This window comes from Ochotona curzoniae, unplaced genomic scaffold, assembly GCF_017591425.1.
Source record: "Ochotona curzoniae isolate NIBS_2020 unplaced genomic scaffold, NIBS_Ocur_1.0 contig_4064, whole genome shotgun sequence".
Lineage (NCBI taxonomy): Eukaryota > Metazoa > Chordata > Mammalia > Lagomorpha > Ochotonidae > Ochotona > Ochotona curzoniae.
In genome coordinates, this window is record NW_024466107.1 from 691,919 (window position 1) to 813,960 (window position 122,042).

The 122,042-nt window shown below is 53.7% G+C and overlaps 3 protein-coding genes, 1 long non-coding RNA gene and 1 pseudogene across 7 annotated transcripts; 3 read left to right on the forward strand and 2 right to left on the reverse strand.

Moving 5' to 3' along the window:
* Nucleotides 1-17,732: 17,732 nt before the first annotated feature.
* On the reverse strand, nt 17,733-36,473 carry RIOK1 (RIO kinase 1). 2 transcript variants are annotated; one of them, XM_040984017.1, is made up of 18 exons: nt 36,331-36,473; nt 35,864-35,886; nt 34,177-34,322; nt 32,403-32,493; nt 30,913-30,982; nt 29,621-29,663; nt 29,173-29,265; nt 28,006-28,118; nt 27,842-27,922; nt 26,377-26,463; nt 25,283-25,420; nt 24,948-25,051; nt 24,671-24,777; nt 22,115-22,180; nt 21,611-21,730; nt 20,587-20,640; nt 20,047-20,199; nt 17,733-18,669 (listed from the first exon to the last, which is right to left on the reverse strand). In XM_040984017.1, the coding sequence occupies exons 1-18, from the start codon at nt 36,399-36,401 to the stop codon at nt 18,559-18,561; spliced, it is 1,671 nt and encodes a 556-aa protein (XP_040839951.1). In that variant the 5' UTR covers nt 36,402-36,473; the 3' UTR covers nt 17,733-18,558. The 2 variants fall into 2 exon arrangements, with proteins under 2 accessions (XP_040839951.1, XP_040839949.1); XM_040984015.1 differs by lacking the exon at nt 35,864-35,886 and having other exon boundaries at nt 34,177-34,351.
* A 212-nt stretch (nt 36,474-36,685) lies between these two features.
* CAGE1 (cancer antigen 1) lies at nt 36,686-76,423 on the forward strand. The gene is made up of 13 exons (XM_040984018.1): nt 36,686-37,117; nt 38,625-38,797; nt 40,432-40,525; nt 46,207-46,721; nt 51,051-52,268; nt 57,288-57,431; nt 61,759-61,869; nt 62,799-62,879; nt 63,074-63,181; nt 66,153-66,257; nt 67,394-67,464; nt 69,303-69,371; nt 76,158-76,423. The coding sequence occupies exons 2-13, from the start codon at nt 38,672-38,674 to the stop codon at nt 76,252-76,254; spliced, it is 2,739 nt and encodes a 912-aa protein (XP_040839952.1). The 5' UTR covers nt 36,686-37,117; nt 38,625-38,671; the 3' UTR covers nt 76,255-76,423.
* A 3,978-nt stretch (nt 76,424-80,401) lies between these two features.
* Nucleotides 80,402-102,922, forward strand: SSR1 (signal sequence receptor subunit 1). Of its 3 annotated transcripts, XM_040984020.1 has the most exons (9): nt 80,402-80,576; nt 82,067-82,179; nt 85,952-86,039; nt 88,308-88,570; nt 90,888-90,964; nt 92,269-92,347; nt 93,264-93,357; nt 93,587-93,601; nt 101,469-102,922. In XM_040984020.1, exons 1-9 carry the CDS (start codon nt 80,495-80,497, stop codon nt 101,534-101,536), a joined length of 879 nt encoding a protein of 292 aa, XP_040839954.1. In that variant the 5' UTR covers nt 80,402-80,494; the 3' UTR covers nt 101,537-102,922. The 3 variants fall into 3 exon arrangements, with proteins under 3 accessions (XP_040839954.1, XP_040839953.1, XP_040839955.1); XM_040984019.1 differs by lacking the exon at nt 93,587-93,601; XM_040984021.1 differs by lacking the exon at nt 93,587-93,601 and having other exon boundaries at nt 88,512-88,570.
* LOC121159030 lies at nt 92,706-110,639 on the reverse strand. Its single transcript, XR_005884294.1, has 4 exons — nt 110,628-110,639; nt 107,660-107,732; nt 106,960-106,965; nt 92,706-92,717 (listed from the first exon to the last, which is right to left on the reverse strand). It is a non-coding gene; the product is annotated as an uncharacterized LOC121159030 (long non-coding RNA).
* LOC121159112 lies at nt 110,471-110,608 on the forward strand (annotated as a pseudogene).
* Nucleotides 110,640-122,042: the final 11,403 nt, after the last annotated feature.

The window sequence follows — 122,042 nt, forward strand, 5'->3', positions numbered from 1 at the left end:
CTGCAATGGTCAGAGCGGTGCCAGTGTGGAGCCAGGAGCATTTTCACAGGGTCCAAGGACTTGGGCCATCCTACACTCAAGCCATAAGTGGGGAGTTGGCTCAGAGTGGAGCAGCAGGGACTCAGACCACAGGCAAGGCCCACCTGCTACGTCACCGTGCCAGTCCCCACCCTGCAGGTGTTTAAGGACTAGATGAGCCTGGTCCAAGGAAACAACTCCAACAGCCTCCTGTTGCAGACAACACTGAGGCAGAGGAGAAAGGGTGGGAACCAATGCCCGGGTCAAAATGAGCAAAGCAGCGGAGGGAGGAGAGCGAGAGGACGGGACGTGCCAATCCCCAGCAAGCCACAGAGTGTGAGTGACAAAGGAAGGGGACACTGCAAGGAATGTCCACACAGAGACATGGAGACAGCTTGCACTGGAAGACGAAGGCCTGCTGGGGATGACGGACAATTGAGATGCGACCTGTCTGAGCCAGGGAAGCCAATAGGAGGTCTAGAACGTGAACCTGGTCCCAATCCACATTTCATTCTTTAGCTAGGAGTGGGGAAGTCTATGGGAAACTGCTGGGTTAATAACTCTGTCCTGCTCTCCCAACCCCCTCTATGAACACCAAATGGAGCCCCACCTCCAGATTGAGACCAAAACCATGAAACAGCACAAAAGGAAATGACATCCTAACTGCATTCGTGAGTTCCTGGATGGGAGTGTGTGGGCTTGTGATCAAACTCTGATCTCCTGGGGCTGACATTAAAAGGCAGATTCGGGTCGTGGCCAGCACTGACATGCAGCGGGTTCCAGTCACCATTTGTGATAACAGAATCCCATACCAGAGCAAAGGTTTGATTCCCGGCTTTTCCACTTCCAATCAGCTCCCCTGTGAATGTGCCTGGGAGGTGACAGCAAATGCCCTAAGCCCTGGACCCCTGTCACCCACGTGGGAGATCTGGGTGGAGTTAAGACCCCTGCTCAGTCTGATCCAGCCCTGATCTTGGGAGTGAACCAGTGGACAGGTCTGCCCCACCACCCTGCCTGCCAATAAGTAAATAAATAGGTGTTTTTATAAATCCTTTCTTCCCCGTTCTCTCGGACCTTGCTTATCTGCTGCCCCCTCTGCAGTTGCACGCATCACCCCACCCTGACGGCGTCTCCAGCACTCTTGCTTCTTCCCCCCACACAACACTTCCTGTCTTATTGGGCATTTGTTCTAACCCTGCGTCAACCTCCCCCAATTCACCGAGATGTGCAATCATCATTGCCAAATTAACTCATCTTGGGAAAAAAACAGAGAGACAGCCCGGCACCCCTGTGCTTTACCTGAACAGTCATTTTTGCCATAGCTCTCTGCCTGCAGGCCAGCAGCTTTGTTGAAACCAGACTTGCTTCCCGGTCTGGGTAAGCATGCTGTTGGGGTATTTTTCAAGCCCAGACTGAGCCCCTTGGCTCTGTGACTCTCTTCACAGAGAGCAGGATTAGCAGCAGCCAGGCAATGTTCAGCCCCAGACAAAGCCTGGAGAAGCAAGAGGTCTGGCAAGTCCCACGCAAGTGGCACATGCATGCTCGCGCACACACACCATCATCATCATTGTAACACTGAGAGTGCCCAGTCTTCCAGGTCTCCCCCTGCCACCGCCGGCCACATGCAGAATTCGAGCCGGGTGGGCAGTGCGGGTGTTTACAGAGTGGGATCCCAAGGAGTGGACGCCAGGACTTCCGGCTGACTCGGTCTAGACGGTAAGGCCGTCCTGCCAGGGGCCTGGGCGAAGCTCCTTTGGATGTTCTGAGATTTCTGTAATTGTTTCTCTCGCAGACACAAACACGTACTGTTCCCTTTGTGGTCCTGCCCTGGGAACAGCAGCATCTGCCCCTAGTGGCTGCAGCCAGGCCTGCCCAAGCCCCCTGAACCTTCCACCCTGCAGACCCCTCTTCTAAACTGTTCTGGGTTTCCCTGGTGCCAGCAGGACACACCCCCTCCTCAGCCTGTTGTGTGGGCATCAGGATGTGCCACGATTGGCTCTCCACCATCTGCCCACCATTGTTGCACACACCTGCACCCCAGATGACGGCTGACTCCCACTGCCAAACATCTGAGGACAGCCAGCTCCTCCCTCTCCAGACTGTTCATCATTTCTTCATTCAACAAACACCAGGGCGTAAAAAATGTTTTACTCTATACAAACTTTTCTCATAATGTCTATTTTCTGAAGATTTTTTTGCATCAGAAACATTTCTGGTACCAAAATCATCTCTCCTTTTAGCTGCATTTTGACCAAACCTTTTGAGGTGCTCTACTTTAAAAAAAAAAAAAAGAGAAAGATTTACTTATTTTTATTGGAAAGGCAGATTTATAGAGAGGAAAGACAAGAAAAAGCTTTTCTTTAAAAAAAAATTTTGTTTATTTTTATTGCAAAGACGTATATACAGAGAGGAGGAGAGAGAGAAGATCTTCCATCCGAAGATTCATTCCCCAAGCGACCGCAATGACTGGAGCTGAGCCAATCCGAAGTCAGGAACTTCCTCCGGGTCTCCCATGCAGATGCAGGGTCCCAAGGCTCTGGGCTGTCCTCGACTGCTTCCCCAGGCCACAAGCAGGGAACTGGATGGGAACTGGAGCAGCAGGGACTCTATACCTGCCATGCAGGATGCTGGCACTTGCAGGCAGAGCCATTGCACCAGCCCTCGGGACTCTTGTGTCTGCAGTCCTCTCTCCAGGCCAAGAAGCAGGCCACACAGCAGCACAGCTCAGCACAGCAGCACGGCATCCGACCCTTGTAACCCAGGATGTGCAGCGAAACTTTGCTTGCTCAGAAGCTGCACCAGCACCCAGCAGGAGCCCCCGGTGCTCATGCCAGCTCACTCTGCTGCATGTTACCCCACAGCCTAAATCCCCTATGGACCCGAGCGACAGCTCCTGGGGACAGGGGCATGATTCTGTCTGCATTTGGCCATGGCACAGGGCCCCGTGTTTTACTGGTTTTTGTTTGTTTTCTTACTTTTGCGCATGTTGCGTCTTGTTCCCAAGCTGGGAGAGTGTGTACAGGGACACATGATTCTGCTGAATGAACCTGCTCGTGGAATGCCACGCGGTCATCTGTCTGCCGTCCCCCTAAAAGTTACACACACCAGACTAACGGGAATGCGGGAGCGATGAATTCCTATGCTCCCATTAGACAACTCAAAAAAATGTTTAAAGCTTAAAAAAAAAAAAAAACGCTTACAAGAAAAAGGTGACACATTTTGCTTGGTAGTGGCCGCTTCCACAAAGTTCCTTCAAGGTGCACCTGCCGTCTGCTCTGACTCCAGTGAGGATTGAGCAGTGCTGAGCGCACAGGGAGGAAACGGAGTTTTCCTCTCTTGTATCTGTCTTTCTGCAGCCTGGAACCATGAGCGCTGGGGAGATGCTGCCCGAAGCAGCAGCAAAGTCAGGGGACGTGCAGCCCTGAGCTGGCCCCCTCCCCTTCACTGCCATAGGAACTCCCGGCCGTCAGCGAGGAAGGCTCCTGCAGCCACACCCAGGCCCCACACGCCTGCCTGCTGCGCTCTGGGAGAAAATGCAGCTGAGGATGGACAAAATCTGCAAGGAAATTAAAACCAATTGCGGAGATGCACAGGCTGGCACCCCACCCCTTTCCCTCTGGGTGCGACCAGGGTGTGGAGCGCCCAAAGGGAGTGTTCTGGAGCCAGATCTGACAGGTCTCCTGTTCCTTTCAACCCGAAATGCCCTCCAGAAATTTCCAAGGCCACTGGAGTCCCTAAGGTGCCAGTTCCAGGGCCGAGGGTCCTCATCACGTGCAGGCATCTTCGCCCCTAGACACCAGGACCTGCTTCCCCTCCATGCCAGTCAGGGATCAGTCCTTCACTCCTGAAGGGGATTGAAGACAATGATGGGCAAGGCCTGGGGGGACAGTGAAACCCTCCGACAGTGCCCAGGACGCGCTCAGCGGGACGGGAGGGACCCGGGCTGGGAAGGCGGCTCCCAGACCAGACCCCAAGTATCTTACAGCCACTCCTTCCTGCTTAGCCCTGGGTGACTGTGGAACGAGGGGTGAGGGGCTGGCCTTCAAGGAAGGCCACAAGGCCCAGACAGCTTTGCTGTGTTCCAGGCCTGGGTTACCAATGGCCTCTCAGCTCCAGCTGGGGAACTCCACGAAGCAGAGCAGCGTCGGGGTAGCCAGCTCCTTGTCTGTCTTGACGTCACAGGGCAGAGCTGGATGTCTGCTGGACGGCATCCGTTTCTGGTTTTGTCTTTTCCATCTCATTTATTTGCTTTCCTCCTGCAGGTGGGAGCCGTCCTCGGTACAGGTGCCTCTCGCTGCCCATTTTCATTTGCATGTGATTTCACTTGTATGCTGCTTTCCCGAGCAGGCTGTTCTCATTTGCATGCTATTTCATTTCTCCATTCCACTGCCGATGGACACTGATGTTGCTTCCCATTGGGATACATGCGTGTTCCCACGTGTCGCTCCAGAGCGCGTGGTCACCAGCACCTCCAGGCTTTCCCACAACGACAGGGTGTTCACACGGGTGTTGTCCGGAATCCCACATAGTGCTGGTTCAAGTTCCAGCTGCTGTCCTTCAAATCCAGCTTCCTGGTTGCTGGGTGAGCAGGGGCCACCAACCATGGACAGTGAGTGGGTACTTGTCAATAGTCACATGTAGATCAGAGGCTACAGTGTAGCACAACTGACCTTGATGATGCCATACTGCAGACCGAGGGCCTGTGTGCTCATGTGGAGCAGGGGCCTTCAGCATGGTGGCACAGCAAGGTTAGTCTCTGCCTGCAATACCAGCATCCCACAAGGGCACTGACTTGAGCCCCAGCTGCTCCACTTCCCATCCAGCTTCCTGCTCAGCCTGAGAAAGCACAGGAAGATGGTTCAGGTCCTTTGGCCCCTGCACACGTGTGCGAGACCCACAAGAAGCTCCTGGCTCCTGGCTTTGGGTCAGCTCAGCTCCAGCCGTTGTGGCCACTTGGGAAGTGAAGAAATGGATGGAAGATCTTTCTGTGTCTCCTTCTCTCTGTAAATCTGCCTTTTCAACAACAAATAAATCTTTTTAAAAAACTGACTCAGGACTTGAACTAGGAAGAGGATTGACAAGTAATTTGAAAATCGATGATCTAGTCCTGAATTCAAATTCTGTTTATTGGTGGTGCAACCTTGAGTAAGTCACGTAACTTCCAAGGCTCAATGTCCCCTTTGAATCAGCCAGTATTTAGCAGGCGGTGTGCTGAAGCCAGGGAGACGAAGGCGAAACAAGCTGGAGGTGAATCTGCCCCTGTGACCGTGCGCAGCCCTCAGCCCTTTCAGGGTTCAGTACAATTTAGGGAGATGCTTAAGTACTCACTAAATGGTCACCGTCAATACTCTGACTGCCCTATGGTCCGGCCAGGCATCACTGCTCTCCATTGAACACAGTTCCATCAGACTTCACATGACCTAGCCAGGCTGTAAGAAGGACATTCAGCATCTTTGCTATGTGGGAGACACCGCCAGTTCAATCTCCCCTGAAGGATCCAGGAGCAACTGATAAGAAGGTGAATGAGCAGGGTACATCCTGGTTCACAAGTTTAGAGCAAGAACCTGCTAGAGGAACTAGCTATGTTTTGGGGAACTGTACCTTGCTGATGAGATGTACATGGCTCAAGCCCCTCCTCCCTGGAGGCCTACCTTCCTTTAAAAGTTTAGTGCTTTTAATAAACTTCAACTATTGACCACCAGTCAGTAGTCCACCAAGTTGTTCACTGCCTGACAGCGACAACTGACCAGCTACCCAAACCCAGTTCCTCTCTCCTGAGAGAGCCTCAGGTTTGTCCACATGAATGTCCTCTTCTGAGCGGCCATGGGGGGGGTGGTGGCCTCCCTTACTCCCAAAGAGAATCAGGGTCCCTCCAGGCCAGCCAATCCCATGGGAACAGGCAGGGAGCTTCTGGCAGGTGCAGAGACAAATGGGAGAGAAGACAGCCTGGATCCCAGACTCAGGCCAGCTCAGCTGTGGCTACAAGGAGCATCTAGGGACTGACCCAACAGTGGGAAAGTCTTCCTCTGTCTCTACTTGTCTCTATAAATCTGCCTTTCAACCAAAAATACATCTTAAAGCAAAAGCAACCTCTGCCCTTACCATTGAGGCTGCCTGTGCCAGGGTTTACACCATCATACTCAGAAGCCGACTAACCATCATACTCTCCGAGCCAATCAGAGCAGCTCCTCCATGCTCAGCAATGTCACAGGGCTCAGCTTTTACAATGCCATGTCTTAAAATATCTATGTATCTGAAAGCCAGGGTGACAGAGAGAAAGAGAGAGAGCAATCTTCTTGCCGCTGGTCCGTTCCCCAAGAGCCACAACAGCCGGGGCTGGGCCAGGCCAAAACTGGAACCCAGCAACTCCATCTGGTCTCTCACCGGGGTAACGGGGACTCAAGCACTAGAAGCCTGATCCACTGCCTGCCCGGGTGCATTAGGAGGATGTGGGAGCAGAGGCAGAGGAGGCCTTTAACCAGCACTTTGCTGCAGGAAGCCAGCATTGCGGTCAATGGCTTAACCTGCACACCACAGCTCAGTTCTGGACGGAAAATAACACAGATGCACAGAGAGAGAGAGAGAGAGACGGAGGGAGGGAAGGAAGAGAGAAATCTTCTATTTGGGGCTCAGCACAGCAGTCTACCAGCTAAAATTCTCACCTTGCATACTCCGGGATCCCATGTGGGCGCAGGTTCTAATACTGGCAACCCCACTTCCCATCCAGCTCCCTGCTTGTGGCCTGGGAAGGCAGTTGGGGACAACCCAGGGTGTTGGGACCCTACATCCACGTGGGAGACCTGGAAGAGGCTCCTGGCTTCACATCAGCTCAGCTCTGGCCATTGTGGCCGCTTGGGGAGTGCATGAACGGACCGAAGATCTTTCTGTATTATCTGACTTTCTAATAAAAAAAATAAATATTAAAAAAATCTTTTTAAAATTTTTATTGGAAAGGCATATATACAGAGAGGAGGAGAGATAGAGAGGAAGATCTTCCAACCAATGGTTCACTCCACAAGGGACCGCAACGACTGGAGCTGAGCCAATTTGAAGCCAGGAGCCTCTTCCAGGTCTCCCACGTGGGTGCAGGGTTCCCAGGCTTTGGGCTGTCCTCGAATGCTTCCCCAGGCCATAAGCAGGGATCTGGATGGGAAGTGGAGCTTCCAGGATTAGAACCAGAGCCCATATGAGACCCCGGAGTGTTCAAGGTGAGGACTTTAACCACTACACAATCAAGATGGCACAATAGGATAAGGACACGTTTAAACGGATGGAGAAACATTTAATCAGGACGAAGCAGAGAGGACACATTCCAGGAAATAGGAGAGAACAGACAACAGCAGAGGGGTACCTGGAGACTGACAGACACAGGAAAGCAGCGGACACAACGGTGTGGTGTTGCAGTGACTGATACTCCAGCGGCATTCAACTAACAGTGATCTGAACTGCACTGGCAGGAGGGACTCCACCAGCAACCAGGTGGGAAGGGACTTTCACTGGGAGCTTGGGAAGTGAACCCAGAGAAAGAACTGTAAATTTCTATTGCTGATTTTGTACTATGACTTTTCATTTGAGGGGATGTAAGGTAGCTGTGAAATGGAGACTAACATCCAAATGTGAGGATAGAATGCAGTATGCATTTCTACTTCCAGACAAAGATGGACTCCCAATGAAACTGTTTACTCTATCTTGACAATAGGATGCTGGACTCTCTGCCATTGTCCACGCCCACAATGATGGACATATGACTGTGTATGCAGAAGTATACTTCAGTAATGATATAGAGGAACTAGCGGGGAGGGGGTAAGGGAAATACCAGGAGCCTATGGAACTGTATCATAAAATGATAATAATAATAATAAAATGTGAAAAGAAAAAAGAAGAAAAGTCACAAGATGGATGGAAGAGTGACAGGCACTGACAGGTCTGTGGTTGGTCAGGCAGCAAATCCTCAAGCTGTCCTGGCTGTCCTGGCAGGGCACTGACAGCATGGCCTCCAGAACCTCTTGTCCCGAGGAGGCACCTGGGAGCAGGAGAGTGCATGGGGTCAAGCAGCCCAGGAGGCTCCCCACCTGCCAGTGCAACGGGCAGCTCTGTGGGCACCTCTCCACCTGCAGGTCCCGTCTGGTGAATGCCCACTGGCCACCCACTTTCCTAAAGGCCTCATGGGGTGCCGATGGGTCCCACACCCAGCCCTGTTCACAGGCCTGGGTGGCCTCTGGAAGCTGCTAACATTTACAGACATGTCGTCTTGTGTCAGATGCCCTGCCTTCCAGAGACCGCAGCTCCAGCCAGCAACACGTGCACCCCGCCGCCCCACCTGCAAGGCATCTTCAAAGCCCGAATGTGCCATCAGACTCCCCCACCCTGGAGAAGGGTCCTGCGCCTAGGCCCTGGCAGCCTGCTGAGGCTGGGCAGTCCCTCCCTCGGCTTGGCCATAGAACCGACTGCAGCTCTAAACCCCAAACACTGGGTGGTCCTTTCTGCTCTGTTCTCTGGTCTCGCCCCAGTAAGAGCCCTGAAGGCATGTTGTTTCCTCCCCAGGACTGACCACAGCAAGCCCACGTGTCACAGAGTCAGAGTTTTACCTCTGGGGATCTGTCACTCCAAAAAAAGGTGACCCCAAAAGACACACCCTTGCATCCATCCCCAGCTCCGCTCTGGGTCCTGCTCGGGACCCAGTAAGGGCCAAGGCATTTTATGGAAACGCCTGGATCCAGCCAAGCCCAGAACCACTTGTTGGGTTTTCCTGTTGTTCAATACACCTGGTGAAGCCGGGCAGGACACGGCAGACATCAGACACACAGCTGGCCCTCTGCACCAACACTTGGTATCTGGGGCATCAACCAGCTGCAGATCAGAAATACGGGGCAGAGGGGAAGCCGGGAAGCTTCGAACAGTGAAACCAGAATTGGCTGGCACACCCGTGAGTACAGGGCTTCCTGCCACTCGCAGTTCCTGTAGCTCCTGGCACTGCTGTCTGGCCACACGCTGCCCCCCACCCGTGCCAGCCGCATTCCATAGCACCCACACTGTTCCTGGTGTTCAGGGATGTAGACATGCCTTGAGGTGTGCGGGCTGATGAGCAGGCACTCTGTGGGGTGTGCCATCCACATGGGCCCGGGAGCTCAGCCCCGCCCCAGGGATGACTGCACAGGCTCAAACCCGGACAGGACTGGGCCTACAGGGTAACTGGCACGCTGGGGTCTCGGCTGACGTCCCTCACGGGCTCCACCTTCTGGAAGCACAGCCGCCTCTACCTGCTAGTGGCTGCAAGGTGTGGGCCACAGCTCCACCCAAACCTAGGGTGGTGCGCTCAGGCACCAGGCCCCAAGCAGGGAGTGGCTTCCTAGCAATGACAAGCTCCTGAGAGCAAGCCAGCTCCTGCTTCGCTCTTAAGCAAAGGGCTGGGTGGCCCCAAAAGAAAACTGTGAAGTCAATGGGTTTGGCTCCTGGACTCCCCCACCCTCTGCACTTCCCACCACACCCAACAGGCACCCACTGCCCTCCGCTGAGCCGCTGACAACGGAGGGTGAATTTACCCCCCACCAAAGCCCTCATCAACTCTCCAGGGCACAGCGCTGGTAGTGAAGATCACTCCACGGTGACCCTCTTCATAAGTGTGCACTAAGACCACTTTGCCCCGAAGGGTAGGGCACTGCCTGGGACACCAGCAGCCCGTGTGGCATGCCTGGGTGACTCTCCAGCTGCCTGCTAACGCACACTGAGCAGACTCATGTACTTGGGCTTCTGCCAGCGAGCTGGGAGACTCAGTTGCTGTTCCAGATTCCGGGCTCGAGTCTGCCCAGGCCTGCCTGTTGCAAATGTTAGGGGGAGTGAAGCAGCAAGGTGACAGGTCTGTCCTGTCTTTCTCTCTCTTTTTAAAGCTCTTTGCTCGGCTGGTGGCCTGACGTCTAGGCTAAGCATCCTCCTGAGGTACCAGCATCCCATATGAGTACCGGCTAAGTCCCAGCTGCTAGCTGCCTCAATCCCACCCAGCTCCGTTATGGCCTGGGAAGGCAGTGGACGAGGGCTCAAGTCCTGGACCCCTGCACGCACGTGGAAGCCCCAGAAGAAGCTCCCGATGGGCTCAGCTCTGGTCATTGTTGCCATCTTGGGCATGAAGCAGCAAGTACAAGCTCTCAACCTCTAACCATTTCACATAAGTGGCACTGTGGGAAAGTGAGTTAGGCCGTTGCCTGTGACACTAACATCCCATGTCACACACCAGTTTCAATCCCAGCTGCTCTAATATTTAAACCTGAAACACAAATGGACTTTTATCAGCTTCATGTGTGCCAAGACCTGGGCCGTATCCCATTCATGGTGAACTGCAACACAACAGAGGACAGTGCATTCCAGCTGACAGGAGTCCCAGGACCCCAGGCTCCCAGTGACACCCTGCACATTGTGATGGTGACCCCGACAGTCCCGAGGGCCCACGACACATCGTGACCTGTGACCCCGACAGTCCCGAGGGCCCACGACACATCGTGACCTGTGACCCCGACAGTCCTGAGGACCCACGACACATCGTGACCTGTGACCCCGACAGTCCTGAGGACCCACGACACATCGTGACCTGTGACCCCGACAGTCCTGAGGACCCACGACACATCGTGACCTGTGACCCCGACAGTCCTGAGGACCCAGGACACATCGTGACCTGTGACCCCGACAGTCCTGAGGACCCACGACACATCGTGACCTGTGACCCCGACAGTCCTGAGGACCCAGGACACATCGTGACCTGTGACCCCGACAGTCCTGAGGACCCAGGACACATCGTGACCTGTGACCCCGACAGTCCTGAGGACCCACGACACATCGTGACCTGTGACCCCGACAGTCCTGAGGACCCAGGACACATCATGACCTGTGACCCCAACAGTCTTGAGGACCCAGGACACATGGTGACCTGTGACCCCGACAGTCCTGAGGACCCAGGACACAGCTTCCTACACATCGTGACCACTGAATGGCCATGAAGAAGCTCCCAGAAAGTCTTAGTGTTAGTTACCAATGAAAAGTGAAGTTTTCTTGTTAGAACACTGGGACTGAAAGGGATTGCCTGCAGGTGCTGAGGGGAGCGGGGCAGGGCTGTGTCCTCCGTGAGCAGGGTGCCTGAGGAGTGTGCCAGAAGGTCACGCTCGCAAGGTCAGCACGTCATGCCCAGTGGGAAGGCCCTTCCTCCCCTTTTACCATACGGCATTGTCATGTAGACCACTGCATTGCGACCAGCCGGAGCGCCAGCCCTACCTTTCTGTTCTTCGGGAATATTATTCCTGAGTCTGGAATTTTGGAAACTGCGTGGAGGAGACTGGCTTAGAGAGAGCAGGGAGGGGGTGGTCCGTGCCTTCTCTGCATATGCTGCATCATCCAACTGCAATGGAAAATGTCCTGTGTCACCAAAGTACAAGAAAAGGTGAAATTAGCAATGCTAATAAATCCAACCTATGCGAAACCTAAGTTTAACGCATGCTTAACCTTGAAAAGCTACCGTCGTTCCTTCTCGCCACACGATCTCCAGAATTCAGCATTTCCCAGCAGCCACAAAGCAAGGACACAGCACTCCCCTGTGGCTGCAGCCCGTGCGTGGTGCACTGCCTCTCCACGTTACAGGTGAGCGAAACAGACACACACAGTGGGTCCCTGCCAGTTAGCACGCCAGAACCCCCCAGCCCAGGCCCGTTCTATCATAGCACACGTGTGACTTCAAAGTACAGCACTCTGGATTAATTTCCAGATGTTCTTTAATTCCTCTCCTCTGCCAGGAGGACCAAGCATGTGCCCGCTGTCTTCAGGGTCTGTGCGAAGTAGGGATGAATTTGGACACGCCCGCTCCTGCAGTGGGCAGCCCTGGCACTCCCACCTCCCTGCCTCCTGCACCGCATGCAACACGAGCGCACAGCTCCATCTAGAGGCAAGGAGTGGATCTCCAGCCAGTTACCGAGAGAGGGGTTCCTGCGGGAAGCACAGCTCACCTGGGAAGGCTGGCACTTCGCATTTTCTATAAAGCCCTGTTCGCAGCTGCAATTTCAACCTGGTCTCAGTCCAGAGGAATTTCTGCTGTAGTCAAAGTGGCTCAGGTGGTCCTAGGCAGTGGTCAAGGATGGGATCTTGGCCCTGACACCTGCAGAGGCAGCAGGAAGCAGTCTGTTAACATCCCATGGAGAGGGGCTGGCAGTGCCAGCCAGCTTCCGACAGCCACAGAAGGGAAGGGTCCGTGCTTCCGCGTGAGAGTTTGCTTCCCAAGCAAGCAGATCTTATTTTTCTGCTTTTCCAGTTGAACACTTGGGAAGAGCTGGTAAGACTTGCAGAGACGAGGCTGCGACTGGGGGATCAGGGGGTTCATTTTTTTGGCTGTTAGTGGAAAGCGTTGTACAAGATCAAGCTGTAAACAAGAACACACTGGTCCCATCAGCCGGGGGGAGGCGTGACTGGCAGCACACTCTGTCCAGATCTAATGAGGGAGGTTACGGTGAGGGTGGAGCGGGACTGGAGGACGCAAACTTTCCCACTAAGTTGTCATCTGTGTTAATATGAGGGATGCACTAAGCCTCATCTTTGCTTAGGAGACACACGCTCATTTGAATGTTGACCGAGCATTCCCCATGTTACAGGCACCATCGAGGTGCTGGCAAGCCAGAGGAGCAAAGAGCTGTGCCCTGCGGAAGCTTGCACCAGCTCAGACACCTGACACATGCGGGGGTCTAGTGCGTGGGCCCGTCTGCTGGCAGGGATACGGCAAAGTGATGTGGACACCTGTGCAAGGCAGTCCTGAAACACTCAGTATGCACTGAGTTACTGTCTTAAAAAGAACATCGAGGCAGGGACCCGGGGAGGGACAGCCAGATCTCGCAGTCTCTGGTTCACTGCCGCCCCTTGACTCATTTCTCTGAAGCATTTTAAGAAATTTTCAGACACAATCTATACAGACTCCTTCACAAGCCCACTAACCAGCTTCAGCAATGAATGTTCTGCTCGTCTTCTATGTGCAGCTGTTTCACCTTAGGAATATGCAGGCAGTGAAAATGCTTATTTAAAGCAATCCCATCTTAAAGACATTGTACTCCAAGGAACAATTTCTTAAAAAAATGTAACAATATCACAATGACAGCCAATAGAATAAATTCCTTACTATTTATGCCTGTTTTAAAATTATTTATTATTTTATTTTGATAATCTTTACATAGCTGATTAGGGCACAAAGGGTCAAGGGCCAGGAAAGTGGTAAGACCACTGTTTCCAAATTACTATTATTATTATTATTTCTAGATCTGGGGTAAGGGAAGAGATAAAGGCAGAAGCCCCACCCAGCCTCCCACCCACCCCAGGTCCCCAATGTGCAGCATGCTCCAAGGGTCCTGCTCAAGCAGTTTTGATAGTTCAACAGTTCTGAATTGCTGCCAGTCTCGCCATTCCAAGCACGATGAAATCTCTCCAGAATCCACTGGCTGACACAGTCTCCGTTTGCCCAGATTTTCACTGCCAACACATGGCTGGGGCAGATGATCTGTTCTGTCCTTCGTCCTCTGTTGTGGTACCAGGTGTCCTCTGCAGGCTCCGATGGACTGCCATATCCTCCATGTGCACCTGGATATGCTGTCCACTGCTCCGTCTCAGCCTCAGGAGGCTTCGCTTCAACACTTGCACTCCATGGTCAGACTGTGGAACCTGCACTTCTCTTCATGGTTCTGCGATCAGCAGTTCAGTTGGAGGGATCCCCAAAGCAACTTCATCTGAAGTGATCCCACACCTGATTCATGTGTGTGCTTGCCAGTACAGGGTCGGGCACAGTTCATTGCCCCAATCAGCTTATGCTTGTGCTGGTGGTTGCAATTGTTGGGTCAGTTCTGTTTCCAGCTGTCTTCTTCAGGAGCCAATAGGTGTTGGAGTTCAGCCTGATTCTGCCCATCACACACTCGGCCTTCACATAAACCAGTGGGAGCTACAGCCTAGTCGGGGTGACTCCCAATAACCCCCACCAGACCTGCCCCCTACCCTGATTCCCATGCTTGCCAGTATGTACAGCAGATTGGTCCAGTCTGTCCCACATCCCATTCAGCTCTCCAACATGTTAATGGGCACCGAAGCCTAGTTCAACCCAACCAGCCCCATGCCTTTTTGTCTAGCCACACCTGCCCCAGTCCTGGTTTTCATGCTCTCCAGTGGGAGTGGTAACCCAAGAGGAAGGAGCTCACTATTTCCCTAGTAGACCACTCCCACTCCAGGATCATGCACTTTCCAGGGGGTTCTGTGATTAAACTTGACAGAATTAGCCCCCACCACTGCCAGCCACTGCCAGCTGATGCTGCGGCAAAGCCCAGCCAACCCTCACCCACTCTGATTTATGCTTGCACCCGTAGGAATAGTCAGCCCAGGCTGGTTTTTCCCTGATCTAGCGCACATGAGACCCACAGGTGTTGTAGCCCTGGCTGGTCTGGTCTAGCCCAGCCCAACTCACACTCTCCAGTGGGAGTGGTAAACCAGCAATGGAGCCCTCCACATTCCCCCTACCAGCTTTACCCCTTCCCCCCGCCTCAGGTCTTGCGTGTGCTGGTTGGGTGTCGTGGCCCGATCTGGCACGGCCTGCCTCACCTCAGCTTTTGCCAGTGGGTGCCATAGCCTGGCCTGGCCTGGCCCTCCCCCAATTACAGCTGATGCTGATGAGGGCACTCAGTCCAAGCCATAATGTGTACTGGTGTGTATTGCAACCAGACCCGGCCAACCCACACTCCATTCTGATGCTCGGATTCACCAGCAGGTGATATGAACTGGCCTTGCCTGGTTCACCCCGGACCTATGCCAAATGTATGCCGCTAGGTACTCTGGCCTGGCCTGGGCTGGGCTGCTCCCTATTGTGGTTCTTGTGCTCACCTGCAGGGACTGTGTCCTGACAGGATTTTCCCAGGCTCCTCCATCTGAACCTTTCCCAGTATCTCGTGCACACAGGTGGGTCCACGGACCAGCCCTACTCAGTCTATTTCCCGATCTAGCAAGAACAACGGCTTTCAGCCCATTCCGGTTATCGTTGGGTATTACAGCCCAGTTTAGCCTGTTCCACATGCAGACACAGCTCATACCCAGCTCGTCAAGGGCAAAACCCTAACTCTATACCAACCCTGGTCCTCATGAGCACCAGAAAGTGCTGGGATCTAGTCCAGTCCAGCGCAACCAGCCCCAGTCCACACTTGTGCTAAGGTATGCTGCAGCCATATCCAGACCAGAACACGGCTCCCATTCCAGTCCTGTGCTTACCAGTGGGAACCACAACCCACCCAGGGCATCCCCTTAGCTCCCCAACCAGGCTCATTATCATCTTAGATCTTGCACGTGGCAATGGTTGCTCTGACCCAGCTTGGCCTAGTCACTCATCCATCATGACCTTTACTTTTGGATTCTGTAGCCTGGCCTGACCAAGTCTAGACTGAGTCCTACCACTCGCTGGTGGGTGCTGGAACCTGAACCTGCTGTCTGCTTCCCGCCCAGTCTCATGCAATCTGGTGTGTGTGACAGCCTAGCTGAGCTTGACCTGTGCTCCAGCCTGGTTTTTGATCTTGCCAGTGAGGTAAGGTTGGCTCAGCCCTGCCCAGCCGTCCCCCTCGAAAGCCAACCCACACATTAGCCAACAGTTGGAGTTACCTTGCTCAGACTATGCAATACCCAGGCCTGAAACATGTGCTCACCATTGGGAGCTGACCCTCAATAGGTTCTCCAAGTTCTCATGTTCCTCCACTCAGTCCAGTCCCCAACCCAGAGTTTACATGCTCCAGCAGGTGCTAGGTCCTTGTCCAGCATAGCCTGCCACTCCATCTTCACCCTTGCACGAGCTGGAGGATGTTGCGGCCCGGCCCACCTCACACCCTGTGGTAGGATGCACGTGCGGGTGCTGCAGTCTGGACCTATCCAGTCTGTTTCTGGCCCCAAGACCCACTGAGTGTCAGTGGGTTCCATAGTCATTCCTAGCTCAGCCCATCAACTCTTGGGCAAACCAGCGGGACTTGTAGTTCCACAAGGACGGGCCCATTTATCCCCCGCAGAATCTACCTGGATCTGATTCTTTCACTTGCTGGTTGGTGTCATGACCCTTTCTTAATGTGATTTACCCTGTTCAGCCAGGTACTGGTCCCTAGCCCTGCCAGACAGGCCCCCATCCATAGCTTTGGTATGGACTGGTGTGTGGCAGTCAGTGATGCTCTATGCTAACAGCCCATCTTAGGATTCCTAATTTGGTTGGTAAATCAGTCTGGCCCAAATAGATTTTATGGACCCTCCCCTCCAAACCACCAGGTCTCAGTCCCCATGCTTGCCAGCAAGTTCCGTGACCCTGTTGTTGGGTCACACGGGATTCATACGGGATTCACCCCTCACCTACTCTCACATTGGCCTTATCCATGGATGTCCCAAGGCAGAAATTACATACCCTAAAAACCCTAGAGCCCACTGCTGGTTGGCCAGCAGGTAGAGCCTGGCGCCCAATGGGCACACTGACTGCCCAAAAGCTCAGGACTGGTTCACCACATGGCAGCAGTAATCATGGCCTTGGTCCCAAACATGGGGCTGGGCCTGGCTCGGGCATCCCCCGCAGCCACCACACTGCAGAGGGCTCCCTTTACCGCATCCCCACGGCCGAACACTGCCCAGACTCTTCCTGCCACAAGAAGGTGGAGGCAGGGTGGGGCCAGAGACCTGATTCCATTCCCAAGATTCCCTCATGGAGTACTCACCATGGGGAGAGAAATCTCTCAGACCTCCCAAAAGCTCAGGACTTGCTCACTGCATGGCCATGGCCTTGGTCCCAGGTATGGGGTCTGATCTGGCTCGTCCCCCTCCCCTGCAGATGCCACCCTGCAGGAGGCTCCTTTGTTCTCATTTTCCTCATTAGGAAAAAAAAAAAAAAAACTTTTTCAGCAGTTGATCCACGAGGGCCCAGCTGAAGCTCCCAGCCAGCTCTCTTCCCCACACCCCAGTGCCCTCTGCAGGTGCCCAGGCCCTGCTCCCGCCCCCTGGCGCCCTCTGCAGATGTCCAGGCTCTGCTCCCATACCCCAGTGCCCTCTGCAGGCCAACACAACCACTTCCACCAAAGCACATGGCTAAAGACACAAGCACACACATCTCTTTTAGGTCTGTACCTGCTGCAATGCCAACTTGCGCCAGCTCTCACCCCATGCTGCCCACACTGCTGTCCAGCAGTGTGTGCCAACTCCACTCACCTCAACTAGAGAAGCCAGAGCCCCGGGACACTCCTCTCCTCACCCACCTTCCTGGCACATCCGACCACTCCTCTCCCACAGCTGCACTGCCACCAGACACAGCCATTGGCATGATGTCTCCCTCAGGGCGGGACCCTGAGCATGGGCAGTCAGGGCAGGACCTTGAGCATGGGCGGTCAGGGCGGGACCCTGAGCATGGGCGGTCAGGGCAGGACCCTGAGCATGGGCGGTCGGGGCGGGACCCTGAGCATGGGCGGTCAGGGCAGGACCCTGAGCATGGGCAGTCGGCCTGAGGCTCCCAGCCTTCCTCTAAGCCCTCCCTCACCCACAGTGTCCTAGCCTGGTCTCAGGCCCATCGGCCACTGCTGCCCACTCACCTTCAAGCACTGTCACTCCAAGCAGTCTCTTTCCTGTATATTTCTCTTCATACAATTTAACACTCATGGTACACAGTTTCTTGTTTAACATCTTATTAAAATACAGACTACCCACAGGTAACAATGCTTGCATTTTGTTTACCGTGGTATACGCTTAAAATATCCAAATCTTTGATGCATAACCAATTCTTACATATCTGAATGTGAAACAGCTTATTAGAAACTTGGAAAATTCCTTCTTCATCACAGAGGGTAAGAATGAATGTGCCGCAAACTGCCAACAGTTAGAAGACCCGGACCCCGCAGATGTTAAGGTCCTAAGTCCACACTGACGCCACCTGCAACCTCCAGCTTCTTGTTAGTGTGGGTCCTGGGAAGCAGCAGCTTTGGTGCAAGGGACAGGCTCTGGCCATCCACGTGGACATTCCCCACTGCAGCCCAGCCCGGGCTGGCCAGGCCACACATCTGGGCATTTTACGGGTACAGAAGAGTTCTGTCTCTGCATCCTGGAAAAATTTTTAACAAGATAAGAAATGTGCAGTATGAGTCCATCACAAAAGGCCACCTGTGAACACACAGGGAGGCTCAATGAAGGAGCACACCAACGCCCAGCTAGACGCCCCTAAAAGCAGAACTCCTGGCTCTGCCCATTACACAGAAAGCCAAGACTAGCTTGCAGGGTTGACTAGACCCACACACTCATAAAGGCTGGGATGCTACCACGATCCAAAATTTAGCATGCTCCCAGAGATGCTTCTGCAGAATAAAAACTATAAAAATAAGCACGTTAGAAGCTGACGGAACTCCTCTGTCAACACCAAGTGACTGTGGACACAGCGCTCAGGACGCAATGGCTGGAGCACGGTCAGCAAGCCGCCTGCCACAGGCAGCTGCGTGTCCGGGAGGCGGACGGAGGGACGGACACCGCCTGCAGACAGGCCGCAGGCTATCTGCCCTTCTTGGTTTTGGCCATCTTCTCCTTCCTTTTCTTTACGTGTTTAGGAATTTTGTTTTTCCTTTTCTCTCTCTGGGCTTCCTTGACCACCTTTTTTCTTTCCTGCAATGAAGAAAGCAAAGACTTCATCACTCAGAATACATCATGTCATTACCGCTACGTAGAATTATGTGCATGTTAAAAATGAAGACAACACCAAAAGAGGAAAACGCATGGGGCCTGGTGCCTACCCGAGGTGCTGCGGCTTAGTTCACCTGCTGGGGTATGCAGAGGCCGGGGGCAGGACATCTCAGACTGGGCCACAGCACCTCTTGGCATACATAAGACCCGAGGCTGGGTCTGGAGCCTGGCTTACCGGCCCTAGCTCTCCCCAGCAAGTGTCACAGCCTAGCCTAGCCTAGCCCAGCCCAGCCCGGCCTAGCCACCCACCGCCCAGCCCAGCCCGGCCCGGCCCAGCCACCCACAGCCCAGCCACCCACAGCCCAGCCCAGCCCAGCCTAACCCTCATGTGAACCCTCTGTACTCTGTCCTGGCTCTCGCTCATGCCAGTGTGCTGTGCACTGACCCTGCTCTGCTCGCCCCCCGACTCAGCTTACCCATGTGTCAACGGGCACTATTGCCCAGTGTGGTCTAGCCTGCTCCCAGCCCTGGGTCTTGCACTCACCAGCAGGACGTGTCCCTAGCACAGGAACTGCTCTCCCAGGTCCACTGCCAGCCCTGGATCACGTGTGTGCCACTGAGTGCCGCTGCCCAGACTGACACGGCCAGCCCCCAGTCTTAGCACTCCCTGGTGGGTACCGTAGCTGGACTGTACCCATTCTGGCTTTCAGGATTGTGTGCTATGGTGTGGCCTGGTGTGGCCTACCCTCCCCAGACCAGCTCTTATGTGACCAAGTAGAGGCCACGGCCTAGCCTGGTCTAATCCACACCCACTCTGGCTCTTGTGAGCACCAGTGTGCAACTCACATTTTCAAGGTTTACAGACTGAACCAAGCTGGAGAAAAAACAGCTGAGAGCCGTCACATTTTATCTGAGCGGCAGGGTCTCCTATTTGCAGTTGTGGGGCACATGATGGTACAGTGTGTTAAACCAAAGCTTGAGTCCCAGCTACTCCACTTTTAAGCCCGCTCCCTGAAAGGCCCTGGGGAAAGCAGTGCAACAGGTACAAGTACTGCAGCGACGTGGAAGACCTCACGAAGCCTGGTCCAGCCTCAACCATGTGGTGAACCAGCAGAGGGAAGATCTGCTTCTCCCTCTAACTTTGTCCTATAAATAAAATCTAAAAAAAGGGTTGTATCACAGACTATGGGAACACAGCATTGGGCCATAGTTCCTCCACATTTTTCAGTATTTCATCATGCATCAGTGCTAATCTTTTGTACAACATGTGATTGATGACCATTCTGAGTCAATGTAGCAATTTAGTGTGTCCCCAAAGCCCCGAGTGAATCAGAGACAAAGGCCCCGTCTCCACTGTACCTTTTTATCCATCTGCGGGTCGGCGGTATGCTTCCTGCAGCGGGCGTGGTCTCCCTGCTCCTCAGAGTCCGTGTCGCAGCTCCCAGAGCTGGCGGCATCGTCCGAGTCCGAGCAAGCCTGTTCCGGAGCTTGGTTCTCTAGGAGTGCTGGCACCTGGCAACGACCAGCGATTACATGCACTGATGCCAATGTTCAGATCTCAGCCCTGCAGGGCTGTTTTGAAATGTGACAGTTTCAGTAACAGTAAGGTTTCCTTTTCATAATAAGAAAGATACTGAAAAAAGAGTGAAGCCTTTACCCACCGCCTGACTCAGAACAGCTTAGTCCCTGCACCTTAGACACGTAAGGGACATGGCACTTGGCTCCCACCACTGCTCGCCAACAGTCCCAGCTGGCGGGAGACGGAGGCCACAGCGCCTTGGGACCCACGTGGCCATCACCAAGAACGTCAGCACATAGAACACTTTCTGGGGACAGAATAAGAAGGAAACACACCCACAGCTCTCAGGTGTTCTGCAAACAGGGCCACGGGTGCCGTACCTCCTGGACGCCCGAGAGATCCTTCTTCAATCCCGTGACAGTCTGGTACAGAATCTTGAATCCAGAAGGGAAGAGAAAAACAAGGGTCAGCATAAAGCCAGACAATGACAAACACACCGCACAACCAGGCAGAGGGCCAGACCCCACCTGCCATGCCACAGAGGGAGGCACCATGCCACCTCGGGAATGGGCATAGCCACACCAAGACGGCCGGCACCCTCAGGCAGGCCAGGCTCACAGGCCCACTAACTCGGAGACTTTTACTAGTAAGGTGTTTTAAATTTCACCAATAAAAATGTGGAGAAATACTTGTCTCTCATCACATAAGGATCTGTGTAACAGCTTCAATATTGCTTCCTGCCTCCCAAAGCCCTTTGAACACAATTTTCTGAAACACACATGTTAATGAAATGTGTGTGTGGGCGACGACTCGAGCAGTGTTAGACACTGCTCTCGTGTGCTCTCTAACAACAGTCTGTTGTGCAGCTCCCCTATAAACACCAAGTCCCCTCCATCCTATGTGCACGGAGACCCACTAATGTCAACAGCCCATGACACCCCACAGCTGTGGGGCAGCGCCCGCAACATCTGCAGCCCAGACGCACAGACGTGGAGCAGTGCCCGCAACACCCACAGCCGACGCACACAGACGTGGGGCAGCGCCCGCAACACCCGCAGCCCAGACACACACAGATGTAGCACAGCGCCCGCGACACCCGCAGCCCAGACACACACAGACGTGGGGCAGCGCCCGCGACACCCACAGCCCAGACGCACACAGACGTGGGGCAGCGCCCGCGACACCCACAGCCCAGACGCACACAGACGTGGGGCAGCGCCCGCGACACCCACAGCCCAGACGCACACAGACGTGGGGCAGCGCCCATGACACTCACAGCCCAGGGGCACACAGATGTAGCACAGTGCCCGCAACACCCGCAGCCCAGAGGCACACAGACGTGGGGCAGCGCTCGCGACACCCCGCAGCTGTGGGCAGCGCCCGCAACACCCCGCAGCTCCTCACATTATCTTGCTGAGCATTCAAGGCCATGTCCTCTTCCTTTAACTTCATCATTATATCCACATCCCTTTCATAGTTTTTCACTTCGTTCAAGGTTCTAGGAATATATGCTCTCTTAAACACCTGCAAGAAGCACAGCCTGTTAGAACCACCTCACACACGTCTCTCACTTCCCCTGCAGCCCCAGCCCAGCGAGCCAGGAGCCCCAGGCCTCCACGTGTTGCCCGACAAGCTGTGTGCACACTGCTCCCGTGTTTGGTGTGCTAAGTGACTGATTCAATTTACAGATAGACACAGAGGATGCCAGATTCTCCTTAGAATAACCCTTGTGTCGTTTGCAATCATGAAAGCTTTTGCACAGGAAGGAAGGGGACGGAGCATCAGCAAGCCTGGCACTGCCCAGAGGTGGTGGCAACACCCAGCCACCCAGTCTCTTGGCTAAAACAGGCCACCCCGTACCCATCGGTTAAGCACTCCTCTATGCATGCTAAAAACGGGCCTTCTTACCTCTTCATCCACGTGATCCTGGTTAGATCGCTCCTCCTTGGTCCTCTGAGATGCCACCTCCATGGCCTTTCAGAGAGAACAACAGATTCGACTCATCCACCCCGTTCTGGCCATGCCTACCCCATCTGGGGACACCTTTGCCAGCCTGGCTAGCTACTCTCCCCTCCCGTCTCCTTCACAGTAATTCTACTCTAATTTTAAGAGTGAACTGAAGGAAAACCCAAGTCCAGGGACTCGAAGACCGAGTCCTGACTTCCGAGCAAGGCCGTGTGACACAGGTTAGGTGCCTCCATGGAAAGCTCTCTAATCAACAGCCACTGCAACCAGGGTGACCATGAGCCTTGCCTGGCAAAACCGGCATCTCAACATCTAAGGACAGTAACGGGTCTGTTGTTTTAAGCTGATGCCCTAAAGGAACTAACACAATGGCTCAATTGGCTAATCCTCCCCTTTGCAAGTGCTGGGATGCCATATGGGCACTGGTTCATGTCCCAGCTGCTCCACTTCCCATCCCAGTCTCTGTTATGGGAAAGCAGCAGAGGATGGCCCAAAGCTTTGGGACCCTACATCCATGTGGGAGACTGAGAAGAGGCTCCTGGCTCCTGGCTTCAGATTGGCTCAGCTCCAGCCATCACGGCCACTTGGGGAGTGAATCAGCAGACAGAAGATCTTCCTCTGCCTCTCCTCCTCTCTGTATATCTGGATTTCCAATAAAATAAATCTGTAACAATAGCAAGAGTAATTCAGCACATTACGCCTGCCACTGTAGTCATGTAATATGGAACTGTATCTGCAAAAGGAATGACTTTTGCCGAGGAAGGCCTCCTGCACTGAGCTTCAAGTTCACCAGGGAGGAGACAGCAGAGTCCCTGGGAGCTGAGCCCGACTTCCTGTTTCTGACCCAGTTTCTTGCTCAGCTAATGGGTACCATGGGAGGTACTAGGCAACAGCTTAAGTGTTTGTGCTCCTGTCACTTATGTGGGACACTCAAATCTGCGTGTCAGTTTCCTGGCTCTGGGTTGGCCCAGTCCTGTGGGCATCTGGGAGCAGGCCAGCAAGGCAATGTCTCTCCCTGTCTCACTTTCTTTCCGTCTTTCAAATAAAATGAAATCCACAAGCTGCAGCAGACATGGAAAGGTAGGAATGAAAGGCATTCCAGGGAAAGGGGAGAAAGAAAACAGGAACCAGCCTCAAGACCTTGAGGGGGACACACGTGTCACGTGCGAGGAGGACACCAAAGAGCAGATGAGCTGAACTCCATCAAGCCCGAAACCTCGGGAGGGCAGCACTGCAGTTCCTCTATCAGAAGGCCCCGCACTGAGTGCCACCTCCACTCCCAACCTGGCTCCCTGCCAGTGTGCTGGGGCAGCAGCAGCGAGAGCCCAGGCACGTGGGCTCCTATGTGGGAGAGCAGGACAGAGCTCCCACTCTGCCTGACAAACGAACTTTTAAAGAACAAAAATAAATGTACATGAAAGTATGCAAGAGTAAAACAAAAAAAAAGAGATGAGGAGTTAACAGGCAAAATGCACGAAGCCTACAAGGGGACAGCAAACAGGCAACTGCCTCACACACGCAGACACTCAGCGGGGACACAGACCCAGACGAGGAGAGAGCCACCTGCTCCCGGCCACCAGGTGTGGACGCTCAGGGAACAGAAGACATCCGAAGGGAGCAGGGACACAGACCCAGGCGAGGAGAGAGCCACCTGCTCCCGGCCACCAGGCGTGGACGCTCAGGGAACAGAAGACATCCGAAGGGGAGTCCTTCGGCACTGTCGCCAGGAACCTGACACAGTGCCACTACTACAGCGGAGCACGGTGGGTCCTCGAAAACTAACGAGAACTGCCACAAGATCCAGCAATTTTATTCGTGGAAACAGATTCAAACGAACTGAAAGCAGGGTCTTGAGGAGGCATTTCTACACCCATGTCTATAGTGGCATCTTCACACACTAACCTGTGCCCGTCTATGATGCAACAGGATTAAGTCTTACACAGCAAGGACATGCCCTGGTGTGCTCCAATGAGATGACCCTTCAGGGTGTCTGCCATGTGAAATAAACCAGTCAAAGCACCAGCGCTGTGCGTCCCCACCCGGGACGCTCCACGGCGTGCTACTTCTGCCAGGGCGGCTCACTGGGCAGAGGTCCAGTCTGGGAACATGAACTCATTCCAGAGCAGGGACTGGTGATGCGGGCACAGCAAGGTGAAGGTAATTCATGTTCCTGAACTGGACGCTTCACATTCCAGGATGCAGAAAGGCCCCGAGACACAAGGAAAATGAAATAATGACCAGAAAAACTCCGGACAAATCTCTCCCTAACCTTTCACCAACAGTACCCGTCTACATGACCTTGACAAGTACTTCAAGTCAGGAGGCTCAGCTCTTACCACGGGCTGTTTTGCTTGAGCTTTGGCTGTCCATCTGTGAAATCAGAAGGAACAGGCCTGGGGAGGCTGTCAGGAAGGACACGCTACACGAGCAGGTGCCCCACAGGAGCCACACCCACATGCCCCCGCCAGCTGCTGCCTTTCCCTCCTCGGCAGGCCTCACCTTTGAGAGGTAGGCGTCCATGTTCTCACTCGTAATGGACGGGTCTGTGACAAACTCGAAGAGCTCCCGCACGGTCATGACAGCGACGCTGTGCTTCAGGAAGAAATCTGGCAGGAGGAAACACTGCTGATAGCTCTGAGAGAGAAGGCTCTGATTCCACCACTCCCACACAGCCCCACAAGTGGCTTCAGCATCACTGCCATGGCAACCGAGCGCCAAGGTGTCCCCCAGCAGCTCGGCACACTCGCAGCTGTGTAAGCCCCCGCCCTCTGCTCACCGTTGACGTTGGCGCAGTCTTTTCTCAGGAACTCCAAGGCGTGCGGGTGGTCGTGCTCCACAGACTGAGACACATCAATGAGGTACACTCCCCCGGCATGGTACCTGTGGGCAGGGACGGAGGCCATGGGCGCTTCGGCAGTGCGAGGCCACCCAATGACTGTCCAGCACCGGGTGGTCAACCCTGCAACGAAGGCACTCGAGGCAAAGGGCACATCTTCCAACATCATACAGGAGAAGCTCACGTTACAACCTTCACTCTCGGGGCGACTGCACTGCGGCTTTACTTATGAACGACTCAGGTGGCTGCTGAGGCCACGGCGCAGGCGTACTCACAGCATGTTGAATTCACTGAGATCGGCGTGCACGAGCCTGGCGTCCTGGTACATCCTCCGCATGTACTCAATGACCTGCAGGTACAGCTCGCGGGCCTTGGACTCGGAGAGCTGCACGTTCTTCAAGAGCGGGGCAGGCCTGGACAAGGGGAGGAGGAGCTCAGCCAAAACGGCCAGGAACAAGCTCCTGGCTTTACAGTTCCTTGTTAAAAAGCACCAGCCCTGTTCCACACCTCGTCATGCGGTGGCATGTGGGACAGTCTGTCTCAGAACAGACATGCCACTCCACCAAGGTGGCACTACACACAGCACTTGAGCACTGTTCAAAAAACAGGCCAACTTCTGCTCCCCTAAGGCAGTGCAAACAGGAGAGGAATGACGAGAGAAGCTCGTCAAAGACTGCAAACACGAGGCTGGCAGGGCCCGGGTCACAAGGCACCAAAGCCGCCAAGCAAAACCCACCTAGTGGGGCCTTGGGGTGTGGGATGGCACATGCGGGGGTATGCAGAGACCTGAGGGACCACGTCTAGGACTGGTGGTCTGACAGCAGAGTGCATGTCACAACTGTGCTTACTCGGTGGCTAACACGAAGCAGTGCATGGCATGCCCAGATGCACAGGGAGGATACGGCAAGCACTAGGGCCTGCAGAGGGCGTCGGCACCGTAGTAGAGGAAGGAGAGCAGAACAAATTGGACCACCACACCAACCGAGCAATGACAGTAAATGTCTGGGCGAATGGAGACTCTGAGGCCGACTGTGTGAGCCAAAGGACCGCGGGGGAATTTCCTCATTCTCAGGCCGACAAGATCAACAGCATTTCGTAAGCAGAACCCTTGGGGTGTGCTCCACATCGGGGACCCTGGGATGGCAGCCCCGGGTACTGGGGTGGCGGGGAGGCTGGGTGCAGCTTTGCCCTTGTCTCCCTGCTCTGCCCAAACACACGAAGAAAAAGAACAACAGGGAACAATGATCTCACCCGCACTCCCCCTAAGCCCGACTCCTTCCCACGCTGATCAACTATATCTAAAATAGACAACAGAAAAAGAAGACTGCCGCGTGGGCATGCAACCATCAGACACTCCACATATACTCACATGTCACCTTTACCAATGAAACCCATGACGAGAACATGGCTTCTTAGCATGACTGCCTCTGGACACGGTATCCCTGCTGTGTTTAGCCTGTGGAATTACAACAGACGAAAGGACCACTCAACACCCAACAAGGCACCCAGCCGAGCACAACAGCTACAGTTCACCCGCCGTCAGGAACTCACGCCAGGGCCTCCAACTCGTTCACCAGATTCCATAAACTCAACAACACCAACAATCTTAAATGGCAACTCCGTGTACCATCCAGAATAAAAAACACCAGCAATTTCTATTTCTTAGTTTGAAACACCCAACTCAATCCCAGTGATTTCAAACATCAAGTATGCATATAAATTATCCTTTGAGTTAATCAGCTTAAAAATACTTAAAAATACCCAAGCTCTAAGATGTCAGACTTTGACAAAGGCAGTACTTGCTCACGGTCCAATGGACAGCGCACATGGCAGGGGTTTGGAAATTTGGTCTTAGGGAAGAGATCTTTACCTAATAAAAAGATGCCACTGCGAAAAAGATTGTACTAATGACCCAAACTGGCCTGAAATAAGCACCATGACAGAGTTCAGGACCTAACAAGACTTGTCTAAAACTGCAGCACTAATTAAAAAGTGACATTCTCACCTCGTGATCATATCACTCCCTGCTTAAAAGTCAGTAACGGTTCCTCCCTGCACTGTGTTCTGAATGTCCTCAAGCGCCCCGGAGGACTCTGAATAACCCAGCCTTGTGCAGGTTCCTCCCTGCGCTGTGTTCTGAATGTCCTCAAGTGCCCCGGAGGACTCTGAATAACCCAGCCTTGTGGAGTAAGTCACACACCACACTGCAGTGGCTTCAGAGAACACACATGCAGGACCAGGAGTTTCTCTTCAATTTGTTTCTTTCCTCTACTTATCCCAGCAAATCTAACAGATTCCATGGCTCTGGAGAGCCGCGTATTGGGCAGAGGTGTGCCGGCACTGTGCCATGGAGGGCCATGCACTGGGCAGAGGCGTGCCGGCTCTGTGCCATGGAGGGCCGTGCACTGGGCAGAGGCGTGCCGGCTCTGTGGCATGGAGGCCCGTGCACTGGGCAGAGGTGTGCCGGCTCTGTTGCATGGAGGGCCGTGCACTGGGCAGAGGTGTGCCGGCTGTGTGGCATGGAGGGCCGCGCACTGGGCAGAGGTGTGCCGGCTCTGTGCCATGGAGGGCCGTGCACTGGGCAGAGGTGTGCCGGCTCTGTAGCATGGAGGGCCGCGCACTGGGCAGAGGTGTGCCGGCTCTGTGCCATGGAGGGCCGTGCACTGGGCAGAGGTGTGCCGGCTGTGTGGCATGGAGGGCCGTGCACTGGGCAGAGGTGTGCCGGCTCTGTGGCATGGAGAGCCGTGCACTGGGCAGAGGCGTGCCAGCTCTGTGGCACAGAGGGCCAAGCTGTGTGCAGGGCACAGCACACTCTCCTCCTTCCCCCGACTCACCTGATTAAGTTCCGCATTTCTTTTTCTGCCCACGTTTTCACCATTTTTCGAGGGTTTCCTTTACAATAGCCATGGCGAAATCTTGAATAAGAAAAATACCGATTTCAATCACTCCGTGCCTATTTAAATGCTTCGGGAACTAGAATCAGAACACCTCAGCTCACCTGAACTCTCCACTGACATACTTGTCCCGGTCCTTGAACACCAGAATGGAGGTCTTGTAGATTTTGATGGCTCTGCTCTCTCCTTCTGCTGTACTGGCATGGTACACGTTAGCCTAGGTCATGCCAAAAGCAAAGAAAATGAAGATTTGTTAATAACTACCGACAGTTTCACTTTAAAATCTCTTTTATTTCAACCTCAGAAGTCAAGTGAACTGAAATAATGTGGATGAACCCGCCACTGTCTTCTGCAGATGTGAATCAAAACATATATTATATCAAAACGCACAGTAACTACACTGTGAGAGCACAGTAGCAGTCTCAACAACCTGTGACGGCGGGCCCATCACCACACACGCCTGACGTCACCACACACACGCCTGTGACGGCGGGCCCAGATGTCACCACACACGCCTGTGACAGTGGGCCCACCACACACACGCCTGTGACGGTGGGCCCAGACGTCACCACACACGCCTGACGTCACCACACACGCCTGTGACAGTGGGCCCAGACATCACCACACACACGCCTGTGACGGTGGGCCCAGACGTCACCACACACGCCTGACGTCACCACACACGCCTGACGTCACCACACACGCCTGTGACGGTGGGCCCATCATCACACACTCGCCTGTGACTGTGGGCCCAGTCGACATCACCACCACACTGCAGCCACCTTGGCCTGTGCAGTGCACCACAAGAGCGAGTCGTGTGCAGGACAATCATCTCGCACGGCTCCAACCACCAGACAACAGACCTGGCTCTCACACCGGGACAAGGTTTGAAGATGTCCTTATACATAACACTTCCCACAGAATCAGCTGCTGAGTTAAATACCACTCTGTGTTCATCTTTCTCCAAATCCATACATGAGGCGGAAAAACGTGATTGACTGACTTGCAGAAATCAGCCCAGGAACCTCTGCTTCTGTTTCAAAAGGACTCAGACCCGAGGCTTACTGCTGGGCACTGTGCAGTGACCGCCTGAGCGGGACAGTCACTTCCACGCCTGCGACGGCTCTGCAAAGCCCCTCCCTGAGCGTGCAGACGTGTGGCTTTGTGCCCCCTCCCCCTCAAGGCACAGCTTAGCTGCTAACTGCCTTCATCTCATGTGGATCTGAAATATGGAAGCCAACAGGAAATTAGTCACGCCAAGGAAAGCTCACCTCTTTTCCCGTGCTGATACAGCCGTTGATCTCCGAAATGACTCCTCTAGTCAACATCTTAAACAAGATCATCCTCGTCCTGGGATCCAAAACCTGAAAACAAGTGCAAGAACCATGAAATTCAAAAGGACGTCACCGAATCCTTCCCACTGGTCAGTCATCCGAGGCTTCTCTCGAGCATGTCATCCTGCGTGACTAAATAAGACGATTAATGTTTTCTGCTTTTTAGGATATTTATTTTACTTGAAAGAGTGACAGAGGGAGGAACACGCAAATCCACCAGCTCCCTCCCCAGACAGGCTCAGAGGCCAGGGCTGGGCCAGGCTGAAGCCAGGAGCCAGACACCTGGTCTCCCACACGGGGAACTGGTGCAAGGGGAAGCAGAGCATGCCCAGACAGAGTGAGGCAAGGCTGCTTATCAACAGGCAGGATGCAGTCCCCACTGTACCTGCTCCACAGTCGCTCTGTCGGCCTTGTCTTTGATACGGTACCTAGGCAGGAAAGGAAAAACCAAAGCAGTTAACACAGGGTCTGAGCGATAAAGCCGTCTTCAGTGACGGATGTCACGAGTGCAGATCCTTCACTCCGAACCTTCCTGCAGGAGATGTAACTCCTGCTGAAGGGCAAACGAAGAATCTACACGACCAGGAAAAAGGCCCCAAACCCCAGAAACACGCAAAGCAAAAGCTGGAAAACAGTGAACCACACAATGACGAGCAAGAACTGCACAGCTCCCAGCACGGCACCCAGCACAGCACCCAGTGGACCCATCAGCAGGCTCTCTCACCACAGCTCCCAGCACGGCACTCAGCACGGCACTCAGCACAGCACCCAGCACAACATCTAGTACAGCACCCAGCACGGCTCACAGCCGACCCGTCAGCAGGCTCTCTCACCAGAGCCGGCTGCAGCTGCTGACACACACTCCAGGTTTAACCCAGCACAGTGGTCTAAACCAATGAAGATTAAAAGCTCTTTGTGGGGCCCAGCAGTGTGGCCTAGCGGCTAAAGTTCTCGCCTTGAACGTGCCGGGATCTCATTATGGGCGCCGGTTCAAATCCCGGCAGCTCCGCTTTCCATCCAGCTCCCTGCTGCAGCCTGGGAAGGCAGTCGACGATGGCCCCAAGCCTTGGGACCCTGCACCTGTGTGGGATACCTGGAAGAGCTCCTGGCTTTGGATCGGTGCAGCACCGGCTGTTGCAGTCACTTAGGGAGTGAATCAATAGATGGAAAATCTTCTTCTCTGTCTCTCCTCCTTTCTCTATATATATCTGACTTTGCAGTAAAACTAAACAAATCTTAAAACAAACAAACAAAAAACCTAAAAACTCTGCCAAAGCAGTGAGTCTGCTAACTTGAACTGTAATCTGTTTTACACTGCTAACTATATTATCTGTCATTTTCTACACTATATGAGTAATAAGTTACCGACATAAGTTAGAGATCTTGAACAACTTTTCTTCAGGTTTTAGAAAACACTTCACAGAAGGTAATAACTTTCAGAAGTCGAGACTGCGGAGTCCACAGTGAGCCTCAGGACAGTGTGTCTGCAAACTCACAGTGAGCCTCAGGACAGTGTGTCTGCAAACTCACAGTGAGCCTCAGGACAGTGTGTCTGCAAACTCACAAGGTGACTGCCCCAGCACACACTTCTCACAGACACGCCAAAGCAAGCGGACATCAGCTGCACGGGGCACGCTCCGACCCCGTGAGCCTGAGCAACGCTGGGACACTACTTACATGTCTGCTTCCTTCTGTCTCGACTTCTCAGTGACCCTGTTGATCACCGAGTCTGTAATGTGCAGCCGATCTGAAAACACAAACAACCCACAAGGTAAGCAACACATAACAAAAGAGTGTTTTTCTGCAGACCCAGGTCCCTCTCTGCCCAGCCTTGAAGATAAGCACGAAGCCGCTTCCTTCCCCACAAGGGATGTTACTTTCCCTCCTCCCCTTACAATGTTGGAACATCTTAGCCACAGAAATTCCTCATTTACTGAGTCATAAAATGATGAAGTCTTGTTATCAGCTGCAACATGGACAGAGCTGGGTCATGACGTGAAGTCAATTGCCAAGCACAGAAGGACAAACATCAACCAGATTGTGGGCCCGGTGTGATAGCTCAGTGGCTGAGAACATACCCTACATGCACTGGAATCCCATATGGGAGCCAGGTCATGTCCAGGCTGCTCCACTTCCCATCCAGCTCCCTGCGTGTGGCCTGGGAAGGCAGCAGAGGACCTGTGTGGGAGACCCAGAAGAAGCTCCTGGCTCTGGGTTGGCTCAGCTCCGGCCATTGTAGCCACTTGAGGAGTGAAGCAGCAGACAGAAGATCTTCCTCTCTGTGTCTCCTTCTCTTTGTATAACTGCCTTTCCAATAAAAATAAATAAATCTTAAAAAAAAAAAAACTGACTTGCGTGGAGTTTTAAAACTGACCTCACAAAACTTAAAAATACAATGACTGTTACTGACACCAGAGAGGCAGGAGGCAGGGAGGCAGGGTTGGAGGAGAGAGGCTGACGGTGGGATGCTAGTCTTTCCAGATGAGACAAAGACATTCTGGGGCCCTAGTGCCTCGAAGGTGGGAGGCAGGTAACCGATGCTTGTTCTCAGGGCACGGAAACGCCTACTACCCCAAAGAACAAGGATCCTAATACCACACAACGCATGCACGCAATGAAAGAGGACTAACGTTCAATCTATTAAAACAACTTCATGCTAACATTCTGAATTACACAGAGTAACTGCCTGGACTCCGTATTTAATGCCACTTCAACCTACAGGCCCAGGCAGCAAGAAGGGCCCGGAGAGCACTGCTCCTCCTCAAGGACCCCTCCTGGCCGCTCGCTGCGCTCTCGGTGACCAGCCACTTCCAGACGAACAGCAACCTGCCTTCACCAGCTCTCGAACGACTGACACCTCAGAAAGGCTCCAATGAAATCAAATGCTAGTACATCACACCCCGCCGCCCCGGTGACCCCACTGCAAAGTTTAACAGCAACAGAGAGGACCCGGACCGGACCTGTGTAACTTCACGCTCCGACAACAGGTGCAAAACACAGCACTAACAACCAGTGACATTTGTCTTCCTGGACCACGTTTTCAAACCACTCTGAGACTGTAACAAACTTGAAATATACCCATTTCTTGCTCAAATGAAACCGTATAACACTACCTGCTTTCCAGAGGATTTTCATAACCTACAGATGAAATGCGTTTAATAACTCACCTAGATTAATTTTATTCTCAAATTTCCGTAAGACTTTGTCAGCTGGAGTCGACATTTTGGCTGAAGTGCAGCTGGAGGTCTGTCGATTCGCCTAGAACGAAGTCCTGGAGTCTCAGGCGCTCGGCATTGTGGATTTGTAACGTTTTCAAAGCTCGATAAGGAAGGTGGGGGACCCTCCCTGCGGCCTGCTTTCCCACTCTGCTGCAATTCATTCCCCCTACTGCAAGGAGGACCCTCGCTCCTCTAATTTAACTAGTTCATAGAGTCAAAACCTAAGCAAAACATTACAATGACTCTAAGAACTTCATTTTGGGCCCAGGAGCTCAGAAAAGGTAAAGGGCGAACAGGTGGCTTAGCATTCAGGCTGGCACAAAGAAGTTTTTTTAGGAAAAAGTCCAGTTTCTATAATAAACATCGGTGGCACAAACCACAGGTAAAACTTTCACCACTAAAGCGGTTAACTGAGAGGCACACAGGCTTCCACATCCCCCCAGTCTTACAAGTGATGACCCCTGTAGAGAAACCGCTCAAATTCAACAAAACAATGCAGGCGTTACCAAAATGAGACCACGAGGAGTGTGAATTTCTTTGGTTATTTAAAAAAACACACACATTCTGGCTCCCGAAGTGACGGTTTTAACAGTGTCCAGTGCTGCCCTCCACAGCCTACAGTAAGCTCGCGGCACCTGCTAACCCACAGCTCCGCATGCTCCTGGCTAGGGAGCACCTCAGGGTTAGAGACAGCCTCTAGGAGTGTGGGGGAGCAGGAAGGCGCAGCCTGCAACGCCAGCATCCCCTAGGGCAGTCCGCTCCCAGCAAATGGCCTGAAAGAAGCAGTGGAAGATGGCCCCAGGACCTGTGCCCCAGTACCCACATGGGAGGGCACAAGTAGCTCCAGGCTCCCACCTCTGGCCTGCCCTAGCCCTGGGTGCCATGGCCATGCGGGAACAGGCTCCCACCTCTGGCCTGCCCTAGCCCTGGGCGCCGTCGCCATGCGGGAACAGGCTCCCGCCTCTGGCCTGCCCTAGCCCTGGCCGCTGTGGCCATGCAGCAAGTGAACCAGCAGAGCAGGCCCGGGAGGGCTGAAGCACCTGCCTTCCTGCCACCCAGATGGGAGATGGGATTACGTTCCTGGCTCCTGGGATCAGCCTGGGTCACACCTGGCTTTTCCAAACACTTGGGAAGTGAACTAGGAGCTCAAAGATGCGTGAGTGCGTGTGTGTCCTTCAAACAGAATGCCTTTTAAAATTTTTTTTTCTAATTTAAAAGAAGTAGGTTGTACATGGTCTGTTAACTTGTGTCTGCACATGGCAGACGACGGCAGATCATGAACACATTTACAGCACACCTTGCGGCTGCGTCACCCAGTCTTGTGGTCGAGTTGCCAGCACTGCTCCTCTGCCGTGCCCAGCCCAGGAGACCACCCTAAAAGCTTGAGTCACGGCACACTCCTGCAGGACCTGCTGGTCAGTGTCTGATTTCTCCACGCTTTTATCACACTGCAGCTTGTCTTAGAAGCTGACCAGCTCTCGCAGTCAGCCAGCAGTAAAGCGCCTGCTTTTCCTAACAGCGCATTTTTAAGGACACCTGAAGCAACGTTCTACATTCACTGCCCATGGATAAAGTCTCACTCACAAAGCTTTCAGAAATTTGGAAAGGATGGATGGGGCATGAAAATCAATAAATGCTGGTGCTACAGAAAAACCTAAGCTTTCCACTACTCAGTTCTAGAACTGAAAGTGGATAGAGGCAGCTGGAACCACTGCCAAGATACCTGTGGGTTACGCCCTGCGCAGGCCCTGGACAGCCTGCCCGCTCCCTCATCCCAGTCCCAGGTGACTTCGTCCTCCTCTTCTGTCTCACTGTCGCTCCTCTCCTTCGCGCTGTCTTCACAGTCTTCCAACAGAACGCCACCATTGCCTTCCACTCTCCTCAAGTCTGGGACTGCACTAGAAACAAAGTGTGGGCAAGGTTACACACCCCTACGTGGCTCAGGCATGCTAACACAGAAACATTTCCGCTTCCCTTACAACCCCCACCCTATAAGCTCAAACATCCTTCCTACCACTGTCCCTATCACAGCTTTGTTGACGCTCAGGCCTGCTCCTAGCAGGGAGTTGTGGACCCATGGGTGCAGGAGTGTACATGGGTGTACAGGAGAAGTGGACCCAGGTGTGCAAGAGGAGTGAATCCAGGTGTGCAGGAGGAGTGTACATGGACGTGCAGGAGGAGTGTACATGGGTGTGCAGGAGGAGTGTACACGGGCGTGCAGGAGTGTACATGGGCATGCAGGAGTAGTGTACATGGACGTGCAGGAGGAGTGTACATGGGTGTGCAGGAGTGTACATGGGTGTGCAGGAGGAGTGTACATGGGTGTGCAGGAGCGTACCAGGGCGTGCAGGAGTGCACCCAGGTTTCCTCATTGCTGCTTGCACAGCTCTGGGTTGTGCGACAGCTCTGACTTTGAGAGGCAAAGCTTGGGAGCGAGTTAAGGCAGGTTTGCCTTGAACTACAAAGGGAGGGGGGATGCTGCGGGCGGGCCAGGACCCTCAGGGCCTCCCTGAGAAGCGGCCCAGGTCAATGCAGCACAGTACCAGCACCGCGTCCACAGAAGGCAGCCGTGCAGCACAGTACCAGCACCGCGTCCACAGAAGGCAGCCGTGCAGCACAGTACCAGCACCGCGTCCACAGAAGGCAGCCGTGCAGCACAGTACCAGCACCGCGTCCACAGAAGGCAGCCGTGCAGCACAGTACCAGCACCACGTCCACAGAAGGCAGCAGTGCAGCACAGTACCAGCACCGCGTCCACAGAAGGCAGCCGTGCAGCACAGTACCAGCACCGCGCCCACAGAAGGCAGCCGTGGGTTACTGCATCTGGCTAGCTCGAGAAGCCCGCACTGCGCATTTTGGGTTCCACAGGCCACTTCGCTGACAAGCCCCACTTCTACAGAGAAGTACATCAAGTACCACCCCGTGGCAGTCCTCCAGCTTCCCTCAGAGACACAGCAGGCACAGGGCGGGCACTGCGGCCAGCTGGCTAAAAGCTGCCGCTGGCTTCCTGCTGTCCACCACCTCTACACTCCGTAAACCACAGGGCATCCTCCTGCTCAAATCCACCCTGCAGCTTTCCTGGGGCTTAGGAGAGGTGCCTGTCCGCTCCCATCTCCGCTGCGGGGCACCAGCACGGGAGCTCCCAGCTCCCCCCGGGGCCTGGCACTTGGCCACTGTGACTACATCTGCCCGTCCCTCTGCTCCACTCAAGGCTGGTGCCTCCTCCTTGCTTCATCCTTCAAGAACCAGCCAGCTGTCTACACAGATCAGCAAAACTTGCCACGCCAAAAACTTGGCATGGATTATCTTATTTATTTATTTTGTGGAAGCCAGCGCGATGGCTCAACTGGCTAATCCTTCCCCTTCAAGCACCGGAATCCCAAACGGGCACCAGTTCTTGTCCCAGCTACTCCACTTTCCATCTAGCTGCCTGCTTATGGCGTGGGGAAGCAGTAGAGGCTGGCTCAAGTACTTGGGACCCTGCACCCACGAAGGAGACTCAGAAGAAACGCCGGGCTCCCGGCTCCTGGTTTGGGCTCAGCTCCGGCCACTGCGGCCATTTAGGGGAGCGAGCCAGCAGACGGGACAGCTTTCTCTCTCCTTCTCTCAGTAAATCTGTCTTTCCAGTAAAAACCTTCAATATACGGTTTTTCACACTAAAATAAACCTTTAAGTTCCATTTTGCCACCTCATTTCCCTCCGCATTTCCGCTGAAGTCCTTCTATTTGACGGCGTGCCCTCTCTCCCACCGCGGGCACCGGGTCTGGCACCCTGACCCAGCCGGGGAGTTCCGCAGCACCAGCCGTCCCCGGGGCGGCGAGGGCCGAGGCTGCAGGCGTCCCCCGAGCGGCACCTAGGGCTCTCCACGGCCGCCTACCTGTCCGACGGCTCCGCGTCGTCGAACTGCCCGGGCACCACGCGGCTCATCAGCACCCGCCGGTAATCCATGGCCGGCGACGCCGCCAACACGCCTTCACGGTCGGCCGAGCCAAAGGCTTCCCCTGGACCCCGCGGCCCGTGCGCCTGGAACGCCGCAAGCCCCGCGTCCTGGCGGCCGCCTCGGACCCCGCTCTCCCCGCACCGAGACCCCGGCCCGGCCCGGAAGGCCCGCCCCTTCCGCCGGCGCTCGCCCCGGCCCGCCCCGCGCCCAGAGGCCCGCCCGCCCGGACGGTGTGCAGGAGGGACAAACTCTGGCGGCCGGGCGTGCGCGCTCCCTCCGTCGGACGCGCGGCTGCCGGGGCGCGGGCGGTTGGGCCCCGGGCTGGCGTGGGGCTCGCTCGCTCCTCACCGCCCTGCTTCGGGGTCGGGGCGCCGGTGTGGGGTCTCTGGCGCGCGCCCCGAGCCCCGGGCGGGTTGATGGAAGGCGCCGTTGGAGGAGGGTGGAAGGCGTTCTTCGCCCACACCTTCGCTGTGGAGGAGCGAAGCGCCGAGTCGTTACAGTGGGGATCCTGGCAGGGAGAGCACTGCGCCCTAAAAAGTTGGTGCTTTAAAAAAAAAAGTTTGTCCCAGCACCAAAGAAAATGTTCAAGAACAAAACTTGGGAGTTTTAGTCACTTAACTGCCGGGACACCTTCTTTGGACACCTGCGTCAGCCAGCTTTAAATGTAATATCCAAGCATTTCAATAACTTAAAAAAAAAAAAAAAAAAAGCTACCAGAAACCTGGTAAGGACGTAAACGAAGGCTGGAAGTGGCATGGAAGGAAACGTGGGTCGCTGAGATGCGGCGGGGTGGGGCCGCGGACGTCATTAGTGGGGTTGGAAGTGGGGTTCAGTGTGCCCGGGGCCTCTGGGGGCGGCCTGCGGGTGATGGCGAGGCTGCTGGCGGACAGGTTGTACACCCTCCGTGTGTGCAGAGACCTGGCCGCGGTGGGGTTGTCCCCGCTCCTGCAGATGGATTTGCGTCCGAGGAGGGCGAAGGAGCCAGGCTCTGAGTGGGGAGGCCTGGGCCTGACTCCAACGCCACCTGAGCGGTGGGCAGGTTGTCAGAAGGTTCGGGGCTCTGCGGGGAGGTGCTCCTGCTTCGTCTTCCTGTCTTCCTGTTGGCATCTGGAAGTGGGTTGTTCAGAACCCCTGCACCTCACGGGAGGCGGTGTGGTTCTGTGGCAGAGAGGGGAGCCCAGGCAAAGCAGCTTGTCTGGCCTGCACTTCTTACACTTTGCCAAATAAGGGCCTTGGCTCCAAAATGACTAATCCTCAATCAATTCTACCAATTCGTAATTCAAAAACAGACCAGGCAAATGAGTGGTGCCGGTAGATTGGGTTTAATAGCAAGAATCCCATCCATCAGTATTTCCTGTGTACACAACACTGTCTGACAGGAAACGGTGAGGGGACTCCGAACTGACACCCTGGGGTCTGTGGGCAGGTAGGAGCTGCAGGCACCCTGGGGTCTATGGGCAGGTGGGAGCTGCAAGGCACCCTGGGCGCTGTGGGCAGGCGGGAGCAAACCACAGCTGATCACGCACAAGGAGTGGTGGGCAGGAATCCTTTGAGCGAGGAACACCTGTCCCAACAGGGGATTGAGGTGGCGGGGAGGGCATGAACCCCAGAGCAGGGCGATGGTGGGTGGATCGGAGCACGCTGGACCTGGAAAGCTGGGCAGAGGTGGACTCCTCTCCCAACAGCCCCGATAGGGACCCATGCGGTGATGGGGAGATGGACAGGAGTGATGAGCAGATGGAGGGGGAGGCAGACAGATGCCAAGACGCCCCCGGAGTTTCAAAGCCAGGTGCCTGAAAGAATGGGTGGGCACGGGAAGGGACTTGATCAGAAAGACGCTGGTCAAGGAAGCAGAGCAGTTGGTGGAAGTAGGTAGGCCTGTGCTAAGTGGGTAGGCCTCTCCTCTTTGACGAGAGACTGCGTCTGCCCCAGTGCTGAGCTTTTCAGGTGGATCTTGGATGGGAACCACACGGAGAACCTCATTTCTGTCCAAATTGATGTTTGGTCCCAAACCAAGTTAGCATGGCATAATCATACTGAAGTGTGACATTTTTCTAACATCCGAATAAGTGACATTTTAGAGTTTAGGGCAGTTGAACTTTGCCCTGGTGAGAGGAGGGGTGAGTGTTTGCATCTGGTAATTGACATAGAATTGTGGTGTTATAAAGAGGGGCTTCCATCATTGAACGGTGAGGGACAAGCTCTGTCAGCAGTTTTGTCATCCCCTTCAGGACCCCCGCCTTTGGAAGCAGACACCTCTGATGGAGAGTTAGCAAGCATGTCGGAATCGGACGTCCTCAGCATCGGAGACGCTCCCCAGCGCCTGACGGGCTCGCAGGAGCTGACGCCCTCCAGTTCTCCCATGTGTGTCCAGTCCGTCAGCAGCGTATCCGATTTGCCGCAGGTGCGCCTTGCATTCGTCCTGCAATTATCTTCCATCTGAAGGGGCCCCAGGAACCGGAGGCGTAGGATTCCCAGAAGACACATGGGCTGGGGAGGCTGGCTTGGATCCTGGGCCTGGTTTGCCCAGTTCCCACACTGGACCAAGAAAGGTAGAATTGCACAGATAGTGTTCCAACCGCTCCATTCCCTAACCTCCGCGTAAGTCCCCTGGTGTGGCCAGAGCACGACCACAGAACCTCAGCCCGAGGCGGCAGGTGCACTCCAGGGACCTGGCCTCTGGCCTGGTGCACCTGCCACTGGGTTGGCCTGCACGTGATCACCGGTGGCTCACAGCATCTGGTGTGCAGGTGACTCCCCCACTCGTGAAATGTCCTAGTGTCTTTTCTCACAGAAGAGCTTGTCATGTCCCGTGATTGGGGTCATTGTTCTCAGTGTTTGATGGCTAATAACAAGGGATTAGGGAGATGATCGGACTTTATCAAGTCACTGTATCATGAAATTGCATTTTTGTAGGTGAAAATCAGCTGTTTAACTATTTACCAGTTCATAGGATTTATCCTATCAACTGGCAAAACATTCTAAAGGGCTGCTTAGTGATAGGAAATAGAATTAAAATATTTTTTTTATAAGATTTATTTTTATTTTTATTGGAAAGGCGAATATACAGAGAGGAGGAGAGACAGAGAGGAAGATCTTCCATCCGATGGCTCACTCCCCAAGCGGCCATAATGGCTGTAGCTGAACCAATCCAAAGCCAGGAGCCAGGAGCTATTCCTGGTCTCCCACGCAGGTGCAGGGTCCCAAGGCTTTGGGCTGTCCTCGACTGCTTTCCCATGCCACAAGCAGAGAACTGGATGGGAAGTGGGGCTGATGAAATTAGAACCGGCACCCATATGGGATCCTGGTGCGTGCAAGGTAAGGACTCTAACCACTACACTATTGTGCCAGGCCCTAAATAGTATGTTTTTTAAAAGTGTTTGTTTTCATCCCCTTGAGGAGCAGATGCCCAGCCTTCCATGTCCTGGGTCACTGCTGAAATGCCTGTGACAGCCAGGGCTGGGTCTGGCCGAGCCGAAAACCTGGAGCTCCTCTGGAGTCCTTGTGTGTGTGTGGGTCATCTGCTGCCTCCTGGGTGTGTCACCAGGACGGTGCGCCAGGAGCTGAGCAGCCAGGGCTCCAACTGGCACGCCCCAGGGGTGGAGACAACTGGCACTCCCCTATGGGGTGGAGATGACTGGCACTCCCCTATGGGGTGGGGACAACTGGCACGCCCCTATGGGTGGAGAGGACTGGCACGCCCCAGGGGTGGGGGCGACTGGCACTCCCCTTTGGGGTGGAGACAACTGGCGCTCCCCTATGGGGTGGAGATAACTGGCACTCCCCTATGGGGTGGGGACGACTGGCACGTCCCAGGGGTGGAGACAACTGGCACTCCCCTATGGGGTGGGGACGACTGGCACGCCCCAGGGGTGGAGGTAGTGATTTGCTTGTTGTAAATGTGACTTGGCATGGTTTTACTAAACGCCAGATGTGAGACACATTCCGGCACTGCAACAGCGTGTGTGCCTGTACTTGGGAAAGGTACTTACGGTGTCGTCTTGAATTATTGATATTATTGCCTTTTTATCCACACAGAATGAAGGAATCTCCATACATGGAGAAAGGGAAAATGAGCCCAAACTCACATTGCATGAAACTTTTTACAGCACCGTGCATGACCTGCTGCATGGTAAGTGTTTGCCAGGATTTTCTTGTGTGTTCCGGGAGGCTAACGATGAGAATGGTGTCTCGGCACCCACCGAGCACTTCATGCTCCATGGCATCTTAAATTCACAGACAGGCTTCTGCAACAGTTTTAAAACACGTCCTCGCGCTATTTTAAATAAATATGTATTTATCTTTGTTGCAAAGACAGATTTACTGGGAGAAGGAGAGGCAGAGAGAAACATTTTGCATCCACTGGGTCACTTCCCACGTGGCCACAGTGGCCAGAGTGAGCTGACCTGAAGCTGGGAGCTTTGTCCAGGTCTCTCAAGTGGGTGCAAGATCCCAAAGCTTTGGGCTGACTTCAACTGCTCTCCCAGGCCACATGCAGCGAGCTGGATGGGAAGTGGGGCTGCCAAGATACAAACCGGCTCCCACATGGGATGCTGGTGCTTGCAGATGGAAGATTAGCCTTTTGAACCATTGTGCCAGGCCCTAGTAGGGCTGTTTGAACAAGGAGGCTGAGAGTCACTTGCAGAAGGTCCAAGGCTTTAGGCAAATGAGTTCTGTCTCACACACCAAAATTTTACACAATTTAGGTCTCTTAAAAGACATGTATTTATATAATCAAAAATATTTCATTTTAATCTTGATCGCTGAAAGCTCTTTAGAAGTTAATTTTGTGAGGCAATTTAATCAAGCTTAGTTTTAGTATTGTATATGTAGTTGAGAGGGGTGCACAGTGTGCAGGCTCTGCTGTGGGTGGGAGGGCTGAGGATGAAGGGGGGGGTCATGCAAGTCTTTCAGTTTCTTTCATTTCTTTTGCATCCCCCTGTGTCCATGGGCCGAGGGAACAGCACCACCTGTGTCCATGGGCCGAGGGAACGGCCTCCCCCTGTGTCCATGGGCCGAGGGAACAACACCACCTGTGTCCATGGGCCGAGGGAACAGCACCACCTGTGTCCATGGGCCGAGGGAACGGCCTCCCCCTGTGTCCATGGGCCGAGGGAACAACACCACCTGTGTCCATGGGCCGAGGGAACAGCACCACCTGTGTCCATGGGCCGAGGGAAGAGCACCCCCTGTGTCCGTGGGCTGAAGGAACTGCTTACTGTCGGACTACATGGTGCCTGGGTGTGGAAATGGCCACTTGATGTCACCTGGGAGACCTCAGTGTGTAGAATGTTGTAAGGGTGCTACTTGAATGGTCTTGATAGTTACGAGATGTCATCAGCTTCATTGCACCAGGGTTGAGAAAACGTAGGATCTGTTGGCTGACCAAGTCTAGACATTTGCTGCAGAGCCTAGCTAGGAGAGTTGTGCGACCTGCTCTGCTTCCCGTCTTCTGCTGAGGTACTCACTGCCCACTGTTGGCTTACACGAGCCCACACACATGCCCGCAGGTGCTGCAGTCCTGCCTGGCCTGACCACCCAAGTCCAGCTCCCAGGCTCACTAGTGGGAGCAGTGGTCTAGCAGGGAGCCCCCAGAGTTCCCCTCCCACACCCTCACATCCTCGCATCTTGCATGTGGCAACAGGTGTTGTGATGTAGCCTGGCATGACCTGCTTCCAGTCTCGACGCTTGCCAGCAGGTTCTGAAATCTGGCCCAGCCTGCCCAAGTCTCAGTTCTTACTGGCCGGAACTGAGCCAATCTGAAGCCAGGATCCAGGAACTTCTTCCAGGTATCCCACATGGGTGCAAGGGCCCAAAGACCTGAGCCATCCTCCACTGCTTTCCCAGGCCACAAGCAAGGAGCTGGAAGGGAAGTGACGTAACCAGAACAAGAACTGGCTCTGGGGCCTGGCGGCGTGGCCTAGGCTAAAGTCCTCACCTTGAGCATGCCAGGATCCCTTATGGGCGCCGGTTCTAATCCTGGCAGCTCCACTTCCCATCCAGCTCCCTGCTTGTGGCCAGGAAGGCAGTCGAGGACAGCCCAAAACTTTGGGACCCTGCACCCATGTGGGAGACCCGGAAGAAGTTCCTGGATCCTGGCTTCAGATCGGCATAGCATCGGCCATTGTGCTCACTTGGGGAGTGAATCATCAGACGGAAGATCTTCCTCTCTGTCTCTCCTCCTCTTTGTATATCTGACTTTCCAATAAATAAATAAATCTTAAAAAAAAAAAAAAAAAAGAACTGGCTCTGCCTATGGGACGGGCCCTGCACCCACGTGGGGGCTCCTGGCTCCTGGCTTCGTCCTGGCTAGTGCTGGGCCCTGCAGCCCTAGGGTAGCTCCTGGCTCCTGGCTTCATCCTGGCTGTTGTGGGAATTTGGGGTGTGTGGTGAGCAAGTGGAGGTTCTCTTTTTCTTCCTCTCTGTGTTTGTAACTCTGACTTTCAAAGAAGTAAATCTTTTAAAAAGATAATTTACGTGGAAGGTAGTTATACAGAGAAAGAGGGAGCTGGAGAAAGAGTGAGCTGAGTCACGGGTCCATTCCCCAAGTGGCCACAGTGGCCGGAGCCAGCCAAGCTGAAGTCAGGAGCCTGGAACTCCGTTGGGTCTCCACGTGGGTTCAGGGACTCAAGTGCTTCTCCCGCTATCCTCTGCCTCCCCAGCTACACTAATGGGGCAGTGGGTCAGAAGTGGAATGCCCATATGGGACGCCAGCAAGGCGGGCTGGGACTTAACCAGTCGCTCTCTGAGATTCCAGAGAAACAACCGCACTGGACATCCGTGACGCTCCACAGACTTCCAGCTCAGGTAGCTCACTGTTCTAGTAATATTTACTGTTTTATAGGAGGCTGGATTTGCAATGCTGGGTTTTTCTCAGTTGCTATAATAAGAGTTCCTGTGGAATTAGCGTGTGCTGGAGAGTGAGGGGCTGTCCAGTAACCCCACGCTGAGATGCCGTCCAGAGGCAAGCGGTGTGGTTGCCAAAAACGGAAACATCTGCCTTTTAGTTTGTATGTATTTTCCCAGAGCTAAGTTGTTCGGACAGATACTTCTGGGCACCTACCTGCTTAATAAATGGAGCTGGTAGTTGTTTCTTTGAATCTAGGGATGCTGGGAAAGAAATTGCTGAGACAGCAGTTAGAAATACGAATGTCTGGGACTTAATGCTTAAAGGAGTTGTACAAGTAGGAGAAAATGGAGAGAAAGGGTGCCTTCCATGAGCCCCAGGAGCAGGGGATGGGGAGGCTTGGGTTGCCTGGCCCAGGTCCATGAACCCCAGGAGCAGCGGATCCGTGGGGGCTCAGGTCACCTGGTCCAGGTCCTGGAGCCTGTCTACCAGGTGGATGCTGGGTTCATGAGCCCCAGGGGCAGGGGATCTGGAGGGACTTGGGTCACCTGGCCTTAAGTTCTGGGTCCTGCCTGCCAGGTGGATGCCAGGTTCATGAACCCCAGAGGGTAGGGGATGGCTGAGGGCGGGGCTCAGGTCGCCTGGCCCAGATCCTGGAACCTGCGTACCAGGTAGATGCCAGGTTAATGAGCCCCGGGGGCGGAGGATCCTGAGGGCTTGGGTCGCTTGGCCCTAGTCCCTTGGCACACCTGAGCTGTGGGCTGCTGGGTTCGTGAGCCCCAGGGCTGGGGATCTGCAGGGCTCACATCACCTGGCCATAGTCCCTGAACCTGCCTGCGAGTGAAAAAGGCATAGTAGTGGACGTAGACCCTAACGCACATGGAGAATATGGCAGCCTATTTGGTACCACAGCAGAGGAAGGAGGACAGAGCAAATCGGACAACTACCCCTGCAAACAAGGACAGCAAAAGTTTGGGTGAGTGGAGACTTGAGGTCGACTGTGTCAGCCAGTGGACAGTGGGAGGGTTACCTCACCTTGGGCCAGCAAAATCGCCAGCATTTCAGAATTATCCAGACCACTCGGTCAGAACCCACAGAACATGTACGACAGCGGGACCCTGGGTTGATACTGGGTAGTGGTTCCCCACCCCTGGAAGGCTGGGTGTGGCTTTCCTGTTTATCTCTCCCCTTCCCATCCCCCCCCCACAAGAAGAAATAGAGAAGAAATGAAATGACTATTAGAATGATTTCACCCACTTTTCCCTGATTCTTCCCACCCTGCTCAGCCCTGTAATCATCATCAAATAATTAATTTAATTAAAAAAGGGTGCCTTCACGCAGGCTGTAACACAGAGGCATCTCTGGGCGGGGTGGGGAGTGATGGATCATTCTGTTAAGGTTCAGTTCGTTCTCATCTCTGAATTTTTGGTATGCGTCACCTAGGGACAGTCTGTCCTATGGAGAAAGAGTGCAGGGAAGCATCTAAAGGAAGTGCTGTGGACATGGAGCTGTGCTGCGATTCAGCCACTTTAGTTAGTGACTGACAATTGTCATCAATAGTCAATACATCATTTGCATTAATAGTTTCCTTGCCTGTAAAATAGGAGGAGTAACAGGACCAATCCCTAGAATTATGAGCGTGAACAGCTTTTGCATCCTGTCTTTGTACTAATTAACACATCTAAAAAGCACAGTCCGAGGAGGGAAGTGGATCTGTCCTATGCTGTTTCTCCTGAGCCGTGTGCACTGACCCTGTGGTGGTCTGTGGGACTGAGCCGTGCGCACTGAGCCCCGTGGTGGTCTGTGAGGACTGAGCCGTGTGCACTGAGCCCCGTGGTGATCTGTGGGGACTGAGCCGTGTGCACTGACCCTGTAGTGATCTGTGGGGACTGAGCCGTGTGCACTGACCCTGTGGTGATCTGTGGGGACTGAGCCGTGCGCACTGAGCCCCGTGGTGATCTGTGGGGACTGAGCCGTGTGCACTGACCCTGTAGTGATCTGTGGGGACTGAGCCGTGCACACTGACCCTGTGGTGATCTGTGGGGACTGAGCCGTGTGCACTGAGCCCGTGGTGATCTGTGGGGACTGAGCCGTGCGCACTGAGCCCCGTGGTGATCTGTGGGGACTGAGCCATGTGCACTGACCCTGTGGTGGTCTGTGGGGACTGAGCCATGTGCACTGAGCCCCGTGGTGATCTGTGGGGACTGAGCCGTGTGCACTGAGCCCCGTGGTGATCTGTGGGGACTGAGCCGTGCGCACTGACCCTGTGGTGATCTGTGGGACTGAGCCGTGTGCACTGACCGTGTGGTGATCTGTGGAGACTGAGCCGTGTGCACTGAGTCCTGTGGTGATCTGTGGGGACTGAGCCGTGCGCACTGACCGTGTGGTGGTCTATGGGGACTGAGCCGTGCGCACTGAGCGTCCCTTGATGGTCTGTGGGGACTGAGCCGTGTGCACTGAGCCCCGTGGTGATCTGTGAGGGACTGAGCCGTGTGCACTGAGCCCCATGTTGGTCTGTGAGGACTGAGCCGTGTGCACTGAGCCCCGTGGTGGTCTGTGGGGACTGAGCCGTGTGCACTGAGCGTCCCTTGGTGGTCTGTGGGGACTGAGCCGTGCGCACTGAGCCCCGTGGTGATCTGTGAGGACTGAGCCGTGTGCACTGAGCCCCATGTTGGTCTGTGAGGACTGAGCCGTGTGCACTGAGCCCCGTGGTGGTCTGTGGGGACTGAGCCGTGTGCACTGAGCGTCCCTTGGTGGTCTGTGGGGACTGAGCCATGTGCACTGAGCCCCGTGGTGGTCTGTGGAGGACACCCTTTCCCCGGCCCCGGTCGCTTTGCTGCATTTGCCAGCTGCAGAGCCATGCTGAAATTCACACAGCAAATACGCATGGCATAATCCTTGCCTCCTAGAAGGCAGAGTTGCTGTTGTCACTGTAACTAAACTCATTTCTACCTTCTCATTTTCAGGCGCTTACCTTGGAGACTGCTCCCAGCGTGTGCACATTCATCCAGTGCACGCCAGCCATCCTCCCCTGGGGCCCCTCTGCGAGGCTCACTGGGCAGAGGTGTTTCCTGATAAAACAACAGTGCCTCAGCATCTGACAGAAGGCTTCTACCATGTGGAGGAGCCAGAGCCGCAAAACCTGGGGTGCAGTTATGTGGAAGACATTTACATAAAGCAGGATGCATTGGAACAAGAAGACCCCGAAGAGACTAGCATTGCAACAAAAAATGATACATTTCTTAAGGAATGTGCCAGACGATCTCCCAGCAGCCCAGCTCTCATCTGCTGCGATGAAGAATCATGGAGCTTCACAGAACAGCCCCTGGCGGGCTGTGCTGCCAGGGAGTCGGCCCTCCGTCCAGAGCGACCACAGAGCTGCTTCTATGAGAATGACGGTTACTATAATGTTGAAGGATCAGCTTATGGCACAGATCGCTTTGACCTGCATGATCTGAGAGTTAGTGACAAAGCAGAGGAGGTAAGATGGTCGATGGTCACTGATTTGTGGGCTAAGAAAGGGTGTGTGGGTTTTTAGACAAATATCGTACCTGGAGATGATCTGAGTCTTCAACATAGCACTAAATTCCAGTCAACACTTTGCTTCTCTAGCAAAAGTTAACCTTAAGATCTTAATTCAGAAATTGATTTTCCTGATTAAATCAACTCCATATCTAGGGATTGACTCAACCAAATGGCCATTTCTTTGTGAGGATGGGGATCTGTCTTATTTCTCCTTGTGCCCCACACCATCTACATGGTGCCCTGAATTTAGCAGACTTTTGTATTTGTTGATTCAACTGGTACTCCTGGAATTTATAGAAAAGGAAAGGCCAAGAAGAGGAAGGAGTGCTGATTACATTGTAAGACAAGGAAAGACTGTATGGTGCGAGAGAGAGCCAGACCAGGCTAGGATGTACTAAGGAGTCTTCACTGACCAGCTTGGCAATGACAGTGCCCACTGTGTCAGTCCACTCTGGATCGAAACCCTGAGAGGGACAAATGACCTTCACCATCAAGTCCATCTAATAAACTGCAGACCTATGTGCCAGCTTCCCCAGCAATGTAAATGAATCCTAAGAGACAACCGGGACACACTTAGGAAACTGCAAACCTCCACCTTTTCCTGGCTTCTCTGTCCACATTCCATCACTGCTAGGCTTCAGCACTCCACGGGTTCTTGAACGTACACACATCAGAAATTCAAAGAATCTTGGCATTTGCTTCTTCACTGACTCAGCCAAGTGAACAGAGGGTGAGGAACACAGGCACTCAGGGCCATGCTCAGGGGCTCCCTGTCTTGGATCTGTGGGAAGCCAGAGAGATTGTGGGTGGTTGAGGGGCGGAGAGCCAGGGTGGAAGAGCGACAGAAGCACGTGACCAGGCAAGAGCCCCTCCCTGCCGTGGGCCTTGAGAGGGGAGTGGTTACACAACAGCGCAGCACCCCGTCTCAGGAGCCAGGGGGTGATGGGTGAGCATCCGCTGAATCACGGATGGGCATTACATAGATGGGGACGCATGGCTTCCATGCTCATGACCCTGGACTAGTGCCTAAGACCATAACCAGATGATGTTGACTTTGTTGACAAGCAATTCTGCCACCGTGGAAACCATGCTGTTTTTTGATGTAACGATTCTGGGCCAAATCCTAAGATGAGTGAAGGTTCTAGCAGGGTGAAGTCCGGTACTCTGAACCAAAACATCCAAGTTCCTTTTCAGTGTGTATTCGGTGAGAAGATTTCTGCCGTTGCACTTCGCTTCCAGTGTGGACAGTTCTGTTCACCTATCGGGCTTCACAGACTTTATGGAAGATACAGTTAAAGGATGTGTTTATCTTGCTGTAAAGATGTTTTAAATCCATGCATAAGAGGGTTGTTCAGAAAGTTCAGACACCTTGCATCTGGAAGCAGATGGCAGCTTAAAAAGAGAGCTTTAAGGCTGCAGGTGAAAGCCATGCTTCCGTGGACTGCAGTGCCTCAGGCCACATCCTGCCTCCGCTCCCGAGCCAGCTTCCCGCTCGTGTGCACCCTGGCAGACCACACATGGTGGCCCAAGGCTGTGGCTTCCTGACCCCAGATGGGACGCTCAGATGGCACTGCTGGCTCCTGACAGTGTCAACATTGTGGTCACTTGGACAGTGAGCCGATGAATGGAAACTCTCTCTGCTTCCCTCTTTGAAATAAGAAAAAAGAAATAAATTACACTTAATAAAAGACAAAGAACTTGACTTCCCCATGCTGATGGGTGGAAAACAGCATTTTAAAAAGTCAGCTTAGGGCTGGACACTGGCTGAGACGCCTGGCCCCCAATATCGAGAGTATCTGCTTTTCGTCCTAGCTTCTGGAAGGCAGCAGACCCTTGGCACTGCTACCTGGGAGGCCTGAACGAGGCCTGAACTCCCCAGCCTTAGCGTTTGTGGACATGTGAGGAGCAAACTCAGATGGGGGGATCTCCTTTGTGACTCTGTCTGCTCAGTCAGGGTTTCCAGGACTGCTCCATTCCGGCCGGAGTCAGTTTTTCAGCAGTGCTCCGGGCATCTTATTAGGCAGATGAAAACATGGCTCTGAGAGGCAGGAAAATGTCCACCAGGGAGAGAGACGTTGCCCAGTCACACAAAAAAGTAAATTAGGAGCCCGCTGTGATGGTTCAGTGGCTCCATCCTCACCTTCCAAATGCCAGCATCCCACATGGCCACTGGCTTGTGTCCCAGCTACCCCACTTCCCATCCAGCTCCATGCTTGTGGCCTGGGAAGGCAGCAGAGGATGGTCCAAAGTCTTGGAACTTTGCACTCACAGGGGCAACCCTGGCTCCTTGCTTTGGATCAGCTCAGCTCTGGCTGTTGTGACCATTTGGAAAGTGAAACAGTGGATGGAAGATCTTTCTCTTTCCTTCTCTCCTTAAATATGATCTGCTTTTCCAATAAAAATAAATAATAAAACCTTTAAAATGTGAATCTAAAGATGCAGCAGTGTTGTCAATAGAACTAGAGTGGGCATCCGTGGTGAGGATACTGCCCCAGTTGGGGTCCCTGGGGAAGGCCTCCCTGGAGAAATGGTCATTGACTTGAGCTCTACAGGATGAGCAAGAGTTTAGGCAACTCTGGGGGAAGAGCATTCCATGTAGCAGAAACATCTGGGAAACCTGCAACTGCAGGGAGCCTGGAAACTATGAAGAGCTGCACCCACGCAGGTGCAGGGTCCCAGGGCTGTGGGCTGTCCTCTGCTGCTTTCCCAGGCCACAGGCAGGGAGCTGGATGGGAAGTGGAGCAGCCGGGACAAGAACTGGCACCCATGTAGGATCTCAATGCTTGGAGGTAGAGGATTAGCCTATAAGTTATCACACTGGAACCTAAGTGAGGAATTTTTTAAAAGTATTCAGATAACATCTTAAAGTCCATGGGGGTGATTGGTGCGTTTATTTGTTTTAATTCATTTAAAGTCAAATAAAACTTCATCTATGTCCAGGGAAGATCTGCCCAGCCTCAAATGTTGTAGCCATTTGGCAAGGGAAACAGCAGAGAGAAAGTTTCTGTCTCCTTATAAAATAAATTAATTTTTAAAAACTGCATGATAAATGATGACACTAAGTAAAGTTGAAATTTTCAGGTTTTTTTCTCCTTAAGATGTATTTGTTTATTTATTTGAAAGCAGAGTCACACAGACAGAGAGAAGGAGAGACAGAAAAATCTCGTGCCTACTGGATCATTCTTTAATGACAATGGCTGGCCTTGCTGAAACCAGAAGCACAGCACTCCATCTGGGTCTCCCACATGGGTGGCAGGGCCCGGTGCTCGGCCGTCCTCTGCCACATGCTCAGTGTGTGGGCGGAGAGCCGGCTCAGAGGCAGAGAAGCCAGCACTTGAACCAGGAATCCGGCACTAGATGCTGGCGTTGCAAGTGGCTTAACTCACTGTGCCACAGGATCAGCACCTATCTTTTCTTTCTTTAAAAGGTTTTATTTATGGGGCCCTCTCTATTTTTATTGATGGACCTAGTGGCTAAAGTCCTCGCCTTGCACACACCCAGATCCCATATGGGTGCCAGTTCGTATCCTGGCCTGCTTGTGGTCTGGAAGAGCAGTAGAGGACAGCCCAGGCCTTGGGACCCTAACCCTTGCCTGGGAGACCCATAAGAAGCTCCTGGTTCCTAGCTTTGAATCAGCTCAGTTCCAGCCATTGTGGCCACTTGGGGAGTAAATCAGTGGATGGAAGATCTTTCTCTTAGTCTCTGTAAATCTGCCTTTCCAATAAAAATAAAATAATTTTTTTAAAAGAAAAGGTTTTATTTACTTATTTGAGAGGGAGAGTTAGCAAGAGGGAGAGTCAGAGAATTGCCATCCACGGGTGTTCTGCCCTAGTGGAACAGCAGCCAGGGCCAGGCCGGCCCGGAGCCAGCAGCTCCACCTGGCCCTTGCAGGCAGCGGCAGGGCCTGAGCGCTTGGAGCATCTTCTGTTCCTTTCACAGGAGCACGAGCAGGGAGCTGCACGGGCAGTGGAGCAGCCAGGACTTGAACCCGCCCCGGATAGGATGCTGGCACTGCGGATGGCGGCTCAGCTGCACTGCAGCACTGGCTGCAGCTCCTTTTCTCTCCTTACAGTCACCTGATACAATTCCTGACGTGCACTTGCTGCTTGTGCTTTGCTGTGTGCGCACGGAACAATTTCTGTGTATTACGTTCTCAGTTCTTCCTCCTGAAGTAGCTATTCGGCTGTCTGGCAGCTGAGGAATTAGGGAGCCAGGATTGAAGGCCACCTCCGCATGATTACAAAGTCCACAATCCTGTTGTATGTTTGTTTACTGTGACTTACAGGCTGAAGTTGCTTCAAAAGAAACGCAAAACCCTGAAGAGACAGCCCAGACTCCGGCCCAGCCCCAGGAGAAGGCGACAGCAGAGGGCCTGGGGGGTGCACAGCTTGTGCCAGCCTGGCCTCTCGCGGGCATCTCCTGGAGTGGCGAGGACCGCAGGACGCCTGACACGGAGCAGAGCTCGGAGAGCCTGCAGCCTGCAGAAGAGGACATGGCGTTAAACGAAGTGTTAAAGAAGCTGAAACACACCAACAGAAGACAGCAGGTGCGCATCCAAGACCTGCAGTGCAGCAATCTGTATTTGGAGAAGAAGGTGAGAGAGCTGCAGGTGAAGGTTGCTAAGCAGCAAGGGTTCGTGGACATCATCAACAAGCTAAAGGAGAACATCGAAGAATTAATCGAAGACAAATACAACCTAATCCTAGAGAAGAATGAGGCTAACAGGACACTGCAGAATCTGCAGGAGGTTTTAGCCAACACCCAGAGACATCTGCAGGAATCCAGGAAAGAGAGGGAAGTTCTACGACTCGAAGTCAAAAAGGTCAAGGTCAGTTATATTCGTCTGCAGGAAAGACACCTCACTGAAATGCAAGCAAAACACATCTCTGTAAACCAGTGCACACAGACGGACCAAGAGGAAGGAGCCGAGAAGCCGCCGCATCCCAGAGGAACGCTGGACCAAGGCTTCGTCATCCAAGAGGAAGGGGCGCAGAAGCCGCATCCCAGAGGAACGCCGGACCAAGGCTTCGTCATCCGAGAGGAAGGGGCGCAGAAGCCGCATCCCAGAGGAATGCTGGACCAAGGCTTCGTCATCCGAGAGGAAGGGGCGCAGAAGCCGCCGCATCCCAGAGGAACGCCGGAGAAGGTCGGCTCCTCTGACCTGGACTTGTTGAAAAGGGAAAAAGAGACTCCAGAACGAGAGTTCTTCTATTTACGGGAGGAATTCCAGAAACATGAGGAGAAAAACCTGGAAGAAAGGCAGAAATTGAAATCTAGACTTGAGAGATTGATGACCCATGTTAAAAATGTGCAGTTGGTGTGTGGAAGTGAAAGGACTAAGAATCCAACTCTCCAGCAGCAGGTGGAGGAAGTGCAAAGAGAAAATGCACAAGTTGAGCAGCCAGTGGCAAGCAGCAAGGAGCAGAACGGCGGCGTCCCCACGTTGCACATGGCTCAGCTGAAGGAGCAGCTGGAGGACGTGATGGAGGCAGGCATCAACAAGGTATTGATGGGAAGTTTGTTGCGTAGGATACTTAACTGTCATTGTTCACAGTAAGAGTTACTAAGTTAAAAAGGAAGCAGACAAGAAGGGATGTGCTGCACTGGTCCAGAGGCGTGTTGGTCAGGGGCAATGGCAGCCACCTGTGCTTCTTAGGTAATTAGCCTAGGTAATTCCAAAGCTACCATTGAGAAAGGATTTTATTTTCTTTTTTTTGGGGGGGGGGAAGGTTTCAAAACAATTTAATTATTGTTATGATTTTTTATCTTTTTAAAAAAATATTATTTGCATAGTTGAGAGAGATGCCTGCCCATGTTGGCCTCTGATTAGACGGGGGAGTTCAGGTACTGAGGAAGGTAGGTGTGCCCACAGGGGGAGGGGAAGGTAGGTGTGTCCGCAGGGGGAGGGGAAGGTAGGTGTGTCCGCAGGGGAAGGTAGGTGTGTCCACAGGGGAAGGTAGGTGTGCCCGCAGGGGGAGGGGAAGGTAGGTGTGTCCGCAGGGGGAGGGGAAGGTAGGTGTGTCCGCAAGGGAAGGTAGGTGTGTCCACAGGCGAAGGTAGGTGTGTCCACAGGGGAAGGTAGGTGTGCCCGCAGGGGGAGGGGAAGGTAGGTGTGCCCGCAGGGGGAGGGGAAGGTAGGTGTGCCCACAGGGGAAGGTAGGTGTGCCCGCAGGGGGAGGGGAAGGTAGGTGTGTCCACAGGGGAAGGGGAAGGTAGGTGTGCCCGCAGGGGAAGGGGAAGGTAGGTGTGTCCACAGGGGAAGGGGAAGGTAGGTGTGCCCGCAGGGGGAGGGGAAGGTAGGTGTGCCCGCAGGGGGAGGGGAAGGTAGGTGTGTCTGCAGGGGGAGGGGAAGGTAGGTGTGTTCGCAGGGGAAGGTAGGTGTGTCTGCAGGGGGAGGGGAAGGTAGGTGTGTCCACAGGGGAAGGTAGGTGTGTCTGCAGGGGGAGGGGAAGGTAGGTGTGTCCGCAGGGGGAGGGGAAGGTAGGTGTGCCCGCAGGGGGAGGGGAAGGTAGGTGTGCCCGCAGGGGGAGGGGAAGGGGCCACTTCTTGCTATCAAACTGCAACAGCACCTGCGAATGAGTGACATTCGTTGATGATACCTTCAAGACTCCAGTGCAGGGAAGAGTGTTCTGAGGATGCTACTCGAGCGATCTAGATCTGAGATGTTGTCAGCTTCATTGCACCAGAGCTGAGAAAATCTTTCCAACGTCTACTGACTGACCAAGTCCACCTTAGTGCACCCAGCAGGCCCAGGAACATGCTTGGCCAACAGAGTTGTCCGATCTGTTCTGCTTTCCATCCTCTGATGAGACAGGCCTAAATGAGCTGGCTTTCATGTCCCCCATGAGTACCTGGACATGCTGTCCACCACACAGGCCTCAGCAGCTGTCACGAGGCCCAGTCCTGATACATGCACTCCAAGGTCAGACCACACATCCTGTGATTTTTCCCTATGACCAGGGTTTGAGTTCAGTGGTCTAGTTGGGGAGTCCCCTAAGAAACCTCACCTGGGATGACCTCAGATGTAACTCTTATGTGTTCCAGCCAGGATAGGGTCAGATTGTTGCCTGCACCAGCCAGTGCACTTAGCAGTGGATGCAGCTGCCTGGTCAGCTCTACCCCAGCCCCAACCAACAGGTGTTGCCGTCTAGCTCAGCCCAGCCTGCCACAGCCCTGGTATTTACACACATCCACAGGTGCCACAGCTTAGTCAGGGCATCTTGGGGGTCTTCAGTCCAGGCTACAGTGTTCTTCTGCAGCAGAAATACTGGAGATAAACTGGTGCTGAAGGATGTCCATTTATTTTAGGGAAGTCACAAGCTTATATAGGATAGGAAGAGGGGGTGGGCAGAAGGGCAGTCCCAACAGTACTTCCACCCAACAGCATTATGACTGGCTAACAGACATGTCTATCTCTCTGGACCCTCCAATGAAGTTAAAGGTCAGGAAGCACAGGGAGCTGTGTCTCAGGGCAAACCCTGTTACCTGCTGAAAAGCAGGATTCATGTAACATTTGACTTCCTAGAGTTATTTACAAAGGAAGTCCTAGCACAGTTCATTAAAGAGAGAGAGAGAGAGACTGGCATGCTCTTGCTGCATGCCCAGTGTTGGGGTCATGTTGGGGTCTTTGTTAGTTGCGACTCTTGTCAGAGGTTCTCCCAGGGACACAGTGTGCCGTGTGCCAATGGCCTCCCCTGTGGGCTAGGTGGGCAGAGATCCAGGGGTGATCTCCCACATGGGCAATCCCCAGTAGGCCAGTGTGTGCTGCAGCCTAGTATGTCCATCCCATTTCCTCTCCAGTACTGCAGCTTGGTTCAGCCCAACCCACCTCCAGATCTGGCCCACACATATGCCAACAAATGCCTGGTGCCCCTGCAGCCCTGGCTCTCAGGCTCACCAATGGGAGCTGCGGCCCAACAGGGAATTACTCACGTTTCCTCCACCAGGCCTATTCCCAGCTTCAGATCTTTCACCCACCAAGTATACTGCAGGCCAACCTGACATGACTTCTACCAAGTCCTGGCACTTGAAAGCAGTTGCTTAAGACTAACCCAGCCTAGCCTGCCTTTGGACCAGCCTTCCCCTGGACCAGCCTGCACCTAGACCAGCTTGCCCCTGGACCAGCCTGCACCTAGGCCAGCTTACCCCTGGACCAGCCCACACCTGGGCCAGCTTACCCCTGGACCAGCCTGCATCTAGACCAGCTTATCCCTGGACCAGCCTGCCCCTGGACCAGCCTGCACCTAGACCAGCTTACCTCTGGACCAGCCTGCCCCTGGACCAGCCCACAACTGGACCAGCTTACCACTGGACCAGCCTGCCCCTGGACCAGCCCACCCCTGGATCAACCTGCCCCTAGACCAGCTTGCCCCTAGACCAGCTTACCACTGGACCAGCCTGCCCCTGGACCAGCCCACAACTGGACCAGCTTACCACTGGACCAGCCTGCCCCTGGACCAGCCCACCCCTGGATCAACCTGCCCCTAGACCAGCTTGCCCCTAGACCAGCTTACCTCTGGACCAGCCTGCCCCTGGACCAGCCCACAACTGGACCAGCTTACCTCTGGACCAGCCTGTCCCTGGACTAGCCTGTCCCCAGTCCCGGCTCTCAAGCTCAGCAGTGGAAGCAGCAGCTCAGCAAGGGGTCCCCAAAGCTCCTCTACCAGACCCCTTCGAGACCTCTACCAGACCCCTTGGATCTTATGCATGCCAGTGTATGCTATGGCCCAGTGTGAGATGGCTAGCCCTCAGTCTCAGCATTTGCCAGCAGGTGCTATAGCCTTGTTCAGCCCATCCTGAGCCAGCGGGTGGGGGCAGTTGGAGGGAGTTCCTTTGAGCCCAGCTCAGGTGTTCCACATGGGTGGGTGCCTTGCCCTCAGTTTCCACTTAAACCACTCTGTCTCAACAGGCTAGCCTACTGCAAGTGTAGTGGCCCTGTCTGTGGAGACCCCCAGAGTCATTGCTCTTCTTCACACATGCCTCAGCCACTCCCACTCCAACATGTCCCCAGACCCCCTTTCCTGGGCCATCTGCAGCCCTCCACCCCCGCCTGGGAGCGGGGCAGGGGGCTTGTCCTGGCCTAGCATCTACGCCTTCCCCATTTAACTTTAAAAAGGAGGGGGCAGTGTGACAGCCTAGGCCTAGGGTGCTAGCCTTGCTTACTCCAGGATCCCACATGGGCACTTGTTCATGTCCTGGCTGCCCTGCTTCCCATCCCACTCCCTGCCTGTGGCCTGGGAAAGCAGTAGAGGACAGCCCAAAGCCTTGGGACCCTGCACCTGCGTGGGAGAGCCAGAAGAAGCTTCTGGCTCCTAACTATGGATCGACTCAGCTTTGGCCATTGTGGTCACTTGGGGAGTGAACCAGCGGACAGAAGATCTCTGTCTCTCTTCCTCTCTGTGTATCTGGCTTTCCAATAAAAATAAGTTTAAAAAACAAATAAACAACTCTGCTGTATAGTGGCATAGTTAGCACAGAGTGGGCATTCTCAGGCCAGGAGGCCTGCCAGCCTGGGTTGCTTTTCTGCTGGCAGTAGGCACTCACTGAAGCCCCTGGTCCAGAGACCTTAACCTGAACAACTCCTGGCCAAAACAAAGACCTCAGTTGACTTGCTTATGTATTTCTTATCAGAAAAGCAGATTTACAGAGAGAAGGAAGCAGAGAGAGAAAGATCTTCTATCCACTGTTTCACTCCCCAAGTGGCTGTAATGTTGGAGCTGAGCTGAGCTGAAGCCAGGAACCCGGAGCCTCTTTTGGTTCTTCCACACTGGTGCCCATATCAGATACCGGCATGTGCAAGGGGAGGATTTTAACCATTAGGCTACTGTGGTGGGCCCAGCACCAGGATTCTTTATGGGTGCCACTTCATGTCCTGGCTGATCCACTTCTCATCCAGCTCCCTGCTTGTGACCTGGGAAAGCAGCAAATGACAGCCCAAGACCTTGGAACCTTGTACTAATGTGAGAGACCCAGAAGCTTCTGGCTCCTGGCTTCAAATCAACTCAACTTTGGACATTGCAGTCACTTGGGGAGTGAATCAATGGATGGAAGATCTTCCTCTCTGTCTTTCCTTCTCCTTATAAATCTTCCTTTCCAATAAAAATACATAGGATTTTTTTTAATGGTACAGTGGTGAAACCTGGGCAGGCCAAAGCTAAGAGCCTGGAACCCCATTCCAGTCCCCCAAGCACCTGTTACTCTTCCAAACTTTCTCAACCAGTGTAGTTACAGAATGCTGTTACCACAGGGGCAGTTTCACCCCATATGCCACATCAGCCCCAGGAAAATCTAACTTTTGTAATGAAAAAGTACGTTGAAAAATAAGTATTATTAAGTGAATTAGTAAACAAATGTTTGTAAGTATGGTGATTTTAATGCAGTAAATCTTGATAGAGACTTCTTGAAAGGCTCTTGAGTGGGAGAGGACACCAGAGCAGAAAGCTGTGCGGATCCCTGAGTGTAAGATCTGTCCCCAGCTCTCCCTAGGACTCGTAGGTGTGACAAGTCTGAATTGTGTGTGTAGGATGCAGGAGTGATGCGTTCTCACGTGTTCCTGCCTCGCTCATCTGCCCAAGAGAGCCTGGATGCTCCAGATGCCAAGAGGACTCAGCTGGTCCCCCAAATCCACAGCCTGCTGGCTCTCATGTTAGGACTTCTCACGTGTCAGGTAAACCGGCTGTTTATTTGCATCTCTTAAGTGGAGGGGGAGGAAGTACCGGGTGTGGAATCAAGCCTGAGACACAGAAAAAAAAATCTGAAGAACAAAGCGGACCACCAAACACAGACCCCTACAGCAAGCAGCTCTTCCCCTCTTCCACCCTGCTCATCTTGTGCCTCGACACCTGATCCCTCCAAGTCTATGGTAACACAGTAGGCTAAGACAGTGAGATAGAACATGAAGATGTCAAGTAACCCTTTCCTGTAGTACACCTCGCTTATCCGCGTTAACACAGTGCAGGTGCTTTGGGGCAGCCTTTGTCCTTGTGGGAAGCGGGGAGCAGGGTGCTAAAGCCGCTCCTGGGATTAGGAGGGGATGTTGCAAGATGGCGGGTGGCCCAGGGCCAGGAGGTGGAGTTGGTCCTGCCAGCAGGTAAACAGGAAGTCACAGGGATAGGCTAATGCCCCCGCTGTGATTATGTCATTGCTACTGGCCTATCACGTAGCGCCAAGTGGACCCACGGGGAGAAGTGATTGGTGAAGAACGATATAAAAGTAGCCGGTAAAAGCCGGACAAGGGCTAGGATGACTGCGACAGACAACAGACAGATAGATAGACTAGACGAAGACAGATGAGAAAGACTGGGGAGGGCGGGAAGAAGGATGGCAGAAAGGAGACAGGGAAGTACGGGAAGAAGAACGGGAGGAAGAGTGGTGGAAAGAGGGCCGGCCAAAGAAGTAGGAAGGAAAGCTTAGACCAGTGGGGACAGGAGCAGCGGAGAGAAGGATTTAAATGCAGCCGTTTTTGGCAGTGAGGGGTCCGGTTGCGGTTCCAGCTTTCCCGGACCCTCAAGAGCGTGCTTCGTTGTTTTCACTGTCGCCGCTGCTGGGCGGCAAGTCCTGGCTTCCTGCTTGCTGGCTGTGCTGCCAAGTGGCTTAGGCTCTCTGGTCCCACAGGGGGAAGTGATTGCTGCTTGGGAACGTCAGTGAGAGAGCATGAGAAAGGGCACACAGCTCGTAGGTCCAAGAGCCACAGTGAGCAAGCAAAGGCTGCGGTGAGTCGGGGGAGTTGTTCTCCTGTTTGAGCCAAATTTTCTTGAGCACCAGCATTTTAAAAAAAAACAAACATTTTTTTAAATCGGTAACACGATTAGTTCCATATTGTTTCCTTCATGTATCTGAGGTAAAAGGGGATTTTAAAGGAGAAGCCCCACCCAGTCTCTCACCCACCGCAGGTCCCGGATGTAGGGCATGCTCCGAGGGTCTAGCTCAAGGGGTTTTATAGTTCAACAGTTATGAATCGCTGCCAATCTCGCCACTCCAAGCATGATGGGAGTTACCACTTCCCTCCCAGACCTCTCCCACTCCCGGATTATGCACTCTCCAGGTGTTTCTGTGGTTTAACTGGACAGAATTAGCCCCCCAGTGCCAGCTTCTGCCAGCTGATGTGAGCACCAGCATTTGTCGGGTGCATAACTAGGGTACGAATTTTTTTAACCCCTCCGGAATAAGAATTTTTTGCACAGGTGACAAAGTGCCAGCCCACAGATTCTGTACCTCTGTGAGAGCAATGCTGGATGACTCCCCAGAGGCCCCAGCCTAGGGGCGGGACCAGACTGCGGCTGCGCCAGCTGGGCACTCGGAATCTCAGTCTGGATCTGCTGTGCGGGAGTCAGAGTCCGCAGCCCTGAACCGTCTCCACTGCCCCCCAGAGTCGCTTCGATAGGAAGGTGGATGCAACAGCAGAAAACCTAGGCACTGTGCTGTGGGATGTGAAAGCTTCTACGGCTCCTCTCCTCCTCCTCCTGCTCCTCCTCTCTTTTCTTCTCCTTTTGTTCCTCCTCCTCCTCGTTGCTGTAATTGTTCTTCTTCTTCTTTTAACAGGTTTATTTATTTTACTTGGAAGAGTTAGAGAGAGAGCGCTCTGCCATGTGCTGGCTCAATCCCTAAATGACCACAACAACTAGAACGGGGCTGGTTCGAGGCTGGGAGTGAGGAGCTTCTTCTAGGTTGCCCACCCGGCTGCAGGGGCCTCTCACTGCTTTCCCAGGCCAGTAGCAAGAAGCTGGATCAGAAATGGAGCAGCCAGGTCTAGAACCGGCACCCCCATGGGACACCAACTACGCCACCATGCCGGCCCTTCCAAGCCAGATTTTAGCCACCAGCCCTAGCGCTTGCCCCTAAAGTTTTGCTTTAGAAAGTTTGAATACAGGGCCATACGGATGCTGTCATTGTGTGCAATGTCTGCCTCTTGCGTTGTGGTGTCTGGTGAGTCGTGGCTGCTGGGCTTCTGATGGTTACTGTGGCAGCGGTGACTGAGCTTGGCAGACCTGGGTGCGGTGCTGGTTTCGCCCAGCCTTGGCTGGTGCAGGCATTGGAGGAGTGAACTAACAGACGGACGATCTGTTTGTCTACTCTCTGCATTTGAAATTAAATAAAAACAAATGCAGACTCAAAGTCTGAATTTAAATGCGGCACAGGTTCTTCCTGACTGTGGGCATTGCCCTCGGCTGCTACTCAGCCGTTTGCTTTCTCGCCGTGTTGGCCTGGGTTTCAGGTATCTGCTCACGCCTCCTTGCTGGCTGCGGCTTCCCTGTCAGACCTCTAGGATCATCGCAGCCCAACACAGCACATGTTTCTTTGCTTATTCTGTATCTCCAAGTCTCGCCGCAAATCTGACCCTCCCAGATCAGAGATATGGTATAATTATGTTCCAATTCCTAATAAAGGGCTAAGGTCACAATAGGTAAGTATTGGGTCTGGTGCAATAACCTAGTGGCTTAAGTCTTTACCTTGCATGTGCCAGGATCCCATACGGGCATGGGTTCATGTCCCTGCTGCTCCACTTCCCATCCAGCTCCCTACTTGTGGCCTGGGAAAGCAGTCGAGGATGGCCCACGTCCTTGGGACTATGTACTGGTGTGGGAGACCCAGTGGAAGTTCATGGCTTCAGGCTCCTGGCTTAAGATCGGCTCAGCTCTGGCTATTGTGGCTGCCTGGGGAGTGAATCAGGAGATGGAAGATCTTTCTTTGTCTCTCCTTCTCTCTGTAAGTCTGACTTTCCAATAAAAAAATAAATTTTTAAAAATAAGACCCCATAAGAACAATAGGCAAATATTTGCTGGCTTGCTGAGCTGCCTTTGGAGGGATTGAGCTTTCCAATGCTTGATTTTAGTGTAGTACATTGTGCAATCCTTAGACCATTCTTTAGATTCAGGTTTTAAAAAATATTTCTTTTTATTGGAAAGGCAGATATACAGAGAGAAGAAAAGAAAGAAGTATCTTCCATATGCTGTTTTCCAAAGCCAGGAGCCAGAAGCTTCTTCTGAGTCTCCTATACAGGTGTAGGGTCCCAAGGCTTTGGGCCGTCCTCTGCTGCTTTCCCAGGCCACATGCGGGGAGCTGGATGGGAAGTGGAGCAGCCGGGACCTGAACTGGCACCCATATGGGATCCTGGCATATGCAAGGCGAGGATCTAGCCACTGAGCCATCACACCTGGCCTAGTTTTTGCTTTTGTTTTGTTTGAGCATGGGAAACAAACGAAAGCCCCAGGGCAGGTGTGTGGGCTGGCAGTTAGGCTACCAATCGGGGTATCCTCATCCCCGTTTCTGAGGTGAGAGAGCCTGTGTTACACTCTGCGTCTCTTCCTGCTTCTGGCTTCCTGGTGCTTCACGCCCTGGGGTGCAGCAGCTGGTGGGGTCCCTGTCGCCCCCGTGGGAGACCTGCACTGAGCTCTCCGCCCTCAGCTTCTGCCCAGCCGCATCGTCACAGGGCTTGGGGAATGACCCACTGCGTGGGAGCTGCTTTGTTCTCTCTCTCTCTGCTTTTCAGTATTTGAGTATGAGTATCTTGTCTAAAATCTCACGTGGTTAAGTGACAGAACCAAGATACGAGACCATGCTCTCTTGACCCCTAAATACATTGATACAAGTACCTCTGTTCTGAGTAGCTTTGAAATACCTGCAATTCGGTGTTGTTGGGATGCCTCCGTGTTTCATAGTCAGATAGAGCAATTTGTTTAACATTTGAATTTGTGAACTGGCTGGACTAAGGGGTGGAGGGTATGAACATGTGACTGTCAGCCTGTAGAGTTCCTACAGTTACAGAGCACCTTGCCAGCAACTGCACTGTGGGGGCATGTGAGCCAACAGGCGTCCTTCCCTCATGGCCCTCGGTTTGATGTCTTGGCAAGAACAGCTCAGGAGAGGAGCCTGCCGTGGCCTCGGCCCCTTGGGTTTGGCCAGGCATTTTGCAGTGGAGGGTTACTTCACTTGCAGGTTCTTCCTCCCGCTCTTTAGCATCGTGACAATCCAGTTTCCCAAACCACTTCCCTCAGGACTTCATCAGTCTGCACGCTGGCCGTTGCAGGGAGCGCGAGAGAGTGAGCGATGTGATGCTGCAGATACTGAAGAGCTTCCATCTGAAAAACAAAAGCTTGGATCAAGAGGTACTGTACCCATTCTTAATTCTAAAAATTCTGTACGCTATATGAAGAAAATTTTTTTTAAAAAAGAGCAACTCCTCGAACTCACTAAGATAATAAGATGCTGGACTTTATGCTTGGTAAGTACTTCCAATGAAATCTCAACTGAATTTGAACTGTGGTAATGCAACAAAGTGGAGAACTCCGCCAGGAGGAGAGGGCTCGGGGAGGGGTGGGGGAATCCCAGTGCTTATAACACTGTGTCACATAATGCAATGCAATTAATAAAATCAATCAATCAATCAATCATTTTTTAAAAAAAAAAAATGAATATAAAGCTAGAAAGGGCCCATTTCAAAAAAAAAAAGAGCAAATCCTGAAAATCGAATTTTTTGTGAGAGTCAGATTTGCTTTACTGTGCTGCCCCTTGCCGAACAGCCTGAGGGGTCACCTCAGTGAGGACACAGCCAACGCAGGGAGAGGTCCACGAACGCTGTCCTGAGGACAGAGACTCGGCCCCAGGAGCCTGAGGGGTCCCTTTGGCATTCTCTGCCAGGGAAAGTCATCCAGTGCCAAGCATGTCTGGGAGTTTTATTGGAGCTATTCACATTGGTTCCCTCTACGTAGCATTGTACCAGACACTCCAGACCTCCAAAAGATGGGAGGTACTTTGCATAAACCATACACTTTGGGCCAGTAGGTAGGCCCAGTGAGCCATGGCGCTCAGGGAATAGTGGAAGCCTGCCCACACTGTGGTGTGCAGGTGTAGGCCAAGGGCAGCCTTGTCAGCAGGCCTTTCCAAGCCTGGCAGTGCCAAGACTGCTGTATGAATCCTCTTACCAAGCAGAGTGTCTACGGGAAACTGTGTCCTTTGACAAGTCGTATGTTTCATTCATTCAATTTCATCGTGAAATAGAATGTAGCTGAAATGTAAAATGCTTTTTTTCCCGTAGCTACTGAAACATAAAGACAAAATCACCACCTTGAGAGAGATGATTGCTAACGAGAAGTCATTTCAAGACCATGCCTTTGAGGTGAGTTTAACATACAAAATGTAGTTTCAATTATTTATGTTCCTTTGGAAAACTTGTTGAAATCCTGGCTCGAAGTTTCACTGTGATCCTGGCCATTACTCGTCCCTGACTTTTAAAGCACTAATGTATTTATTCTCAGAAGTTGCGAGGAGCGTAAACGTGTTGAAGGTGGTCACCGGTGTGTGTTATGTCAGGTCACAGACTTGGATCACAGTGAGACCAAGCGCGTCAGGGATTTGCCTGTCTTCTTGGGGACCACGCTGGATAAGCACCGCAGCCTGAACGAGGAGCTCGATTTCTTGGTAAGAAAGGCCTTCGCTAGCCTTCGCATCATTTTTAGACACAACCCTGTGTTGTGAGCAAGCGTAAGAAATAATTAACCTTCCAAAAATTGGCTTATCTACATAGTCACACACGGCCATGGTGTCAGGATGACTCTTTCTCCGGGGCATGGAACTGAACTTTTGAAATCTTAAATATTGTCCAGTATGGTTCCTGCACTCGGATTTGTTTCAGAATGCACATGACAGGGTATGTCCCGTTTTCTGTAACAGAGGGCATGCATGCTTTCCTGGTAGTTGGTGTGACAGCCTCAACGAAGGTGACTTTGGAGCAGTCTAAAGATGAGTTGGGAAGATGGGAGAATGTTCTAGTGTCTGAATAGTTACAGGCTCACAGTCCAGTTGGACCTCAGTGTGATGAGAAATATGTATTCACATTCTATTCTGGATTTATTATACACTTATTCATTCTTAAGGGGAAAGAAAAAACCTATGGATCAAAGATTTTCTGTTTTCTAATTCCTTATTTTTTTTCATTCGGTAAGTAATTATTGACTTCCCACAAGAGATTAAGCAGTGCTACCACTGTGAAGGTGGAAAGCCAAATCAAATCCAAGTCCTGCTTCTAAGAATTCTAGGAGAGAAAAAGTTTTGTTTTTAAGGAATAAGGAGAAGGTTTTTAGAAGGGACATGCAGCGCTTGCAGCCAACAGAGGAGATGTTTGCCAAAGTCTGGAGTTCCAGAGGGAAAAGAGGGGCCAGCATTGTGGGCAGAAACAGAGGTCTCTTGCGGGTCTCCCACGTGGGTGCAGAGGCCCAAGCTCTTGGGCCATCCTCCGCTGTTTTCCCAGGCCATGAGCAGGGAGCTGGATGGGAAATGCAGCAGCCAGGTGTATGGGATGCCAACACCACAGTCAGAGGCTTAGCCCACAACACAGCCCCAGCCCCCAAATGAATCTTAGAAATGAGTAAGAGGAGAGAAAAGTTCCGAGTGTGTGAATAGGGACTTTGTGAAGGAGATGGACGACGGAGACTGTTTGAGCAGACAGCATTCAGTCAGCACCTGCTGGGCTGCAGGCCCCAGCGATGGAGTCACGGTGACACCAGTGAGCGTTGGGGTGAGACCCGTGGAGCAGATGGCAGTGTCAGACGAACCATGCAGACTTCAGGAGCACTTGGGCTCTGATGTGCCATCCGTATCTCAGAAAAAGCAAGCAACTTATGAGGGAGGGTGCCTCCCTGCAGGATGGGAGCTGTTCGAGGCAGAAGACAGGGTGCATTTTCATCCAGTGGATAAAACAGGTCATCTCAACTAGCTCTGTAATGGTTAGGAAACCTTTAGGCACAAGACTGACAGGGATCTTGCGATGAGTGACTCTCAGCCCCATGACAGGTGAGCCGTGAGTCAGGGCAGGGGGAGCCTGCTGCCCCATGGGACAAGGCAGTAGTGAACAGGAAGTGCTCACCCAGACCACACAGAGACGCACTGAGCGACAACCTGGCGACAAATCCAGAAGGTGGGGAGCTGTGGTCACTGGAGTCAGCAGAAAGGAGGCAGGTGAAAGGCACTCACACAGTGGAAGATGAAACACTCAACGATGGAGCAAATGCAGAGTGAAATGCAGCAGGGCACTCTGGGAGGTGGGACTCGGCCTGGGTGTCAAATCGTAGTAAATCCTTCATTTCCGTGGGTATACATAGCAGCAGAAAGGCCCCGCAGTGCCAGGCGCCTGGGCGAATCCTACTCTCTGGCAGTGTGTGGCAGGTAGCAGCCAACAGCTGCCCAGATGGGAGACCCAAATGAAGTTTTTGGCTCCTGGATTTGGTTCAAGTCCCAGCTATGCTACTTTCAGTCCAGCTCCCTATTAATGTCCTGAAAAAAGCAATGAAAGATGGCCCAAGTGCTTGGGCCCTTGCAGCCACGTGGAAGACCTGGAATGAGCTTCTGGCTTCACTCTGGCCACCCTGGCTATTGTAGCCATTTGGGAGTGAATCAGTAAATAGATTCATTCTCTCTCTCTCTCCTTTTTCTTCTCTCTGTAACTATGCCATTCAAATGAATAAAACAAATCTTTAAAAAATTGTGTTTCAGCCATGGTGCTAGTGTTGTGGCACAGTGGCTACCAGTACAGGTCCTGGTTCAAGTCCGAGGTGCTCCGTGGCTAATCCAGCTCCCTGCTAACACAAACTTCCTACTTCAAGTACTTGTGCTTCTGTCACTCACGTGGGAGACCCAAATAAAGTTCCTGGCTTTGACTTGGCCCAGCCCTGGCCATTGTAGCTATTTGGGATGTGGGCAAGCATATAGAATCTCTCTCTCTCTCTCTACTCAATAAATGTCACAAAGAAGAGACAGAGAAATAGATCTTCCATCCACAGATTCATACCCCAAATGGTCACACTGCTAGAGCTGAGCTGATCCAAGGCCAAGAGCTTCTTTCAGGTCTCCCACGTGACTTCAGGGCCCTAAGGACCTGGGTTAGAAGTTGGATCAGAAGTGGAGCAACTGGGACAATAAACAGGGGTCCATATGGAATTCCTGTGCCACAGATGGGGGCTTAACTTGCTAAGTCACCGCACGGGCCCCAAATAAGTAAAGCTTTAATAAAGGGGAAAAAAGGAAGAAAACTTGCAGTTGTTTGCAGAAGGGAGACTGTTTGTCAAAAGGAATCATCAAGCCAGACAGGAGTGCTGTTTCATGTGGAATCACGTATGCCCTTGTGTGCGTTCTGCATGGGAAGGAGGGAGAGGGGCTAGGGGCTGGTAAATGTGTGTGTGCACTGACAGGTGTCCAGTTATTTGCAAAGCTGCTTCAAAACGCACCACAATGGTTCTTCATCTGTTGGAAGTGCAGTCCAACCAGGATCCGGCTCATACCATCCAGGTTAAAGGAATGTCAACATGGGGTCAAGCTGACTGTTCTTTGTTCTTGGCAACCGCGTCCCGCTTTGTTGGCAGTTTTGGGTTGGTGTCTGTACTGTGTTTCTCCACAGATCACAAGATTAGGATACCTGCTTGAGTCGAAAGAGGACCGCTGCAGCAGACTCATGGAAGAAAATGACAAGTATCAAAGATATTTAGGCAGCTTAATAAATAAGGTACAAACTTCCTTACCGAGATATCTGCCTTTTAAGAAGTATGTGGGGCATTAAAATAAGAGAATTTTGAAATCAAAAAGAATCGGAGGGATGCTGAGGCACATTTCCGTTGGCCTCATGGTCACAGGCAGACGGCCTCTGGGAGCCCATTAGCCGGGCTCAGGCCAGAACACGGTGAGTGCCCATCCCCCATTCTGCTCCAGGTGATGCTGCTTAGCTGTCAGAGTCACCACAAACCTCGCCAAGCTAGTGCTTGGTTTTAACTTTTAAAAGTTTTTGAAAAATTTATTTCCATATAATTTAAATGAAAGAGAGACAGGAAGAAAAAGAGATCTTACATTCCCTGATTCACTCCCCAAATGCCTACAGGAGCCAGGACTGCGCCAGACTGAAACCAAGAGCCAGGAACTCCATCTGGGTCTCCTACATGGTCGCAGAAACCCAAGCACTTGAACAACCTTTACAAGATATGTGATAGCAGAAGGACCACTGGAAGCAGAGTAGGCAGGTCCTAATCAAGGAGCTGTGCATCAAAGGCCCGCTCCTAGCTTATCTGTAAAATCTCACTGATGTAGCAGCCAACACCGTGGCATAGTGGGCTAAGCTTACACCTGAAATGGGCCCCTGTTCATGTCCCAATCTAGCTTCCTACTTAGGACCTGAGAAAGCAGAGATGGATGGCCCAAGTCCATGGGCCCTGCACCCAGTTGGGAAACCTGGAGGAGGGTCCTGGCTCCTGGATTGACTCAGCTCTGGCCATGGCAACCATTTGAGGCATGAACCAGTGTATGGATGATTTCTCTGTCTCTCCTTGTCTCTCTGTAGTTCTGCATCTCCAAAGCAGCTCCCCTGACTGCAGCCACACAGAGTGCGTGCTGGTTGCCACATACCACCTGGGTGGGAGACAACTGGCTGGCGGCGGGCTGACCACGGGCGTCTCCTTGGGCGCCTCAGCTTGTCTGCATGAACGGGCATGCGTGCCGTCGCTCCATTGTCACTCCTCCTTCTGTAAAACTTACACTGATGGTAGCCAAATAACAGAACTTGCACTTAGAGTTTTTGCAAAAGCAAAAGCTAGAGCTGAGTCGCCGTGCGGAGTTCACCCCAGGAGAGCTGCCTGGACTGCTTGCTTTCAGGTCACGTCGTACGAGGAGATCATCCGGTGTGCGGACCAGCGGCTGCAGAGCTCGCGCTCCCAGATCGCACTGTAAGAAGCTCGCTGCGGGATCGCCAGCCGGTTTTACCCTCTGGCTTCTAGGTTCATTTATCAGACTCCTGCAAAAAGGGAGAGTGTGCAACCTTATAAGTTAAGGGCATTCTTAAGTAAGACAGCTGTGCCTGGGCTGCTTGAATAGAGTCAAAGAGCAGATTTCCCACTTCCCTTCCTAGAGCGCCCTCTGCTGTTTAAGGAATGGTGAAGGAATTAGAAACACCTGAAATGTTTAAAGAACATGGACATAGCAGCCACGTTTTTGTTCACAAAGAACAGAAATGCACAAATAACAACGCATGCTTTGGGCAGGTGGGACCAAGCACAATGCGGGTGCCCTTGTCCCCGCTCAGTGCTGCTCCGCTGCCCGTCCCACTTCCCGCTCCCAGTGGCCACCTGGCTGGAGTTCCTGCTCCCGGCTCTGGCCTGACGCCGCCTGCTCCTGTGCCAGAGGCCCGGGCGCAGACCAAGGCAGCTCCAGCCACTGCAGCTGTCTGGGGCAGAAACAGGCAGATGGAGGGGCTGGCGCTCTGTCTCCTCTCTGTCTACCTTTTCACGTTAATAAGTCAATAGTATTGACTTACTGTTCTCCAGATGTATTCACATGCTTTGGATTTTACTTTTTAATACCTAAAATTGCAAAATACAATATATGTAAAAATGTGTACATATTTGCGAGGTAGAATGTGATGTTTCAACACAGGTATATGTTATATAATGTCCAGTGAGGGTAAATATATCTTTTCAAACATCTCACACTTCTCTATGATTAAAACATTCACAATCCTATCCTCTGGGCTTTTTTTTTTTTTAAGGGAACACACAGTATTTATACGAGTGTCACGGAGAGAATCTGTAATTGCTGGTTCACTTTCTAAATGCCAGGAATAGCCACATAGAGGCAGTCCAGCATTGGGAGGCCACAACTCCCACGTGATGGCAAGGACCCACACTCCCTTCCTGGGTGTGCATATGCAGGAAGGTAGAGTCAGGGGCATGCCAGGTGTGATGCCAGGCGGTGCCAGGTGTGAAGCCAGGACTTGGGATGAGGGTACCCCGAGCCGCGTCTTCACTGCGGCCCCAAACACCTGCTCCTTGTCATATTTACATCCTGGAGCGCCATCGTACCATGTCACCCCGAGCTCCTGACTGTTCTCTCACTGTAGTTAGTACCCGTTAGTTAGCCTTCTATTCCAAGCTCTGGTAACTGGTTTTTTTTTTTTAATTTCATGAGCTCTCCTTTGTTTTAGACTCCACATGAAGTGAGACCAGGCAGTGTTGACTTTGCTGTGCTTGGCTTCTTTCAGTTACCATCATGGTCTCCCATCCCATCTATGCTGCTGTGAACGGCAGGACTTCAGCTTGTGTGTGTGTGCCCGAGTAATACTGCATTATGATGCAAACCGTGTCTGTTTTTCCCTTTCATTCCCTTCCCCTTCTTTCTTTTCTCCCTGTCTTTCTGTCTTTGTTTTTCAGATATATTTATTTATTTTGAAGGAGTTATGGAGAGACGGAGAGAGACAGACAGATCTTCCATCCGCTGAGTCCCGGGGCAAGCCAGTTTATAAACCACTAGAGAATATCAGTGGTCATTTATATATTTACTACTGCCTATTTCTTTACCACTAGAACAACCTGTACAGAGAGTAAAATAGATAAAAACCTTTGAGTAGCTCCAAAGAATTGAGCAGTGCCGTGTAATAAACTGGCACATGCTGTGCAGATTCCTAGACCACCACGAGCTTAAGCTGCTCACATCTTCCAATGAACCTAGCAAAAATATCAGTGTAGAAAACTCCAGTCTAGTCATAGAATTCAACTCTTTCTTCCCTTAGCTTGGAAGAGAGAAATAAATATTTGGAAGATTTAGTGAGAAGACCCAGAGAAAGTGCCAGAAAACCAAGGTAAGCTTTCTCTTCTTTTAAAAAGCGATCGTGTCTTCAAAATATATGATATTTGTAAGTAATGAATTTCCTCCTCATCTCAACTTAAGATAGAAATGTTAAGTTCTATGAACATGCTTGTTTTGGGGCTGACGTAAAGCAGGTGCGAGGTAAGTCTTGGAGCGGAGCCCTCCACTCGCGGTGGCCTCTGAAGGATGCTAGAGGCCCTGAGCCAAGGCTGCTGCGCGGTCCGATGTCTTCCTACCCCAACACGAGCCTCCGAGCCTCCGAGTCTGATGCTACAGGCTCTGTGCACAAACCCTCTGCGGTTGGTGAACACACCAGGGAGACAAAATGGCGTTCTTTCTGATCCTGTTCCCTAGGGACCAATATCCCAGTTCACAAAGAGAAGTATGTTTCCTGTGTAGTGAGTCACTTTAGACAATGCGTGCCTGCCTCCTGGTCCTTGGCTGGCCCTAAGGCCCAGCAAGTGTGGAGAGGAGGGAAGTGGGGAGATGTTTTGTGGTGTCCTAGGTGCCTCTGCTTCCCAGGGGATTCTGATTCTTTGATGTAAAGCCTTGCAGAGTTTGTAGGACGCTCCCTAAAGGTGGGTGGGGTGGTCATTGGGACAGCAGTTGAGAACCTCAATTGCAGTTTCCTAAACACACTTTTTAATATCTGTACCTTTCTGTTACCAGTTGAACAGTTTTTCCTACCTACATAATCCTCAGCTCCTTTTTTCCCACTCAGAGCCTTGTGCCGGCATCGGCGCCGTCACTCTGCTGTCCATCATTGCTCCCTCCATGGAGGGTACACCGCCCCCCTGGACAGCACAGCACCTGTGGCCCGTCTTGACTGTTCCCTGCTGCAAGTCTTGGACTTGACTTTGAGTGTGGGAACGTCTCATGTTCACCTTGGTATCCCTAAGCACTTGTGTCATGAAAGATAGTACAAGGAATTTTCAAGATACTCATGGAAAATGCATGATGGAAAACCTTTGTATCTAGTTTCCTGCCACTGTAATGTAAATATCTAAAACAGGCTGCTAATGAAGGAGAAGGGTTATTTTAGCTCCCACTTTGGAGGTTCATGGTTCAAGGTCAGGAGGCCCCACCGGCCTGGTGTCAGTGAAGCCAGGAATGGCATCTGCCGAGCGCGAAGGGGAACAAGTCCCTCGGAGTCCAGGGGGCAGAGAGCACAGCCAGGCCCAGCTCAGCCTTTCCACCTCTGCAGAACACATCTCCTGGCACCTTGGCACCTTCCACTGTGCCCACCTGGACACCATCACCAGTTGCTTGCTATGCCTTCAATGGAATGTCACGCACCCCCTGTGAGACAGGTCTTCATTCTTGCTTTACATTTTTCTATAATCTGACAGCTGGCAAGCAGATCCAGGAAGATGAAAATCTTCCAACTTCACTCCTTTAAGTGTTCCTTGGTAAGAGAAAGATTGAAACACAGACTTAGGGGGTGGCATTGTGGCACAGAGGGTTACACTGCCATCTGTGACATGCATTTCCAGTTTAAGTGTTGGTTTGAATGCCAGCTGTTCTGCTTCTAACTCAGCCCCTTGCTAGCACCCGTGGGAAGGCGCAGGTCATGGCCCACACGTCTGGGTCCTGCTGCCCACCCTGCTAACGCCCGTGGGAAGGCGCAGGTCATGGCCCACACGTCTGGGTCCTGCCGCCCACCCTGCTAACGCCCGTGGAAAAGCGGCAGGTCGTGGCCCACGTGCCCTGCTGCCCACCTTGCTAGCGCCCGTGGGAAGGTGGCAGGTCGTGGCCCACGTTCCTGGCCTCAGCCTCTTCCAGACCAACAGCTGTGGTCATTTGGAGAGTGAATCAGGGGAGAGGAACATCTCTCTTTTCCTCTATTTCTTCCTCTTTCAAATCAATAAATCTTAAAAAACAAAAGCCCCACAAATGCTAAAGACCCAGTGTGAGCGTTAGCCGTGCGGCCCATCTCCCTTGTACATTCTTGGTACTCTTCACCATATGTGATCACGGTTGGCTCTGGAGGAGTTTCCGTGAATGAATGCTCATCTTTCCCACAGACGTAAAAACATTTTTCCTTTGCTTTATAGGTGTTAAATGGTTTTAAGGAATTATAAGTTGTTTGGATTTTACACTTGATCTTAGACAAAAGGCCGAGAAATTATGTTATTTGGATTTTTAAAAGACCAAAAATTAAACATTAATTATTCTTTTAAATATTTGTTATTTTTATTGGGTGAATTAACAGAGGAAGATATATATATACACAAGGAGAGAGAAAGAGAGAGACTGTGTATGACATTATCTTGTCTACTCTTCAAATACCCACGGCAGCTCGGGCTGGCTCAGGCTGGCTCGGGCTGGCTCGGGCTGGTTTGGGCTGACTTGGGCTAGCTCGGGCTGGCTCAGGCTGACTCAGGCTGACTCAGGCTGGCTCGGGCTGGCTCGGGCTGGCTCGGGCTGCTTTGGGCTGACTTGGGCTAGCTCGGGCTGGCTCAGGCTGACTCAGGCTGGCTCGGGCTGGTTCAGGCTGACTTGGGCTAGCTTGGGCTGGCTCAGACTGGTTCAGGCTGGCACTGGCTGACTCAGGATGGCTTGGGCTAGCTCGGGCTGGCTCGGGCTGGCTCAGGCCGGAGCCCAGGGACTGGTGCTCAGGCAGGTTTCCCATCTGTGCTGCTGTTTGCACATGTACAGCAAAAGGAAGCTAGATGGGAAATGGAGGAGCCGGGACTTGAACGTGGCTACTCAGCCCTCTGTGCCACAAGGCCTGCTCCAGTCCGGAGGAGGCATATACCAAGTATACTACCTAGATCAGTCCATACTAATGACACGTTAAACCATGGGAACAGGCTTACATGCCAGAGAACTGCAACTACTTTGGATCTCTATTGTGAACAATCTAACATAGTCCATATTCTACCCTAACTGGCGAAGTGCTTTGTTCCCGCGTACTCTGGAATTCTCTCTCTGAATTGTATTTGGAAGGCAGAATGATGATGCAGAGAAAGGGCGATACAAAGTGAGGTCTTCTGTGTACTAGTTCATCCCCAGAATGTCCACAGCAGCCAGGGCTGGGCAAGCAAAAGCCGGAAACCAGGAACGGGATCCAGGTCTCCTACATGGGTGGCAGAAGCGCAAACACAGGGGCTGCACTATCCAGATTCCCAGACACATCATCGGGAAGCAGGATGGGAGTGCAGAACAGCCAGGACTTGAACATGGCAATCCTGTGTGGGGTGCCAGTGTCCCAGGGAGGCGCTTGACCCACACGCCTGCACCTGACTCATGGTTTCAGAGATGCGCTTCAACTCTTTGTTTTTCCTTCAGGACATCCTTTTTCTTTCCGGGCAGGCAGGCTCTTCCTCACACCATCAAAAGACAGTGACTCTGAAGTCCTCTGGAACACAAACGCAGGTGGAAGGGGAGGACTGGCCCCGGAGATGCAAACCCTGGTTACGGCCACTGCGACAGTGCTGAGTCAAAGGAGCACAAGCTGTGACATGCAGCAGAAAGTTAGATGACCCTGACGCCGAACCCCACAGCCAGGCGGAAGGTGTAACTGCTACCAAGTGGGAGGAAGACACTATCTTACTTTACCAAAGTTAAGTTGTACTCAAAGTAGTTAACACAAGAACAAAATATACCTAGTCTATATGTCTGGCACCAAAGGAAATGCTAAATACAAGGAAAGCTGTGGTTGTTGAGGGATTCTGTAAGGAGTCTCGTCTGAATTGTGATATAAATTGTGTTAATTTCTCAAAGAGTTAGAGCATAACTTACCTCAACTTTTGAGAAACAAGCAGTGTGTTACTGCCATGCCAGTATTTCAAATAAAGCATGGAATGCTTTGAAAGTGATTCAGCTTCTCGGAGGACCTTATTCTCTAAGTCTCATGAGGAGTCGCAGGGAGGATGGCAGTTGAGAGACAAGGATGAATGCTGCAGTATGTGGAGTCGGCGGGCAGCAGAGCCACAGGTTGTCCAAGCAGGACTGCAGGGACGGGCACAGGTTATCTGCAGGGACGGGCACAGGTTGTCTGCAGACAGCACTGCGGGGATAGGGCACAGGCTGTCTGTGGGGACGGGCACAGGCTGCAGGGATGGGGCACAGGCTGCAGGGATGGGGCACAGGATGTCTGCGGGGATGGGCACAGGCTCTCTGCAGGGATAGGGCACAGGCTGTCTGTGGGGACGGACACAGGCTGTCTGCAGGGACAGGCACAGGCTGTCTGCAGGGACGGGCACAGGCTGTCTGCAGGGACAGGCACAGGCTGTCTGCGGGGATAGGGCACAGGCTGTCTGTGGGGACGGGCACAGGCTGTCTGCAGGGATGGGGCACAGGCTGTCTGCAGGGACGGGCACAGGCTGTCTGCAGGGACGGGCACAGGCTGTCTGCAGGGATGGGGCACAGGCTGTCTGCAGGGATGGGGCACAGGATGTCTGCGGGGATGGGCACAGGCTGTCTGCAGGGACAGGCACAGGCTGTTTGCAGGGACGGGCACAGGCTGTCTGCAGGGACAGGCACAGGCTGCAGGGATGGGGCACAGGATGTCTGCGGGGATGGGCACAGGCTGTCTGCAGGGACGGGGCACAGGCTGTCTGCAGGGATGGGGCACAGGCTGTCTGCAGGGACGGGCACAGGCTGTCTGCAGGGACAGGCACAGGCTGTCTGCAGGGACGGGCACAGGCTGTCTGCAGGGACAGGCACAGGCTGCAGGGATGGGGCACAGGATGTCTGCGGGGATGGGCACAGGCTGTCTGCAGGGACGGGGCACAGGCTGTCTGCAGGGATGGGGCACAGGCTGTCTGCAGGGACGGGGCACAGGCTGCAGGGATGGGGCACAGGCTGCAGGGATGGGGCACAGGCTGTCTGCAGGGATGGGGTACAGGATGTCTGCAGGGACGGGCACAGGCTGTCTGCAGGGACGGGCACAGGCTGTCTGCAGGGATGGGGTACAGGATGTCTGCAGGGACGGGCACAGGCTGTCTGCAGGGACGGGCACAGGCTGTCTGCAGGGACGGGCACAGGCTGTCTGCAGGGATGGGCACAGGCTGTCTGCAGGGACGGGCACAGGCTGTCTGCAGGGACGGGCACAGGCTGTCTGCAGGGATGGGCACAGGATGTCTGCGGGGATGGGCACAGGCTGTCTGCAGGGATGGGCACAGGCTGTCTGCGGGGACGGGCACAGGCTGTCTGCAGGGACGGGCACAGGCTGTCTGCAGGGACAGGCACAGGCTGCAGGGATGGGGCACAGGATGTCTGCGGGGATGGGCACAGGCTGTCTGCAGGGACGGGCACAGGCTATCTGCAGGGACGGGGCACAGGCTGTCTGCAGGGATGGGGCACAGGCTGTCTGCAGGGACGGGGCACAGGCTGTCTGCAGGGACGGGGCACAGGCTGCAGGGACGGGGCACAGGATGTCTGCGGGGATGGGCACAGGCTGTCTGCAGGGATGGGCACAGGCTGTCTGCAGGGACGGGCACAGGCTGTCTGCAGGGATGGGCACAGGCTGTCTGCAGGGACGGGCACAGGCTGCAGGGATGGGGCACAGGCTGTCTGCGGGGACGGGCACAGGCTGTCTGCAGGGACGGGCACAGGCTACAGGGATGGGGCACAGGATGTCTGCGGGGATGGGCACAGGCTGTCTGCAGGGACGGGGCACAGGCTATCTGCAGGGACGGGGCACAGGCTGTCTGCAGGGATGGGGCACAGGCTGTCTGCAGGGACGGGCACAGGCTGCAGGGATGGGGCACAGGATGTCTGCGGGGATGGGCACAGGCTATCTGCAGGGATGGGCACAGGCTGTCTGCAGGGATGGGCACAGGCTGTCTGCAGGGACGGGCACAGGCTGTCTGCAGGGACAGGCACAGGCTGCAGGGATGGGGCACAGGATGTCTGCGGGGATGGGCACAGGCTGTCTGCAGGGACGGGCACAGGCTATCTGCAGGGACGGGGCACAGGCTGTCTGCAGGGATGGGGCACAGGCTGTCTGCAGGGACGGGGCACAGGCTGTCTGCAGGGACGGGGCACAGGCTGCAGGGACGGGGCACAGGATGTCTGCGGGGATGGGCACAGGCTGTCTGCAGGGATGGGCACAGGCTGTCTGCAGGGACGGGCACAGGCTGTCTGCAGGGATGGGCACAGGCTGTCTGCAGGGACGGGCACAGGCTGCAGGGATGGGGCACAGGCTGTCTGCGGGGACGGGCACAGGCTGTCTGCAGGGACGGGCACAGGCTACAGGGATGGGGCACAGGATGTCTGCGGGGATGGGCACAGGCTGTCTGCAGGGACGGGGCACAGGCTATCTGCAGGGACGGGGCACAGGCTGTCTGCAGGGATGGGGCACAGGCTGTCTGCAGGGACGGGCACAGGCTGCAGGGATGGGGCACAGGATGTCTGCGGGGATGGGCACAGGCTATCTGCAGGGATGGGCACAGGCTGTCTGCAGGGATGGAGTACAGGATGTCTGCAGGGACGGGCACAGGCTGTCTGCAGGGATGGGCACAGGCTGTCTGCAGGGATGGGCACAGGATGTCTGCAGGGATGGAGCACAGGCTGTCTGCAGGGGCGGGCACAGGCTGTCTGCAGGGATGGGGCACAGGCTGTCTGCAGGGACGGGCACAGGCTGTCTGCAGGGATGGGCACAGGCTGTCTGCGGGGATGGGCACAGGATGTCTGCGGGGACGGGGCACAGGCTGTCTGCAGGGATGGAGCACAGGCTGTCTGCAGGGGCGGGCACAGGCTGTCTGCAGGCAGCACTTTGCGGAGTGATGAACACGTGTCTCATGGGACGTTTGTGATCTTTCACCCACAGGCTGTCTGAGAACAAACGTGCCTCCCTCAGCATGATGCTCAAGGACGCTGAATCTGCCCCAGTCTTTCTTGCAATAAACAGTAATGACTTTCAGTAAACCACGTGACAGGCTCTGTGTCAGATGCCACAGACCCGGAGAAAAATTAGGTGAAGAACACGGGCGGACATTACCTCCTGAGGCTGTGCTAAGGCTGTGCGTGGCTGTCCCCATCCACGTGGACACTGTGACAGCTTCCTCCCCTCTGCCACAGTGCGTACCCCAGACAGGAGGGCAGGGAGAGCCCAGACCATTGCTTCCCCAAACCACAGGCAGTGCCCAGAACACAGCCATGCCAAAGGTCCACGCCTAAGCCATGGGAACCTGGGCCTGATGTGAATCTAGACTCGCACACAGAGCAGTGACTGGTCAGATGGGCATGTTTGAAAGACCATCCTAACAGTGACACATGTGGCAGGCTGGTGGAGGGGAGTGGGGGTGCCATGACACGCGTGGCAGGCTGGTGGAGGGGAGTGGGGGTGCCGTGACACGCGTGGCAGGCTGGTGGAGGGTAGCAGGGGTGCCATGACACGCGTGGCAGGCTGGCAGAGGGGAGTGGGGGTGCTGTGACACGCGTGGCAGGCTGGCAGAGGGCAGTGGGGGTGCTGTGACACGCGTGGCAGGCTGGCAGAGGGCAGTGGGGGTGCCGTGACATGCGTGGCAGGCTGGTGGAGGGCAGTAGGGGTGCCATGACACGCGTGGCAGGCTGGTGGAGGGTAGCAGGGGTGCCATGACACGCGTGGCAGGCTGGTAGAGGGGAGTGGGGGTGCCGTGACACATGTGGCAGGCTGGTGGAGGGTAGCAGGGGTGCCATGACATACATGCCAGGCTGGCGGTGGGCAGTGGACGGTGCTGTTGTAGCAATGTGGGCACGCACCAACAACAAAACCGCATCCTTCAAAGCAGAGCTGAAAGGTCACCCAGACTGACCTTTGTCAGGGCTCTGCCTGCAGCCTTCCCTCAGTTATAGTGTGTGGAAGACTGTGGAGCAGCAGAAAGAACACTTGGTGTCAAAATATGTAGGCTGGAGTTATTTTTCAGAAACTGAGTTCAGGGTTAACTCTGTGCTTTTCCTAGGCACAGCAGCAGGGCGCTGGATTGGAAGTGGAGCAGCTGGGATAGGAAGCACAGTCCATGTGGGATGCTGAGACTGCAGGCAGCAGCTTTGCCAGCTATGCCACAGTTCCAAACCCCGGATCCTGACTTCTGTGGCCTCCATAATACTTGTGTTGAGTGTTCATCTGCCTTGCCTCTGGGAACATGGTCTGCATGGGCTACTTCCTGCCCTCTTTCATTCTCTCTCGCCCGTTGTAACATGCATGCTCCTTTTCTCTGCTGCTGATGAGGGGCCACAGCCTCCATTCTTGTCCTCTGCCGCCCACTGCCATCAGCCCAGTTCCATGACAACCCCTGGACACCTGGCCCCGACAGCAGGGTGGACATCTAGTCTCAGGACTTGCAGCTCTTTCTGTAATGCTTTGATAAAGGGAGTGACCTTAAGGCCCCCTCACAGAACAGAAGCAGCTGTCAGAAAGCCTGTGGCAAGCCTGCACCCAGGGCTCAGGGGAGAAGGCAGCCAGGCTGAGAAAGGGCAACCCAGGAAGTGCTTGGCTCAAGGACGCAGGCCTTCACCTAGGAGGACAGGAGTAGCGTGGAACCATTCAGATCTGCCCAGACAGAACACACCAAGAGGCCAGAGAATGAGCTAGGCAGAGGAAGGAGCTGAGCACCAAGGCAAGGCCATCTTTATCACAGGCAGCATGGAGGTGTACTGCTGTGTCCACGGGAGCCGGGAAGGACAGCAGCGGACACTCACTGCACTGGAGAGCCAGTGGCCAGTGTGGAGGCCGTCTTTGAGCAGAGGACAGGGTCCACGTGGTAAGTGGTGGAGGCCTCAGCGAGGCTGCACGCCCTGTGTCACTGTAACCGGAGGACAGAACCAGTGTCTGGGGCAGCAAAGCAGTGGGTTTGTGGCAGGTGCCCACCTGGTTCCATTGCACCTGTTCTAAATGCCATGTCTCCTGAGGAGCCCAGTCCCTCTGAAGTCGTCCTTGCTTCTCCTTTGCTCAAGAAGATGATGAAATTTTTTCCTTAGATGTATAATACAAAAAAACTAAACTTTTTTGGCCATTGCTATGTCAAACAGCATCTCGGGTTTTTTTTTTTTAAGACAGAGAGGAAGATCTTCCATCCTCTGGTTCACTCCTCAAGTGGCCACAATGACCCGAGCTGCACCTGCGAAGCTGGCCCCGGAGGAAGGAGCGGGCATCTGGGCATCTTTACGGCCGGGGTGGGGGTGACTTGCATGCGGTCAGCGAGCAACCCCGGGACTGGGGAGAGAAGAGGAGCCCACAGACCAGCCATGCAGAGAAAGCCCAGAGCAGGCCCCACGTGCAGGGGCCGGTGGAGTCTGTACAGACAGCTGCCACACCTTCACACCCACCCTTTCACTTGCTCATGCCCCGTCATGAACGCGCCTGCCGTGTGCAGGGGCCTGGACTGGGGCCCTAGTGTTACAGGCTGCAGCCGAGCGGGGGCAGCGGCACCGGGCAGCAGCCCTTGGAAGCTTCCCTGCCATGCCAAGTGGAGCTGCAGGACCAGCAGCCTCTGCCTGCGGCGCTGGCATCCCCGACGGGCGCAGGTCTGAGGCTCGCCTGCTCCACTTACAGTCCAGCTCCCTGCTAATACACCTGGGATGACAAAGACACGTCCCAAATGCTTGGGCCCCTGCAGCTGTGCAGGACACGGATGGAGTTCCTGGCTCCTGGCTTTAGACCAGCCTGGCCACAGTCACTGGGGCCACTGCGGAGTGAACCAGCAGACACAACATTTCTTATCTGTAACTGCCTTTTATGTGGAATTTTTAAAAATGTTTTTAATCATTGGAAAGATACACAGAGAGGAAGAGAGACAGAGATCTGTCCGCTGATTCATTCCCCAAGTGGCCACAATGGCCAGGGCTGAGCCGATCCAAAGCCAGGAGCCCGGAGCCTCTTCTGGGTCTCCCCCGCAGGTGGGTGCAGGGTCCCAAGGCTTTCGGCCGTCCTCGACTGCTTTCCCAGGCCACAGGCAGGGAGCTGGGAGGGAAGTGGAGCTGCCAGGATTAGAACCAGCACCCATATGGGATCCTGGTGCATGCAAGGTAAGGACTTTAGCCACTAGGCTACCATGCTGGGCCCAGCATTTAAGTTTTTGCTTGCAAATAATATAAAACTCCACTTCTTTTGGAGTTTCTACTGAGTGTTTTCTGATCTCATTAGGTCTACAAGCTAGGGTGCTAACTTATGGAGAAAATAATGTGACAGCAGCATGTGCTCTTCGATTTAACGGCTACTTCCTGAGCTCCTGCTGGCTGTCAGGGGTGTTAGCTCAAAGGCCTGAACCCCCTGGAGCAGACAGGAGGCTGTGTTGGTCAGGACGCAGCCTCATTGGAGAGCCAGCTGCCCCAGCCTCAGCCCCCAGCTCCTGGAAGGTGCTGACAATGGCCGCCGCCCACGTGGGACTCTGCGCATCTGGGAATTCTTAACCCGTCATCTTCTCGACTCTGCAGCTCTCACCCTCACGGCCGATTAATACAACACAGGCAAACACGCATTACATGCCAGGAGCCCGGGTCCAGTTTGAATCTCGTAAACCGGAAGTTCTCCCATCTGTGTGAGGCTCCAGCACCTCTGAGCAGGGGCGGCAGCCCTGGGGGCCGCAGCACGGTGGCGGCATGCACCGGCGAAGCCCCCCTGCTGCCGCGGCACTGGCCGCCCTCCCCCGTCTGGTGACGACTCGGCATGGCCAGCAGCCAGCACAGCTCACGCAGCGCGTGCGGCCGCAGCCCGACTGCCCCAGTGTAGCAGGCGCCCCTCGCTGGCCTTCACCCGTCCCGGGCAAGCTGCTCGATGACGTGCGCTTCCTTGCGGGTAAGTCATGTCCCAGGCTGCATAGACGAACTCACAGGCAAGGACCTCGACGGAGAGGAGCACGCACAGGAAGCGAGGCTCACGCTCAGGGTCGGGCCCCGCAGACTGACATTAGGGTCACCGGAAGCGCCGCCGGAACTCCGCTCTGCGCCTGCCCCGCCTACTCCCGGCGGACGGCTCTCGCGAGAACTCCGCCCACACGACCACGTGACTCCCGGCAGTCCCGCCGCTGCGCCCGGAGCCGCCACGTCGACGTCGCGGGTGCGTGCGCGCGTGCGTGCTGCGTGCCCCGGCCCTCCCCGCCTGAAGCCCGGATGGGTTGTAACGCCATTACCGCGGTAGCCGCTTAGCGAGTTCTCGAAGCCGGCCTGGGCACCGGACGGGCCGCCATGCGACTGCTTCGCCGCCTGCTGCTGCTGCTGCTGCTGCTGCTGCTCGTCCCCGCCGTGCTGCAGCGGGGCGGCCCGCCAGGTGAGGCTCGGCCGTCGGGGAGCCCGGCCTGCCCTGACTGCCCTGCCGGACCCTCGTCCCATCTTGGTTCTGCCGGACCCTGCTGCCCTGTCGCCCCTCGTCCCCTCCTGCCCTGCCGGCCTTGCTGCCCCCATCTTTCCTCCTGCCCTGCCGCCCCTCGTCCCCTGCTGGCCCTCCTGCCCTGCCGGACCCTCCTGCCCTCCTCCCCTCCGGCCCGCGCTCCCGCTGACGTGTCCCTGCCGCGGCCCCATTCATTCGCGCGCCCGGTTCCCGCTCCCCGGTGCTGACCTCCAGACCCCTTCCCCGTCCGCCGCGGGTTCTCAGGGCGCACCCGTGGACACTCGCCTCACGCGTGTGACTTGCAAAGCTGGCTAGCATGCGTTTCTCTCACAGTAATGGGCACATTTAGGAGTGTGAAGTGGTCAGTCTGATGCATAGAAAACCCACGTGGCAGAATGAACTAAAACCGTCCGTGAATTCATTCCTTAAGTTTTAAAGACAGTCTGTGTTTTAACGAACTTTTTGAAGAAAATTTGGTTTAGTCGTGCTAGGCTGAACTCTCAAAGTATTATTTATAAACAATTGAGTATTTTGTAAATATTTTTTTAATGAGGAATGATTACCTCTTTGAATCAAATTTTCTCAGATTTTGTTTTGAGTTGAAAAACCACCGTACTTTTCTGGCACAGAATTGTTCCCTGGTTAGTGCCAAGACAGGGAAACGTCTTATTCCCTGAGCGATGACCCAGCCGAGGGGGTGGGTGGTCCTCAGGGGCGCACGGACCAGCCCTTTGCGGGGTGCGGAACCGCACACAGCCCTGTCACGCCGGGGGAAGCTGCTGGCGGAGGTCCTAACAGCCGGTGGAACCAAGCTGGAAAGCCTCGCGGTGCCAGGCGGTGCCCCGCGTGCCCCTGCACACCGTTGCCACATCATTGTTCTCTAGGAAGTGCTGGCGGGCCACCAAAGCTGACGTGCTTGTAGGGTCTGGTGTGAAGTAGGCTCCGTGTAGCTGGAGTGACTTATGTCACTCGAAGAGTGTGTGATTTGCACATTCAAACACTAAGGCCACCTACAGAAAGTTGAATGCTGCTTCTACCAGTAACTGGCGGTTAGAGGTACAGTTTCTACCGTGGATGTGACAGCCTAGAGCTGCGTGCTGTGGTCGGCCCTGATGCCCGCCTCTGCCCTGGACCTGGGGGATGCTGTGTGCGCGTGGACTTCAGGTTGTGATTTTTTGTTGGTTTATGTGATTGCGGGCACTGATTGCACTTAGGAGCTTAACAGAATTGCTGGAAGTTCTTTGGGCTTCCGGGCGGCTCTTTTTGCTGCATCTGCCAGTGAAATAGCGCAGCAGTTGGAGCTGTTGGCAGAGTAATACAGTGCGCTTGGGTGTGGTCTGGCGTTGTCTCGTGGAAGATGGGTTGCTCCGGGAAAAGTGCTTTGCCCGCAGCTCGCAGGGCATCAGTGTGTGTTGTACACCCTCTTTCAGGTTCCTTAGCTGAGGCTCAAGACCTGACGGAAGATGAGGAAACGGTGGAAGACTCAGTCATTGAAGATGAAGACGATGAGGCCGAGGTAGAGGAAGATGACCCTACAGATTTGGTTAGTGCCATGTGGCAATGGGAGTGCCACGCTTCTACAGCTTATTGCTGTTACTGTTGTCGTTATTTTTGTAACTGAGAAGCAAAAATTGGGAGGCACTGCCATCTGCTAGTTTGTTTCCCAGACACTTGGGCTGCGGTGTTCTGGGCCAGGTGCTGGGAGTCCAATCCAGTCTCCTGCATGGGAGCCAGCAACCCAGCTGTGTGAGCCACCCGCTGCCTGCCTCGCAGGGCCTGCGTTAGCCGAAAGGGCATTAAGGACCTGAGCAGAGTGGCAGCCCGGGCCTTCAGCGTGGCATGCAGATGTCTCAGCCCACAGCTCACATATCAGGACAAACACCTGCCGCAGAATGAATTACTGTCATATGGAAAGTTGAAGTTCAAGTTCTCACTTTTAAGAAGTGTGGTACTGAAGTCAGTGCTTTGGCCTACAAGGTTGATGTTCCACCTGCACGCAGTGCTCCAGTGCCCAGACAGCTCCCTGCCTGTGGCTTGGGAAAGCGGTGGAGGACGGCCCAAGTGCTTGGGCTCCTGCACCCACGTGGGAGACCCAGAAGAAGCTCCTGGCTCCTGACTTTGGATTGGCTCAGCTCTGGCCATTGCAGCCACGTGGGAAGTGAATCAGTGGGTGGAAGACCTTTTTTTCTGTCTTTCTGTAAATCTGCCTTTCCAATAAAAATATTTTTGTATTTGGAAGGCAGATTGATTTTACGAAGAAACAAGGAGATACAGAGATCTTCTGTCTGCTGCTTTAGTCTCCATGCGGCTGCAGTGGCCAAAGCTGAGCCACTTGGAAGCCCAGAGCCAGGAGCCTAGCCAGGATCCTTTCCAGGTCCCCACGCGGGTGCAGGGTCCCAGGGCTGTGGGCCGTCCTCTGCTGCCTTCCCAGGCCACAGTCAGGGAGCTGGACGGGAAGTGGAGCAGCCGGGACACGAACGTGCTCCTGTCTGAGATAGCAGCACTGTATGACCATCCCTAACTTTTGGCTTTTCTGTCCCATTTTTCTTTTCCTCTCCAAAGCTATGGGTTGGGGTGGAACTTTGCCATCTTTTCCTGAAAATATTTTTTCTTTTTACACAGAAATACATTTTAAAAATTCCTGTTTCATTTGAAAGGCCAGGGAGATAAGAAATGGCAGGAGAGAGAGCTGTTCTTGCATCTCCACCACCGGACACTTGCAGCAGCTGGGGCTGGGCACTCGCTCTGGACCTGCTGTGTGGGTGGCGGGGACCCACCTGCTGGAGTTGGCCTCCGCCACGCTGCTGTTGGACGTGTGCCCGATGTGCGCTCCTGCGCTGCTGCCTCAAAGTAGAAGTGATGGTGGCAGTGGGCACAGCTGGGCGGCTGCTGGGGCTGCAGCATTGCTCACCAAGCTCTGGTCCAGAGCCCGGTCCTACTTCCTGCTAACGCACCTGCGAAGGCAGCAGGTGGTGGCTGCAGTGCTCGGGCCCCTGCCCTCCAGGTGCTGATGGCATCGGCCTGGCCCGGCTCTGACCAGTGAGTCAGAATGTGGGAGATTTCCAGCTATCACTTTGCTTTTGAAATAAATGTTTTTTATTTTAAAAAGGGACTATACTCAAAGTAGCTACTGCATAGTTTCCAAGTCTTTCTTGGCCTTGACAAGCTTTACCTTTTTGTAAGGGTGTATCTGCTTACTTAAGGCAGTGATAGAGAGCGTGGCATGGCCGGGGTTGGGCCGGCCTGGAGCCAGAGTCAGCTCCCTCTGGCCTTCCTTCCTGCTGCCATCCACTCTGCGTGTGGCACATGGACAATGCTCCTTTCTCGTTCTGGGCCTCCTGTCTTCTGAAATCCGTGTCCAAATGTCCTGCTCTGTGTGGGTGCCCTAGGGGCCTCAGGGTGCATTGGTCCAAAATGAAATTCACCCCGTGTTTTCACAGGGCTCCAGAGCACTTGCCTTGTGAGTAGTTCCAGGGATTTTGGGTTTTGATTCCAGAACCCATTAATAACATCTTAGGTGCGAATTCCCTTATCTGTTTTTTTAGTTACATCTTCATGTTCCTACAGCTTATAGTTCTATATAGCCTCCGCGTCTCTGGCCTCTTCCTACTAATGAGTGTCCAGAAGTATAAACTAAACGATACTGTGGAAGAGCCATTGAGCATGTGTTTTGAGTGAGTACATTCTCTCGAGTGCATCAGGAAGTGGAAGCATCTTGGTCTCTGCTGTGGCTTAAGATGCTATTTGCAGTGCCAGTGCTGGCATCCCTTGTCCGTCTGCTGGTTCTGGTCCAATCCAGCTCCCTGCTAACATCTGGAAAAGCAGCGGTGGATGGCCCAAGTACTGAGGTCCTGCCGCCTGTGTGGAGACCCAAGAGGCGTCCCTGGGCCAGCCCTGGCTCTCGGGACCTTTGGAGGAGTCAAGCACTTGCTTATGCAGTGATGGGTCAAGCTGTAGGAACTCTATCTACTGGTTTACACCCCCATGTGGTTGCAACAGCCAGGCTGGATCAGGTCCGGGCTAGAAGCCTGGCCCCAATTCAGGCTTCCCACGTGGTAGCAGGAGCCGTTATTGGCCCAGGACCCACGGCCCCCCCAGGGTGCAGAGCCGTGGGCCTTAGCCCAGCACTCTGGATGGGATTGGGTGTGCATGGTTGTAGTTCAGCCTGCTACACCACAGCAGCCACCTCATGCTCAAGGAGTTTTATTCCTACTTAAAAGTGTCGATGAAATCCATGCCACGAATCCCAGCAAAGCCATGGAAGGGAATAATCTATCTCAACTGTCTACTAAAATACTTACTTTAGATTTTATTTAGGAAACGGGAAGCACTCCTCGGCTCTGATTGGTTCCTCAAGTGCCAGTATGGCTGGGGCTGGGAGAGCCAGAACTGAAACATGTGACAGGCGCTGAGTTATCTCGGGGTGTGCGTGAATGAGAGCTGAAGGCGAGAGCCGGGCTGGGTTATCCCGGGGTGTGCGTGAATGGGAGCTGAAGGCGAGAGCCGGGCTGGGTTATCCCGGAGTGTGCGTGAATGGGAGCTGAAGGCGAGAGCCGGGCTGGGTTATCCCGGGGTGTGCGTGAATGGGAGCTGAAGGCGAGAGCCGGGCTGGGTTATCCCAGGGTGTGCGTGAAGGGGAGCTCGGGGCGAGAGCCGGGCTGGGTTATCCCGGGTGTGCGTGAATGGGAGCTCGGGGCGAGAGCCGGGCTGGGTTATCCCGGAGTGTGCGTGAATGGGAGCTGAAGGCGAGAGCCGGGCTGGGTTATCCCGGGGTGTGTGTGAAGGGGGCGAGAGCCGGGCTGGGTTATCCCGGGGTGTGCGTGAATGGGAGCTGAAGGCGAGAGCCGGGCTGGGTTATCCCGGGGTGTGTGTGAAGGGGGCGAGAGCCGGGCTGGGTTATCCCGGGGTGTGCGTGAATGGGAGCTGAAGGCGAGAGCCGGGCTGGGTTATCCCGGGGTGTGCGTGAATGGGAGCTGAAGGCGAGAGCCGGGCTGGGTTATCCCGGGGTGTGCGTGAATGGGAGCTGAAGGCGAGAGCCGGGCTGGGTTATCCCGGGTGTGCGTGAATGGGAGCTCGGGGCGAGAGCCGGGCTGGGTTATCCCGGGTGTGCGTGAATGGGAGCTGAAGGCGAGAGCCGGGCTGGGTTATCCCGGGGTGTGTGTGAAGGGGAACTCGGGGCGAGAGCCGGGCCTGGGTTCTGTTACATGCACTGCAACCGACATTTTGATCACTGGTATGATAATACAGCTCAAAGTTTATGTTTTAAAATTTCTTGTGTTTTTTCTCTAATCCCTTTGGCATGTTGTTTTTTTCAGACAGAAGATAAGGAAGAAGAGGATGTACCCGGTGAGCCTGAGGCTTCACCAAGCGCAGACACAACCATCTTGTTCGTGAAAGGAGAAGGTAACCCAAGAGTGTTATCAGAAAGCTGCTGCTCGGAGCCAGGAATTGATCATGTTATCATCCTGCCCCCTGTCCTGGATCGTGGTACCATCTGCCCACCTGTCCTGGATCGTGGTACCATCTGCCCACCTGTCCTTGATGATGGTACCATCTGCCCACCTGTCCTGGATCATGGTACCATCTGCCCCCCTGTCCTGGATCATGTTAACATCTGCCCCCCTGTCCTTGATGATGGTACCATCTGCCCACCTGTCCTGGATCATGGTACCATCTGCCCACCTGTCCTGGATCATGGTACCATCTGCCCACCTGTCCTGGATCGTGGTACCCTCTGCCCACCTGTCCTGGATCGTGGTACCATCTGCCCACCTGTCCTTGATGATGGTACCATCTGCCCACCTGTCCTGGATCATGGTACCATCTGCCCACCTGTCCTGGATCATGTTAACATCTGCCCCCCTGTCCTTGATGATGGTACCATCTGCCCACCTGTCCTGGATCGTGGTACCATCTGCCCACCTGTCCTTACACAACAGATACTGTACAAATGGCGTTTTAAAATATCTTGATACATATGAGTGCTCATGTCTATAAGGGAGTGTTGCCAGCATTTCAGAACTATTCAGTTGAGGTAGAAATTGTGCTTTTTCATTTTTATTCTGTTTTTAATGTTCTTTGCATTGTTGTGATGCATTTTCACGAAGGCCTCCAGTTTGAGTGGGGGGAATCAAGGTGTGGAGGAAGGTGGTTGGGATAAATGGCTTTAGTCTGTGGGTTTTTTTCTCTGTGTCTGCAGGGCGGGGAACAGGCGGGGGACCTGTTCCTTGTTCTCAGACCACATTGGCACCTGGGGATGGGGGACAGTCATTTTGAGACCCTGTGTGGAAAAATGTTCTGAGAGGGTTACTTGAGTGGTTTTGGTCGTTCTGAGATTGTCGCCTTTGTCACTCCGGGGTTGAGAAAATGTTTCCAAGGTCTGTTGGGTTAGGGCTTCCACATCCCCAGGAACATGCTGCAAGGCTTGCAAGGAGAATTGTCCAACTCGTTCTGCTTCCATCTGTGCTGAGGCCCTTGCATTCCTTGCTGGCCTAGATGAGCTGGCGGTCATGTTTCCCATGTGCATCCGGGCATGCTGCTCACTGCACTGCACGCATCAGCAACTGAGGAGGCCCAGGCCGACTCCCTGCACTCCAAGGGCAAACCACACATCCCTCCGGCCGGGATTTGAGGCGGTGAACTAGTCGGGGAACTCTTCCCTGGAGCGACCTCAGGCTTGACTCTTCGGTGTGCTGGCTAGTGCAGGCTCAGTTCACTCCCATCACCTGTACCAGTAGATGCAGCTGCCTGATGAGTTCTGCCTCAGCCCCATCTCTCACACAAACTGAGGGATGCTGTGGCCTATCCCAGCCCATCATCCCACCACAGGTCCAGTCCTTTCACATTCCAGCAAGTTCCTTGACCTGGTTGGGGCGGCCCGCAGTAACCCCGTCAGATTTGCCCCAGCCCTGGTTTTTTCGCTTACCAGCCTGAGCTGCAGCTTAGCCAGGCCTAGCCCTCTTCCCAGTTGGCTCTTGTGCCAACCTCAGTGCTGTGGCTCAGCCCAGCCCAGCCTCCAGACCTGACCACATGTGTGCTGATGGGTGCTGTTGTTCTGAGCTCTGCCTCCCCCTAGCCCTGGTTCTCGTGCTCACCAGGGGAGCTTGCACCTAGTCTTGGCCCTTGCCAGCAGGTGCTACAGCCTGGCCTAGCTGGCCTGCACTCACTTTGGCTCTGTGGTGTGCCAGCCTAGCCTGCCCGCAGTCACAGCTCTCACACTCACCATTAAAAATAGCCACCTAGCAGGGGAGTCCCTCAGCTTCCTCGGCCTGCTCCTAGCCCTGGATCTTACATGTGCCAACAGATACTGCAGCCCAGACTGGCATAGCTCACCCCAGCCTTGGCATTCACCAGGATTGCTGTAGTTGGCTTTGCTCAGTCAGCCCCTAGTCCCAACTGGTGGGTGCAGCCATCTAGCCTGGCCTTGCTAACTCCGCTCTGTCATGCATTTCATTCGCGTTCATCCCTCAGTTTTAAATGCTGCTGTATGGATGATGGGGGCTTCCCATCAAACACTTGCTAGGTAGTGGGTGACTGGGGTGCTTTGTGGAAAGCGTTCTGAAACCGAGTCCATATGCAGCAGGAAAGGCTCCAGAATCCATTAGTCATGTCTGCCTGTCACTTTGTACTCTAGTGGTGGTCTAATTTTCCTCTCTCCATTTTGTTTCTCAGATTTTCCAGCAAATAACATTGTGAAGTTCCTGGTGGGCTTCACCAACAAGGGCACGGAAGATTTTATTGTGGAGTCCCTGGATGCCTCCTTCCGGTACCCTCAGGACTACCAGTTTTATATACAGAATTTCACAGCTCTGCCTCTGAACACGATAGTGCCACCGCAGAGACAAGCGACTTTTGAGTACTCCTTCATCCCTGCAGAGCCCATGGGTGGCCGGCCCTTCGGGCTGGTCATCAACCTCAACTACAAGGATTTCAGTGTAAGGCCTCCACTCGCGCTGGCTCCATAGGGTCAGGTGGGGGCAGGGTGGGGATTGTTTCCAGTGCCTATTTTGTGCTTGAAATCTCAGTGAACAGCAGCAGTGAGGCAGAAATGAAGTCCAGTGGAGTGCTGGATGGAAACGGGCAGTGGGCTGTGAGAGGCGCTGCGAGCTGGCGGCGGGGGCTTCAGAGGGCGAGGAGTGCGGCCCACGTGGTGGAGCTGCTGAGGCTGGTGGATGCAAAGCCAGCCAGGGGCCTCCTGCCGCCTGCGCTGTGCCCACTCGAGAGTTCCGACACAGGGCACGACCAGATCCTTTCAGATAGTTTCAGCAGCAAGGGAGCCCAAGGCCGCCCCCTGGCAGAGCCGAGCTGCGGCTCCTGGTCCTACTCTAGACCAGCCCTGGCCACCGTGGGCGTTTGAAGAGTGAATCAGTATATGCAAGCTTTTCCTTCTCTGTGTCACTCTTAAATGATTGAACAACAAGATAAATATTTTAAAAATGAGCTCGGGAGGCACAAGCTGGGAGGTGAAGGCCTGAGCGTGCCTGTAAGAGTGGGCAGGATGACAGCTACAGCAGGATGGCGGCGCCTGCAGACCCACTGCTGGCTGATCAGTTCTCTTGTGCTTTTCCAGTCACTGGCTGATTACATACAAATTAAAAACTACCCAGCATCAGAGCTCATAAAATAAAACCCAACTATAAACCTTGCTGCTTTTATTGGAAAGGCGGATATACAGAGAGGAGGAGAGACAGAGAGGAAGATCTTCGTCTGATGATTCATTCCCCAAGTGGCCACAATGGGTGGAGCTGAGCTGATCCGAAGCCAGGAGGCTGGAACCTCTTCCAGGTCTCCCACACAGGTGCAGGACCCCAAGGCATTGGGCCGTCCTCGACTGCCTTCCCAGGCTACAAGCAGGGAGCTGGATGGGAAGTGGGGCCACCCGGGCACACAAGGCAAGGACCTTAGCCACTAGGCCACCATGCTGGGCCCACTATAGTTTAATGAACAGGTATGTATGGTATACTTCAAAAAGATTATGGGAAAATGGAACTAAAAGATAATTTTAGGGGCTTAGCACAACAGCCTAGTAGTTAAATCCTTTCCTTGAACATGTTGGGATCCCATATGGGAATTGGTTCTAATCCCTGCGGCCCTGCTTCCCAGCTCCCAGCTTGTGGCCTGGGAAAGCAGTGGAGGACGGCCCAAAGCCTTGGGACCCTGCACCTGCTTGAGAGGCTTGAAAGAGCTCCCTGCTCATGGCTTGGGGAAAAGCAGCAGAAGATACTCCTGCGGTGCCTGAGCTCGGCTGCCCACACGGGAGACGGGGACAGAGCTCCGTGCTTTGGGCGTGCTCTGGCCCAGCCTTGGCCATGGTGGCCTTTGAGGGGAACAGAGCAGTAGATGGAAATAGCTTTCCTTTCCTGCTCTAATTTCATTTTTCAGATTGAAAAAAGAAAGGGTTTTGTGTTAAGAAGTTGTGAAAGATAATGTATATAAGAGTGGTTCAAAAAGTTTATGAAAAATGTGTCTGATGAACAAACTGTGCAGGAACTTCGCCAGTTTTTGTACCAAGGCAAACTTAGCCTTTAATTCTATTTTTCTCAAAAATATTTAATGTGCTTCTGTGTAGTTTCAGTTCCATTCTGAATTTGATTTTCATCGATGTATTAGGAATCCTGGAATTGCAGTAGAAGAATTCAGGTTGAAGGGACTTTAAGTGAAACTCGGTAATTACAGTTGAGTTGTGTGGTGGCAGAAGGCCCAGCCTTGGTGTGCAGCACCGAGTACTGAGTGGCTGGGCACCGCCCCGGGGTTTCTGGTGTGGCTGGGCACCACCCCGGGGCTTCTGGTTTGCTGGAAATGGAAGCCAAGTTGAAGGGACAGAGTTGTTTGAAGATCACAACAGGAAAAAAAAAAAGTAGCTTGATACTAAGAATATCAAATGATAGTTGGTTCTGAAAATCACCTGCCCATTCACTACAGTGACATTGCTCTCCAGCCCGCTGTCACTTTGGAACACGGCGTGCTGCTGTGTGCTGCTGTGCGTCTCGGTGTTCTGAGTTTACGGCAAGCGGAGTCAGTGGTGGAAGGGAGACGGTGACCGTGTTTCCTTCCCTGTCCTGTCTTCACCCTCCCCCGCGGGGACAGTGGGGGTAACTGGAGCCAAGTTGGAGACAGCGTTTTAGGCCCCTAATGGAGAGTCCGACCTGTGGCTTCCGCTGTGCCAACAACAGCTGTCCTTCTCTTAGCACGCCTTGCAAGCTTTCGTTCTTAATGCCACTCAGAATGTTTTATCTTTTCTTTTTGAAACAGGGCAATGTATTCCAAGATGCTGTCTTCAATCAAACAGTTACAGTTATTGAAAGAGAGGATGGGTTAGACGGAGAGACGTAAGTGAAGCCATTGTGCTTAAGCCTTGCTGCTGTTTCCGTGACAAGGGAATGCGTTACAAGTAATTCTGTGCTTTACATGATTCTTGCAACTGTGAATGCCAAACTAAGAGGTGTGACTGATTGGCATATGTTTGTAATGGTTCTCGCTCTCGCTCTGTCCTTCCTCTCCTCCTTCCTTTTGCCCCATGCTTTAGCCAGGGTGGGTTTCCTGCCTCTGAAGTGCTGTTGCAGCATATTTGCCTTGAGGGATCAGCTCCTTGCTGCCGCTGCTGCCTGTGGCCTCTGGTTCAAGTCCAGGCTGCTCCGCTTGGGGTCCATCTCCCTGCTAAAGCGCAGGGGAGGGCAGTGGGAGATGGCCCAGGTGCTCAGGCTCCTGTGTCCACGTGGAGACGGGGTGGAGCTCCTGGCTCTTGGCTTTGGCGTGGTCAGCACTGCTCTTGGGGGTTAACTAGTGTCTCCATAATTCTGCTTTTTAATAATACATTTTTAAAAAGATTTAACAGATAAAAGCACTGTAGTTATTTTAAACTGTGATCTTTGAATATATAGCATAAATTTTAATTTAATTTTTAAGATTTATTTATTTTGGGGGCCCGGCATCATGGCCCATCAGCTAAAGTCCTCGCCTTGAACGCGCCGGGATCCCATATGGGCATTGGTTCTAATCCCGGCAGCTCCACTTCCCATCCAGCTTCCTGCTTGTGGCCTGGGAAGGCAGTCGAGGACGGCCCAAAGCCTTGGGACCCTGCACCTGTGTGGGAGACTCAGAAGTTGTTCCTGGCTCCTGGCTTCGGCATAGCATCGGCCATTGCGCTCACTTGGGGAGTGAAACATCAGACGGAAGATCTTCCGTCCATTGATTCACTCCCCAAGTGGCCACGAAGGCTGGAGCTGCACTGATCCAAAGCCAGGAGCCAGGAGCTCTTCTGGGTCTCCCACACGGGTGCAGGGTCCCAAGGCTTTGGGCCGTCCTCATCTGCTTTCCCTGGCTACAGGCAGATAGCTGGATGGGAAGTGGAGCTGCCGGGATTAGAACCAATGCCCATATGGGATCCCGGTGCGTTCAAGGCGAGGACTTTAGCCACTAGGCCACGTGCCAGGCCCAATTTTATTCATTAAAGATTACAGAATTGCTTGTTTTTATTGTCTTTGGTGTTCTTAAGTACAAATTAAAGGAAAATGATAAAACTTGCTGCTTGGGTCATTATTTGGAAAGGTCATACATGAAGTTTGATGTGTTAGAGTGGTGTGCTGGTTTCCGAGGTATTTCTCGGGAGTGAACACCATTTGTCTCTCTGCAGAGTCTTCATGTACATGTTCCTCGCCGGCCTCGGGCTCCTGGTGCTTGTTGGTCTTCACCAGCTGCTGGAGTCCAGAAAGGTAATGCGGCTGAGCGCGTCCCAGCACGCTGGCAGAGGCGACGCGGAGCTCGGAGAGGCAGTCGCCTTCGTGGCTTCTCCCTCGGGCTTACCTGGCCCTGGCGCTGTGCCACCTCATACTGCTCTGTGTGACTTGACTTGATTCACGTTGTCGTACACACAGACGACACCAGGAATCGTTTGGTCTGGTGCTTCCAGCGCAGCCAGGAGAAGGGCTTTACATTTGAAAACTTTATAGCAAGCTGATTTGTTTAAGCTGATGATTTGGTATGGCTGCGGAGTAATATCATAAGAAGAGCTGGCCAGAGCAGCGTCTGCACTCCTGGCTGTGCACCCAAGTCCCACTGCAGTTCTTAGTCCTCAGACTCTGACTTCATTTTGTTTTATGGATGTTACCTGTCCGACATGGTTTGCCCCAATACTGAACTTAAAGCAATAATTTGTATTTGACAAAGTAAGAGGTTTTTTTCATTTGAAAAATAGAAAGGCTTTGTGTTCTGACAGCTTGTTTGATGACCAGGGTGAGAGTCCAGTCCTTTCCCCTACTTTCCCTGTCATCTTGCCACTAGCCAGAGAAGGCGCTGCCGTGGCTCCTGGGGGGGTGGGCAGATCGCGGCATTATTACCAGTTTATATACTGGGTATAACTGCATTGGTTCTTAAGTGCATGAAGCTTAGTGATTCTGGGTCCAGAATCTAGTCAGTCGCCTACGTACCTCACGTCACATGGATTCTTAGATGTTTGTGGCTTTCAGAATTTTAGAGCAAAACTAAAGAATGGGATTGCATCACTTTTTCTTTCTGGCAGTGTTGCTTCACTGCTGTGGAGGGAAGCTGTTCAGTTGGCTTGCTAGCTGGCTTAACAGAGTAAACAAAAGCCTGAGGCTTTTCTTGACATGCGCTTCTGTCTTCCCTTAGCGTAAGAGGCCTATACAGAAAGTGGAAATGGGCACCTCGAGTCAGAACGATGTGGACATGAGTTGGATTCCGCAGGAAACCTTGAATCAGATCAGTAAGTACTGGAGCCCCTCTGAAGTGCAAAGGGAATGTCTGAGGATGCCGCCGTGCTTGGTCAGTACTGTCAGCATTCAGTTCCACTTGTGTGGGATCCCCTATCATGACCAGTAATGCTTCGGAGTGCGGGACTGGCTCAGGCAGTGCCCCATGCTGCAGTTTGTCGATTGCTGTGTGACTTCTCCATGTCCTAACTTGTTTCTGTCTCTTCTCTCCTCTTGCTTCAGTGCAGAGTAGACGAGGTGAGGCACTTCGTGTGTTTGTGGGGGTCTGCCAACTTTCGGGGTGCTTGCAGAGCTGAGAGGACTTGTGTTTGTGGGGTCTGCCAACTTTCGGGGTGCTTGCAGAGCTGGGAGGACTTGTGTTTGTGGGGTCTGCCAGCTCTCGGGGTGCTTGCAGAGCTGAGAGGACTTGTGTTTGTGGGGTCTGCCAGCTTTCGGGGTGCTTGCAGAGCTGGGAGGACTTGGCAAGGTTAACAAGTAGAACAGATTGCCACCACTTGGTTTACTGTGAAAACTGAAAACTGCCCAGTTGAATCTGAAGTAATAAACCTGACAGGAGTATTTCAGTTTTAGTACAAAGAGGATTGTTGAGCTATTAATCTTACAAAGGAGTGTAGAAGTTTTGTTCCAATTGTTGAAGGACTTTGAATAAGCAACTGTAATAAAAGCAACACGGCCTCATTATGAAACATTGAATAATGCAGAGGGGAAGCGTTGGCTCACGTCCTGGCTGCGCTGGCGCTCTCTTCTGTAACTAATTCATGTGGGTTTGTGTATTGTTCTGTGGAATTAGCACAGGTGGCGTCTGCTACCTCCATCTACAGCTGGGGTTGTGCCTTGTAAACTGTTGCTTTGTGTCTCCACATCAGGATATGGCACTCTCCATCACTCCATCACTATACGTCCCAATTTGCATGATGGTTTCCTTCTGTTAGAGAGAACATGTGGTGTTTGTCCTTTGGTGATTGACTTATTTCACTGAGCATAATAGTCTCCGGTTGGGACCATCTAGTCGCAAATGGTATGATTTCATTCTTTTTAATGGCTGAGTAATATTCCACGGAGTAGATGTACCACAGTTTCTTTAACCACTCCTCTTTGGACACACATCTGATTGTTTCCATGTCTTTGCCGTTGTAGATTGTGCTGCTGTAAACATAGGATTACAGATCCCCTTCTCATATGCAGGTTTCATTTCCTTTGGGTATATTCCTAGGAGCGGATAGTTGGGTCATATGGCAGGCTTATTTGGAATTTGTAATTCTCTAAGCACTCTCCATACTGACTTCCATAGTGGTTGTACTGGCCTGCACTCCCACCAGCAGTGAAGGAGGGTGCCTTTCTCCCCACGTGCACACCAGCAGGTGTTGTGAGCAGAGTTCTAAAAGTAGGCCAGTCTCATTGGAGTTAGGCATGTTCTCAGTGTGGTTTTTGTTTGTGTCTCTGATGGCTAGGGAGCCTGGGCGTCTTCTCATATGTCTATTAACCATTTGTGTTTGCTTTTTTGAAAAAGTCTGTTCATTTCCTTTGCCCATTTTTTCACAGGGTTGGTTTTTTGTTTGCTTGGTTGGTTGGTTTTTGCTGTCCCTGGGTTTCTGAGGCTCTTTGTAAATCCTGGATATTAGTCTCCTATCACTTGTGTAGTGTGCAAAAATTTTCTCCTATTCTGTTGGTTGCTTCTTCATTTTGTTAATTGTTTCCTTTGCTGTACAGAAGCTCTTTAGTTTGATGTAGTCCCATTTGTTCATTTTGGCTTTGATTGCCTTTGCTTTTGGCGTCTTTTCTAAGAAATTTTTCCCTGTTTCTATTTCTTGGAGTGTGCTTCCTATGTTTTCCCTTAATAGTTTGAAGGTTTCTGGGTGCAGATTTAGGTCCTTGGACCATCTAGAGCTGAGTTTTTATAATGTGGCAGGTGTGGGTCTTAATTCTACAAGCTGCTGTCCAGTTGTCCCAACAGCATTTGTTGAAGAGACCAGGCTTTTCCCCTGGATTGTTTTCAGTTTTCTTGTCGAAGATTAGCTGACTGTACATGTGTGGGCTCCCTTCTGGTGTTTCTCTTCTGTTCCACTGTTTCTTCTTATTCCCTATTTCTGCACCAGTACCACACTGTTTTGATGACCACTGCTCTGTACTATGTCTTGAGGTCTGGAATTGTGATTCCTCCAGCTTGGTTTTTATTCTTCAGGATAGCTTTGGCTATTCGTAGTCTTGTGTTTTCAGATGAAGTTTTGTATCTTCTTTTCTATTTCTGAGAAGAATGTGTTGCGATTTTGATTGGTATTACATTGAATCTATATATTACTTTTGTTAATGTGGTCATTTTGATGGTGTTGATCCTTCCAGTCCAGGAACATGGTAAATTTCTCTATTTTTCAAGGTCTTCTATTTCCTTTTTTTAATGTTTTATAGTTTTCATTGTAGAGGTCTTCTACATATTTAGTTAGCTTAATTTCTGTGTATGTAAGATTCCTCTCCACTATTTAAAATTTTTTCTCTTCCATGGAATTATTTGTGTCCACTAGTGCCATTGACTCGTGTTCATTAATTTTGTATTCTTCTACCCTGGCAAAGTCTCTTGTGAGTTCCAGTAGTGTCTTGACTGACTTTTTTGGTTCTCCTATGTAGAGAATCATGTCATATGCAAATAGAGATAATTTCAGTTTCCAGTTTGGATTCCTTTATTTCCTTTTTCTTGCCTAATGACTCTGGCAAGGACTTCCAGTACCCTGTTGAATGAAGTGTACTGGTGACAGTGGACATCCCTGTCTAGTTTCAGATTTTAGTGGAAAGCCTTCCAATCTTTCCCCTTTAGCATGATGCTGGCATTGGGTTTTTCATAAATTGCTTTGATCGTATTGTAGAATGTTCTTTCTATGCCTATCTTGCTTAGGGTTTTCAGCATTTAGTGGTGTTGGATATTATCAAATGCCTTCTCTGCATCTATTGAGAAGATCATGTGGTTTTTATTTTTCAATTAGTTTATGTGATGTATCACATTTATTGACTTGTGAATGTTGAACCATCCCTGCATGCCTGGGATGAATCCCACCTGGTCCGGGTGAATGATCTGCCTAATGTCCTGTTGGATCCTGTTGGCTAGTGTTTTATTGAGGATCTTTGTGTCTATGTTCATCAAGGATATCGATCTGTAGTTCTCTTTTTCTGTTGTTTCTGTATCTGGCTTTGGTATTAAGGTGATAATGGCTTTATAAAGTTTGGAAGGACTGCCTCTCTTTCTGTGTTGTTTGGAAAAGCTTGCGGAGGATTGGGGTCAGTTCCTCTGGGAACGTTTGGTAGAATTCAGCAGTGAAGCCATCTGGTCCCGGACTTCTCTTGGTTGGGAGGGCTTTAATTACTGTTCCAATTTCAGTCCATGTTATAGGTCTGTTTAGATTGTTAATTACTTCTTGATTAATTTTGGTGGATTGTATGTGTTCAAAAATCTATCCCTCTCTTCTAGGTCTTCTGATTTGTACACATATAATAGTGCTCTGTATGTTTGAGGTATCTGTTGTTATGTTTGCTTTCTCGTATCTGATGCTATTGATGTGTATTTTCTCCCTCCTTTTTTGATTAGTTGGGCTAGTGGGGAGTCTATTTTGTTGATTTTCAGAAAGAACCAGTTCTTTGATTCACTGATTTTATGTACAGTTCTCTTGGTCTCAATTTGGTTAATCTCCTCCCTTATTTTGATTTTTAAAAATTTGGTAAGGCTTGTGGCCTATAACATGGTCAGTTCTAGAGAAGGTTCCATGTACTGATGGAAAAAAAGTGTATTCTCTGTCTGTACAATGAAAGGTTTGGTAGATATCAACTAAGTTCATTTGCTCTGGAGTTTGGGTGAGCTAGAGTTTCATGAGCTTCTGTTTTTGATCTGTCCATTGATGTTAATAGAGTATTAAGGTCTCCCACTATGATTCTATTGGGGTCTGTTAATGTTTGTTTCACGTAGCTAGGTGCCTTGGCATTTGGCGCATGTGTATTTATTATGGTGGTCTCCTTCTTCATCTCTTTTAATGTTTTTCACATCGGTGTCTATATCATCTGATATAAGAATGACTGCCCCTGCACATTTTTCCTTATCATTTGGTTGGAATTTCTTTTTCCTTCTTTTCACTTTTGGTTTCCTCTGATCTTTGTTAGTGAGATGTGTCTCCTACTATTTGATCCAGTCCTCTAATCTGTGGCATTTGGTTGATGAGTTCAGGCCATTTACATTCAGCGTTAAAATGGATGGGTCGCAGCTTGGTCCTGGGCTGTTCTTTGTTGAGTCTCCTGTCGGCCTCTCAGTGGGATGTCCTCCACATTTGCCTGTGGCTTTGCAGCTGCTGTTCCATTTCTCTGTCACTACAGCATCCTTGGGTATTAGCTGTATTGTCGGTTTGGAGGACACGAATTCTTGGAGTTTTTCTTTATAGTGAAAGAATTTTGCTTTATTTTCAGTGACAAAGGAGAGCTTTGCAGGATGCATTATTCTGGTCTGAAAATGTTTCTCTTTTAGAGTCTGGAATGTGGCACTCCATTCTCTCCTGGCCTGTAGTGCTTCCTCTGGGAAGTCAGCTGTGAGTCTGATTGTCACAGCTATGTCACTTGATTTTTCTCATGTGCTCATTTCTTTATGTTCCACTGAGGAGAGCTTGATTATCATGTATCTTGGTGAGGTTGGCTTTTGATTAACTCTGTTGAGAGTTCTGTACCCTGCTGTTTTATTGTCTTCCAATTCTTTCTCCAGATTAGAGTAGTTTTGTTTATTATTTCATTGAATACACCTTTAATCCCAGTTTCTTTTTCTAAGCCTCTGGGACGCCCATAATTTTAATTGTATCTTTTAATTCTTGGATACTTTTTTAGCTTGGCTTAGCTCTGCTTCCAGCTTTTTGTTTGTTTCCCCCTGGTGACAGAAAATATCTTCCAATTCTGGTATTCTTTCTTCTGCCTTCTTCATTCCATTTTTGAGACTCTCCACTGTACTTTTAATTTGCTCCACTGTATTCTTAACTTCTGAAATGTCAGCTTTCGTTTGGTTCATTTCCTGTGTGGCATATTCCTTAAATTCTCTGAACTGCTGTATCATGTGCTTCTCATTGTTGGTCAGAAGCTTTATAATGAGTTTTCTGAATTCTGTGTCCTCCATTTTCTCAGTGTCTTCCTCAGTTAGCTCTGAGGGTGGGAGAGGTTTTTGCTCCTTTACCCGGGAGTCTTCAGTAACATTCATTGTGCCTCTGTCTCTTCTTTTAGCTTTTGACATTGCAGTCCTGTTTGGCAGGTTCTTCCCCTTGGTGCAGTTTTCTAAGATGTATTACCTACAGGTCTACTAGTCAGTTTTTATGTTCAGTCAGTGTCTTGGATTAGGAAGATGCTCCAAGTCAGGTAGAGTCCCTCAGTACTTGTAACTGCACAGCAGGTTAATCCAGTGCATGAGGGTGCCAGCTCTGGGGCCGACGGCCGTGAGATCCACCCTGTCCCCACACTGCCCGTCTGCAACCTGCTGCTCTGTCTGCTCCTGGTCAAAGCAAACGGACCAGCAGGACAGGCGGTTTGTCTGGTTCACCTCCTGGGCTCCCGGTGAACGCCCTTCCCACCTTGGTGCTGGTGGAGTCCCTCCTGCCAGTGCAGTTCAGATGGCTGTTAGTGAATGCCGCTGGGGTGTCAGTCCCTGCAACACCACACCGTTGTGTCCGCTGCTTTCCCGTGTCTGTCAGTCTCCAGGTACCCCTCTGCCATTGTTCTGTCCTCTCCTTTTCCTAGAATGTGCCCTCTCTGCTTCGCACTGGCTAATGTTTCTCCATCTGCTTAAACGTGTCCTTGCCCTGTTCCTCCGTCTTGGGTCCTCAAACAGCAGAGCTTCTAAATGTCATTGAACAAATTCCATTTTCTGGTGGCTGTAAAACGGTGGTGGTCAAGGCCCCTGGAGGCGCTGACCTGTGTGTGCTTTTCCTGAGAGTCAGATTCTGAAACATAATGTATACACATAAACACACTCTTTCCTCCCCCTTGCTGCTTCCTTCTCTCCCCAGTGCCTGAGGGGATGGCCTTCCATGTGGCCATGACCTAGCCTGCCCTAGCCGCCCTAGCCTGCCCTAGCCCGCCCTAGCCCGCCCTAGCCTGCCCTAGCCGCCTTAGCCTGCCCTAGCCTGCCCTAGCCTGCCCTAGCCTGCCCTAGCCCGCCCTAGCCCACCCTAGCCCGCCCTAGCCTGCCCTAGCCTGCCCTAGCCTGCCCTAGCCTGCCCTAGCCGCCTTAGCCTGCCCTAGCCTGCCCTAGCCTGCCCTAGCCCGCCCTAGCCTGCCCGAGCCTGCCCGAGCTGCCCTAGCCGCTGGAGGCAGCAGTGAGTCTGGGACCCACGTGTTCTGGGAGTGTCCCCACTGGCGACTTAACTGCTGTGCCAGATAGTCACCTTTCTTCTTTCTGTTTAGCTACAGTTTACATGAACTGGCGTGAAATCTGCAGCTGCGATTAGACTTGAGGTCTTCTCGCAGGTGCTGTGTAGCACGGCTGGCTCATACAGAGGTACTTCCAGGCCATGCAGAGCGGCTGGCGTTAGGGCCCGGTGGCCTGAGGCACCTTGGGGTGCCAGCACTTGAATCCCGCTCCTTCCTGCTAGTGTGCCTGGCAGGAGGGGTGGGGTGCGATGGAGGATGGCTCAGAGTTTGGGGCTTGGACCCCAGGTAGGAGCCCTGGCTGCTGCGTGGCCCAGCTGCAGCTGCTGTTGCAGCCATTTGGGGAGTGAGCCAACACTGGGGAGAAGGCCTCCTCTCCCCACCTTTCTCTCTCTCTGTCTGCCTTTCAAAGAAATCAATCTTTTTTAAAGTGTATGGGAAGATAGATAGAATAGTAATATGTGTTTTCTATGATTTTTAAAGACGGAGATCAAGAATCAAGTCTTTGATTCTTTGGTTTACTTCCCAGATGGCTGCAACAGCCAGGTCTGGGCTGAAGCTGGGAACTCCAGCCTGGCGTGCCATTCCCTGCTTCCGTCCAGGAGCGTTAGCTGGAAGGTGGATCAGAGTGGAGCAGCCAGGGCTGCAGCTGCCGCGTGGATGTGGTCTTAGCGTGCTACACTGCAACACTAGCCCGACAGTTTGCAAGATTTATTTTGTTTTTATTAGAAAGTAAGATATGCAGAGAGGAAGAGCTTCTGTCCACTGATTCACTCCCCAAGTGGCCACAGTGGCCAGAATGTGTCGATCTGAAGCCAGGAGCCTGGAGCCTCCTCTGGGTCTCCCACGTGGGTGCAGGGTCCCAAGGCTTTGGGCCATGCCCGACTGCTTTCCCAGGTCACAGGCAGGGAGCTGAATGGGAAGTGGGGCCACCGGGATATGAACCAGTGCCCATATGGGATCCTGGCACAGGTAAGGCGAAGACTTTAGCTGCTAGGCTACCACACTGGGCCCATCGGTTTTTTTTTTTTAAGCACAACTTTTAGTGTTCAAATACTCATATAAAGTACTTGCTAAAACTTAATACATTGGATGACTTAACAATCTTTTAGGCTGATTTTTCTCATTTCATGAAAATACTTAAAAATGAATGATGGCGCTGTTGCCCCAGGAGTTTGATTTTTTTTTTTTTTAAATACTGGAAAATGATTTATTATAAATTACTTCGTAACTGCTTTGGTATTATGTCAAGTGTCTCAAGAAGCTGAGAGAGGAAGACGGTCGGCAGAGTAAGGTCAGTCCCGGCCTGAGGCGTTGAGGACAGGTGGTTGTGTATTGCTGAACAGGGTCTCACGTGAGGGGGGGAGTGCAAAGATCACGCGTGTGCGTGCCGTGTGCGTGCCGTGGCTTTGTGGTGAATCCCTGATTACCCCTGCAGCCGCTTCCAGGTGGAGTCAGGAGCTTGCCTACAATGATGCAGCCTGCATGACTGCATTGTGGACACTAAATAGCATTATTTCGTCTTGGAAAGTTACTGGTCTTTGAGCAGCTCTGTCACACCCTATGAGGCAGTTCTGGAAACGTCTGTTGGTGCATGCTGAGACTTGTTCAGTTGTCAAGTCTTGCGCAGCTGTGGCTCACAGCCGCCGTCCTGCGCGTGTGTGCTCCCAGGAGAGGTGACGCCGAAGGAAGATGCTCCCAAGTGCTCACCCGCTGTTCTCTCTTGCAGATAAAGCTTCGCCGAGAAGGCTGCCCCGGAAGCGGCTACAGAAGAGGTCTGCGGGCTCTGATGAGTGACGCCCTTGTGCAGCAGCTCCGTCTGTGCTTGTCCTGCCGTGCGTGGCTCCGTGCCGACGCCGCGTCCCCGCACGAGGCGCCTGCTGCTTACACGTGGCCTGGGCAGGCAGTGTGGCGTTAATGCACTGCGTTCATTTTTCTAAAGTAACAAATCTGGTTTTTTAAAAACCATTAAAATCTGTGTGTGCGTGTGCATGTATGTGAGCAGTTGGTCTTAGCAGAATCATTGTGGAATGCCTGAAACATGCCTTTAGAATGCTAGGATGCAGCTAACACTTCCTTTTGACATTGTATGATTTTTTTTCCCGCCAAACCTTTAGGAATAATATGCCCAATATGCTTATACTTGTCCTGCCTCGAGCTGTTTGCAAGGCAGTAATTTATTTCTTCCTTGGACTGGCTCCCGTGCCGGCCCTTGTCCGTGGACCAGCACTCTGAAAGTGTGAGCAGGTCCCTCTGCTCTGAGCGGGCGTTTGGCATTTTGCTGCTGCTTACGATAATGCACACGTTCCACAAACCTTCCGTCACAGATTCAAGGAATTCAGGGTTCTGTTCTACCGACAAAATTGTGTGAAACATAAAAATTGTGCCCACTTCAGTGTATAAAATCTAATCACTTTTTAAACAAAGCAAACGTGCATGCGGACTAATGGAGTTTGTCGGCATCGCTGATTCTGACCGAGGGTGACTGGGTGATTGCAGACCTGCGCACTTGGCAGAGGAAGCTGCTCCGTTCTCCGTCCTCGTGGAAGCATGGCTCTTAGAAAGGGGGCTGGGCTTACACGCTCCACGGACGAGAAGCGCGTGTGTGCTCCTGGGGACGTCGGCCATTCTGAGCCCCGAAGGCCAGCTTGGGGCAGGTGTTCTGAAAGCAGTTTGTATTTGCTTTTTATTGAATCCTTTGTGTAGGGGGAAAGATGTCGGCATAGCTTTTTTCTTTGTTAAACTGAAAACCGCCAAAATTCTCTGCTGTTCATTAGGACCCAGTGGACATAACACCTCTTAGAGAGTTATACTCACTCCAGGTGGAAAATTAAGTTTGCTGCCGTTGTCAAATTGGATTCAGGATAAAGTAAGAAAACAAAATAGTGCAGTCGCATTTTAAGCCACGCGCTCACACGCGTGTTCTGTGAGGAAGTGATCAGTGACATGTTAGTGGCTGTCACATCTCTGACCCCTGCATTTTCTGCAGTGTCCTCGCTCTCACACCACAGAGCGAAAGACAGAAGATGTTCGCAGGCTGTGTGAGGCCAGAGCCCAGGTCGGGGACAGTCCCCGTGTGGTGGCCCGTCGCTGTGCGACCAGGAACCGAGATGCTCCATGCGTGGGCTCTGCTGCATCCTGAATTGTCTATTTCTGTGTAATACAAAGGATTTGGATTTTTAATTGGACTGCATGAGTAGTAGTTTCTTTTAAAAAGCTCTGTGAGCTGTGAGTAACTGCGTGGGTTTTGTTTCTGTCTTCTGTGTAACGTAGACGTTTCCAAGCGTATTCCGGACGTCTTTATGAACATGAACGTTTGCAGAACTCTAGTGTCTGATGCAGGGAGGCCTCCGGGCCGTGTACCCGCCGCCGGCTTCTGCGGACAGCTGCACACCGCACTCGCTGTCCACGCTGGCCCTCCCAGACAAGCCTTCCACCGGGGAGCCTTGAGCCAACCCCGAGACGTGGCGCTATGCCTGTCATGCTTGATTTTCTAGTGTAGATTGGGGCCAGTTGAGAACTCTGACCTCAGATGCCATGGCCTCCCTTGGGGCGTAAGTGCTTAGTATAGACTAACTCCATCATGAATGGAATTGAATTCCACACATGGTTTGTTTAAGCACACTTAATAAGTAGCCTAATTTTTAAAATGTAAATATTTGGGTGAAGTTTTTCTTTGTTTTGATATTAATTTGCTACACCAGCCATGGCTTCATGAATCTGTAGTGAGCTGAAGGGTCTTGTGCGTGAACCCTGTCAGACCTGTGAGAATGCCTGTGGCATGATCGCACAGGTTCTGTAGCTGCGTCCCTCTTCTGCAGCCTTCCTGGGAACAGAGCCTTAGGACTAAGCCCTGCCCTTCTGAAAGCCACATCTGAGCAGAAACAGAGGCCGGGGCTGCAGAGTTAGAAGGAAAAAATGTCACGCTAGTCACTTCCGACAGTGTGGTCGGGATAGAAGGGAGCGTGTGGCACCTGCTGCCTCAGAGACATCGGGCACGGCTGCTCGGTTGTCGTTGGCCGTACCTGAGAGAGACGGTGGGGGCATGTGCAGAAGGCCGGGAGACGCATTCCCTGGCTGCGGTGGCCGTACGCGTGGCCGTGGCCTTGGCGTCGGAAGAGCTGGGCTACTGTCATATTCTTTCTCACTGAGAGTTGATGGGTTGGATCCTTGGTTTTTCTTTTCAGGTTTTATTTTTGTTCCAGAATTAGATGTTAGCCTGAATTTAAAACCTTCCCAGGTACGCTTGAAGCGCTTCAGTGTTAGAGCTGTAGGATGGAAAGGAGAAATTTGCAAATTACCATTTTCTTAAATAACCACAGTTTGGTGTGAGCGGCTGTTCGGGTTCACTGTTAGGTCTGTCTGCAGGGACCACCTCCTCAGGACGCGGGAGGAGAGCAGGACACGTGCAGAAGGAAGTCCCTGAGCCCGAGTTCCTGGAGGACTCGGGACGCCCTGGGGAGTACTCTGGGATTCCTCCTGCTTGGTTCACCTGGGCGCCTGGGGCTCCATCCCCAGGAAGGCTGCTGTTTGCCTTCCAGCCTCCAGGAGTCTTGGGGGCCTAGCCAGGTGGCATTTGGCTTCCTCCCTCAGGAAGCACGGGAGGACCCCCCATTATTGAACAGTTTGGAAGGCTGGGTCCCTTGGTTTCCAGTCAGTAGTCCGTGCCCTGAGGACTGGATGTGCCATGTGAGACTGCCAGGCTGCAGCACCTACTGCCTGCCGCAGGGGTGCGGGGCGTGCAGCTCCAGGGAGGCCTGAGCTGCTGTGAGCTGCGCTTGTCGCTCTTTGAGGAGCTACCTGGGATTTGCCATTTCATGTTTTACTAGGTGATGTCGCTGCATCATCCGTTACTGTGAGCAGAGAGACAGCACGTTCCTGAGGATGGTTCTGGGGGTGGCTGAGGGTGCTGGAAGGTCCATCTGCCTCCACGAGGCGGAAGAGCCAGGGAGTGCCAGGACCAACTGCAGGTCAAGGTTCGCGCATGCTTGCTTTCCTGTAGATTACCAGTGGATGGTGAAAGCACTTGAGGGAGAGAACTCTGAGTCTAGGTCTGCAGGTCGTTCCACAGCGACTTGGACGTCTCCCCTGCCATCTCCTGAGACTCGTGCAGGCCCTTGGGTGGCCCTGCATCGGTGGGTGAGCCTGTCCCCGTGCTGGGCTCTGAGCGGCCCTGCATCGGTGGGTGAGCCTGTCCCTGTGCTGGGCTCTGAGCTCAGCTTGTCTCCCTGCCAGCTTCTGGTTCCCAGTTACTGCACACAAATCTGGTAGTAAATGTTGAAATAATTTCTGGTCTCTCTTCTGCCCTTTGCCGTGTGATCAGAATCGTTCATGGATAACCCTGGCAGTTCTGTGGCATTCCAGAAGAGTGGGGGGTGCTCTGCTGGCCTGGGAGTGTGCCCTGGCTGCTGACCATGGCCGCTCATGGCCCCCAGAGGGTTCTTGTGTAAGTGGAGATCCCAGGAATGCCGTCCCTGAGTCGTCTGGATGCGCTGCTGGGTCCTCTGACTTGGATCCTTCCCAGTGGCCCTCCTCTTACAGCTGGTGGTCCATTTAGGGGCTGCAGGGCGGTTAATATGGGACCTCCTGGGTTCAAATCTAGCACCTCTCTCATTTGGAGGTGAGTTATGTAAGGGTATTTTAAATGGTTGGAAACAGGAAATAGAAGAAAAGTTTATTTTGGTGCAAAACAAGTTTTTTAAGGATTTATTTATTTATTGGAAAGTTAGATTTACAGAGAGAAAGATCTCCTGTCTGCTGGTTCCCCAGGTGGCCACAACGGCCAGAGCTGAGCCAATCTGAAGCCAGGACCCCAGAGTCTTCTGGGTCTCCCATGCAGGTGCAGGGTCCCAAGGCTTTGGGCCATCCTCGACTGCTTTCCCGGGCCACAGGCAGGGAGCTGGATGGGAAGTGGAGCAGCTGGGACACAAACGTACGGGATCCGATGCTGCTAAAGCTAGAGCTTTGTCCACTAGGCATCTGCATGGGGCCCTGTGCAGTCATTTGACATCTGAGCCTCAGTGGGCGCTGTGGGAAGTGGGAACTGCACTGACCTTCAATTTTCTGTTTTGCACCAAAATAACCTTTTGAATTCCACGTTCCCTGAAGTTCTTGGAATGCAGGTTGGTAATGCCTCAGTTTCTCAAGCCTGCCTCCTGGGCTGGTTAGGGGGTTGCCTGCGCACAGCTCTGAGCGGTGCACAGCTGGGCTGCCAAGTGCCATGGTGAGCACGTAGGGGAGCGTGGAGCCCTGTGACTGCGGTCCTACTGAGTGCACCAGCCAGGAAGGGTTCTTTGTAAGCTCGGGGGCGAGTTACAAGACCTGTGAGACAGCTGACTGGGTTTCCTAGTGAAGCCAAGTGGCGAGGCTGGCTTAGGGCATTCTGTAATGCGTGTGTTAGCACCTGTGTGTCCAGTTCTTTCTGGACAGTTGAAGAGGTGTGTTTTCCAGTGGAGCTCTTGGTGTTCACAGCATTTCTTTTCTATATATAAAAGGTATGTTTGTTTATATGGAAGTTGTACGGGAAGAGGGGAGAACAATATCTTCCATTTTTCTGGTTTATTCCCCACATGGCTGCAGCTGCCAACACCGGGCCAGGCCGAAGCCAGAAGCTTCATCCAAGTCTCCCAAGAGGGTGGCAGGCTCGGACGCTTGAGCCATCTGCTTTCCCCGGGCCTTATCAAGACCTGCTTCAGAAGCGGAGCGGCTGGGCCTCGTGGGGGTTGGCTTCACCTGCTGGAGCATGGGGCCGGCTCCAGGTCACAGCAGAATCTGTCAGCCCAAACGCCCTCCCCTGCGCACCCCAGAGCGAGTCAGAGCTGCTTCAGAGGCCGCAGTGGGCTCGCCTGGGCTGCTGCCGGCTCCAGCTTGGTTGGAATAAGGTGCATGGATCTTCAGCAACAGGCGCAGAGCGTGTGTACCTGCCCGCTGACTCCAACACCTGGGATTCGCTCGCTGTGTTTCTGCTTCCCAGTCCAGTGGTGCCAGGCTGCGTGTGTAAATGGCCTGGCAAGCTCGCCCAGTGGACCCGCTGTCACCATCCACAGACGGTGTGTCGTACCCTGGTGACCGCTCCCAAGCAGTTGGTTAGAGGTGGCTGCGTCTGATCCCTCAGCCTTTTCACCATTGTCACAGGCGACACGAGGTGGCCGCACCACGTGATCTGTGAGCAGGGACACTCGGGCTGCAGGTTAGCTGGTGACAGGGGCAGCACGGGACACCGTTTCCTGCCTGTGGCCTTAGTGGACAGCCATCCTAGAAGTCTGCCTGGCTGAAGAGCCCCTGAGAGTTGCTGTGACCTGCCCACAGCTGGCAGGCTGCCACCAGGTGAGCATTGGAGGGCTCGACCTGTCACTGCCAGCTGCAGGCCCCGTGACTCCAGAGCTGCCGTCTTCGTGGAGCTGCCGCCTGGGCACTGCTGACTCGCCACGAGGACTTTGCCTGCTGCCCTCTGCACCACGTCCTTGGCGCGCACCTTCACCGTCCCCTCGTCCTCAGTCCGCTGGGTCATGGCTGGGCCACCATGCTGCCGTCTCCACATCAGCCTCTGCCCTTGGTTCTACTTCAGTCTTTCCCGCCTCCTCTGCCAGAGGCTCCCTGGGTCTCGGGCCCAGCCTCCACTGCGTGGCTAGCCTGTTGGCCACTGCCCTTGGGTCACTGCCATTGCATGACCTGCCTGCTGGGCTGGCTGCTTGGCATCCAGCAGTGGTCATGGAGTCATCACCTAAGCGTGTTGATGACTTCAGGCAACACCCTCCACCCTGGCTGGCCTTGGTTTGGGCTGCAGTCTCCCCTCCAGCCCTAACCTGTCACGGCTCGGATCCTTCAGTACCGTCTCCTGGTAGTGTGGAGTTTGGTGGTTTGCACGTGAACATTTAGTAAGTAGTTATTCATTTTAGCTCAGCATTCTGACAGCGGAACTTTGAAGAAATGTGGATTTTTCTCATTTGGGCAAAATACCTCTGAGAGTATTTTTGTATTTCTGAATTTACTGCTCGCTGTTTGAGTTGGCCAGTGCTTACCCGATTCCAGAGCGTCTCTGGCAGTGTAGTTTGTTCAGGTTCACTCAGGCTGAAATAGCTGCACGCTGAGCAGTCTGACGACTCCATCAGCATGTTTGCCTAGCTTTGGGGCCGTTCAGTGACGGCGGGGTTAGTGACGAGAGCTCGCCGCCATAGGCCGCTTGCACAGCGTTCCTGCTCTGGATCTCTGCAGATGGCACAGTTAGGGACCCGGCCTGTGCCTCGCAGGGGTGTGTGTGCACAGGAAGTGTTCCTGGCATAGCAGCACGTGCAGCTGCTTGTTCTGCCAGGTGACAAGTGCGAAGGGAATCAGTAAGAAAATGCAGAAGTCGAGATCTTGATTGTCCCTAAGATTACAAGAAAACTGTACACGTTGGCATGAGAAGCAGCGGGGATGGGTTGTGTGTCCTTGGCTGGGCACCCAGTGGGTGAGCGGGTCCCATGAGCCTGGCTCTTCAAGGTTGGACTCCGTGGAGCTGACTGCTGTGAGGGGCGGTGCACGCTGCAGGTCCGCCTGTGCAACTCCAGGGTCTGCCCCGAGGCAGGAGGAGACCGGTAAAGTCTGCATCGCTGCGGTCGCTCAGGATTCAGTCCAGGTTCATCTGAACCCTAAAACACAAATGCAAATGCAGATTTGTGCTAAGAGAATGGTTTTTTCCTCTTTGGAATGTTTATAATGTGCTTATATTCTACCTTGGAAGCAATAAATGCAGATGTTCGGTTTATGGAGCCTCCTTGAGTGACGGTGTTGGAAGCAGGCACCCTGGCAAGAGCTGTTCCCCTCCCGTGGTGGTCCCCGAGTTGGGCACTGTGCCTACAGCTGCCCCTCCTGCCTTCTCCCCACCCTCAGCTCTAAGCCTGCCAATTCTTGGGGCTTCCTTGGGCACAGGCTGCCCTGGAACTCCCCACTACCACCTCCAACTCCGCCTTGTACATCGCAGCTTCCTCTGGCCAGGTTTGCTGTGGAGGGCCTTGGCGGCAGTCCCTGGCCTGAGGCTCTGCACTGCCAGCCCACTCGGGGGCATCACCTGAGCACATGCCTCGCACCCGGCCTGTGGTCCTCGTCTTTACCGCCTCGTGCTGCCTTTTATGAGCTGGCACCAAGAACCGTGCAAGTTTGCCAGATTGCCAAGCCCTGAGCAGCGTCTGCCACGTGGTCGATGTTTAACGTGAGTGAGCTAACCCTCATGGCCACACAGCGGGGGTGGGGGTCTCGGCCTCGTTCTGGAGTTAGATGTAGCACAGATAGCAAGTGGGGCTGCGAACTGCGGGCAGGGATGTCCGCGAGTGCTGGAGTCCCAGGGGGCACAGGCCTGGAGGCAGGCGGCCCCGGTGCGCCTTGGAGAAGTGAGTGCTCTGCGTTGCAACAACCTGGAAACCTTTGCCAAAAGAGAAAGTAGGGAAGCTGGCAGCCGAGGACTCGGCTGAAATGAGTGCTGTGGAACTGTGATGTGGCTCTCGAAAAAGGTCCAGTTGGAAGAGGTAGCTCAGGGGATCGGTCACACGACAAGCCGTTCCTGAAAAAACCGAGGTGTGAGAGCAGGCTCGTGCAGTCACACCTGCCCACACAAGGCCTCCAGGAGGCAAGGTGGCACGGAAAGCTACCCGGGCAGCCCCCTTGCAGTAGGCCAACGAGGGGAGGGGTGAAGCTCTGACGAGTGTCTCACTGCATTTCTTTAGGGGAAGAAGTGTGTCTGGGGCAGGCTCAGAGTCGGGTAGTCCTCTGCAAGAACTCTCCAAGCGGGAGGACGGTGCCCTTCCTGGTCCCGTTGCAGGTGTGTTTGGTGCCCTCTGGTGGCAACGCCGCGACTGAACGAGCCATTCCCTGGGCAGAAAGCCGGAAGATGCACTCCTGCCACCAACCGGACCCGCCAGCCTGCCCCAGACCTCAGTGTCAAGTTCGGAGATGTGGAGGGAGTGACCTTAGTGATTGGAATGGTTGGTATCAAGGAGCGGGAAGCTCCGTTGAAGCTTTATTTAAAAGGCAGAGTTACACAGCTTGTCTGTCTGCTGGCTCGCTCCCCGGAAGGCCACAAGTGCCAGGGCTGGATGCACCTGGGCTTGCCACGGGTGGCAGGGGCCTCAGCTCTCGAGCCATCCTGTGTTGTCTTCCTAGGCCCATCGGCAGGGAGCAGCCATCATTGGAACTGGTGCTGTATGTATGGCAAGCTGGCATTGCAGGCGGCAGCTCAACGTGCGGCACCATAACCACATTGCTGGCCACCAGCTCATCCACAGCTCTGTGCTCCTGGAGGGACAAGTCAGGCAAGTATGTAGTTGTTGGACATAGTACGATTGTCAGTGACTTTGGAGTTAGTGCACCACCACCATTTTTTAAAAAAGATTTTATTTATCTTTATTGGAAAGGCAGATATACAGAGAGGAGGACAGACAGAGAGGAAGATCTTCTGTCCGATGATTCACTCCCCAAGTGGTCACAATGGCTGGACCTGAGCCAATCCGAAGCCAGGAGCCAGGAGCTCTTCTAGGTCTCCCATGTGGGTGCGGGGTCCCAAGGCTTTAGGCCGTCCTCTGCTGCTTTCCAAGGCCACAAGCAGGGAGCTGGGAGGGAAGTAGGGCTGCCGGGATTAGAACCAGCAACCATATGGGATCCCGGTGCATGCAAGGCGAGGACTTTAACCACTATGCCGTCATGCCAGGGTCCTCACCACCATTTTTTTAAACACTTATTTTTTAAAGTGACAGGAAGATACTTACCTGGCAGGGGAGATACCCAGGGCGAGGCTTGTCCGTTGCACTTGGGATGTGCTGACCCGTGCGATGTCCCCAAACGTGGGACAAGTGCATCATTTGTGGCAGTGGGGGACTGCGTTCACACTGCTCTGAAACAACGACAAGAAACTAACAGGAAGAACTTGCATCCTTGGGTTCGTTGTTCTAGTGGCTGCAGCAGCCAGGGTTGGCTGAGCCAGGAGCCAGGACAAATGTGTGGTGGTTCCACACGGTGACGGCAGCCTGGGCGCTCGGGCCCCCTGGCTGGCTGAACCAGAGCAGCCCAGTAGGCAGCTCTGCCCTCTGTGGTTAGCCCTGGACTCTGGTATTAAGCTAAGGGCTGAGAACCTTCGGCGGTCACCTCGCTGCTCCCAGCCTCTCCCTTCATCTGCAAAGTGGAACTGATGGCAACCGGAGCAACCCCCGAGCCCGGCGACGTGCAACAGCCCTTGCTGAATGCCAGGGTCCTTTGGCTTTGCAAGATGCTGAGCCTCTGCCCCATTTGTGCACAAAACGTTCTAATCCCTGCTCCTCCAGTTCCCATCCAGCTCCCTGCTTGTGGACTGGGAGAGCAAAGAGGATGGCCCAAAGCCCTGGGACCTGCTCCTGCACGGGAGACCCGGAAGAAGCTTCTGGCTCTGGCCGTTGGGGGCCATGTGGGGAGTGAGCCAGCTGATCACTTCTATAAATCTGCCTTTCAAACCAGAAAGGAAGGAAGGAATATAGAAAAACAGATACCGGTTGAGGGCGCAGAGCCTGGCCCCACGCTGCCTGTGCGGGTCACTGCCCATATCACAGCAGTGCTGAGGTGTCAGCCAGCAGCAGCCCTTGTCCCTGTTTCAGAGGGGTGCTCTCAGCTCCCCTACTTGGTGAGCCCAAGTGCGCCAGTTGCCTGCTGTGGGACTCCTGCGCCATACTCCCCCACTGAGCAGCATGCCATGGCCACACGGTCCTCGAGGCCAGTCCTTCGGCCAGGTTCTGCTCGGCTGAACCTGTTAGGCAAACAGACCTGCGTGTCTGCAGAGACTGTCAGTTCTTGCTTGGTCAGAGCCATCTGTCATCAAGCTGAGATGAAGGGCGACGGTCATGTCAACCTACTGAGTAACTCGGCCCTTCCCTGGGGGTGCCTGTCACCTTGGCACAGTCTTACACTGAACGCATTAAAGGACCCGTGTGAGGAGAGGAACTGTTCTTCCCAAATGTGTTCCTCCAACAACTAGCTCCTGGCCAAGTGGATTGCAGACTCAAGGGGGATGGGTGCCAGGCCTGGTTCTGCCCCATCCCGCTGTGGCTCTCACTTCTCGGCCCCGCCCCACCTCCCAGTCGCTGCACACCATTCCCCCAGATGGGCTGGGGCACCACCTGGCCGAGCCGCTGTGCCCTGCTTGCACACACGTGGCAGAAGGCACACGCCACAGCAGTGGCAAGCTCGTGCCCAAAGAAGTGTTCTGCATGACCCCTTGTGTGTCTTACCTGGCACTCTGGTGGCACAGGGGGCCGTAATCTCTGGTGAGTGTGCTATTCCTTAAGATTGATTTACTTGTAAGGCAGATTCAGAGAGGGAGAAAACTTGGATGCGGTGATTCATTGATTCACTGATGAACTAAGCTGACCTGAAGCCAGGAGCTTCCCCTGGGCCCCCAAGTGCATGAGAGACTCAAAGACAGCCATTCTCCACGGCTTCTCCAGCGTGCTGGAGCAGAAATGGAGCAGCCGGGACGTGCGCTGGCACCCATAAAGGATGTGCTTGCAGGTGGAGGATTAGCCTGCTGAGCCCTGGCACCGGCCGGGACTGCCCTGAGCCGTTCACATGCTTTCATCAAGGTCCGGACCCCCCCTCACAGGGGAGGGAGTTGAGGTGTGGGGGAAGCAACTGGCTGCAGGTAACCCAGCCAGTGAGGGTGCCGGCTGGGCACAGGCTGTCGTGCCCCGGGAGTTGCCCTGTGCTGGCCAGCCTGGCCCCAGAGCGTCTCCAGGGAGCAGCTGCCCCCTGCCAGCCCTAACCTTCAGAATCCCAGTGGCACCACAGTGCAGGCCCCCTCTGACTGCTAAAGCCAGCTGCTGCCACGTGGCTGCTGCCTCGCAACTGTGGCCACTGTCAAATGGCAGCCAGGTCATGTCACAAACCGTGCTGCGGCCTCCGCCTGCCCTGGAACCCTCACCTAATGTGTTGCTCCTTTGCACTTGGGCTGCCGCTCGGCTGCTTGCTACTGCATAGCCCAGACCTTGGCACCCTCTCCCCGTGCAGGATGCACCCTGGCCCTGGCTGAGCACCCAGCTTAGGAGGTAGCCCTCAAAGCTTGCAGAACGTCAGACTTGGCAGGAAGGTTGCAATGGAGTGTAGGCAAATGCGCTGTCCCACACACTGACCTGGGTTATGCGACATGCTCGTCGGCGTGCGCGCGCCCTCTTCTGGACTGAGAGTGAACTGCAGACGTTATCTCTGCACTCTGCAGTGTTTGCCTCCTAGGAGCCAAATCCCAGCCCTGAGCGTTAGCAAGTGCTGCACGGCGGTGCCTTCCAGCCTGCAGGCCACGGTCAGACCTGCTCATTGCCTCCAAAATGGCCTGTCCACCTTCTGCCTTCCTGATGTAGATCTTGCCTGGAACGCTTCAATTGCATCTCTGGCTTCCTTTCCTCTGGAATATTCACTGGCATTCTTATCTTTAAAGATTTATTCTGGGCCCAGCATGGTAGCCTAGTGGCTAAAGTCCTTGCCTTGCATGCACCAGGATCCCATATGGGTGCCGGTTCTAATCCTGGCAGCTCCACTTCCCTCCCAGTTCCCTGCCTGTGGCCTGGGAAAGCAGTCGAGGACAGCCGAAAGCCTTGGGACACTGCATCCACCTGCGGGGGAGACCCAGAAGAGGCTCCAGGCTCCTGGCTTTGGATCGGCTCAGCCCCGGCCATTGTGGCCACTTGGGGAATGAATCAGCGGACAGATCTCTGTCTCTCTTCCTCTCTGTGTATCTTTCCAATGATTAAAAACATTTTTAAAAATTCCACATAAAAGGCAGTTACAGATAAGAAATGTTGCGTCTGCTGGTTCACTCCGCAGTGGCCCCAGCGGCTGTGGCCAGGCTGGTCTAAAGCCAGGAGCCAGGAACTCCATCCGTGTCCTGCGCAGCTGCAGGGGCCCAAGCATTTGGGGTGTCTTTGTCATCCCAGGTGTATTAGCAGGGAGCCGGACTGTAAGTGGAGCAGGCGAGCCTCAGACCTGCGCCCGTCGGGGATGCCAGCGCCGCAGGCAGAGGCTGCTGGTCCTGCAGCTCCACTTGGCATGGCAGGGAAGCTTCCAAGGGCTGCTGCCCGGTGCCGCTGCCCCCGCTCGGCTGCAGCCTGTAACACTAGGGCCCCAGTCCAGGCCCCTGCACACGGCAGGCGCGTTCATGACGGGGCATGAGCAAGTGAAAGGGTGGGTGTGAAGGTGTGGCAGCTGTCTGCACAGACTCCACCGGCCCCTGCACGTGGGGCCTGCTCTGGGCTTTCTCTGCATGGCTGGTCTGTGGGCTCCTCTTCTCTCCCCAGTCCCGGGGTTGCTCGCTGACCGCATGCAGGTCACCCCCACCCCGGCCGTAAAGATGCCCAGATGCCCGCTCCTTCCTCCGGGGCCGGCTTCGCGGGCGTGTGAGTAAGGCCAGGGTCTCAGCCCACCTGGAGCCTGCGCCTGGACCCCCTGTCCTCTGTACTGTGGGGAACCTGCTCTTGCGTCCCCGCCCTGCCAACTGGGGCGCTGAAGCAGTGTCCCCGGCCTGCGCACTTGGGGCTGAGCCCGCGTCCTCACCCTGCGCACTGGGGGCTGAGCCCGCGTCCTCACCCTGCGCACTGGGGGCTGAGCCCGCGTCCTCACCCTGCGCACCGGGGGCCTGAGCCCGGTCCCCGGCCTGCGCACCGGGGAGCTGAGCCCGGTCCCCGGGGGGCTGAGCCCGGTCCCGGCCTGCGCACTGGGGCCTGGTGGCCCGGCCGGCGCCCCTCTCAGGAGGTGCCTGTCTCCCTTTGCTCTTTCAGACCGAGGCAGAGAGACGCAGTGGCAGCCGCCACCGACCACCGCTGCCGCAGCCGCAGGGATGTGACAACAGCACCAGGTGCCAGGAGCCGACTGCTGAGGTGAAGGGCGTGGACAAGGACGGTAATAAATGCCCTGGGAAGGTCCCCGGGCGCCTTCCTGCCTTCCTGTCGCAGACGCCGGGGCAGTGGCCGGTCCTCCAGCGGCCGGCTGGGTCTGTGCCACTGCAGCAGGAAGTGCGAGCCAGGCTGGAAACTCTGTCTTTCCGAAAACAGATTATGTATGGGGAAGGTAGAGCATTGGACAGCCCTTCCATCAGCTGGTTCACTCTCCACAGCGTGGGCGACAGCGAGCCCGTCCTCAGCCCTCGTGTGCTGTGGCCCAGTGGGCTTGGCAGTTAGCAGGAGCAAGGACAGCAGGCAGAGCCTGGCCTTGGCATGCTGCTCACCCGGTGGTGGACGCGCACCCGCACCCTGGCTTGGACATTCCCAGGGGCGGGCTGTAGGAGTGGAGACGGCCCCAACCCCAGCAGAGCCCAGCCCTCGCTGCTGAGGCCCCCTGAGTAGAAGGGTGCTGGAAAAATGACTTATTTGAAGGGCAAAGTTAACAGGGAGAAAGAGCTTCCATCTGTTGGTTCACAGCCCGATGGCTGCAATGGCCAAGGCTGGGCTGGCTGAAGCCGGGAGCCTGGCGCTTCTTCCAGACCGCCCACCTGGGTGGCAGGCAGCAAAACCCTGGAGCTGCCTTCCTCTGCCTCCCAGACCCAGTGGCAGGGAGCTGGGTGGCAGGTCCGTCGCTGCGGCAACAGCTGGTCTCGTGTGGGATTCCAGGGCCAGGTGCCTCCTTAGCCACTGCAGCACAGTATTGGATGCAGAATTTGGCTCTTTTTGTTTTAAGGTTTCCTTTTTACTTTTTAAATTTATTTGAAAGGCAGAGAGAGGAGGAGCAACAGAGAGGGGTCCTCCACCTGCTGGTTCACTCCCCAAGTAGCAGGTAGCAAGTGGAGCTGAGCCAATCTGAAGCCAGGAACCAAGAGCTTCTTCCTGATCTCCCGCGTGTGTGCAGGGACCCAAGCACTTGAACCGTCTTCTTTCCCGGATGCATCAGCAGGGACTCGTAGCCATAATGGCTGTCATTGTCACAGCCAGAGGCTTAACCTGTTATGCCACAATGCCTGCCCCAACGTTTGATTCTGGATGGAATAAGCAAAACTACTCCTTGTTCAGAGGAATAAGGGATTTGGATGGGGCCTCAAGAGCTGGGTCTAGTCCCATAACCTGGCAGATGCAAACTGAAGCTGTCCAGCCAGGCAGGGCATGAGGGTGGAGGGGGCAGCTGGATCTGCACGCGCCTCCCACCCCCGTCCTCCTCAGCACCCAATCTCAGGCTGGGACAGCTCGTTCAGTGAGCAGAGCGCCCTGGCCGGCGGCAGGCCGTGGACCCAGCAGGCAGCCCCCAGAGGGGCCAGCTTGCTGCTGCTGCTGCTGCAGAGCCTGGGAGGTCGGGAGAGCCTGCTCCTCCTTCCAGGATGCACACATCACGCTCCTGGCTCCTGCTCTAGCTCCTGGGGAGTGAGCCAGTGGATGGAGACTGCCCCCCACACCAATGCAAGACAGAGCCACCTTAGCCAAGAAAGCAAGACCCATGGTGGTTTCATGCTAAGCCGGGGGGGATTTCCCGACTTTCCAAACAAAACAAAATGTTGCTTGTTCCTCCAAATTCTATAAAGACGTTTTTGTAAGAAAGTGCGCAGAAAAGGCGGTGTAGCTAACAAGCCCTTCTCATGCCCAGTGTGCCATCGTAGATACCCAGCAGATTTGTTGATTAGACATTCAAGCCACCAGTCGCAGCCCTGGGACCTTGAGCCTAGTATTCTGTGACAACATAAATGCTCTCAGTGACGGCCCCCCAACCACAGCCCACGTCTGGCACAGGGCCTGGGCATGTGGCCCTCAGCTCCGTGCAGCCCAGGAGACCCCAGGAGGAAGGCAGCCTGCTTGTCAGCGCACACAGAACGCTCACGGGGCCAGCATGTGGCAGAGCAGCAAAAGTCACCACCTGGGGCACTGCCCCAAGTCCCAGCTGCTCCGCTTCCCGTCCAGCTCCCTGCTGATGCTCCTGGGCCAAGAGGGAGGACCACCCAGGCCTGCTGGCACCCTGAGCCTCACTGCATAGCTGGCGGATGCTGCCTTCTGTCCTTGCCTGGTGGGCTCTGCCCTCTGGGGGCGTGCATTTTCTGAACACGTCTGTCGGACCCAGGGAGGGCCTCCCTTTGAGGATCTCATTTTTTCTTCTAAAGATTTGTTTTTATTGGAAAGGCAGATCTATAGCATGAAGGAGAGAGCTCTTCCATCCGCTGGTTCACTCCCCAAGTGGCAGCAACAGCCAGAGCTGATCCCAAGCCAAGAGCTTCTTCCGGGTCCCCCATGCGGGTGCAGGGTCCCTAGGCTTTGGGCCGTCCTCTGCTGCTTTCCCAGGCCTCACACGGGGGCCTGGATGGGAAGTGGAGCAGCCAGGACACAAACCAGCACCATACAGGATCCTGACACTTGGAAAATAAGGATCTAGCCACCGAGCCATCGTGCCAGGCCCAAGGATCCAATTCAACTACTTCATCCACCGTGCATAGTGGAGCGCTTCTTGTGAGGGCAGACCGCTGGTGTGGCGCCAGAAGCGCCCCCTGATGCCAGGTGGTCATGCTCTCCTGTAGGGCGGCTATTCCAGGAATCACCAACAGAGGGCCCTCTGCTCCCTTCCGCATCTCCCACTGCCCAGCTGCCCTTTGGCACAGGAGGCATGCGCCTGGTGTCAGCCGTGCAGCTGAGAGCATGCTTGTGTGGACACGGTCCAGGAGGCCAGGCCAGCTCTGGACCCTGGCATCAGCTCCGGTCACCCCCTCGGAATGGCCCCGCTTTCCCTGCCCAGCCCTGGAAAGGAAAGCCTGAACACATCGCGGTCCGGAGGGCCTGCCGAGGTGGCGCTGGCCGACGTGTCCTGTCTGCCCAGTGGGCACTCTGTACCCACTTTGGAGATAAAGATAACTGATCCACGGGCAGCTGAACTGTACAAAACAGTGAACGTGAACCCTGGGAGCTCTTGGCCCCTGATCTCATAGCCACACCCCAAACGCCACTCCAGGCACCCTTAGGTGCTCTCAGGAGCTTTCCAAATGCCCAGCGGGTGAAGCACCCTGGGGCACTCCCCAACTCACCCCCTCCTCCGTGAGGGACTTGGCAGCAGCGGGACATGCTGCGGCCACTCTCCTCTGCCCCCGGAACCTGGTGCCCCTGGGGGCTCTGCCTGCCCAGGCCACTGGCCGCTCAGGTCCCTCCAGGCAAGTCATGCTCCCGTGACCCCAGCCTGAGCCGTGCTCTGTCCTCCTTCCTGCGGGCCTGGAGGGGCAGAGTGAGTTGCTGAATGCCCGAGGAGAAGCACGGGGCTGAGGTGACTGGCAGCATGGCAAATATTTGCAAGGGTACGCAAAGGAATGGACACGCCTGGCCGTGCCTCCCACTCGCAGCTCCACCCCCTCAGCTGGCCTGGCTGCCTCTATGAGCTTTCTCTCCAGAACAATCTTTTCTGATTTTTTTTTTCTTTTTAATCATTTATTTGTTTTTACTGGGTTTAGTCATTGAGCCTTCCCACCAGCCCTGATCCAAGGATGCAGTGAGGCAGACTGGGAGCTCTGCTTGCTGGCGGCTCCTGCGGGGTCTGTGTGTCCAGAGCTGGCTGCGAGGCTGGCAGAGGAGCCCGGTCTGCACAGACAGCTTGGAGTGTGAAGGCAGCAGCTGAGCGACAGGTGCTTGGGCCCCTGCACCCATGTGGGAGACCTCCTTCCGCTGCTCCAATCCTGACCCTTGCGGCCGTTTAGGGAGGAGACCAGCAGGTGGAAAACCTCCCAGGACCTGTTGCAACTCTGAATTTCAAGTTATAAACAGCAGCAGAAGGGTGGCAGAAGGTACATGGATCCACATGGACAGGAGCTCCCAGGAGCCCTCAGCATGGCGAGGGCCTTGGCAGGGGCAGGGCCGCCCACACCAGCCCCTGGAAGGGCTTTCTCTCTCACCTCTCTAACCCTAACTCTGTCTTTCAAATACAAAAGGACAAATCTTAAGAAAGAAAGGTAAACGCAAGAGAGGCCGAGATCTGGTTTGCTCCCTAAATGGCCACGACAGGTTGAAGACGGGAGCGAGAAGTCTCCCTTGCTCTCACATGTGGCTGGCAGGCTCCAAGTGCCGTGGCCATCTTGCAGTGCTTCTCCTAGGCCAGGAGAATGGAGGAGACAGGACTTGAACTGACAGTCACGTGGGATGCCCGTGTCCCAGCACCAGCCCCTAAACCCTATTGCCCAGTGTCCTGCATGCCTCTTGCTTCCTGCCCTCACTGCCTGTGCCCTTGGTCTCTGTGGCAGCATTTGTTCTGGTGGGCATTGACTTCCAACAAGAGCCATCAACAGATGGTGGTGTGATGTATCCACTGGCGCTGCCTGCAAGTGCCAGCATCCCATGTAGATGTTGGTGCACACCCTGGCTGCTCTACTTCCCAGCCAGCTCCCTGCTGTTTCCCGAGAAAGCCATGGAGGATGGTCCAAGTACTTGGGACTTTGTAGCTGTGTGGGAGACCTGGAGGAAGCTCCTGGCTTCAGATCGGCCATTGTCATTTGGGGGAAATGAGCCAGTGGATGAAGATCTTTCTCTCTCTCTGTAAATCGGCCTTTCCAATAAAAGCACTTTTTTAAAAAAAGATTTATTTTTATTATTTTTTTATTGGAAAGGCGGATATACAGAGAGGAAGATCTTCTGTCCGATGATTCACTCCCCAAGTGAGTGCAACGGCCGATGCTATGCCGATCTGAAGCCAGGAGCCTCTTCCGGGTCTCCCATGCGGGTGCAGGATCCCAAAGCCTTGGGCCGTCCTCGACTGCTTTCCAGGGCCACAGGTGGGGAGCTGGATGGGAAGCGGGGCTGCCGGGATTAGAACCGGCGCCCACATGGGATCCCGGGCGTGCAAGGCGAGGACCTTAACCACTGCGCCACCGTGCTGGGCCCTAAAAGTACTTTTTAAAAAGAAAAAGCCTAGTGGTGAGCTGGCTGGGCAGGCCAAATCAACATTGAGCCCTAGCTCCCAGAACTTGGGGAGGACGTGGACCAAAACCCACAGGAGGACACCGCTGTGGGCAAAGTCCTGCGGGAAGCATTGCAGGGCTGCCCGAGTGCAGTGTAGCCGATAGGGAGTGTGCCTGAGGACCGGTGACTGCAGCTTCCCCAGGGCGCAGCCCTGAGCAGGCCCCGAAAGGGAGCTGGGAGCCCTGGGCCAGCCTCTCCGTGCCCTGGGCAGCGTTGCCTCTCTATGCCAGGGGAGCCACGCCTCTCCATGCCCATGGCAGCTTGGCCTCTCTGTGCCCGGGGAGCCATGCATCCACTTCGGGGAAGGCACACCTCCGTGGCTCTTTGCTGTCTGCCCCAAAAGCAGTGCCAGGTGCCTCACTTCTCCATTTGGCTGTGGCTTCCTTCTCCTGGAGTAAAACAGGAAGCAAGCGACCAGTGCTTCCTTATTTAGGACGCTGCTTTAGCAGGCCAGACTTGGAGGGAACCGCCTCGTTGTTGTTCAAGTGCAGCCTTCAATTATAAGTTTAAAATAAACCCAGTCCTCGTCCCCGGGCGTCGCTGGCGGCGGAGAGGGGAGGCCCGGGGGCCTCCCAGCTTGGGCACAGTGTCCAGCAGGCCAGCCAGCCTGGGGCGGTGCCCAGCTCGGGCCCAGCAGCTTCTGTGCTGGGAGTGCGGCCCCAGTGCCGCACGGGAGAAGGCTTGCTGCTTTTGGAGAGGCAGACTCTCGGAAAGCACTGAATCTCCCTGTCTGCTCTGTCCCCTCCCCCCGACGCCCCACCCTGACCCCGCAGGCGGAGCTGAGCTGATCTAAGTCAGGAGCCCCGGGTGTCTTCTGGGTCTCCCACAAGGGTGCAGCATCCCAAGGTTTTGAGCCATCCTCGATTGCTTTCCCAGGCCACAGGTGTGGAGCTGGAAGCAGCGCCCCCCCACCCGGCAGTGGTCACGTTGTTGGCTCAGCCCACGCTCTGGGCCCTGTGGAAGCGAGACGCTGAGCTGGGCATTGCAGAGCTGCGCCCTTCCCCCTGCCCCACACCCGACGGAGGTAGAGGCGCAGGGCTGGCAGGCCTGGCAGGGCCCTCTCCTGGGGGGAGGGTGTTATCAAGGTTACCACGGGCTCCCTGGGGCTGGTGGTCTCCCACAAGCCCTGCCTCTGGCGAGTGCCACCAGATACCAGGGTAGGACCAAGGGTGCCCTCCCACCCCACAGGGCATTTAGCACAGCGGTGTGCAGCAGCAGCCCTACTCCTTGTCCTGGGCCTTCAGGAAGGAGGCCCTGCGGTTTAGCACCCAGGGCCGCCCCGGCCTACAGAGGCAAGAGTGGAATGGGCTTAGCAGCAGCTGCGGGGGCAGCCTGGGAGTGTCCAATACAGCCAGGGGCCGGCACTGTGGCATAGCTGTTCAAGCGGCACCCACAGCATGGCGTCTCAAATGGGCATTGCTGCATGTCCTGGCTCCCTGCTGGTGTGCCTGGGGGTTGGCAGGAGGCGGCCTGTGAAGGACCTCGGAGTCCAGCACGGAGCTGCTGCCTGCTGGCTTGGCCCTGGGCCATGAGGCCATCCAGGGAACGAACCCGCGGATGGAAGAGCTTTTTCTACTTGTAACTCTGCCTTTTAAATCTTTTTTTTTGTTTTGTTTTTAAAGACTCATAAGTATTACACACACATAAGCATTTGTCATCTTAGCTTCAGCTTGGTGGCAAGACCTTAATTATTCTTTAAAACTACTTCTGGGCCCTGGTGCTGTGGCCTAGCAGCTAAAATCCTTGCCTTGCACGTTCTGGGATCCCATATGGGCACTGATTCGAATCCCGGCGGCTCTGCTTCCCATCCAGCTCCCTGCCTGTGGCCTGGGAAAGCAGTTGAGGACGGCCCAAAGCCTTGGGACCCCGCACCTGCATGGTGACCCGGAATAGGCTCTAGGCTCCTGGCTTCGGATTGGCTCAACTCCACTGGGGAGTAAACCAGCAGATGGAAGAGCTTTCTCTCTCTCTCTCTCCTTCTCTCTGTGAATCTTCCTTTCCAATAAAAACAAGTAACTCTTCAGTCCCCACCCCCATTTCTGGTACAGGCTGGCCCCCCAGGTCCCATGCCGGAGCTGGTTGGGGTCTCACTTCCGATCGCGATCGTCTTTCTGCTTGTGCACCTGCCAGCAGCAGGTGACACACAGTTTTTTTGTTTTTTAAATTTTAAAAACAAGTTCGGGGGGCGGTGCCGTGAGGCACTGGGACAGGTCTGTACCTGCAGCGCCAGCTTCTGACGGGGTGCCAGTGTGAGTACCAGCTGTTCTGTTTCTGATTCAGCTCCCTGCCTGTGGCCTGGGCCCGCGGTGAAAGACGGCTCAAGTCCTTGGGCCCCTGCACCCTGTGCGGTCCTGGGAGAAGCACCAGGCTTCCGGCTTCACATCAGCTCAGCTCTGGCCGTGACGCCATTTGGGAAA

What these genes read in the sequence shown, in the direction of transcription:
- RIOK1 (XM_040984015.1), bottom strand. Translation starts at nt 36,401, where the DNA reads ATGGATTACCGGCGGGTGCTGATGAGCCGCGTGGTGCCCGGGCAGTTC. An exon ending in TTCATTGGTAAAGGTGACAT is followed by an intron (nt 25,421 to 26,376) that starts GTGAGTATATGT and finishes CCCCTTGTCCAG; the next exon opens with GCCTGCCCCGCTCTTGAAGA. An exon ending in TGAATGCTCAGCAAGATAAT is followed by an intron (nt 20,641 to 21,610) that starts GTGAGGAGCTGC and finishes TCTGGATTCAAG; the next exon opens with ATTCTGTACCAGACTGTCAC.
- CAGE1 (XM_040984018.1), top strand. Translation starts at nt 38,672, where the DNA reads ATGTCGGAATCGGACGTCCTCAGCATCGGAGACGCTCCCCAGCGCCTG. An exon ending in ACGAGGAGCTCGATTTCTTG is followed by an intron (nt 63,182 to 66,152) that starts GTAAGAAAGGCC and finishes GTTTCTCCACAG; the next exon opens with ATCACAAGATTAGGATACCT. An exon ending in TAGGCAGCTTAATAAATAAG is followed by an intron (nt 66,258 to 67,393) that starts GTACAAACTTCC and finishes GCTTGCTTTCAG; the next exon opens with GTCACGTCGTACGAGGAGAT.
- SSR1 (XM_040984020.1), top strand. Translation starts at nt 80,495, where the DNA reads ATGCGACTGCTTCGCCGCCTGCTGCTGCTGCTGCTGCTGCTGCTGCTC. An exon ending in AAGATGACCCTACAGATTTG is followed by an intron (nt 82,180 to 85,951) that starts GTTAGTGCCATG and finishes TGTTTTTTTCAG; the next exon opens with ACAGAAGATAAGGAAGAAGA. An exon ending in AGCTGCTGGAGTCCAGAAAG is followed by an intron (nt 92,348 to 93,263) that starts GTAATGCGGCTG and finishes GTCTTCCCTTAG; the next exon opens with CGTAAGAGGCCTATACAGAA.